The sequence below is a fragment of the Petromyzon marinus genome, chromosome 15 (genome assembly GCF_048934315.1).
Source record: "Petromyzon marinus isolate PM22_M1 ecotype Great Lakes invasive population chromosome 15, UKy_Petmar_22M1.pri1.0, whole genome shotgun sequence".
Taxonomy (NCBI): Eukaryota; Metazoa; Chordata; class Hyperoartia; order Petromyzontiformes; family Petromyzontidae; genus Petromyzon; species Petromyzon marinus.
This window is the reverse complement of record NC_133681.1, coordinates 5,885,870-6,030,048: the sequence shown is the minus strand read 5'-3', so window position 1 is coordinate 6,030,048 and position 144,179 is coordinate 5,885,870. Positions and strand designations below refer to the sequence as shown.

Genomic DNA, 144,179 nt, shown 5'->3' with positions numbered 1-144,179 from the left:
GAAATCATCAGCAGCGGCTGTAGTCGCGATGTTCGCGAGGCGCGTTTCGTTCTGGCTACGTGTTTGTGTTGACTCCGCCCTGCGGTCAGGGCTACGGGGCGATGCGACCGGGAGAGAGACTCACTCCACGTGTAAACACAAAGGCCACCCGTGTAGCCTCCACAGACTCTTGGGGCAAGCGTGAGCGAGCACCTGTGAAGGCCGGAGCGGTTTGCGACGGGGTGGGTGGCCAGCACCACGCCCGACCGCCTTTGTCTCCCTCGTCGCGATGCTTTTTGTATTGAGTTTGTTGTCCCGCGCCCGCACCTCCCATTAACACGGTTGACCACGTATGGTGCGAAAGAAGTTCAACATACACACACACACCGCGTACTCATTTGAGGTTGACACCCACACTTCCCACGCCCACCCATCTCTGTGCGCGTGTATACACATCTCTAATTAAACAACAAGTGACAAAACAAGAAAAATCCACACCCCCCCAAACCACCTCCGCATTAATCCTCCCTCTCTCACAGCTATTGTCATCCTTTCGGGCTTAACTAAACAATAGCCATTGTTCCCACCTGTTGATTGAGCCATGGCTCGAGAGGTCATTAGCACGTGCGAACTTTGAAGCCGTCCTACCACGCGGCCCCCTCCTCCATCTCCTCCCAACTCCTCTGCACTGTGCGCGTAATTAATCAACGCGCGCCCTCCGGCCTCACACACGCGGACTTTTTTTTAAAGATCCATGAATGTGACCTGGTCCCAAACGGGCTCAAATAATCCGCCCGCCTTCAAGCAATGCTGTACAACCGGGAAAAGGCCCCACCGGGCTCTGTGGCGCTTTTTATTTTTCTTTCACAAGCGACTTGGTTATCGCAAGCGATGGCTCAACGAATTGGCGGAGCATCACGGGGACATTGAAAGCAGCCAAGCACTCTGGACGCTTGATGTTGATTCTAAACGTGGAGGAGAAAACCGGAGGACCTCACCAGCATTGATGCGAGCAAGCCTGACTGCCGATGAGACACTGCGTGTCGAAACCGGCCCAGAGGTTTTACCTTCGCTGAATCATTCCTAACTGACGTTATGCACTGCCAAGAAAGGTCGCGTGATTGGCTGATGGGTTGTGTGTGCTCCTGTGGAGAGACTGGTGAGTGTATAAAGGACAAGGGGTGGTGCCTATGTATTTTGCTTTCGTAGCAGGGCACATGGTAAACGCGATACAAACCCAACATTTTCACGAATAACACCGTCTGTGGCCTTGAAAGGAGAGGAAAAAAAAACATGTACATATTTAGGCGACGTTTCGGACAATGGCCCTTCTGCACAGCACATAGATCCCCTTACCCCCCGCTCATTAAATATCAGCCATGATAGGCTCGGGCTGAAGAAGCGTCGGGCACCGAAGACGAAGTCTCCCGTGGAGTGAAACGTCGGGCATGATACGCCGAACAACACGCGGCACGACCAGAAACCACCAGCGGAGAGGCCAGATACAGAACCCTGCGGCTCAGTCAACCCCACAATCCTCAGCCAGGGGTCGGCAAAACCTGCGTCGTGGCACCGTTATTGAGTAAGGACCACCGTCTCGTATGCACATGGCATTGCATTAAAGGTTTTTGAAATGTTGAGGGGTTTTTGTTGTTGTTGTTACTGAATTTGACGACAAAATGCCTCCGCTTGTTACTTTGGTTTCTGACCCATGGCCTATTCCAATGAATCCCCGCAAACCGTGGGGGTTAAATTGTGGGGGTTAAATTGTGGGGGGGTTAAATTGTGGGGGTTAAATTGTGGGGGTTAAATTGTCGGGGTTCAATTGTGGGGGTTCATTGTGGGGGTTCATTGTGGGGGTTGTGGGGGTTCATTGTGGGGGGTTGTGGGGGTTTATTGTGGGGGTTGTGGGGGTTCATTGTGGGGGTTCATTGTGGGGGTTGTGGGGGTTCATTGTGGGGGGTTGTGGGGGTTCATTGTGGGGGTTAATTGTGGGGGTTCATTGTGGGGGTTCATTGTGGGGGTTCATTGTGGGGGTTCATTGTGGGGGTTCATTGTGGGGGTTAATTGTGGGGGTTCATTGTGGGGGTTCATTGTGGGGGTTAATTGTGGGGGTTCATTGTGGGGGTTCATTGTGGGGGTTGTGGGGGTTCATTGTGGGGGTTCATTGTGAGGGTTCATTGTGGGGGTTAATTGTGGGGGTTCATTGTGGGGGTTAATTGTGGGGGTTCATTGTGGGGGTTAATTGTGGGGGTTCATTGTGGGGGTTAATTGACCAAACTTCAGCACCGTGGCCCGTGCGGGTTGCTTCGTGAAGGACGCGGGGACGCCAGGACGCGTGGACGCGGGAGCATAGGAGTACCGTACAGTCCAACAGTGTGGGTTTGGCTTCCCTGCCCTCTGTCGACAACGTGCCACCCAACCCACACCCCAACTCCCCACCCCCCCCACCCCGCTCCCCGAGACAAAGACCCCCCGTATAGCCTCAACAGACTGTTGGGGCAAGTGCTGATAGAGAGTAGCACCTATGAAGGCCCGCACGGCACACGAGTGGGTGGGTGGCCAGCACCACGCCGGGCCGCCTTTGTCTCCCCAGTGGCTACATCTACACACCGCACCAGGTACCCATTCGAGGCTGAGTCGACCTAGGGAAGGCCCACGAACCCGGCCAACCGATCTCGGTTGGCCGGGTTCGTAGCGCAGTGCGCTAACTGCTAACACTACCGCCACCCCACAACACACGTGTGAGCAGTATATTTACATATTTTAGTGTACGCGTAGAATATTGGTAACCCACCACAGGAACTGTGTGACGGCAGGTCAGTCTCACAGATCGAGGGGGTTCCGCTGCAGGAAGACACGAGAACTCCTCTTGTCCGCGGTGGCACTTGGGACATCGATCTGCCCGTTCATCCTGTAATCCGCGGGTTAACCAATCGCAGAAAATTCACGAGCGAGCTGGCAATCACAAGCGAGCCTGGCTATCACGAGCGATAGCTGAACGAGGTGGCTTAGCATCACGTGGACATTGAAACCGGCGTTGACAATGGGACGAATCTTGCCGCTCGACGTCCCCGCTAAATCAGCCGGTATTAGGACGCCACTTCGGTCTGCATTGCTTGTACCGTGATGATAAAGTCGCGAATAATCGCGGATAACGGGATGAAACGTGAACCCCCTCCCCAGCTTGCCGTGAATACTCTGGAGTCGCGGGTGAAAGGGTGGCGGACCGGGACTCTGCTCCCTGTATCGTTCAGGGCGTGAGCGTGGCATTGAGGAGGAGTGGTTGGCACTGGGGCCCACCCAGGGCAGAGGTTGTGCCGCAAAGGCGCCAGCAAAGCAAAGCAAAAGCCCAGCGCCACAAATAGCTCAATAGGCACCCTTCATCACTCGGGGTAACACAAATAATCAGATCGATTTCATATCCTTATGTATAATGATTCTGATAATACTACAAATACAAAGATAACCGTATAACCTTAACAGATTGTTGGAGCAAGTGCTGTTTACGAGCAGCTACGAAGGCTGGCACGGCACACGATGGGTTGGTTGGGTGGCCAACACCACGCTCGGCCGCCTTTGTCTTCCCAGTGGCGACATCTACACATCGCACCGGCTACAGTACTCATTTGAGGCTGAGTCAACCTAGAGGAGCCACCGGGACCGGTTCACTGGTGTTGGCCGTGAACGGGAATCGAACTCGTGTCGCATTTAATTGCAATTACTCGGTTCACTGCGTTCCCGAACACAGCCGTCATGTTAGTAAGCTTTGCATCTTGTGCAGGTTTTCATGTTTTTGCCGTCACGTGACGCACACAGTTGTTTTTTTGTTGTTGTTTAGGGTCCCAAATGGTGGGTGGGGGTAATGGGGAGGTGGTGGGGGGCACCCCCACTGGAGGGGGGATGGGGGGAGGGGTTGTGGAGCCTCGGGCGCCCTTCCCAGCAGCTGAGTGAATATCGAGAACGTCATCGAAGCAGCGTCTCATCAGCAGCAGAGTCGGGCGTGTTAAAACAACCGCTGCTGGATTCACGGATGTTATTGGCGAGCGCACCCCACGTAGAACTGCTGAGCTAGGCCTGCTTGAACTGTTGCTGAAATGTTGCAGACCTTGCTGAATGTATTCACTTCCCAGACGGTCGCGCGCCTGATGGGATGTGTACAATTGTGCGGTTTTTTTTTTATATACGGGGGGCAATTCAAAGGTTGGCCTCAAAAGTCAGGACACCTATGGTTATTGTATTTATTTTAACAAATCACATGCTGTTGTTTGACATATATATTTAACAAATGTTTCAACTCACTGACATTATACCATTAGTGCCTACACGAATTTTCTTCTGAAATTAACGTGGGACTCTTTTGTTAGCAAGATTACCAGGTGTCACCTTTGCACATTCGTCAATTGTGTTTCATCTCCGTTCATGCAGGGTTAGTCGTCGAGTGATCTCAACGACGGATCGGAGCTAAGATTTACGAATGTAAATAATGATAATAGATAAAACGTTAACTTAAAGAATAAGCAATTAAAGTGCTTAAAATGCCAGTGCTAAAATACAAAAAAGAATAGAATCCAATTTCATGAATATTTACATTGACCTACTGCGCTTAAGGCCCTTGACCAGAGCTTGCGACTACGGTGACACGGAACGGAACGATGTCGTTGACACCCATCCTTCATTCCTGCAAACAAGGAATGAAGGATGGGTGACAGCCGTGATAGAGGTGCGCTTGGGAATCATGAAAGGGCTATAGGGGAGGGCCGGGAAGGGGTGGAGGGGCGAGGTGGGTGGAGGGTGGAAAAGCGGAGACACTGTCAGAGCATCTCGTCTCATACCTGCACAGTCATCTAAACGACCGCAGTGGATGTTCGGTTTGTGGTATGTCCTAGAGTGGAGAGCGGGTTCCTGATTTGGGACTGGGTGTGCCAGGCAAAGGGGGTTTGTGTTGGTGGTTAGCCCACTGCGCTACGAAACCCAGCGACAAGAGTTTCGATTGCCGCTCGCGGCCAACAACAGTGGCGAATATTTGAACCGGTCCTGGGCCCTCCCCTAGGTCGACTCAGCTTTAAATGATTACTCCGGGCGATGCGTAAACATAGCCACTGGGGAGACAAAGGCGGCCGGTCGTGGCGCTAACCACCCCCTCGTGCGCCGTGTCGGCTTTCATACAGAACTTGCCCCAGCAGTCTGTCAAAGGCTATACGGGGGATCTTTGTCGTTCGGGGGGCAGCTATCACTGCAGGGAATTGAACAATCATCGGCTGAGTGAAGGTCGCCCTTTGGACCGCGGCAGCGTGGCGGCTGCGCCTCGCGCGGGCGGGGCTCGCGGGGGACTCGCCTGCCCCCCCCCCCTCTGACACCCCACTACCTACCACCTCGAATACCTAATTATCTGCATACTTGCCACTTAGCATACCAGCTATCTACACACCTGCCTACCTGTTTTCCAGTTTCTCAGGCTACCTATCTTGTCTGCCTATCCGCCGAATGATCCGCCACCCTAATTTAATACATAATGGGCGACGTTTCGGGCCAAGGTCCTGAGTTTTTTCGTTGTCGATTGTTCACGCTGCTTGTGCACCCCTGCCAACGCAGCAGCGTTCGCCAACATCGTTTCGATTTATCGACGAAATATCGATCCACCCTGAACGCTCACGATGTTTGCACGCAGGCTCCGCTGAGTGAAAGCTTTCATCTTTTTACGATGCATGCAAATGATACGTATATGATCATGCTAATTAGACATTGAGCTTATTGTTTATTTTTTGGCGGGGGGTGGAGGGGTGTGGGAAGAACAGCAGAAACGAGACGGGAACACACACGGGGAGGCGATCTAACGAGAATCGCCAGGGGAAGGGTGAGTGTGATGATGGCACGGACATTTTCATCATAACCATCATCATTACCATCATCATTAGCCTATTTATCATCACCATCATTACCATCATCATTGCCATTAACATCAGCCTATTTATCATCATCATTACCATAATCATTACCATAATCATCAGCCTATTCATCATCACCGTCATTACCATCATCATTGCCATTAACATCAGTCTATTTATCATCATTACCATCATCATTGCCATCATTATCAGCCTATTTATCATCATGATAATCACCCATATCTACAGAGACGGACCTGGCAGCTCACCATCATTGGTTCAGGCAAGCAAGCAAAGTCTGATCCTGCTGATGAGAAACTATCGAACCCGTTGCAGAGTTTTTGCCTGCACTGAATTAATGCTGCTGAAATTAGGCGCTTCCAGAATGTCGTGTGGCTGTGCGATGTGTAAAAAAATAGCAATAATAATGAAAAAAATGTATGATGGGGGGGGGGAGTTAGACATGTGAAGGAGACATTGATGATCTATGAGACGTTTTCAGAATCAAAACCAAATCTTGGTTCAGGCAAGCAAGCAAAGTCTTTTGGCTTTGCTCAACCCAACGCTACTGAAAAATGGTGCGATCCCAGAGAACCACATGAGCTGATGGGATGCGTAACATAAAATCTTTCCCTCGCTTTATGCGGTAGTTGATGCGTTCCAAATAAAGGGCGCATAGAGAGAAACCGCGAAGCGTGGACAGCAAGACGGAGACAGCTCTCCTGGCGAGCAGCGCGCACAGTAAACAGCACACACACAGTACACACAGCACACACACAGTACACACAGCACACACACAGTACACACAGCACACACACAATACACACAGCACACACAGTAAACACAGCACACACACAGTACACACAGCACACACACAGTACACACAGCACACACAGTACACACAGCACACACACAGTACACACAGCACACACACAGTACACACAGCACACACACAGTACACACAGCACACGCACAGTAAACAGCACACACACAGTACACACAGCACACACACAGTACACACAGCACACGCACAGTACACACAGCACACACAGTACACACAGCACACGCACAGTACACACAGCACACATACAGTAAACACAGTGCACACAGCACACACAGTACACACAGCACACACAGTACACACAGCACACACAGCACACACACAGTAATCACAGCACACACACAGTACACACAGCACACACACAGTACACACAGCACACACACAGTGCACACAGTACACACACAGGGCGCACAGCACACACACAGTGCACACAGCACACACACAGCACACACAACACACACAGCACACACAACACACACAGCACACACACAGTACACACAGCACACACACAGTACACACAGCACACGCACAGTACACACAGCACACACAGTACACACAGCACACACACAGTACACACAGCACACACAGTGCACACAGTACACACAGTACACACAGCACACACAACACACACAGCACACACAGCACACACAGAACACACACACAGTACACACAGCACACGCACAGTACACACAGCACACACACAGTGCACACACACAGTGCACACAGCACACACACAGCACACACAACACACACAGCACACACACAGCACACACACAGTACACACAGCACACACAACACACACAGCACACACAGCACACACAACACACACAGCACACGCACAGTACACACAGCACACACAGTAAACACAGCACACACACAGCACACACAACACACACACAGTACACACAGCACACACACAGTGCACACAGCACACACACAGTGCACACACACAGTACACACAGCACACACACAGCACACGCACAGTACACACAGCACACACAGTACACACAGCACACACACAGTGCACACAGCACACACACAGTGCACACACAGTACACACAGCACACACACAGCACACGCACAGTACACACAGCACACACACAGTGCACACAGTACACACACAGTACACACAGCACACACACAGTGCACACAGCACACACAACACACAGCACACACACAGTGCACACAGCACACACACAGTACACACAGCACACACAGTAATCACAGCACACACACAGTGCACACAGCACACACACAGTACACACAGCACACACACAGTGCACACATCACACACACAGTACACACAGCACACACACAGTGCACACAGCACACGCACAGTACACACAGCACACATACAGTACACACAGCACACACGCAGTAAACACAGCACACGTACAGCACACACAGCACACACACAGTGCACACAGCACACGCACAGTGCACACAGCACACGCACAGTACACACAGCACACGCACAGTACACACAGCACACACACAGTACCGACAACACAAAGTACGTATACAGTACACACAGCACACACACAGTACTTACAGCATACACACAGTACACACACAGTACACACAGCATACACACAGTACACACAGCATACACAGTAAACAGCACACGCATAGTCCACACAGCACACACGCACAGTACACACAGTACACACAGCACACACACAGTACACACAGCATACACAGTGTTGTATCTATGGATCTCTGTGTATGCATCTCAATGCATGTATCTCTGTGTGTGTATCTCTGTATCTCTGTGTGTGTATCTTTGTGTGTGTATCTCTGTGTGTATATCTCTGTATCTCGGTGTGTATCTGTGTGTATCTCTGTGTGTGTATCTCTGTGTGTATCTCTGTGTGTATCTCTGTGGGTGTATCTCTGTATCTCGGTGTGTATCTCTGTATCTCGGTGTGTATCTCGGTATCTCTGTGTGTATCTCGGTTGTGTATCTCGGTATCTCTGTGTGTATATCTGCGTGTGTATCTCTGTGTGTGTGTATCTGTGTGTATCTCTGTGTGTATATCTCTGTGTCTATCTCTGTATCTCTATCTGTATCTCTGTATTTCTGTGTCTCTATCCCTCTGTGTGTATCTATATCTCTGTGTGCATCTCTGTATCTCTGTGTGTGTATCTCTGTATATCTGTATATCTCTATCTCTCTGTGTATCTCTGTATCTCTGTGTGTATCTCTGTATATCTGTGTGTGTATCTCTGTATCTCTCTGTGTATCTCCGTATTTCTGTCTCTATCCCTCTGTGTGTATCTCTAACTCTGTGTATCTCTGTGTGTGTATCTCTGTATCTCTTTGTGTATCTCTGTATTTATGTGTCTCTATCCCTCTGTGTGTATCTCTATCTCTGTGTATCTCTGTGTGTTTATCTCTGTATCTCTCTGTGTATCTCTGCATCTCTTTGTGTGTGAGACAACTGCTTGCCGAGTAGTCCACAGACCACGCATAAAGTAGACGATGATGTCCCACGCACTAAAACCGCATATAACGAATTTTGGGTTCGTGGCACAGACTACGAGAAATCGCACAAACCGAACCGGCATACATCGAGGGATAACGCGTGCTTGTATTCATTACGTGCGAAGGACAGATTTAACGAAGGAGACGAGCTGTCTGTTTATCCCGTGGCTAATATTCCTTCGAACGACGCTAATGATTATCGCGTGGCATGTTTAATCGGCGGGCTAATGCCTGTGTACACGACTCTGTGTGCACACGACTCTGCCGGCTTAGCTCACGGGCAAATACAGCTCCTTAAAGGGTGGCGTGGTTAATTGCATTGGCTTCCGTGCGTGGGTGGGATACATTGCATCATCACCGACATGAGTCGTGGTCTATCCACTGCTGGATGAAGGCCTCCCCCGTGTCGTCACCATCGCTCGCGGTGACGCGATGCAACGACCCATCCCTGCTTGTTACACGCGAGCTCACCACACGATCACCATTAAGACCACCACTTCTTCCACCGTATCACCACAACTAAATACAAAGAGCGCCCGTGTAGCCTGTAACAGACTGTTGGGGCGAGTGCTGTTAGCGAGCACCTACGAAGGCACACGAGGGGGTGGGTGTCCAGCACCACGCCCGACCACCTTTGTCTCCCCAGGGGCGATGTTTACTACACACCGCACCAGGTACAGCTCAGATAATCGTCACTGGTGTTGGTGGCCGTGAGCGGGAATCGAACCCGGGTCGAGGGGGCTCGCTGCGCTAACCGCTCCGCCACCGCTCCTTAGCAATCATTTTGTCCACCACCAACCAACCCACCAACACGTCACGGCTACCCACCTCCGATCTCCTGCACCCCTTCCACACGCTTACCCACCCCACCGCCTCCTCCCCCTTGACCCCCAACACCCCCACCCAACCCCCTCCTCCTTCCACCAAGCCCTGCCCAGCCCGATCCGGCATACATCATCAGGCGCGGGCAGACTGCGAGGCGCCGCCGGGCTCGGTGAGGCTTGCCACACACACACACTCGCTCGCTCCCTCCCCACGCGCACACAAAGACAAAGGTCCCCCGTGTAGCCCGCGCGGGGGCAAGCGTTGTTGTTAAGCGGCGACGGATACGGCGTCACGTGGGAGAGTGGCGTTGACCCTGTCACCACGTGGCCCTGTAACCACGTGGCCCTGTCACCACGTGGCCCTGTAACCACGCCGGCTCAGCCGCGTTTGTCTTCCCTATGTTGATTGGCCGTTTTCACGGTTTTTGACACAACGCATCTTAGGTACCCATTTAAGGCTGAGTCGACCTAGGAGGTAGAACCGAAGACCCGTTCAGGCATTCGTCATTGATTTTTTGAGTTCAGAGTCAACGGGTTAATCGCGGTAGTGCGCTAACCACTGCGCCACCGCTCCCGCATATGTATACACAGCTACACACCATCGGTACATACGTGGCGTACATAATAAAATCACGGGTAGAGCAACCACTTCTGTCAACCCAACTACTGAGCATCGAGGAGACGAGGTACACCTAGCTCGCGAGGAGAGGGCAGTACAGCAAGTAGATGAATCGCCATCTGTCTCCATCTGTACGGGGGTAACGTGTTGCTCCCTCGCGCGAGGCGTGGTTTGTTTTTTTTAATCCGAGTGCTGCGGTTTCCTCCCACACGTGTAATAATAATAATGACAAACATTCATCATTAATTGTCAGAAAACGTGTTTAGAACGAAGACAAACAAACTGCTACAAACCCAACGTGGCACTAGCAAGCCCCCTCCTTGAGAAAAGAGTCAAACGACTCGGTGGGACTCTCCTGGTTACACACGAACATTTTTTTGTTATATTGAGAGACTTAGGCGAGGCTTTGCCGGATGTAATGAAAAAAAGATCGTAATTGTAATTACAGGAAAAATGTTTTGCTCCGATACGCCGTGTCAGGAGGGACATGGATGTGGATTGGTTTGACCACGCTTCACCAAAGCTGGTCAGATTTGGTTGGACTCAATCGACTAAACTATTAAACTAAACTTTTTATTTTACCAGGTAAGGCCCACTTAGCTATGCAGCTTCTTTTCAAAAGCGACCTGGCCACATCTAACAGCTCAACGAAGAGTGGATTAGCACGTGGGAATCTATCACAGCCAGATACTCTAAACGCCTGATGTTTTATTCTAAATGTGGAGGGTAAAACCGGAGGGCCTGGAAAATAATCCACGCGACCACGGGGAGAGAGAGAGAGACACGCAAACCCCAAATATACAGCAGCAGCAGCAGGCGTCAGGGTCGGGATCGAACCCACGACCTCCTGTATACCAGGCGAGGGAGTTAACATCTGCTAGCCACCGTGATGATGATGATGAGATAGAGAGACACGCAAACTCCAAATACACAGCAGGCGTCAGGGTCGGGATCGACCTCACGACCTCCTGTATACCTGGCGAGGTAGTTAACATCTCACCACGCGGTGAGAGACACGCAAACTCCAAATATACAGCAGCAGGCGTTAGGGTCGGGATCGAACCCACGACCTCCTGTATACCAGGCGAGGGAGTTAACATCTCCTAACCACCGTGATGATGATGAGAGAGAGAGAGACACGACAACTCCAAATGACACAGCAGGTGTCAGGGTCGGGATCGAAGCCACGACCACAGTCGAGGTAGTCAACATCTCCTGGCCACCGTGGCGCGCTTCGCAGGGCCAGGCGCACGGAGCAGGCACCACGCGCTGGAGACGACGCGGGGAGGAAACGCGCCACGTCCCTTCGCGCGGACTATTTGGCCCGCGTCGCCGCAAGCGCCGCTTCCTCTATGAATCCCACTGCCCCCCCCCGCCACGATTTCATTATTGTCCCCCGCCCCCTAACCCCTCCGCCGAAGTAACCCCCCCCCCACACACCACCTTACAGCCCCCACCTCCTCGTCGGAGCGTCCTGTTTTGTCTGAGCGCCTAATTAGCACAACAATCATTCCCACGCACGCGGCCTGCTAATGAACTCGCCGAGACTCCCCGTGTCGTAGAGGTGCGCGCGCGGGTGTCTCTGTGTCTGTGCGCGTGTCTCTGTGTCTGTGTGTGTCTCTGTGTCTGTGTCTGTGCGCGTGTCTCTGTGTCTGCGCGCGTGTCTCTGTGTCTGTGTGTGTCTCTGTGTCTGTGCGCGAGTCTCTGTGTCTGCGCGCGTGTCTCTGTGTCTGTGCGCGTGTCTCTGTGTCTGTGCGTGTCTCTGTGTCTGTGCGCGTGTGTCTGAGTCTGTGTGCGTGTCTCTGTGTCAGTGCGCGTGTCTTTGTCTGTGCGCGTGTCTCTGTGTCTGTGTGTGTGTCTCTGTGTCTGTGCGCGTGTCTCTGTGTCTGCGCGCGTGTCTCTGTGTCTGTGCGCGTGTCTCCGTGTCTGTGCGTGTCTCTGTGTCTGTGCGTGTCTCTGTGTCTGTGCGCGTGTCTCTGTGTCTGTGCGTGTCTCTGTGTCTGTGCGCGTGTCTCTGTCTGTGCGTGTCTCTGTATCTGTGCGTGTCTTTGTGTCTGCGCGCGTGTCTCTGTGTCTGTGCGCGTGTCTCTGTGTCTGTGCGTGTCTCTGTCTGTATGTGTGTCTCTGTGTGTGTGCGTGTGTCTGTGTCTGTGCGCGTGTCTCCGTGTCTGTGCGCGTGTCTCTGTGTCTGCGCGCGTGTCTCTGTGTCTGCGCGTGTCTCTGTGTCTGTGCGCGTGTCTCTGCGTCTGTGCGTGTCTCTGTGTCTGCGCGTGTCTCCGTGTCTGTGCGTGTTTCTGTGTCTGTGCGCGTGTCTCCGTGTCTGTGTGCGTGTCTCTGTGTCTGTGCGCGTGTCTCTGTGTCTGTGCGTGTTTCTGTGTCTGTGCGCGTGTCTCCGTGTCTGTGCGCGTGTCTCTGTGTCTGGGCGCGTGTCTCTGTGTCTGTGCGTGTCTCCGTGTCTGTGCGCGTGTCTCCGTGTCTGTGCGCGTGTCTCTGTGTCTGCGCGTGTCTCTGTGTCTGTGCGCGTGTCTCCGTGTCTGTGTGCGTGTCTCTGTGTCTGTGCGCGTGTCTCCGTGTCTGTGCGCGTGTCTCTGTGTCTGTGCGTGTCTCTGTCTGTATGTGTGTCTCTGTGTCTGTGCGCGTGTCTCTGTATCTGTGTGCGTGTCTCTGTGTGTGCGCGTGTCTCCGTGTCTGTGCGCGTGTCTCTGTGTCTGCGCGCGTGTCTCTGTATCTGCGCGTGTCTCTGTATTTGCGCGTGTCTCTGTGTCTGTGCGCGTGTCTCCGTATCTGTGCGCGTCTCTGTGTCTGCGCGCGTGTCTCTCTGTCTGTGCGTGTCTCTGTGTCTGTGCGCGTGTCTCTGTGTCTGTGCGTGTCTCTGTGTCTGTGCGCGTGTCTCCGTGTCTGTGCGCGTGTCTCTGTGTCTGCGTGTCTCTCTGTCTGTGCTCGTGTCTCTGCGTCTGTGCGTGTCTCTGTCTGTGCGTGTCTCTGTGTCTGTGCGCGTGTCTCTGTGTCAGTGCGCGTGTCTGTGTCTGTGCGCGTGTCTCTGTCTGTGCGTGTCTCTGTGTCTGTGCGTGTCTCTGTGTCTGCGCGCGTGTCTCTGTGTCTGTGCGAGTGTCTCCGTGTCTGTGCGCGTCTCTGTATCTGTGCGCGTGTCTCTGTGTCTGCGCGCGTGTCTCTGTGTCTGTGTGTGTCTCTGTGTCTGTGCGCGTGTCTCTGTGTCTGCGCGCGTGTCTCTGTGTCTGTGCGCGTGTCTCTGTGTCTGTGCGTGTCTCTGTGTCTGTGCGCGTGTGTCTGAGTCTGTGTGCGTGTCTCTGTGTCAGTGCGCGTGTCTTTGTCTGTGCGCGTGTCTCTGTGTCTGTGTGTGTGTCTCTGTGTCTGTGCGCGTGTCTCTGTGTCTGCGCGCGTGTCTCTGTGTCTGTGCGCGTGTCTCCGTGTCTGTGCGTGTCTCTGTGTCTGTGCGTGTCTCTGTGTCTGTGCGCGTGTCTCTGTGTCTGTGCGTGTCTCTGTGTCTGTGCGCGTGTCTCTGTCTGTGCGTGTCTCTGTATCTGTGCGTGTCTTTGTGTCTGCGCGCGTGTCTCTGTGTCTGTGCGCGTGTCTCTGTGTCTGTGCGTGTCTCTGTCTGTATGTGTGTCTCTGTGTGTGTGCGTGTGTCTGTGTCTGTGCGCGTGTCTCCGTGTCTGTGCGCGTGTCTCTGTGTCTGCGCGCGTGTCTCTGTGTCTGCGCGTGTCTCTGTGTCTGTGCGCGTGTCTCTGCGTCTGTGCGTGTCTCTGTGTCTGCGCGTGTCTCCGTGTCTGTGCGTGTTTCTGTGTCTGTGCGCGTGTCTCCGTGTCTGTGTGCGTGTCTCTGTGTCTGTGCGCGTGTCTCTGTGTCTGTGCGTGTTTCTGTGTCTGTGCGCGTGTCTCCGTGTCTGTGCGCGTGTCTCTGTGTCTGGGCGCGTGTCTCTGTGTCTGCGCGTGTCTCCGTGTCTGTGCGCGTGTCTCCGTGTCTGTCCGCGTGTCTCTGTGTCTGCGCGTGTCTCTGTGTCTGCGCGTGTCTCCGTGTCTGTGTGCGTGTCTCTGTGTCTGTGCGCGTGTCTCCGTGTCTGTGCGCGTGTCTCTGTGTCTGTGTGTGTCTCTGTGTCTGTGCGCGTGTCTCTGTGTGTGCGCGTGTCTCTGTGTCTGTGCGTGTCTCTGTCTGTATGTGTGTCTCTGTGTCTGTGCGCGTGTCTCTGTATCTGTGTGCGTGTCTCTGTGTGTGCGCGTGTCTCCGTGTCTGTGCGCGTGTCTCTGTGTCTGCGCGCGTGTCTCTGTATCTGCGCGTGTCTCTGTATCTGCGCGTGTCTCTGTGTCTGTGCGCGTGTCTCCGTATCTGTGCGCGTCTCTGTGTCTGCGCGCGTGTCTCTCTGTCTGTGCGTGTCTCTGTGTCTGTGCGCGTGTCTCTGTGTCTGTGCGTGTCTCTGTGTCTGTGCGCGTGTCTCCGTGTCTGTGCGCGTGTCTCTGTGTCTGCGTGTCTCTCTGTCTGTGCTCGTGTCTCTGCGTCTGTGCGTGTCTCTGTCTGTGCGTGTCTCTGTGTCTGTGCGCGTGTCTCTGTGTCAGTGCGCGTGTCTGTGTCTGTGCGCGTGTCTCTGTCTGTGCGTGTCTCTGTGTCTGTGCGTGTCTCTGTGTCTGCGCGCGTGTCTCTGTGTCTGTGCGAGTGTCTCCGTGTCTGTGCGCGTCTCTGTATCTGTGCGCGTGTCTCTGTGTCTGTGCGCATGTCTCTGTGTCTGCGCGTGTCTCTGTGTCTGTCCGCATGTCTCTGTCTGTGCGTGTCTCTGTGTCTGCGCACGTGTCTCTGTCTTTGCGCGTATCTCTGTGTCTGTGCGTGTCTCTGTGTCTGTGCGCGTGTCTCTGTGTCTGTGCGTGTCTCTGTGTCTGCGCGTGTCTCTGTGTCTGCGCGTGTCTCTGTGTCTGTGCGTGTCTCTGTATCTGTGCGTGTCTCTGTGTCTGTACGCGTGTCTCTGTCTGTGCGTGTCTCTGTGTCTGTGCGTGTCTCTGTGTCTGTGTGCGTGTCTCTGTGTCTGTCCGCGTGTCTCTGTGTCTGTGCGCGTGTCTCTGTGTCTGTGCGTATCTTTGTGTCTGTGCGCGTGTCTCTGTCTGTGCGTGTCTCTGTGTCTGTGCGTGTCTCTGTGTCTGTGCGTGTCTTTGTGTCTGTGCGTGTCTCTGTGTCTGTGTGCGTGTCTCTGTCTCTGCGCACGTGTATCTGTGTTTGTGCCCGTGTCTCTGTGTCTGTGTGCGTGTCTCTGTATCTGTGCGCGTGTCTGTGCGCTTGTCTCTGTGTCTGTGCGTGTCTCTGTGCTTGTGCCCGTGTCTCTGTGTCTGTGTGCGTGTCGCTGTGTCTGTGCGCGTGTCTCTGTGTCTGTGCGTGTCTCCGTGTCTGTGCACGTGTCTCTGTGTCTGTGCGTGTCTCTGTGTTTGTGCCCGTGTCTCTGTGTCTGTGTGCGTGTCGCTGTGTCTGTGCGCGTGTCTCTGTGTCTGTGCGTGTCTCCGTGTCTGTGCACGTGTCTCTGTGTCTGTGCGTGTCTCTGTGTCTGTGCGTCTCTCCGTGTTTGTGCGCGTATCTCTGTGTCTGTGCGCGTGTCTCTGTGTCTGTGCGCGTGTCTCTGTCTGTGCGCGTGTCTCTGTGTCTGTGCGCGTGTCTTTGTGTCTGTGCGTGCCTCTGTGTCTGTGCGCGTGTCTCTGTGTCTGTGCGTGTCTCTGTGTCTGTGCGTGTCTCTGTCTCTGCTCGCGTGTCTCTGTGTCTGTACGTGTGTCTCTGCGTCTGTGCGCGTGTCTCTGTCTGTGCGCGTGTCTCTGTGTCTGTGCGTGTCTCTGTGTCTGTATGTGTGTGCGCGCTTACGACCAGCAACGATTATTTGAACCTGTCCTGGGCCTCCCCTAAGTCGACTCAGCCTCAAATGATTACCTGGTGCAGTGTATAAAAACGTCGCCACCGGGGAGACAAAGGCGGCCGCGCGTGGTGCTGCCCATCCACCCCCTCGTGTGCCTCTATGAACCCAGCCGTCTGAGTTCAATTCCTGGCCACGGCTAACATCAGTGCCGAGTGATGGTGGGAATTTGTGTTTTGATCAAGCCGCCCTCCGACATGCCAGGCGTGTCTCGGAGCGTCTCGTCCTCTCACCACATTTCAAGGGGCACCCCCAGTGGCAGCTCCCCACTGTGCCGCGCAAGAGCGAGCATGACTCCTACCGACAGCGGACGATGCTGCCGGGCTGTCGCGTGCGATCCCAATCCAGTTGTTTCATCATGTGGACCGATCCTTGCCCTCCCTCATTCCATCTGATGACCAAGGCGCATTGGGCCAGACTGGTGAAGTATGGTCAAACCGACCTCCTACAATGACCCAACACGGCATTGCGGCGGCAGCGGTGGTCGCGGTACGTGGCGGGGGGGGGGGGAGTTGATGCGTTTCATCCAGCAGTGGATAAATCCAAGAACCTCACGTTATTATTACGTATTGGTAGTGTTTGTTATGAATCGTGATGGCACCGCAGGCGTGGTGCTGTTTGAGTTGGCGTCAAAGGGCTCCCCCCCCCTCCCCCCGCCCCCCTTTGCCTTCAGCGTGAGCGCCCCGCTTGTTATTGCACCGACTGCTCGCCACACAAAGGCAAAGACACAGCCCTCGCCGCCGCCAGTATAGACCGCACAGGCTACAGGGGCAAGTGCTGTTTTTCGAGCACCTATGAAGGTGCGATTGCTTGAGGTATTCGCCACTGATGTTAGCCGCGAGCGGGAAAGATCCCCCGTACAGCCTTTAACCGGACAGGACGCAAAAAACTAAGCACAAAACGAGCACCTGTGAAGGCCGTCACGGTACACAAGGCGGTGGTGGGTGGCCCGGCACCCCACACGCGGCCGCCTTTGTCTCTCCCCAGTGCCGCAGCTTACACGCGGCACATCCAGTCAGTGAGCGTGAGTCGAACTCGGGTCGCCGGTCTTCGCTGCGCAGTGCGCTAACCACTACACCACAGCTCCACGATACGGGCACGTACAGCAAAAGACAAAGATGCCCCGTGTAGCCTAGAACATGCTTTTTGGGGCAAGTGCTGTTAACGAGTAGCACCTGCGAAGACCGGAACGGTACACGAGGGGGTGGGTGGCCAGCACCACGCCCGGTCGCCTTTGTCTCCCCAGTCGCGTTCTTCACACACCACGCGAGGGATTCGTTTAAGGCTGAGTCGACCTCGGGGAGGCCCAAGACCGGTTCAGATAATCGTCACCGATGTTGGCCGTGAGCGGCAATCGAACTGAGGCAAGCAGCTCGGATTGGTGGATCACCACACAGATGGAAACTCGCTGTCCCGTCCCGTAGCCGGTCGAGGAGGTACCTTACCCCCTGCCTCGGCCTGCAAGTGTCACGGATCGCAATCTGTTTCCATCTCGACGAAAGGGCTTCAGAAGAGAGAGAGAGAGAGCTTGTGTAGAGTGCTGTCTTTCCTCCTCCGTTGGTGTACAATACTGCTGTGCTCTCACGTCTTCACCAGCGTGGTGAAGTATGGTCAAACAAATCCCCACCACGACCCGCACGGATTTATTTTGGCTCAGCCATCGAACACCGGCGGCGATCACCGCATCATCGCGCGGCTCTTTCGGATGCGCTTCTGCGGCCGTCTGGAACGCTCTCTTCCTTCCGATATTAGGAAGCCACTGGACCCGTGCACTTTTGAATCATCCTCTAGGTTGACAAACTCATTTCTTTCCAACTGCTATTTGTGTTTAGTTCGTTTTCCTTCCCCCGGAACCTCCGATTAGCACGGTCGGCTGCGTACGGTGCGAAAGGGGTTTCACATACATAGATCCAGCAGAGAGATTATGCAAATTGACATGCACACCTGTGCAGTGATCATCATCGTAATTGTTTTCATGGCGTAACGTCTACTGGCTCCAGCTCTCACCTGTGCGAGACGTCACGTGACACGCGTGTCACCTGTCCTTGCCTGCTGATTATTAACGAGCAAGGTAACACACCTGGGCTGGGCAGGTGGGCAGGTGGGCAGCTGAATTCCTAAAGGTGACTTCTGATGCACTCTCAAATGAGCATCTTCAGTTTACAGCCGGTTATGTAAATTCCACATTCCCATGGCGGGGACGAGTCGACCTAAAGAACAACCACTGTTGACTTACCCCACAAATTAGTACTTCGTTTACCGACCCCGCAGAGGGGGATGATGGGCTGAGTCAAGCTGCAGGCACCCCCCCCCCCGCCAACCGGGATTTGAACGGGCAACTTTCCGATTTGCGAGCCGCTTGCTCTACCGCTGAGAACGCCTGGCCGCGTGTGGAGCTGAGTGGACGTGCCGATGAGCGGTACCAGCGGTGTCAAGATCGGCCTCTGTGGAGGAGGAGGCTCGTGAAGGACGCTGCTGCTGCTGCTGGGGCAGGCGGAGGCAGTCGCCCTCCAGCAGTAGTGGAGGGCGGAGGAGCGGTGCTCACAACAACGAGCGGAGCGCCGGGTGCATGAAACGCAGCGATTTGGCACAGTGGGGAGCACAGGTGATGCGCTGTCCCAGTCATCTAAGTCAGTCAACTCACAGCACCTGGGTCTGTTCCGTGGCCTCCTGCACTTAGCCTGGCCACGGCAGTCAACCCATGACACCTGAGTGTCGCGTGACCTCTTGCCAGCAGCCAGCCTGCGACACTTCACGTGGCCTCAAGGTGCACCTAGCCTGGCACAAGCGCAATAGGGAAGGGCGGAGGAGCGACGCTCACAACAACGAGGAGGACCAACAGAGGCGTCCCCTAGGGTACGGCGAATCAGGAGGACCGCCCAGGGCCCCGCGATTTTTTTTTTGGGGGGGAGAGGGGGGCGCGCTTCGAAGTTACAGTGTCAGATGTAGTACCTCTTGTTTAGTTTGAAGGCGTTTGGGGGGCCCGTACCCCCCTGTGGACGTCCCTGAGGACTGTTGACCGAAACGTTGACTATCATATATCTTTCGTTTTACATTGTTTTTGTTTTCTTTCATTGCAACAGTGTTGCAGACGAATATGTTGACGAAATTAATAAACAATTATAACTTTAATCTTAGCATCTACGCGTCAACATTAAGCGTATTTTCATTCTCCAGTTAACTCGTGTAACAATTGACGCAACATTTACCGAAATAATAATAACAACAACAATGTCAATTAACAATGCATGATGTAACCTGCACGCACACATCGTGCCGTGAACGGAGCATGGGGTCTACATCGCCTCTACATGAGACAAAGCCCTCCCGTGTAGCCGACACAGGCTGTTTGGACATGAGCTGTCAGCGAGCTCCTCTCCAACACGTTACACGTAGAGCAGCAGGAAAACCTTTGGTAAATGCACCGATATAGCGGAGGTAGTAGATAGGTGGTAGATAGGTAGGTGGTAGATATGTAGGTGGTAGATAGGTAGGTTGTAGATAGGTAGGTGGTAGATAGGTAGGTGGTAGATAGGTAGGTGGTAGATAGGTAGGTGGTAGATAGGTAGGTGGTAGATAGGTTGGTGGTAGATAGGTAGGTGGTAGATAGGTAGGTGGTAGATAGGTAGGTGGTAGATAGGTAGGTGGTAGATAGGTTGGTGGTAGATAGGTAGGTGGTAGATAGGTAGGTGGTAGATAGGTATGTGGTAGATAGGTAGGTGGTAGATAGGTAGGTGGTAGATAGGTAGGTGGTAGATAGGTAGGTTGTAGATAGGTAGGTGGTAGATAGGTAGGTGGTAGATAGGTAGGTGGTAGATAGGTAGGTTGTAGATAGGTAGGTGGTAGATAGGTAGGTGGTAGATAGGTAGGTGGTAGATAGGTAGGTGGTAGATAGGTTGGTGGTAGATAGGTAGGTGGTAGATAGGTAGGTGGTAGATAGGTAGGTGGTAGATAGGTTGGTGGTAGATAGGTAGGTGGTAGATAGGTAGGTGGTAGATAGGTAGGTGGTAGATAGGTAGGTTGTAGATAGGTAGGTGGTAGATAGGTAGGTGGTAGATAGGTAGGTGGTAGATAGGTAGGTGGTAGATAGGTAGGTGGTAGATAGGTAGGTGGTAGATAGGTTGTCGGTTGTAGGCCTTCTGCCCACGCCTTGCGGGGCTTGTGGGGGTTATTCGGCCTTACTTCAAACTAAATACAAAACTTTTTTTTCTCCTTCCAGGTGAGGTCCACTGAGCTATGTAGCTCTTTTTCAGAAGAGACCTGGCCACAAATGACAGTTCAACACAGCGGCTTATCACGTGGACATTAATAGCAGTCGCCAAATACTCTAAACGCGTGACGTTGATCCTAAACGTGGAGTAAAAACAACTGTAGGACCCGGAGAAAATTGTACGCGACCACGGGGAGAGTGAGACACGCAAACTCCAAATATACAACAGGCGTCAGGGTCGGGATTGAACCCACGACCTCCTGTATACCGGGCGAGGTAGTTAACATCTCCTAGCCACCGTCACAGCGTTGCTGAATGCGAGCGGGAGTTGATGAAATACGTATGTGTATGTTCAACTTCTTTCGCACCGTACGTAGCCAAACCGTGCTAATCGGATGTGCAGCATGCAAAGTGAATGCAGTCAAAGTTCAGCGGAGGATGTATCTGTCACAGGTCATCCGTTGCTCACAACGTACAACCAACGTCGATACACGTCGGTGTTTTATCGCATGCATGGTTGTTCTAGCACAGGGGTTGCCAACCGAAATAACAATAAGAGTCATTTTGTCGAATTCGGTAGAAAAAAATGTAATCAATATTTCAGGAGCCCCAATGCCATGCGATAACATACAGACAGTTTAACACGCAGGAGGCTTTCGCGACAAATATCATCCATAATACAGGTTTTTTGGGGGGCTTAGATCGCGTAAATATATAAATGTTGTGTCGTTAAACCCGCCACCACCCGACACAGCCAACTAGTAAGGGTTGTCACGTGAACAGAACGTGACAATTCGTCACTAGTACAGCACACCGGTGTGTCGGAGAGCCAAGCCACAACATTTACAATCTTAGTACGGCAAATCTGGCTGTCGCCTGTTGAAGCTAGTTGCAATTACTGGCGAAACGTCGTACTCAGATTGTAAATGTTGTGGCTTGGCTCTCCAACACACCGGTGTGCTGTACTAGTTTACTACACTATACACTACACGACTATACACAATACACTCCACTACCATACACTACACTATACACTGCACACTAGTGCTGTACTAGTGACGAATTTGCCACGTTCTGTTTACGTGACAAACCCCTTACTAATTGGCTGCGTCGGGTGGTGGCGGGTTTAACGACACATTTTAATATTTACTCGATCTAACTCCAACCTCCCCCCCCCCCTTCCCTCCCTCCCCTGTATTATGAAGACACAATACATCAATTTCGTCTCGAAGCGGTCCTTCAAGCGCCGCATGCGGCTCCAGAGACTGCAGGTTGTCGATCCCCGAGCACAGCCGACAGAGTGTGCAGGCTGCCGCGTGTCGAGCCGTGCCGAGCAACAGTCGCTTGTCTCGCCGCGTGTTACGTGCCCACCTCCGTCTTTGTCTCTCTTTTTCTGAGTTCACCGCGAGAACACGCGGGGTGTCTGAAGCTCTCTGAAGCGAGTAGCACAGCGCGCTATTAAATATCTTCCTCGCTGCGTGGTCGATGTTGATGGAGGTTTTATATCGAGGTGGTGGGTGATATAATTATTTTGATATTTAACACACACACACGCAGACACAAAAACAAAGATCCCCCGTGTTGCCTTAACAGAGTGTTGGGGAAAGCGCTGTTAGCGAGGAGCGGCGCATATGAAGGCGGGCACGGCACACGAGAGGATTGGTGGCCGACACCACACCCGGCCGCCTTTGTCTCCCCAATGCCGATGTTCACACACCGCACCAGGCACTCATTTGAGGCTGCGTCGGCACTATGGAGGCTCAGGACCGGTCACGACTTTCGCCACCGATGTTGACCGTGAGCCGGAATAGAACGCTCGTAACGCAACGCGTTAGCCACTCACTACGCGGACGCTCCGCAACCACTCTCATTAAACAAAGACAAAGATACCCTCCCCCCTCCCTCCCTCCCGCTCGCAGCCTGTCACAGATCGTGGGGGCAAGTGCTGCGAGCGAGTAGCAAGGCACACGAGGTGGGTGATGTGGCCAGCATCACAGGCCGGCCGGCCAGCCGGCCGGCCGGAAACCGCACGCGCGCGTGTGTGAGCGCATGAAATGAAAACATTTGTGTAGGCGGTGAATGTTTCAAGAAAACAAAAATGTCAACTTACACAGAACAACTGTAGACCCGACGGTAATCCCATACGTATTGGGCCGCAGGTATCGTGATAGTGATGACGACGACGACGATGCTGATGATGAATCTATTGTGAAGTGGCCGGGCTCGTGGCTTTGCACGGGGGGAATTTCTCAGTGGGCAGACGAGGAGGACGTGGAGGAGGGAACGAATGCTTTCCCTCTGAATAAACACGGACTTCCCGTGTCGCCACGAATCGGGTTGAGCTCATTCCGACTGTAACAGCTACACCACAACTACCACAACCACACATACGGTGTGGTGTGTGTGTGTGTTGTGGGGTGTGGGAGGGAGATGGGAGCGGTGGTGCAGCGGTTAGCGCTACGTTGCGCTACGAACCCGGCGACCCAGGTTCGATTCCCGCTCACGGCCAACACCCAGTGACGATTATCTGAACCGGTCCTGGGCCTCCCCTAGGTCGACGCAGCCTCAAATGAGTAACCTGGTGCGGTTTGTAAACATCGCCACTGGGGAGACAAAGGCGGCCGCGCGTGGTTGCTTGCTACCCATCGCCTCGTGTGCCGTGCCGGCCTTCATAGGTGCTGCTCGCTGACAGCACTTGCCCCCAACACCACTACACTACCGCTCCCCACTGTATCTCGGAGTTGTAGCTGCTCCACAAGCACGCTCAGGGGTACCCTCCTGTGGTATGTACTTTCCACAAATCTGCGTTGAACTAGTATCTACAAGGGTTCAGCAGCAGTATTGTTCCAGCAAACATGGTGATTCTGTTGCCGACGAGTCACTACGTGTCGAAACGGGTCCGCTGGATTTTTGTTCTTCTTCTTCGCCGTGTTGAACCGACGTTGCTGTATATGTCATCTCGCAGAAGCCCGGGTGGTTGACGGGAAAGGCAAAAAAAGTTAAACTTGAATTCTTTACATGCGAATGCGGAGGGCCAGCTATGTGCAAGCGCGCATCTAGTTTGCTTTGTTATTTTAACCATTGTTCACGCCATAACTGTTCATCAGGGAAACTTTGTTTTTTTTTTTAAATGGGATTCTGATCAGCGCAGTCTCTAACTCTTATCATCCACTCTATCTTTCTACTGGCCTTTGTCTCTTTTTGTGCGCTATGAAGGACCATTGCCTGAAACGTCGTTCATTTGATGTTTTTTTTCCCCTCGTAAATCCACCCAGTGTTGTTGACGAATCCGTTGAGGGGCAATCTTGATTTGAAGCTTTCGTGACTGCAGGAATCCATACTCTTTGCTTCTTTCGGTAAAGTCACGGAGGTAGACAAAATAATAATAATAGATCACGACGTTTCGATCGCTACACAAGCAACCGTCTTCAGGTGAGGGGGTGATTTTTTTTTATCTTTTATTAGTCTTTGTGTTCCTTCATCTTGGAACGATCTCCCGAGACACGCCCACACATTCGGCCAGTCTTTAACTTCGTTGCGATGTTTAATTCATCGTTTAGCCTCAGCACTCGGGCTAGAACCACTCAGGAAGATCCAATCGTTTTCAGAACCCGGCCTGGCCTTCAGTTTCCGTCGCTAGGCTTGGTGACCATTACTGTGCTGATGACACGCAATGAGGGTGAAACCAGTCCGCAGTTTGTCTGTCGCTGCATCACTTGATGCGGTTGTCACGTGGTCACGTTTGCTCAGATTTATTTTCGTGGTGACCTAACACAGGAGGACCACAATGCAGTTCTACAGGAACTGCACAATGCAGTTCTACAGGAATTGCTGATGGTTTCCCGGCCCGCACTATCATTCTGTTGTGGTGATGGAAATTTCTCGTTATTTACGGATTTGACATACACATCATCATCATCATCTGGGTCGTAATATATGTAACAATGTTCTTCTTTGGTTCTTAAATCGAAATATAACAATGTTGTTATAATTTTTATATCAGTAACATCAGCATTGTCATCGTCATCAGCTCACGCACACAGTCCAAATGACTCAAGAGACCCACATACGCACACAAAAACCCATAGACCCACACAGAAACCTACAGCCCCACACAGAGACCCATATACTCATACAGAGACCCACAAACCCATGCAGAGACACACAGACTCATACAGGCACTAAACACATACCCAACAATTATCAATGAAGGTATTACATTTATTAAATTAAATACATTAACATAAGTTGTGTGCTGGATCTCGGGAGGGAGGGAGACAGGGGGTAGAGAGAGAGGGGGGAGGGAGAGGTGGGGGGGGGGGTGAGACTTTAACATCCGAGACGTGCACGCAATGACTGCGACTTTATCCGCTAAAGCGCAGACTGCAAACGGCGGTGCGGAGCGCCGCGGTGAATAGGTGACCGATTGTGTCTTGGGTAAGCTGCGTGGAGGTGATTACCGGGGGTGGAACAATTTACCCATCCACCCCCCCCTCGCCTACAAATCAAACAAATACATTCGGTGAGAGAGGCTGCGTTGGCAGTCTCGTTTAACACTCACCAGCGTCGTTTTGGGGAAAATTGGTAGCGCAATACCAACGTTGATAGGCACACAGTTCCTGCTCGTGATGACAGCAGCAGCGATCTCGTTGAGGATCTCGATGCCAGTGTCGACGTCTTGCCGCTGCTGCTGCTGCTGCTGGCACCACGAGAGGGCTTTAGCAGAGAGAGAGTTCGTGTCGTGTCGCCCTTCCTCCTGCTGCTGCTGCTGCTGGCACCACGAGAGGGCTTCAGAAGAGAGAGAGTTCGTGTCGTGTCGCCCTTCCTCCTCCTGTTGCTGCTGCTGCTGGCACCACGAGAGGGCTTTAGCAGAGAGAGAGTTCGTGTCGTGTCGCCCTTCCTCCTCCTGCTGCTGCTGCGTTGAAGGAGCTCAGACCGCAGTGGGTTCACTGTGCGGTCCCTAGTGCGGGTGGCATGGCCACAGTCAGCCTGCTGTGTGGCTCGTCTTTAATGTAGCTCTACGGGTATCCATGTGTCTCTACGGGTCTCTATGTATCTCTATGGGTCTCTATATGGTCAATAACCGGCAGTTCTCTGGCGTTGGAGGCCATGAGCGGGAATCGAACTCGGGTAGCCAGATTTGTAGTGTCGCGTGCAAACCACTGCGTGAGTGCGTGGGTGCGTGAGTGCGTGGCAAAACAACCCCCTACCTCCTCGCGGTGCTGGACGGGCAACTCTGTCGTGGACAGTGCTGTGGGGGGAGGTCCAATTGTGATTGGCTCCTCCCCTCATGGCATCTGCGTCCACCACAGGGGCTAAACGGGGGCTCTGGACGGGTGCGAGGGGCTGGTAACCCCTCCACCTTCAATTAATTACCACTAAACCGCGAATTAAGTATATAACTAATAAGCTTGTGCCGGAGGCCCCGGGGGGCCAGGCGTCTATGACGTCTCCTGGTCAAACCCCAATTGGCAGAAACAGGAGATTGAATATCTACCCTCGGGGCTCCAGAAACAAGGAAAAGCACTACGGGTGGCCACGTGGAATGTTCGAACGCTCACTGCGGAGGAGAGGCTGCCACTCCTCTGTCGGGAGCTGGACCGGTACCGCCTGGATCTATGTGGCATTCAGGAGGTCTGGTGGACCGGCTCTGGCTCCTGCCACCATGAGGGGTGGACAGTCCTCTACTCGGGGCAGCAGACTGCCAAACAACAGGGTGTGGCTCTTCTTTTGAACAAAAGAATGAAGGGGGCGTGGGAGCGTGGCGGTGAGGTGTGGGAAGCTGTAAGCCCCAGGCTACTTTGGGCTCGCCTTCCCATCAACCGGAGGCGAGGAATGGTGGTCGTGGTTACTTATGTCCCCACCGAAGATGAACATCCGTGGAGGGATGCAGGCAAAGCCGATGAGTCAGATGCCTTCTATGACCTCCTGTCACAGGTGCTGGCTAAAGTGGCCCCTCAGGATAGAGTCATCATGTTGGGTGACTTCAATGCCCGAGTTGGTCATGATACTGGCACCTGGTCTGGAGTGATTGGAGGGCATGGGCCAGATCAGCTCAATAACAACGGTAGAGGCTGCTAGATTTTTGTGCAGCCCATAGGCTTGTAATTACCAACACGCTGTTCCGGCATCGGCGCATCCACACAACATCATGGATGCATGCCGGGTCCAAGCAAGAACATCTGCTGGATTACATAGTGACGGACCAGCGGACGCGAGCCCATGTCCTTGACACCAGGACCTACTGTGGAGCTGATCTGCCCTCTGACCATCGACTAGTAATCTGTAAGATGCGCCTGCCATTCTTCCACTCCGGTGGTGGGTGTACACCCAGGACCCCATTCCAACCTAAAGTGACCTGGTCTCAGTTATCTGATGAAAGTTGCAAGCGAGAATTTCATCATCGCTTGCGGCTGGGATTGGCATCGTCCCCAACTCCTCCTGATGTCGAGGGTAAATGGGCGAGGTTTAGGACTGTGACTCATGCAGCTGCAATGGCTGCTTTGGGTACGCGGTCCAGACCTCCCCAGAGACCCCGGCTGACAGAGGAGGTGTTCAGGATGGTTGAGAAAAAGCGACAGGCCCACTGTCATCGGCTACAGAATCCCACGTCAGAGAATGAGGAGGCTTACCGCAGCCTTCGTTCGGAGGTTCGGAGAGCCGTGAGGCGCTGCAAGGATGGGTGGTGGTCGCGGGTTGCTGAGGAGATGGAGTCTGCCTCAGTGGCCCGTGATTACAAATCTCTATTTAACTCCATAAAAAAAGTAATCTGCAGCTCCACACCTATTACCATTATTAGGGGAAAAAACGGTGACCCAATCTCCGACCCCAAGGAACAGGTTTGCAGATTTGCTGAGCATTTCTGTGAGGTCCTGGGGGAGGGAAAATTCCTCAGCCAGAAAAACATCGTGGCACAAAGTGAGGACGACCCTGCTGAGGCTGCGGTGCCTCAAATATTGGAAGAAGTCACCCCCTGTGAGTGGCTGGCTGAGGTGCCATCTGTTGAGGAAGTACTGAAGGCGATCCGGAGTCTGAGACCAGGAAAGGCAGCGGGCAGAAATGATCTCCCAAGCGAAATGCTGAGGGAGGGTGGCGTTTGTGCACAGACTGCCCTATATGACATCATAACAACAGTCTGGACCACTGGACGGGTTCCGCAGGATTGGAAGGATGCCCTAGTGGTCCCCCTTTTTAAGGGGGACCGCACAGACTGTAACAACTACAGGGGCATCTCACTCCTCAGTGTGCCGGGAAAGGTCCTGGCAAGGATTACTCAACATCGCCTTGCCAGGCACGCTGAGGAGAGGCTTGCGGAGCCCCAATGCGGTTTCAGGAAAGGGCGGTCCTGCACAGATGCAATATTTTCTGTCCGTCTGCTACAGCAGAGGTGTAGTGAATTCCAACAAGACCTACATCTCTGCTTTATTGACCTGGTCAAGGCCTATGATATCATCAGTTGGCCTGGGCTCTGGGTTGTTCTTCGTGCTTTTGGAGTACCTGACCCTCTGCTCACGATCATTTAGGACCTTAATGATGGTGAGCGGGCCCGGGTAAAACTACGTGGCCAGGAGTCAGAGCCATTCCCTGTACACCTTGGGGTGCGACAGGGATGTCCTCTGGCTCCCATATTATTTAACATCTATTTTGACCACGTAATTCGTGAAGCCTTCAATAGCTGTACCGGGGGAATCTCCATATGGTACAGATATAATGCGAGGCTGATCGATGCCCGGGTGTGGTCAAGGGATGGCTCCATTTTGCTCAACCATGTTATGTATGCTGATGATTTGGTAATAGCTGCTCATTCAGAGGAGGAGTTGGAAACGCTGCTGCTGAGACTGGAGCGTGCCACTAAGAGGTGGGGCCTTACCATCAGCCTCACCAAAACTAAGCACCTGCCTGGGTATTTTGTACCATCGGACACTCCACTCCCACAACTCCCAATCGGTGATGGGGCAGTTGTGGAGAGAGTGGAGAGTTTCCCATACCTGGGCAGTGTGCTTATGACTGGCTCCAGTTTAACAGCAGAGGTCTCACTCCGAATCAGTCGAGCGGCAATATCTTTTCATCGGTTGCGTAACGCTGTGTGGAAGCTACCTGGTCTGTCGCTCCGCACTAAGCTTCAGGTCTTCTCGGCCACGGTCATTCCCTCCCTTCTCTACGCTTGCGAAACGTGGACCCCCCTAATGGAACATCTTCGCCGGTTAGAAACATTTAGGCTGGCCTGCCTACGATCCATCCTGGGTTTAACCAGACTGGATTGTGTGAGAAGCTCACAAATCCTTGAAAGATCTGGGCAAGGTCCCATCGGTGAGCTCCTCCGGTGGGGAAGGCTGCGAAGGCTGGGTCATGTAGCCCACATGCCCAGCCACCGCATGCCGAAACAGCTTTTGGTCGGCCGGATTGAGGGGGCTAAGCGGGCGCGGTACGGGCTAGAGAAGAGATGGAGTGATGTGGTACAGGAGGACGTGGAGCTGAGTGGACTTGCCGATGACTGGTACCAGCGGTGTCAAGATCGGCCTCTGTGAAGGAGGCTCGTGAAGGACACTACTGGGCAGTTGGAGGTAGTTGCTCTCCAACACAACGGAGGGCGGAGGAGCGACGCTCACAACAACGAGCGGAGCGCCGGGTGGCTAAAGCACATCAGGTTGCCACAGTAGGGGGCACAAGTGGTGCATCAGCCAGTCGTCTCAGTCAGTCGACCCGTGGCACCTGGGTCTGCCCCGTGACCTCCTGCCAGCGGGCGTTCGACACTTCACTTGGCCTCAGGGTGCACATAGCCTGGCACAAGCGTCGTGGTGACGTCACCGCCACTTAGTGGCGAATGGCGGTTGTTGTGTTGTTGTTGAGTGCGTGGCTGCGTGAGTGTGTGGCTGTGTGAGTGCGTGAGTGTGTGGGTGTGTGAGTGTGTGGCTGTGTGAGTGCGTGAGTGTGTGGGTGCGTGGGTGCGTGAGTGTGTGGCTGTGTGAGTGTGTGAGTGTGTGGGTGCGTGGGTGCGTGAGTGTGTGAGTGCGTGAGTGTGTGCGTGTGTGAGTGCGTGGGTGCGTGAGTGCGTGGGTGCGTGAGTGTGTGGGTGCGTGAGTGTGTGGCTGCGTGGGTGCGTGAGTGGGTGGGTGCGTGGGCGTGTATTGTGGGGAGCGGTAGTGTAGCGGTTAGCACGCCGCGCAACGAACCTGGGGACGCGAGTTCGATTCCCATTCACGGTCAACACCACTAACGATGATGATGAACCGGTCCTGGTGCGGCGTGTTAAACATCGCCACTAGGGAGACAAAGTCGGCGGGGCGTGGTGTTGGCCACCCACCCCATCGTGTGCCGTGCCAGCCTTCACAGGTGCTACTCGCTAACAGCACTTTCCCCAACAGTCTGTTACAGGCTATACGGGAGATGTTTGTCTTTTTTAGTGTGTGTTTGTGTGTATGTGCGTGTTTGTCTGTGTGTAGGTTTGTTTACTATCCCATCATAAATCTTACGAGGTCTCGGTGCTGTTTAGTGCCTCGTACACCGGCGGGTGTTTGTCCTTGTGCGGTAACATCGTTGACGGAATATCTGAACCGGGCCTGGGTACCCCCGACCTCCCCTCCCTAGGTCGACTCAGCCTTAAATGAGTAAGTGGCGTGGTGTGACAGCACTAGCACCGGGAGGGTCAAGGCGGTCGAGCGTGCTGCTGGCCACCCATAGCCACGTGGTCCGTGCCCGCTAACAGCACTTGTCCCAGCAAACTCTGAAGGCTATACTGCATGGGGGGATCTTTGTCTTTGTTTCCATGGAGTGGGAGCGATGGAGCAGTGGGTTTGTGTATCCTGAGTTCGATTACCGGCCATGGATAATATTCGTAGCGAGCGATATCAGCTCCAAACATGGACTTCTCCTAGGTCGGCTCAGCCTAAAAATGCGCATTCACAGAGATATGCACGCACCGCACATAGGTACACAAAGACAAAGATGCCATGTATAGCCTTTTAATAAGCTGTTGGAGCAAGTGGTGTTAACGCACAGCAACTACGACTTCAAAACCAGTCCAGAGATTAGTTCGTGGCGAACCAATGGTTCACGCAAGCTTGACTCTGCTGCTGATGAGACACTGAATGTCGAAACCGGTCCGCACTTTTTTGATTGTACTGAATCAATGCTGCTGAAATACCGAGCTCCCAGAAGGTCGTGTGGCTGATAGGATGTGTAAACAATTAATGATACGAAATAATTATATTTTAACGCGCAGAGTAAAACATTTGACGGAGACATTGGTGGTCTGTGAGACGTTTTCAGAATCAAAATATGTATTTATACTGGAGGAATACGAGGAACTATGAAACTTTTTAAAGGCTAAATATATTTGTCTCTAATAGGTCTACTCGGCTGATGGGGTGGTGGGTGGGGGGGAGGGGGGGAGTGGAGGGAGGGAGGGAGAAGGGTGGATGGGGATATGGGGGTCCCAGTGGGGGGGGGGGGGGGTTGGGGGGGGGAGTCCGTGCCTGCGTGAGATGCGAGAGAAGGCAACGCAGAATTCTTCACGTGGCGAGGTGCCCCGAACTCACGTCCCATTACCGTGATTTACACCGCGTGTGTGGGGGGTCCCTTAAGGGGGTCCTCCTGTGTCAAACCCCTTTGCGCGCGCACCATCTAACCCCCCCCTCCTCCCCCCTCGCCCCACCCCAATGAAGCGCTCGAACTCAAATTAAGATAGAGAGGCACGGCCCGGTGGCCCAGAGGTTACAGGGCCGAGCCGGCAACCCAGGCCATGCCTGGGTTCGAGTCCGGGTTTCAGGCGCCGAACCGCAGCGATTAAGCCGATCAGAATATTTACTTATACTGGAGGAATTCGATGAGCTATGAAGCTCTTTTTCCACATATGTCCGGCAGTTCTCTAGCGACGCGATCCGAGTTCTCAAGCGAGTTGTCCATAATCATACATAGAGAGCGATAGACTTCCACAGGGATACACAGACCCTACATAGAGACCCATCTTCTCCTTCGTAGTCCCTCGTGGGTCATTGATGCAGTGCTTCCACTATGGTCCCGTGTGTTGTAAGTTGACTGAAAAGCCCAACGCGAGACCCACAGAACACCGTAGCTGGGGCTGGTGGTATACCTGGCGGGTCGAGTGGGTGAGGGCCGGTTGAGTGACAGCTCCTTCCTATCACTCATCCACGCACTCACCCACGCACCCGCTCACCCACCCACGCACTCACCCACTCACCCATCCACTCAGTCACCCACCCACCCACCCTATTCTTCTTCAGGTAGTCCCTCGCAGGGTCATGGATGCAGTTGCTTCTACGATGGGTTCCGTGTTTTTTCTATGGTGACCGAAAAGCCCAACGCGAGGCTCACAGGTGGCACGGCTGGGCGAGTCGAGTGGGCTAGGACCCGGGAAGAGCTGCAGCTCGCTCCGTGATTCGTGGCGTTTGGCTTCCTCGTGCTCGCAGAGACTCAGAGAGCGCAGCACCGACGCCTCGAGCCAGTGGCCAGGTCTCCAGACCACGGCTACCCTCCCGTGTCTTCGTGTCAATATTGGATTCGGTTTTTTTTCTTAGAGCCGTCTAATTTTTTTTATTTTTGTTTCTATCCACCAAGGGGGTCGTTTGCCGTGGCGGAGTTCATGAGACCCACACACTGGCATCGAGACTCACACGGAGTGATTTCATGAAACTGGGTTCTCAAACGTAGTGGGTTGGTCGCTGTGGCGGGATGTTAACTACCTCGCCTAGTATACAGGAGATCATGGGTTCGATCACGAGCTGATGCTTTTGTATTTGGAGTTTGCATGTCTCTCTACCCGTGGTAGATTTGATTTTTCTCCGGGTTCTCCGGGTTTTCCCTCCACGTTTAGAATAAACATCACGCGTTGAAAGTATTTTGCTGCTATAAATTTCCAAGTGACAAGCCACTTCCTTGAGCTATCATTTGTGGCCAGGTCGCTTCTGAAAAAGAGCTATAAAGCTCAGTGAGCCTTACCTGGTAAAATACAAAGAGTATAGTATAGTATGAGTTGATGGTCTCAGCCCGATCACGAGTGGCTCATGCACAGACACTCATGAATGAATATATAATCCCATATATTAATATAGACTCATAGTAATGCATAGAGGCCCATAGACTTACACAGAGAACTATAAACTCACGTAGTCTGAGTTGTGATGACACCGGGTTCTCAATCGTAGTGAGTTGATGGTATTGAATGCACAAACCAATTCGTTCACCAATGAATGCACAAACTATATATATGCGCTAATTGCAGGAGTAAGAAGTAACAATGCCGCTTTAATTGCCATGCGATGAACATTACTCACCTGCAGCTGGGCGGGTGGGAAAGTGCTGCCCCCTACTGGGGTGTCACGTGGAGGAGTCCCAGAGGTAGCTCTGTGATAACCGCTTCCGCGGGACGTTTTCCAACACGGGGTTTATCCGTTGCTCTCCTTCCCAATGCAAGGACATGCACCCCCACACAAACTCAGACAATCGTGTTTTACACGTACAAGCAGCCACCCGGCCTTCTGGTAGAGCATCACAATTTACAACAGCGTTGCTGCAACGCAAGCACAGCTCTGCACCAGCGATGCACTCTCCGAAGGCCGTGTAGCCCACGGCATGTGCACAAAAAGAACGGGCTTTCATATATTTTTTTACACGTCGATTTTATCTGAATGTTAATTTGCGTGGAGATATTGTCTGGGTAGGTAATTGTCGCTAACGTATGCTGTTGTTACGAAGACGCGCCGTTTACCCGAAGCGTCGGCTATTTTTGTTTATTTCTTTTAAGGACCACACATCGTGTTGGTGACAAATGCGTGGGGGTTTAATGTTCATTCATATGGACACGGTTCTGAGCCCAGCTTCCGAACAAAGTCAGGGGGCACTGCGCTCTGCTCAGTCACGTTCTACGTCCCCTGTGCTGGGAATGAACGCGCGGTTACACTTGGGCTGCATGGAACGCACGAGACTGAACAAAGGAGAAAGAACAACGCATGGACAACACACACATCGCGTGGAGGGGAGTGGAGTGAGATGGGATGGGAGAGGTAGGAGAGTGCTACTACTACAATCAAGCTACTACTACTACAACCGTGCTACTACTACTACAACCGTGCTACTACTACAACCATGCTACTACTACTACAACTGTGCTACTACTACTACAACCGTGCTACTACTACTACAACTGTGCTACTCATGCTACAACCGTGCGACTACTACTACAACCGTGCTACTACTACAACCATGCTACTACTACTACAACCGTGCTACTACTACTACAACCATGCTACTACTACTACAACCGTTCTACTACTACTACAACCATGCTACTACTACTACAACCGTGCTACTCATGCTACAACCGTGCTACTACTACAACCATGCTACTACTGCTACAACCGTGCTACTACTACTACAACCGTGCTACTACTACTACTATAAACGTGCTACTACTACTACAACCGTGCTACTACTACAACCGTGCTACTACTACTACAACCGTGCTACTACTACTACTACCGTGCTACTACTACTACAACCGTGCTACTACTACTACAACCGTGCTACTACTACTACTACCGTGCTACTACTACTACTACAACCGTGCTACTACTCTACAACCGTGCTACTACTACTACAACCGTGCTACTACTACTACAACCGTGCTACTACTACTACAACCGTGCTACTACTACAACCGTGCTACTACTACTACAACCGTGCTACTACTACTACTACTATAAACGTGCTACTACTACTACAACCGTGCTACTACTACTACAACCGTGCTACTACTACTACTACCGTGCTACTACTACTACAACCGTGCTACTACTACTATAAACGTGCTACTATTACTACAACCGTGCTACTACTACTACAACCGTGCTACTACTACTACAACCGTGCTACTACTACTACAACCGTGCTACTACTACAACCGTGCTACTACTACTACAACCGTGCTACTACTATAAACGTGCTACTACTACTACAACCGTGCTACTACTACTACTACAACCGTGCTACTACTACTACAACCGTGCTACTACTACTACTACAACCGTGCTACTACTACAACCGTGCTACTACTACTACAACCATGCTACTACTACTACAACCGTGCTACTACTACTACAACCGTGCTACTACTACTACTACAACCGAGCTACTACTACTACAACCGTGCTACTACTACTACAACCGTGCTACTACTACTACAACCGTGCTACTACTACTATAAACGTGCTACTACTACTACAACCGTGCTACTACTACTACAACCGTGCTACTACTACTACAACCGTGCTACTACTACTACTATAAACGTGCTACTACTACTACAACCGTGCTACTACTACAACCGTGCTACTACTGCTACAACCGTGCTACTACTACTACTACAACCGTGCCACTACTACTACAACCGTGCTACTACTACTACAACCGTGCTACTACTACTACAACCGTGCTACTACTACTACTACAACCGTGCTACTACTGCAACCGTGCTACTACTACTACAACCGTGCTACTACTACTACTACAACCGTGCTACTACTACTACAACCGTGCTACTACTACTATGAACGTGCTACTACTACTACAACCGTGCTACTACGACTACTACAACCGTGCTACTACTACAACCGTGCTACTACTACTACAACCGTACTACTACTACTACAACCGTACTACTACTACTACTACAACCGTGCTACTACTACTACAACCGTACTACTACTACTACAACTGTGCTACTACTACTACAACCGTGCTACTACTACTACAACCGTGCTACTACGACTACAACCGTGCTACTACTACTACAACCGTGCTACTACTACTACAACCGTGCTACTACTACTACAACCGTACTACTACTACTACAACCGTACTACTACTACTACAACCATGCTACTACTACTACAATCGTGCTACTACTACTACAACCGTGCTACTACTACTACAACCGTACTACTACTACTACAACCGTGCTACTACTACTACAACCGTACTACTACTACAACTGTGCTACTACTACTACAACCGTGCTACTACTACTACAACCGTGCTACTACTACTACAACCGTGCTACTACTACTACAACCGTGCTACTACTACTACAACCGTGCTACTACTACTACAACCGTGCTACTACTACTACAACCGTGCTACTGCTACAACCGTGCTACTACTGCTACAACCGTGCTACTATTACTACAACCGTGCTACTACTACTACTACAACCGTGCTACTACTACTACAACCGTGCTACTACTACTACAACCGTGCTACTACTACTACAACCGTGCTACTATTACTATGAACGTGCTACTACTGCTACAACCGTGCTACTATTACTACAATCGTGCTACTACTACAACCGTGCTACTACTACTACAACCGTGCTACTACTACTACAACCGTACTACTACTACTACAACCGTGCTACTACTACTACAACCGTGCTACTACTACTACAACCGTGCTACTACTACTACTACTACAACCGTGCTACTACTACTACAACCGTGCTACTACTACTACAACCGTGCTACTACTACTACAACCGTGCTACTACTACTACAACCGTGCTACTACTACTACTACTACTGCAACCGTGCTACTACTACTACAACCATGCTACTACTACTATAAACGTGCTACTACTACTACTACAGCCCTGCTACTACTACTACAACCGTGCTACTACTACTACAACCGTGCTACTACTACTACTACCGTGCTACTACTACTACTATGAACGTGCTACTCCTACTACAACCGTGCTACTACTACTACAACCGTGCTACTACTACAACCGTGCTACTACTACTACAGCCGTGCTACTACTACTACAACCGTGCTACTACTACTACAACCGTACTACTACTACTACAACCGTGCTACTACTACTACAACCGTACTACTACTACTACAACCGTGCTACTACTACTACAACCGTGCTACTACTACTACAACCGTGCTACTACTACTACAACCGTGCTACTACTACTACAACCGTGCTACTACTGCTACAACCGTGCTACTACTACTACAACCGTGCTACTACTACTACTACAACCGTGCTACTACTACTACAACCGTGCTACTACTACTACAACCGTGCTACTACTACTACAACCGTGCTACTACTACTATGAACGTGCTACTACTACTACAACCGTGCTACTACTACTACTACAACCGTGCTACTACTACTACAACCGTGCTACTACTACAACCGTGCTACTACTACTACAACCGTGCTACTACTACTACAACCGTACTACTACTACTACAACCGTGCTGCTACTACTACTACAACCGTGCTACTACTACTACAACCGTGCTACTCCTACAACCGTGCTACTACTACTGAAGTCGCTGCCTTCTCAGCTGTTATTGGCGCCGAGTGATCTCGCTCATGGCTCTGAAGGGCGCAGGGACAGATAGTCGAGACGTCTCCACCCCCCTCCCCCCCCCCCCCCAGGATCCCCCCCCCCCGATCCTCTCCCCCACCCAATCCCACCCGCCCCATCGCACAGAGACACGGGCGGCGCCCCTCGCCCCCCCCCCACTCGAACCCCCCTTCGCCCCCCCCCCACTCGAACCCCCCCTTCGCCCCCCCCCCACGCGCGCGCCTTCCTGTCCTTCGCTATTGTCCTGGCGACAGCCACAGCGCCGCTACCAGGAAATGATCCCTCGACCGTCGCGTCTGCCACCCCGACCCCAAGCTCGATTAATAACGCCGCCTTATTATCTTTAACTAAGTTTGGGGGGTGTGGGGGGTGTGGGGTAGTGGGAGCATTGCCGGGGGGGGGGGGGCAAGGGGCCGATAGAGGGGCAAAGACGGGGGTTGGTGGATCACATAAGACAACGTTTCCCCGCCCCCCCCCCCCCCTTTAACAGACTGTTGGGGCAAGTGGTGTTAGCGGGCTCGGCACACGAGGGCTTCGGGTGACCGGCACCACGCCCGGCTGATGCTTTACAACCACCGCACCGCACCCAGGTAACCCATTTGAGGCTGAGTCGACCTAGCGGAGGCCCATGATCGGGTTCGGATATTCGCTGTCAACGTGATATTATTGGTCGTGAGCCGGCATCGAACTGCCGTCGTCGGGTTGGTGGCTTGGCGCGCTAACCACCGCGCCACCGCTCCCCCACCTTTGCACGCGCACGTTCATGGTATAGGACAGGGGTGGGGAACGTCCGGCCCGCGGGCCGTATGAGGCCCGCGAAATCATTTGGTGTGGCCCTGCCAAGGCAACCGCAGGCGGGACTCGAAATTCAACAAATCTAGGAGCAAACTTGGCAAAGCAGTTGCGAGTTGCAACATCATCAACACCAGCTAACATCATCACCACGCTTCGCCAAAGAGAAACAGTTCCAGCCCATCGCATTAGGGGCGAGTTAATTCATTGTTTGACACAAATATAACAGGCTAATTCTTAAGTTGATAATGTTGTATGGTTATAAATATCCAAATGGCCCTTGGCAGAAAAAAAGGTTCCCCACCCCTGGAGGAGCAAGAGCGAATGTGCCCGAGATGGCATCGCTGCGAGCACAAAGGAGGGTTGAATGTTACATCTGCAGAGAGAGGTACGCCAGGCCAGGCACTGATTCCAACACTGGGTGGTGACGGCGGTTAACTGGTCAGAGCGGATATGCGACCCTGCCCCGTGTTTACTGTGCTTACTATCATCATGATGCTTAGCTGCAGTTTGTTACGGGACAGATATTCGCCGCACGGCCGTGAAGCTCAACGATGCTGGTTTTATGGTCGTGACTGAACTTTAACAGTCGCAGGGAACCTCACTGTGAAATTGCAACTCTGGTGTCTGTCCTACCCTCTCCCTCAAAGGAATATCCTGAACCTAGAGAGAGAGAGGGGGGGGGGGGGCGGGGGTGGTACATAATAGATGGAATAGAGAGGAAGGCGAGAGAAGGGCGAGATAGGGCAGAGAGAGTGGAGAGAGGTAGGGATATGTGTGGAGGAGAGTAGAGTGAGATGGTAATGATAGTCCATGGGTCAGAGCATAAATCGCTAACACGTAAGGTCGCAAAACTTTATCCCTACAGATTTATTGACATGGCCAGTGAGAGTGGATTACTCAATAACCCCACTGACTTCGAGTGCTTCTCAAATAAATGTACCGTTGTTGTTGATGTTGTTATTATTATTATTATTACAATCATTGGCCACATCGAGACATTGGAACCGCTAAGGTTGTATCACCCTCTGTCGGGATCTGCACAAGTGAGATATTTGGCCTGGGCCCCTGGACTAAGAGAAGCGAGAGAGAGAGAGAGAGAGGTGGGGGTGTTGGATAGAGAAGTAGAAGAAAGGAGAGCAGGGGGCGGGAGAGGGGAGGGATTCCTGACCTTTCTAATAAGAGCAGTGGCGATGGTTGATCGACTTAAGATAGCACTGAGCCCTAGCAGCTCAACCTGCCAAGGCACCGGCTCTGATCTGAAAAATACTGCAGGCTCCACACACACACACACACAGGGACGGACACCACAAAGACAAAGATCCCCAGTGTTGCCTACACAGGCTGTTGGGGCAAGTGCTGTAGGCGAGCACCTATGAAGGAATCGCACGGTACACGGAGGGGGTGTGGGTGGCCAGCATCTCGCCCTGCCACCTTTGTCTCCCCAGTGCTGATGTTTAACGCATCGCAGCAGGGACTCATTTGAGGTCCAGAACCCGTTCAGACATTCGTCACCGATGTTGGTAGCCGTGAGCGGGAATCGAACACACACGCACACACCTTTCGACACACACATAACGCACTGGGACAAAGACAACGACTCCCCTTATAGCCATAACACACTTGCGGGGCAAATATGCATGTGCGCTGAATTTATTTCGCATCGTACTTAGCCAACAGTGCTAATCGTAAGTGCCGGGGAAGCACATGAAACTAAACACACGAGCAGTTATAAAGAAATGACATCTTCAATATCTATTTAAAAGTGAAAATCTCCAGTTGCTTCCTAATAAGTGTTATTAGCGAGCATCCAGAACGAATATACACACACACGCATGCATACATACAGCCACCCACACATAAACACACCTAGGGACATACACAACACGCGTACAGGAGACACACGACACACACAACACACACGCGCGCACGCTCGTACCCCTACCTCCTCCATTCTATGACCCGCTTGTGACCCGCTCCCCCCACTCCACTCGCCCAAGAGAGACTCCCACTCAGCGCGGTCTGCCCCCAGCCTGCCTCTCCTCCACCCCGTGTCCAAACACCACGAGCCCACGCACAGTCATCTGCGCTGGGCAGCTCAGAGTTGGGATGTATTCGTGAGCCCCTGAATTACAACAGCATAGCGATTATCTGGGAGGTAATGTTAGCCGGGACATATTCGCTGGGACAATGATCTGGGACAATTATCTGGGACATATTAGGTTGGACATATTAGCTGGAACATATTAGCTGGGGCACATTAGCTGGGATAATTATTTGGGACATATTAGCTGTGTTGAGTAGCTGGGATAATTATCTGAAACAATTATCTGGGACAATTAACTGAGTACGAGAATTTGAAGTCAAAGTGAATTTCTGCTCAAGTAACAATTGCAGCATTGGTGCTGATCGACTGCATACAGACGTGGGACAATGATGGAAATTCCACATTCCCTATCTGGCTGTCTCAGATCTGATTTCGATTTGGCTGTATCTGCTCTGATTTCTATTTGGCTGTCTGTAATCTGATTTCTATTTGGCTGTCTGTAATCTGATTTCTATTTGGCTGTCTCTGATCTGATCTCGATTTGGCTGTCTCTGATCTGATCTCGATTTGGCTGTCTCTGCTCTGATTTCTATTTGGCTGTCTCTGCTCTGATTTCTGTCTGGCTGTCTATGCTATGATTTCTCTTCGGCTCTGATCTCGATTTGATTGTTTTTGTTTTCATTTCGACCTGGTTATCTCTTTTGCTCTGATGTCTCTTTGCTGTATTGGTTTTTATTTTTGCACGTACGGTATACAGTATGTCTTTGCCTTGTTGACGGACCCGAGGTCACTATTGCACACGAGACTGGTCACTGGCCTCGAGTTCTCGCCTGGGTCAACAAAATAGACTTGAATCTCGCCTCTCGTTCTCCCCTCGCTCTCCACGCGGCGACCCAGACGGAGCCAACAGGAAGGCAATGAACCGGTTTAGCGAGGAGTCTCCGGAAGCGGGATTTGGCAATAAAACACACCCAGAGAAGGCGACACACACACAGAGACGGCGACACACACACACACAGAGGTGTCCGTCACGCACACACCCAGAGAAGGCGACACACACACACAGAGATGGCGACACACACACACAGAGGTGTCCGTCACACACACACCCAGAGACGGCGACACACACACACACAGACGGCAACACACACAAACAACCAGAGACGGCGACACACATACACAGACGGTGACACACATACACACGGCGACACACACACACACAGACACAGAGACGGCGACACACACACACACACAGAGGTGTCCGTCACACACACCCAGAGAAGGCAACACACACACACAGAGACGGCGACACACACACACAGAGGTGTCCGTCACACACACACCCAGAGGTGTCCACCACACACACCCAGAGACGGCGGCACACACACCCAGAGGTGTCCACCACACACACCCAGAGACGGCGACACACACAAACAACCAGAGACGGAAACACACACAGAGACGGTGACACACATACACACGGCGACACACACACACAGAGACGGAAACACACACACAGAGACGGCGACACACACCCAGAGGTGTCCACCACACACACACAGAGACGGCGACACACACAGAGGTGTCCACCACACACATATACAAAAGTGTCCACCACACACAGAGGTGTCCACCACACAAAGACAAAGATCCCCCATTTAGCCTCAGATTGTTGGGGCAAGTGCTGTTAGCACGCACCTATTAAGGCCGGCACGGCACACGAGGGCGTGGGTGCCCAGCTTCACGCCCGGCCGCCTTTGTCTCCCTCGTGGTGGACATTAATACCTCACACTCACCTCCCCCCCCCCCTTACGAAAACATCGCATCCATCGGAACCGTTCTGAGAATGTACGGGGGCCGTACAACGCGCTCGGTGGTCGTGGAAGCGAAGAAGAAGACCACCACCACCACAGCAGCGGTGGTGGTGGTGGCCCACGGCGGCAGGCCGAGCAGACGATGGCTGGCGATGACAGCGAAGCTGCTGATGGTCGTGGCGATGATGTGATGGTGGTGGCTGGTGGTGGCTGGTGGTGACTGGTGGTGGTTGGTGGTGGTTGGTGGTGGCTGGTGGTGGCTGGTGGTGGTTGGTGGTGGGTGGTGGTGGATGGTGGTGGCTGGTGATGGTGGTTGGTGGTGGTAGCTGGTGGCGATTGGTGGTGGCTGGTGGTGGTTGGTGGTGGTTGGTGGTGGTGGTAGCTGGTGGTGATTGATGGTGACTGGTGGTGGTTGGTGGTGGCTGGTGGTGGTGGTTGGTGGTGGTAGCTGGTGGTGATTGGTGGTGGCTGGTGGTGGTTGGTGGTGGTTGGTGGTGGATGGTGGTGGCTGGTGGTGGTAGCTGGTGGTGATTGGTGGTGGCTGGTGGTGGTTGGTGGTGGGTGGTGGTTGGTGGTGGGTGGTGGTGGCTGGTGGTGGTGGTTTGTGGTGGCTAGTGGTGGTTTTTGGTGGCTGGTCGTGACTGGTGGTGGCTGGTGGTGGCTGGTGGTAGCTGGTGGTGACTGGTGGTGGCTGGTGGTGGTTGTGGCTACTGGTGGTTGATGGTGGCTGGTGGTGGCTGGTGGTGGCTGGTCGTGGTTGGTGGTAGCTGGTGATGACTGGTGGTGGCTGATAGTTGTTGGTGGTGGCTGGTTGTGGCTGGTGGTGGCTGGTGGTGGTTGGTTGTGGCTGGTGGTGGTGAATGAAGGGGGATCGTCCGCATTGCTGTGTCAGTGGGAGTTGGACCGTGAGTGCAAGGACGCGACAGTGGGAGGAGGGTGCTGGTGGAGCGTTCGAGATTAATGACTCAAGGACGAGATCAGTTTTTTTTTGTATTAAAAAAATATAAATTGCAGCCAACGGCAGTCGTTTAGGAGGCTGTCGGGACCCGCCCGACGTTGATTCGTCCTCCCGCGGCGATGAGACTGGGGGGAGGAGAAGGAGTGGTGGACATCGGGAGGTGTGGTGCATGGAGTCGTCATGATCGTCCAGGGCAGGGGGTGGGGGCCGAGGCAACTCACACCGCGTGGGCCCCGCGCTGCCTTCAAACTTCTTCTTCTCCTTGCTCCGCATGGCATTGTGAAAAGCAAAAGTGTTTTTCTTCTTTCTTAATGATCGTCATGAATGAACGCAAATGTTTCCCCATCCAGTCCAATGGCGGTGGTTGACGCGGCGTGGATTTCAGTGACACCGCCACGCATAGATGGAGCCACTCGTGGGCGACCTGCCCGGATGATTTGGGCTTCTCCACGGTCGCAGTTGGGGCGAGTTCCCTCGCTCTCCCATTCATGGAACGTGCACCACACACCCCCCATACCGTGTCGCGTTCGAGCGCGGTTCAGCGTGGTCCACGGCCGTCGTGGAAGAGAGAATCCCGGTACTTTGCACCGTGAGATGGGGAGTGATTTGTTTCCGTTTGCCACGTCCAAAGCCGCCCACGATTCAGACCACCGAGTGGCGGTGTCTTTCAACTAAACCGGTAGTACCCCTCGCCCCCCCCCCCCCCCCAAAAGCACGGGGCCCGGGGCGGTTGCCCCGGTTCGCCGTACCATATAGGGACGGCTGTGGCTACGGCTGTCACGAGAGAGCAGTTTTTAAGAGCGTTTCTCATTCAGCGAGCCGTCCAAACCTCTACACCGGCATTGGGCGGTAGCGCAGCAGCACGCGGACCGTTGCACTACCGCTCCTCCCTCTAAAACAAAGACAAAGACACCCCGTATAGCCTTTAACAGAATGTTGGGGCAAGTGCTGTTAGCGAACACCGATAAAGGCCGGCACGGTGCACGAGGGGGGTGGGTGGTCAGCACCACGCCCGGCCGCCTTTGTCTCCCCAGTGGCGATATTTACAAAGCGCACCAGGTACTCATTTGAGGATGAGTAGACCTATGGGAGGAAGCCCAGGACCGGTTCAAATAATCGTCACCGGTGTTGGCCGTGAGAGGGACTCGAACTCGGATCGTCAGGTTCGTAGCGCGGCGTGCTAAGCACTCACCACCGCTCCCCACAACACACACACACAGTGTACATTGTGCGTGTGTGATTCTCACCCCAAGTCTATACGGGGGAACTTTGTCTTTGTGTTGTTTCTCGTCGTCTATTTCGTTCATCGGGAGTTGTTGGCAGCCTTGGCTGTGGCCCCGTGGCCTTGTGACGAGGAATTGTTGCTGCGAGTGAGCGATGATGATGATGTTGGTGGTGGTGGTGATGTTGTTGTCACAAATTTGTAACTGTGGAGGAAAATTCCCCCACACCCTCCTCCCCCAGCTACCCGCGCTCTTCCCTCGCTGACCTCGCCCCCCCCCCTCCTTAACCCCCCCCCCCGTCCACCCGCGGCCTTGCCTCCCTCTAAGTCGACTCAGCCTCAAAACGAGCACCCGCTTCAGTGTGCATATCTGGGCTCGACCACCTGAACGTGAAATGGTGGTTGTCGCACTGCATCTGTGCTTACACATCAGCACTGCCGGGGGGAGAGAGAGGGAGGTGTTGGTGTCTCCAACACAGCACTTGCCCCCCGCGCCCTTGTGCAGCCCACACGGGGGGATGGAGAGGGGGATCTTTGTCTTTAGTACGTGTGTGCTTTTGTGATGATGATGTCTCGGCTCACCTGCAGGTAAGCAGGTACACGGGTTAGACTGCGGAGAGGGAGCCCACGGATCAAGAGGTGAGGAATGCGTTAATCCTTTTTATTTAACTTCTCTCTCCCCCATCCACTCCCTCCCCCCTCTCTTCTATCCCCTCCCCCCGCCGCCTCCAGCAAAATGTAACCCAATTGTGCTCTGGCTATCGGGTCACGAAAGCACGACATTTAAATTGGGATATGTTTTTTTTCCAGCAAGCATACGCGCGCAGCGTAGCAGTCACAGTGAGTCCCATAGACTAACTGCATAGCCATGGAGTTACACAGAGACTCATAGGCTTTAATGGAGACCAGTAACACCGACATACCGAGCCACAGAGTCACACGTAATCCCATCAACTAAATAGAGAGCCATGGACTCGCAATATTCATGGGCTTATACAGAGACCCATGCACTCAATAGAGAGCCATATACTTGCATAGAGACCCATGGGCTCACATAGAGACCCGTGGGCTCACATAGAGACCCGTGGGCTCACATAGAGACCAGTGGGCTCACATAGAGACCCGTGGGCTCACAGAGAGACCCGTGGGCTCACATAGAGACCCGTGGGCTCACATAGAGACCCGTGGGCTCACATAGAGACCCGTGGGCTCACATAGAGACCCGTGGGCTCACATAGAGACCCGTGGGCTCACATAGAGACCCGTGGGCTCACATAGAGACCCATGGGCTCACATAGAGACCCGTGGGCTCACATAGAGACCCGTGGGCTCACATAGAGACCCGTGGGCTCACATAGAGACCCATGGGCTCACATAGAGACCCGTGGGCTCACATAGAGACCCATGGGCTCACATAGAGACCCGTGGGCTCACATAGAGACCCGTGGGCTCACATAGAGACCCGTGGACTATTGTAGCATCTCTGTATAACTTCACACTGCAGTTTAATATTGCATGATGTGGGGGGGGGCTGATGTTTTGGCCACTGAACCTGCCTTGAATGACGTCATCACGTAAATTCTACCCAAGGTCTCAGGTGGGTAACGACCCCTCCCCTCACCCGCGGGGGGAGGGGCGGGGTGGGGGAGGCGGGGGGGGGGGGAGCCCTCTCGCTACGTCACAATAGAGGGAGCGAGAGGAGTTTATTTACAGTGATCCATCGGCGAGTTCATCTGCAGCGTGGAATTTTTGTTGCCCGCGGTATTGAAATCTCCGGGACAAGCGTGGTTTTGTCTTTTATCCGTGGATTATTGTTGGTGTCATTTTGGAATTGAAGGTGGTGAGGGTCAATTAGCCCCTCGCATCCGTCCAGAGCCACCCACCGCCACTGTTCGCCACGCTGTGGGTTCGATCCCGACCCCAATTATACAGGCGTCAGGGTCGGAATCGAACCCACAACCTCCCATATACCCAAGCGTGGGAGTTAACATCTTACCACCTTGGCGCCCTCGATGTGATGATGCGATGTCTGTGAGACGCACACGTGTTATCTCTCATCGACACGTCTTCCTCCTCTGCCCGTCTTCTAAGCACGCTCTTACCCCCCCCCCCCCTCCTCTCTCATCAAAGCTTTGCTTCGTTCGATTCTGTCATGGGTCGGCAAACACAGCATGATGTATACGCAGCCGGCACACCACGTCCAGGATACCTCCGTCTCTGGCTGCGGCTACCCGGAGTGGGCTACAAGCGACCCACGGCAAATGTTGGGCGGCGAAATCGCGCTCTGCTCGCCCCTACTCCCCCCTCTCTCACCTCTCTGTGTGTGTGTGCTTCTTTGAGTAGTTCGCAAGTTTTGTTTCACGCCTCTTTGGTCGGTGTCCACTGCTTTGATCTAGTTTTTTTTGTTTACGTGCAGACATTCGCAAATTCACATTCGCAAAATTCACATGAACAAATTCACATTAACAAATTCACAAATCCACATTCACTCAATGCGCATTCACAAAATTCACACTCACAAATTAACGTTCACGAATTCACATTCACAAATTAACATTCACAAATTCACATTGACAAATCAATCACGGTGAGCATTCGCGGCCGTGGGCAACGTTACAAAAAAAAACCAAACCACAGTCCGTGATCCGAGAGGGCAAGTAAGGTCCAATCTGTTGGGTCGTATAACAACACACTTGGGTCGCGGGCTGCGTGTGTGTTTTATGGCACTCCGTAATAAGCAATTACCTGGAATAACTGAGCTGACAGCAGCCACGGAGCAAAGAGCAACACTCACCAAGCGGTCTTAGGGCCCCAGGGCGCTCAGCAACTTGCTAGGTGGCATGACACTTTTTCTTTACCCGCCATGGCCATGCGTGTGGCTCGCATCTCCCCTGTGTGTGTGTGTGGGGAGCGGTGGTGTAGTGGTGAGCGCTACTCTGCGCTACAAACCCGGTGACACGAGTTCGATTCCCGCTCACGGCCAACACCGGTGACGATTATCTGAACCGGTCCTGGGCCTCCCTAGGATCGATTCAGCCTCCAATGAGTGCCTCGTGCGGTGTGTATACATCGTCACTGGGGAGACAAAGACGGCCGAGCGTGGCGCTGGCCACCCACCCCTTCGTGTGCCGTGCCGGCCTTGATAGGTGCTCGCTAACAGCACTTGCTCCAATAGTCTGTTAAAGCTACACGAGGGATCTTTGTATTTTTTAGGGTGTGCGTACACACGTGTACGCGTGTTGTGTGTATGTATGTTGAACTTCTTTCGCACCATACGTGGCCGCGCGTATTGATCGTATCAGCCCGGCCATCAACGACTTAAATGTTCATTGTATCCATGTACTCACGTGGCAGGACAATTGGCAAGGATAGAGACGCGTAGACTGTCACAGAGGCTTGTAGACTCACATAGACACATAGGCTGTGTTTTGATTAATACCAAATTCTCAAATGTGGTGAGCTCATGATCTCAACCCGTTCACCAATGATTTGCACAAACACATTAAACCCATTACATTCCTATAATTTTTGTTACTGGAATTTGTAAAAATAAATAAATCCAGATCTGGGAATTGAAAGCATCAATATCACAGCCATGCGGCGAACATTACTCTCCTGTAATCGAGGCGGATGGGAACATTACTGCCCGGTAATTGTTTGCAACAGAGGCCACTTTAGGTGTTCTCACAAGTAGCTCTCTAAGATCTGCTTCCGTGGACCGTCCTCGAACACACGGAAGGGTTGCACTGCTCCTCGAGAGATTTTCGATCGGATTCTTAATCTGACGACGCCCACAGAAGCGTCGGCGTAGACTGTGATCGAATCATCCAATGAGCGGGCACACTCACCACTCACCCAGAGGTCTCAGCTCGACTCGCACCAGCTGATGTGCTCCTCTCGATGGGCTGATATTAAAGCAGCGGTGACCAATGCGTGGATCCACGTACACACACACACATCGCTGTGTGTGTCGCTGTGTGTGTGTATCTCAGGACAAAGCAGAGCAGACGCTAATGACATCGTAACCATCCAGCGATTTTCGTTTCGGTACCAGGGATGACAAATACAGATCTCCGACGCAGAATTCACACGTTAAGCAAATACTAATCATCACAACTTCTGCCAATAGATGGGGCTCGTACTCCGGAATATCTGCAGGGCATTAGAGGTACCCCCCCCCCCGCCTCGCTCTATGCGGTCAGTAGATGCGTTCTTAAAAGAGAGCGCACAAAGCGAAATCGCGTAGCGTGTGGACTGCGCGGTCACCGAACCCACAGTGCACCGCTGCCTGCCAAGTAACGCCGCAGTACACGGAGCACACACAGTAGTCGCGGTTAGCGCTGCCTTACGAACCCGGCGACCCGAGTTCGATTCCCGCTCACGGCCAACACCAGTGATGATTATCTGAACCGGTCCTGGGTCTCCAGCCTCAAATGAGTACCTGGTGCTGTGCGTAAACATCGCTACTCGGGAGACAAAAGCGGTCGGGCGTGGTGCTGGCCACCCACCCCCTCGTGTGCCGTTCCGGCCTTTATAGGTGCTCGCTAACAGCACTTGCCCCTACAGTCTGTTAAGGCTATACGGGGGATCTTTTTTCTTTGTTTTTGTATCTTTGTGCACGTATCTCTGTATGCATATGTGTGTGTATCTCTGTATGTATATGTGTGTGTATCTCTGTATGCATGTGTGTGTAACTCTGTATGTATATGTGTGTGTATATCTGTATGTGTGTGTATCTCTGTATGCATATGTCTGTGTATCTCTGTATGTATATGTGTGTATCTCTGTAGGCATATGTGTGTGTATATCTGTATGTGTGTGTATCTCTGTATGCATGTCTGTGTATCTCTGTATATATATGTCTGTGTATCTCTGTATGTATATGTGTGTGTATATCTGTATGTGTGTGTATCTCTGTATGTACATGTGTGTGTATCTCTGTATGTATATGTGTGTGTGTATCTCTGTATTTATATGTGTGTGTATCTCTGTATGTGTGTGTGTGTATCTCTGTACGTATATGTGTGTGTATCTCTGTATGTGTATGTGTTTGTGTGTATCTCTGTATATGTGTATGTATCTCTGTATGTCTATGTGTGTGTGTGTATCTCTGTATGTATATGTGTGTGTATCTCTGTATGTATATATGTGTGTGTATCTCTGTATGTCCATGTGTGTGTGTATCTCTGTATGTATATGTGTGTATATCTGTATGTATATGTGTGTGTATCTCTGTACGTATATGTGTTTGTGTATCTCTGTATGTATATGTGTATCTCTGTATGTCTATGTCTGTGTGTGTATCTCTGGATGTATATGTGTGTATCTCTGTATGTATTTGTGTGTGTGTGTGTGTATCTCTGTATGTATATGTGTGACCGGCTCCAGTTTAACAGCAGAGGTTTCACTCCGAATCAGTCGAGCGGCAATATCTTTTCATCGGTTGCATAATGCTGTGTGGAAGCAACCTGGTCTGTCGCTCCGCACTAAGCTTCAGGTCTTCTCGGCCACGATCATTCCCTCCCTTCTCTACGCTTGCGAAACGTGGACCCCCCTAATGGAACATCTTCGCCGGTTAGAAACATTTAGGCTGGCCTGCCTCCGATCCATCCTGGGTTTAACCAGGCTGGATTGTGTGAGGAGCTCACAAATCCTTGAAAGATCTGGGCACGGTCCCATCGGTGAGCTCCTCCGGCAGGCAAGGCTGCGTTGGCTGGGTCATGTAGCCCGCATGCCCAGCCAACGCATGCCGAAACAGCTTTTGTTCGGCCGGATCGAGGGGGCTAAACGGGCGCGGCACGGGCTAGAGAAGAGATGGAGTGACGTGGTACAGGAGGACGTGGAGTTGAGTGGACTTGCCGATTACTGGTACCAGCGGTGTCAAGATCGGCCTCTGTGGAGGAGGCTCGTGAAGGACGCTACTGGGCAGTTGGAGGCAGTCGCCCTCCAACAACAACGGAGGGCGGAGGAGCGACGCTCACAACAACGAGCGGAGCGCCGGGTGGCTAAAGCACAGCAGGTTGGCACAGTAGGGGGCACAAGTGGTGCATCAGCCAGTCATCTCAGTCAGTCGACCCGTGGCACCTAGGTCTGCCCCGTGACCTCCTGCCAGCGGGCGTTCGACACTCCACGTGGCCTCAATGTGCACATGGCCTGGCACAAGCGTCGTGGTGACGTCACCGCCACTTAGTGGCGAATGGCGGTTGTTGTTGTATATGTGTGTGTATCTCTGTCTGTATCCTTGTGCGTGAGACAGCTGATTGGTAGCGCACACAGCACACACGCAGTACGCACAGCACACACACGCGCAGTACGCACAGCACACACACACAATGTTGTCCCGCGTCCGACCCCACACCTCCGATCAGCACTGTTGGCTACGTACGGTGCGAAAGAAGTTCAACATACATACGTACTGCACGGCGAATTTTTTGGGTACATCTATATGTTAACCGCATACGCAAGGCGAAACCGCACAAACCGAGCCCGCATATAGCGAGGAAAGCCTGCGGATGGGTGACCTCCCTCCTGGTGATTGTTGGCCCATAGCTCCTCCCGAGTGGTGGGTCGCGGCGGAGCCGTTTCAGTTCCACAACCATGGGCGGAGCGCGCTCGGGTGGGTCACTGCGGGGATCTTTTCGTCGGCCGCCACGTGAGTCGAGGACTCGTGCTGCCCTCTGCTGGCCACGTTTTCCTCTGCTATGACACGCGTTGTTGTGGGGTCAAGCTTTGTTTTCATTTATTTGGTATAGCCCTGTGAGCCATTCGGCTCTTGAATCGGACGCAACCGCAACAAACAAAAAAAAAACCAAAAATGATGAACAAGAAAACATCTTAAAGTGACTATGCGCAAAACAGAAAAATCCAGGAACAAAAACAGCAAAATCTTCCGGAAAAGGCACCGTGTGGGATGCAAGTCAAACAACAACCACAAGACAACTTAGATTAAAGCCATCAGTTTAACTCAGTACTACAACAAACAAACATGGCCAAACCAAAGAACATTTTCGAAATCACCAAAATAAAGCCATAAAAACAATGTAACAGTGATCATTGGAACTGTGACCGAAATTTCACAATAAACGACATAAACAACATGTACCACCAAACCCTGCAGCCATAGCTGGCTGCATGAGTCACTCCACAACAGCAGGAGCATCAGTCGGAGTATCAAAACATTTCAATGCACCTTTAAAGATCAGCACACTAAATAAAAACACAAGATCATACTTGGCAGCGGTCACCGGAGCGAAACATTTGATTTTAGGCCACTGAATAGCAGTGGCAGGTCGAGAGGTGGGGGGAAATGGTCAGCTCACGGGAGCTCACGGGCAGCAAGGGAGGAGTGGGAGCGGAGGGGGTAGCCGGTGAGGTTGGAGTGGGACATTTCGCCGCACCTTCGATGAGCACGGTTTGCAGCGTACGGTGCGAAAGAAGTCCATCGTGCAGACATGCGTTTTGTCGCTCTGATTATACCGTGATGCGCTATCAGAAGGCCGTGGCACTCAATGGGATTAGTCTCTCAATGGGGTTACTGTGCCATGGATCCCGATGGATTTAGCATCTCAAGAGGTTTGTGTCATCTCTGGTGAAATGCAGGGCAACGTCTACGACCGTGGACAACACCAGGGGGCAGAGTCCAGACGCAGCGCGCAGCTGATCCAGGAGCGTTGCGTTCACGCAGTGAGTGCCAGGATGTAGTGCGTGCGGAGCGGCGTGGAGGGAGATGCGAGATGATACACAGTTACACGGAGCAGATGGGAACACGGGGAGGAGAACACGGGGAGGAGAACACGAGGAGGAGAACACGGGGATGGGAACACGGGGAGGGGAACACGAGGAAGGGAACACGAGGAGGAGAACACGGGGAGGGGAACACGTGGATGGGAACACGAGGAAGGGAACACGTGGGGGGGAACACGGGGAGGGGAACACGTGGAGGAGAACACGAGGAGGGGAACACGTGGATGGGAACACGAGGAGGGGAACACGGGGAGGGGAACACGGGGAGGAGAACACGAGGAGGAAAACACGTGGAGAACACGTGGTGGAGAACACGGGGATGGGAACACGTGGAGGGGAACACGTGGAGGGGAACACGTGGGGGGGAACACTGGGATGGGAACACGTGGAGGAGAACACGTGGAGGGGAACACGGGGAGGGGAACACGTGGAGGAGAACACGTGGAGGGGAACACGGGGAGGGGAACACGGGGAGGGGAACACGTGGGGGGGAACACTGGGATGGGAACACGGGGAGGGGAACACGTGGAGGAGAACACGGGGAACACGGGGAGGGGAACACGGGGAGGGGAACACGTGGAGGGGAACACGGGGAGGGGAACACGTGCATGCAGTGAGCACACGCAAGTTAAATACATCGTAATATCTATGCGAAGCACACCAAATGCATTAAAGACTTAGAACGGTGCGTTTAGAGTATTTGGCTGCTATAAAGTTGCACGTGCTACGCCACTTAGTTGACCAATCATTCGTGGCCAAGTCGCTTCTGAGAAGAGCTATAGAGCTCAGTGGGCCTTGACTGATTAAACAAAGTAGATACATTCTTTGACACAAAGTTACACTGCTCACACTCCCTACACCACTGTGTATATCTCTCCACCTATTCCCATCTCTCCACTCCTACCCACCCGCTGTCTATCTCGATTCTGATGGCCTGAAGAAAACTGAGAGTTGTTAATAAGGAGAGAAATTAATGAGTTGCGCCCTTCAACCAGGACCAAGAGGCAGACATACACAACCGTGAGTATGTGTTTGTGTGAGTGTCTTTGTGTGTGTCTGTGTGAATGTCTGTGTGTCTGTCTGTGTGAATGTATTTGTGTGTCTATGTTAATGTCTGTGTGTGTCTGTGTAAGTGTCTGTGTGTGTCTGTGTGTGTGTTTGTGTGAGTGTCTTTGTTTGTGTCTGCGTGAATGTCTGTGTGTGTCTGTGTGTTTCTGTGTGTGTCTGTGTAAGTGTCTGTGTATGTATTTGTGTGAATGTTTGTGTGTGTTTGTGTGAATGTCTGTGTGTGTGTCTGTGTGTCTTTGTGTGTGTCTGTGTGTGTCTATGTGAGTGTCTCTGTGTGTCTATATGTGAGTGTCTCTGTGTGTATCTGTGTGGGTGTGTCTTTGTGAATGGCTGTGTATGTGTCTGTGTGTGTGTCTGAGTGTTTCTGTGTGTGTCTGTGTAAGTGTCTGTGTGTTTCTGTGTGAATGTTTGTGGGTGTTTATGTGAATGTCTGTGTGTGTCTGTGTGTGACTGTGTGTGTGTCTGTGTGAGTGTCTCTGTGTGTATCTGTGTGAGTGTGTATGTGTGAATGTCTGTGTATGTGTCTCTGTGTGTGAGAGTGTCTGTGTGTGTCTGTGTGAATGTCTGTGTGTGTATGTCTGTGATTGTCTGTGTATGTGTGTCTGTGTGAGTGTCTGTGTGTGTCTGTGTGTGTGTCTGTGGGGGGAGCGGTAGTGTAGCAGTTAGCGCACTGCACTACGAACCTGGCGACCCGAGTTCGATTCCCGCTCAAGGCCAACACCGGTGACGATTATCTGAACCGGTCCTGGGCCTCCCATAGGTCGACTCAGCCTCAAATAAGTACCTGGTGCGATGTGTAAAACATCGCCACTGGGGAGACAAAGGGGGCCGGGCGTGGTGTTGGCCACCCACCCCCTCGTGTGCCGTGCCGGCTTTTATAGGTGCTCGCTAACAGCACTTGCCCCAACAGTCTGTTAAGGCTATAGGGGGATATTTGTCTTTATCTTTGTGTCTGTGTGATTGTGTGTGTCTCTATCCCCCGTGCGTATGACGCAGTGCGGAGCGGTGGCGCAGTGGTTAGCACAGTGCGCAACGAGTCGGGAGGGCGACCCGAGTTCGATGACCAGGCAGGGCCACGTGGTGTCCGTACCCATTACCGGGCCTCCCCCTAAGTCAACTCAGACGTAAATGAGTGCCCACGTGTGGTGTGTAAACATCGGCTCTCGTAGCACCCCACACTCCCCTGTGTACTGTGCTGGCCTTAATAGGCGCTCGCTAACCACAGTCTTTAAAGGCTACATCGGGGGCTATGATTGTACGTGCATGTGTCAAAGTGGCGTGCGCTTTTTTGCCATTGGTTCTAGAGGGCCCGGGTTTGATTTCCAGCCACGGCCAACATCGGAGGTGAGTGATTTCTGAACCGGTCCTGGTCCTCCCTTAGGTCGACTTGGCCTCAAATGAGTCACTGGCGCGGTATGTGTGTGTGTATGTGTGTGTATGTGTGTATGTGTGTGTATGTGTGTGTGTATGTGTGTGTGACACACACATCTGTACTGGGGAGACGTAGGCGGCAGGGCGTCGTTTACCGGTCGTGTGCCGTGCCGGCCTTCGCCGGTGCAGCTCGCTATCAGCACTTGCCCCGAGACCCTGTCAAAGGCTACACGGGAGATCTTTGTCTTTGTGCACACCCCGTGTCGTTACGATGCTTACCCGCGCAGCATCGCGTGTCCTTGCCAATGCGTTCTCCCTCCCTCCCTCTCCTTGACATCTTTATTTGATCAAAGAACAATTATGTGTTTGCGTGCGTCCTGCAGGAGAGATGCAGTGCAGTGACCACCACCGCCCCCTCCCATACATCCCCCATGCCCCACCCTCTAATCCCGCCCCCCACCACTATTTTCTACCTCCATCAGCATTTTCGTGCAAATATCCCTGACTGAAGCCCGATTTTATGCAGCCGCGGCTCCGAGAAAGCTCGCCTGGTCACGTCCTCGGCGTAGAGGCACGCGACTGCATTGCGTGTGAGTCTGCGTGTGTCTGCGCGTGTGTGTGTCTGCGCGTGTGTGTGTCTGCGCGTGTGTGTGTCTGCGCGTGTGTGTGTCTTGTGTATGTCCTTCATAGGTGCTCGCGAACAGCACTTACCCCAATAGTCTGTTAAGGCTATACAGGGAATCTTTGTGCGTGTGTGTGTCTGTGCGTGTCTTGTGTATAGCCTTCATATGTGCTCGCTAAGAGCACTTGCCCCAACAGTCTTTGAAGGCTATACGGGGGATATTTGTTTTTTTCTTGTGCCTGTGTTTGCCTGTGTGTGTGTCTGTGTGAGGAGCGGTGACGTAGTGGTTTGCACGCTGCGCTACAAACCTGGGCACCCGAGTTCGATTCCCGTTTACGGCCAACACCAGTGACGATCATCTGAACCGGTCCTGGGCCTTCCCTAGGTCGACTCAGCCTGAAATGGGCGTGGTGTTGGCCACCCACCCCCTCGTGTGCCGTGCCGGCCTTCATAGGTGCTCAATAACAGCACTTGCCCCGACAGTCTGTTACAGGCTACACGGGGGATCTTTGTGTTTGCCTTTTTTTTGTCTGTGCGTGTGTCTCTGTGGCACAGCCAACGGCGATCCATTTGAGCTCACGACCAACACCAGTGGCGAATGTCTGAACCGGTCGCGGGCCTCCCCTAGGTCGACTCAGTGTTAAATTAGTACCTGGTGCGAGAGCCCCGCCCACCCCAACTTTATTGCGATGCAGACATTGCATTGATATATACCGGAGAAAATACATCGGAGAGTTGGTATCGTTGTGTTTTATTAGTTTGTGTCGGGTGCGGAGAGGAGGGGGGTAATTAAATTCGTAGCTTTACATTTCAGGGCCGCCCAGCCTCCTGAACCTCATCCCCCACTTTGGGATATTTCTAGATCCGCTTCTGTGTCTTCTTAATCTTCTTAGAAGACTACAGCTGGTCTCCCTCCCTGCATCCCTCCCTTTCTGCATCCCTCCCTCCATCCATGCCTCCCTCCCGTTTCAGAAGACTACAGCTGGAGACCAACTCCTTTCACACCGTACGTAGCCAACCGTGCTAATCGGAGGCGCGGGGGGAAGGACACCAATACAACACTAAACACAAAAAGCAGTTCGAAAGAAATTCGTTCATGGATTTGGATTTAAAAGTTCACAGCTCCAGTAGCTTCCTAATATTGGAAAGGATTTTCTCCCGGTCCTCCAGTTTATCCCTCCACATTTATAATCAAGGTGCGTTTAGAGTGTTTGGCCGATATACATTACCACGTGACAATCCACTTCGTTGAGCTATCGTGTGTGACATCCAGGGTCGCTTCTGAAAAAAATAGCTACACAGCTCAGTGGGGCTTTAACTCGGTAAAACAAATAAAATAGTTCAGTTTTAGTTTCAGCTCGCGTTGCAGTGACTCCTCTCTCAGTCAGAGTGTCATTGTCCAAGCGGTTGTCCGAGCTGACGCCAGAGCTGTGCTGACTCTCACGAGAGAAGACTTACGGCCATCCACGACTCACGCCACCGCCTTCATAACCTCGGCCACGAACTCTTGGTCTCGACGCCGCTCGCACTTGGAACAGACCGCGGTCGATGATTGTGTTTTTTCTTCTTCCATCAACCTGCATCACAAGGACAGCAGCGGCAGTCTCTGAATCCGCTCGGAATCAACGCCGGAATTCGACGTTGCTGAATAAAACAGCGACCCGACGAATCGCTCAAACTTCGGTCGCCTCGCGACCCCGTGCTCTCTTTGCGAGTGATCAGCGCGGTGGGCCACGTACGGTGCGAAAGAAGTTCAACATACATACAAACATTCTTGATGGCAGCAGCAGCGATCTGGTTCAGGAGCACGGTGCCAATGTCGACGTCTTGCCGCGACTGCTGCTGCTGCTGGCACCACGAGAGGGCTTCACCAGAGACAGAGAGAGTTCGTGTCGCCGTTCCTCCTCCTCCTCCTGCTGTGTTGAAGGAGCGCAGACCGCAATGGGTTCACCGTGCGGTCCACAGTGTGGGTGGCATGGCCACAGTCGCTGTTAGCAAGCACCTACCTATCACGCTCTCTCTCTTTCACACACACACGTGCGTTGTTTTATTCCGTGACTGTCATGTTCTGTTTAATCGCTCAAAGGGTCCACAATGACCGAGCGAAAGACCAGCACGCCTGAGAAACTGGGTTCAAGCCCCGGGTCTTTGGTGTGTCTCTAAAGGAATTCGTAATGGGCCAGGCGAGAGACACCTTGGCTGCACGGCCGAGATTGGGGTATCGTATCGGTGTCTGGGTGTGTGTCGATCTGTTACACCCCGTGGGCAATCCAACAATATGGTCCATAGTTTGTGTTGCATGGCCAGAGTCGCTGTTAGCGAGCATCTCCCCTATCGCGCCCTCTCTCTCACACACACACACACACACGCGTGCATGCGTACGTGTGTGTGTGTGTGTTTCAATCCTGGGTTGGCGAGCGGGCGGGGGGGGGGCAGTTACGATTGGGTAGAGTCTATTAAATGTGCGGAGCTGCGTTCTGCTTTATAACATGGTATTGATTAATGTGTGAATTTATGTATTTGCGTATATACTCGACGGCGGCGGCGACGAGGAGGAGGAGGAGGAGGCTGCTGATTAAGAGCGTACAGAGACCTCTTCATTCACACGGACACCAAAACGCGCGAGGGGAAACTGACCCAGCACCACTGTGAACCCGAGTTCAAGCCCTGTGTGAGGCTGTCTCTCTCTCTCTACCTCCTGGAGTTCATAATTCTCGTGTCGTAGATACTGAGCCAGCATCGCCGATAACCTGAGTTCAAGCCCTGTGTCTGGATGGGTGTGTTTCTCTCCTGGGATTCACAACGGCCGCGTCAGAGACACTGAGCTGTTGCCGATGAGAGTTTCCGTTTCAAGCCCCTGCACGGGTCTGGCTGTCGTGTTTTTTTTTTAATCGCTCAAGGGGTTCATAAATAGCCGAGTCAAAGACAGTGAACCAGCACGTCTGAGAACCTGGGTTCGGGGCTCCGGGTCTGGGTGTGGCCCTCAAGGAGTTCGTAATGGGCCAGGCGAGGGACACCGCGACCGCACTGCTGAGATTCGAGTAGCGCACAGGTGTCTGGGGCGTGTGTCTGTTACACCCCGTGGTCGATCCACTGCAGGATGATGACCGCCCCAACCCCCAACCTCCCCCACCCCCACCCCCGCCGTCCCCCGTGTCGTGTACGTGATTGGATTGGAGTTTTTTGACCATACCTCCCCACGCCTGCTCAGTGCGAGTTGCTAAAGGGGGGGGGGGCGGCGGGGGGGGGGGGGCGGAACCGATTCAGACATCAGTTGCCACTGATGTTAGCCGTGGCAGCTAATGGAGCTCGAGTTCGTGCATCAGATTACAGACCGCAGTGGGCTAAGCACCGCGCCACCGCTCCCAGTTATACCACACGCACTCATCCCAATGATAATCCATGATACAGGGTTTTTTGGGGGTTAGATCGCGTAAAAATATAAATGTGTCGTTCAACCCGCAACCAACCGACACAGCCAATTAATAAGGGTTGTTACGTAAACAGAACATGCCAATTCGTTACTCGTGCAGCACACCGGTGTGTTGGAAAGCAAAGCCACATTTACAATCCGAGTACGACGTTTCGCCAGTAATTACCACTCGCTAGTATTATAGATGATATTGGTCGCGATAGCCTCCGCGTTAAATCCAATTATAATGTTTACACATCGCGCCAAGGTTTTCATTTCAGTTTTCAGGTTCATTTATTAGGTATGGCCCTGTGAGCCATGCGTCTCTTGAATCGGGTGCAACTGCAACAAAACAAAAACACGAACAAGAAAACATCTTAAAGTGACTACACGCAAACAGAACAATCCAGGAAAGAATAGCAAAGTCTTCCAAAAAAAAACCACCGTATATCAACGCTGTGTGCAAAAATGCCAGTGGGATGCAAGTCAAACAATAACAACCATAAGACAATTTAGATTAAAGTTATCAGACTAACTCTGGACTACAACAAACAAACATGGCTAAACCAAAACCTTTTCAAAATCACCAAAATAAAGCTATAGGCTATTTGAGGCTTAGTCGACCGAAGGTAGGGTCCAGGACTGGTTCAGATTATCCACACTGGTGTTGGTCGTGAGCGGGAATCGAACTCGGCTCGACGGGTTCGTAGCTCAGTGCAATAACGCACACACACAACAAACAGCCACACACACACGCATTCTAGTACACGTGTGTGCACACTGCACTATGCACTGGACTAACTTGGGGTTGAGTTAACCTACGGGATTCACACAAACACAGTACATGTATCGAGCTGTATGGGTCCACTGAGTCAGACGCTTACGCTGAATAAGCGACCCCGTGTGGGTTTAGACATCTTTAATAACACGGACGTCACGTCACAGCGCACAAGCGTGTGTCACGAGTGTGCGGTGATCGGTGGCGCAGTGGTTAGCGCAATGCCCTTTCAACCCAGCGACCCGAGTTCGAATCCCGCCCACAGCCAACATCAGTTGACGAATATCTGACAAAATCCTGGACCCACTCCGAGGTCAACTCAGCCTTAAAATGCCACACACACACACGCGCGCGCATGGTATTTGACGATGTCATTTTTTTTTGTTTTATCACCTGGAGTGCCCAATCGATTTTTCAGAACGGAAGCTTTTAACCACCGCGCGCTGCCCCGCTGCTTAAAGGTTGGAGCGACGCGTGCCGAGCCGGCTCGCCAAACTTTCCTTTCTCTGCGAGGTCAACGCAAAGGTCAAGAGGTCATCATCGCGTGCCCACGCCGTTGGCACCAGCACCGCTGCTTACCACCCGTGCCCCTGTGGTCTCAGTGTGGCAACCTCCACTGTGAATGCCTCTCCGCTCACCTATTTTACCTCGACGTCATCTGTGCACGTCTCTATCTGTCGTTTATCACGTGGCCGCTGTGTGGTCACCCTCTCAAGAGAAGCGAGGGGGGCGGGGGGGGACACTTTTGTCACTGCTGAGCCACGTGGCTCTTCTTCAGAAGCGACCCGGCCACAAAAAGATAGCTCAACGAAGTTGCTTATCATCACGTGGGAATGTATAGCAGCCAAATAGTCTTAAACGCACGTTTTCTCAACGTGAAGGGAAACACCGGGCGACCCGGAGAGAAATCGACGCGACTAGGGGGGTGGGGGGGGGGGAGAGAGAGACACCGCAAACTCCAGATATACAGCAGCAGGCGTCAGGGTCGGGATCGAACCCACGACCTCCTGCATACCAAGCGAGGGAGTTAACATCTCGCCAACACAACCAATACACCCCGCGTCATTGCTTCACCAACCGGTGAAGTATGGTCAACTAATCCCCGGCAACACGACTGAGCTCAGCGTGGTCCGGTGAATTGTGCATTGAGAGCATGGGACTGTCCGTGTGGTTGTGTACAATATATAATGTGTACACAATATATACTTACGTAAATATATATACTTACATGTTTACCGCACCTGGTGAGAAATAAGTTCAACATACACGCTCGCGTAGATATGCGTAGGGCGCGCGCGCGCGTGTGTGTGTATATAACGGCAGCGTGTGTGTGTGTATATAACGGCAGCGTGTGTGTGTGTATATAACGGCAGCGTGTGTGTGTGTGTATAACGGCAGCGTGTGTGTGTGTATAACGGCAGGTGCGGAGAGACAGCGAGATGCTTTATATGTTGAATAATAGCGCAATAATGGGCCCGAGGAGCGCACGTGTGTGTGGGAGGGAGGGCACGGCGCTGCTGCAAGGTTACACGTCTTGGCGATTGTCGACATCTGGGGGTGGAGATTTAACGAGGACGCAGCGACAAAGACGCCCCGTAAAGCCTCCACTGGCTCTTGGTGGCAAGTGCCGCGAGCGATGAGCGCCTGTCAAAGACCGCCGGAGCGGCACGCGACGGGTCAAGCGTGGTCGAGACCACACCCGGCCGCCTTTGTCTCCCCCGATGCTGATGTTTTATCCATCACACCAGAGTACACATTTGAGGCTGAGTCGGCCGAGGCATGAAGCCCATGAGTGGTTGTGATGTTCCGCGCTGGTGTTGGCCGTGAGCGAGAATGGAACTCTGGTTCGGCGGGCTCTTAACGCAGCGCGTTAACCGCTGCATGACCGCTCCCCCCTATGGCCTTAACAAACTTTTCGGGCAAGTGCCGTAAGCGACAAAGACAAATACAAGGATCCCCTGTATATCCTCAACAGACTGCTGGGGCAAGTGCAGCTAGCGAGCACACATACACACTTACGCACACACACTCATTAACATTGTGTCTCTCATAAGGTTCATAATGACCGTGTCAGACACACTTAGCCGGCACCAATCCAGCGTCTGGGTTCAAGCCATGGGTCAGGGTGTCTCTCTCATTGGGTTCATAATGGCCATGTAAGATACACCGAAGTGACACCACTGAGGACTTGGATTCGAGTCCTGGGTTTGGGTTTTTGTGTGTGTTGTGTGTGTCTCTCTCTCTCTCACTTTAAAAGTAATGTATTGATTTACTGCTGCATGAAGCCCGTTCGGCGATTTGGCCGTGACGAAGTCTTGTCAATTATTCAGCACCAAGGTCAGCGCTTTCCTGATTGGCGAAGGGATTGGGATGGAGGAGGACATGACCGGTTCAGATATTACACGCCACGTGGTTCGGGGTATCGACCTTTCTGTGCTGTTGGGACAAGTGCTGGTAGCGAAGGCCGGTACGGCACACGAGGGGGTGGGTGTCCAGTACCACGCCCGGCCGCCTTTGTCTCCCAAGAGGTGATGTTTTACGCACGGCACCAGGGTACTCATTTGATGCTGATTCAAAGCTCGGGGAGGTCCAGGACCGATTCAGAAAATTGTCACTGGCGGAAATCGAACTCGGGTCGCCAGGTTGGTAGCGTGCTAAACTACTGCTCACACACAAACTCACACACATACACGCACACACGGAGGCATACTTACGTACATACAGACACTCAGAGGCAAACAAACAACAACAACAACCGCCATTCGCCACTAAGTGGCGGTGACGTCACCACGACGCTTGTACCAGGCCATGTGCACCTTGAGGCCACGTGAAGCGTCGAACGCCCGCGGGCAGGAGGTCACGGGGCAGACCCAAGTGCCACGGGTCGACTGACTAAGATGATTGAGATGACTGGCTGATGCACCACCTGTGCCCCCTACTGTGCCAACATGCTGTGCTTTATCCACCTGGCGCTCCGCTCGTTGTTGTGAGCGTCGCTCCTCCGCCCTCCGTTGTGTTGGAGGGCGACTACCTCCAACTGCCCAGTAGTGTCCTTCGCGAGCCTCCTTCACAGAGGCCGATCTTGACACCGCTGGTACCAGTCATCGGCAAGTCCACTCAGCTCCACGTCCTCCTGTACCACATCACTCCATCTCTTCTCTAGCCCGTGCCGCGCTCGTTTAGCCCCCTCAATCCGGCCGAACAAAAGCTGTTTCGGCATGCGGTGGCTGGGCATGCGGGCTACATCCGCCAGGATGGATCGTAGGAAGGCTAGCCTAAATGTTTCTAACCAGCGAAGATGTTCCATTAGGGGGGTCCACGTTTCGCAGAGCGACAGACCAGGTAGCTTCCACACAGCGTTACGCAACCGATGAAAAGATATTCCGCTCGACTGATTCGGGGTGAGACCTCTGCTGTTAAACTGGAGCTGGTCAAAAGCACACTGCCCAGGTATGGGAAACTCTCGACTCTCTCCACAACTGCCCCATCACCGATTGGGAGATGTGGGGGTGGAGTGTCCGATGGTACAAAATACCCAGGCAGGTGCTTAGTTTTGGTGGGGCTGATGGTAAGGCCCCATCTCGTAGTGGCAGGCTCCAGTCTCAGCAGCAGCGTCTCCAACTCCTCCTCTGAATGAGCAGCTATTACCAAATCATCGGCATACATAACGTGGTTGAGCAATAGGGAGCCATCCCTTGACCGCACCCGGGCATCGATCAGCCTCCCATTATATCTGTACCATATGGAGATTCCCCCGGTACAGCTATTGAAGGCTTCACGAACTACGTGGTCGAAATAGATGTTAAATAATGTGGGAGCCAGAGGACATCCCTGTCGCACCCCAAGGTGTACAGGGAAAGGCTCGGACTCCCAGCCACGTAGTTTTACCCGGGCCCGCTCACCATGATAAGGTCCTTAATGATCGTGAGCAGAGGGTCAGGTACTCCAAAAGCACGAAGAACAACCTAGAGCCCAGGCCTATTGATTGTACCATAGGCCTTGACCAGGTCAATAAGGCAGAGATGTAGGTCTTGCTGGAATTCCCTACTCCTCTGCTATAGCAGACGGACAGAAAATATGGCATCTGTGCAGGACCGCCCTTTCCTGAAACCGCATTGGGGCTCCGCAAGCCTCTCCTCAGCGTGCCTGGCAAGGCGATGTGAAATAATCCTTGCCAGGACCATTCCCGGCACACTGAGGAGTGAGATGCCCCTGTAGTTATTACAGTCTGTGCGGTCCCCCTTCTTAAAGGGGGGGACCACTAGGGCATCCTTCCAATCCTGCAGAACCCGTCCAGTGGTCCAGACTGTTGCTATGATGTCATGTAGGGCAGTCTGTGCACAAACTCCACCCTCCCTCAGCATTTCGCAAGGGAGATCATCTCTGCCCGCTGCCTTTCCTGGTCTCAGACTCCGGATCGCCCTCAGTACTTCCTCAACAGATGGCACTTCAGCCAGCCACTCACAGGGGGTGACTTCTTCCAATATTTGAGGCACCGCAGCCTCAGCAGGGTCATCCTCACTTTGTGCCACGATGTTTTCCTGGCTGAGGGATTTTCCCTCCCCCAGGACCTCACAGAAATGCTCAGCAAATCTGCAAACCTGTTCCTGGGGGTCGGAGATTGGATCACCGTTTTTTCCCCTAATAATGGTAATAGGTGTGGCGCTGCAGGTTACTTTTTTATGGATTTAAATAGAGATTTGTGATCGCGGGCCACTGAGGCAGACTCCATCTCCTCAGCAACCCGCGACCACCACCCATCCTTGCAGCGCCTCACGGCTCTCCGAACCTCCGAGCGAAGGTTGCGGTAAGCCTCCTCATTCTCTGACGTGGGAATCTGTAGCCGATGACAGTGGACCTGTCGCTTTTTCTCAACCATCCTGAACACCTCCTCTGTCAGCCAGGGTCTCTGGGGAGGTCCTGACCACGTACCCAAAGCAGACATTGCAGCTGCATGAGTCACAGCTCTAATCCTCGCCCATTTACCATCGACATCAGTAGGAGTGGGGGACGATGCCAACCCCAGCCGCAGCCGATGATGAAATTCTCGCTTGCAACTTTCATCAGATAACCGAGACCAGACAACTTTTGGTTAGAATGGGGTCCTGGGTGTACACACACCACCGGAGCGGAAGAATGGGTGGCGCATCTTACAGATGACAAGTCGATGGTCAGAGGGCAGATCAGCTCCATGGTAGGTCCTGGTGTCAAGGACATGGGCTCGCATCCGCTGGTCCGTCACTATGTAGTCCAGCAGATGTTCTTGCTTGGACCAGGCATGCATCAATGATGTTGTATGGATGCGCCGATGCCGGAACAGCGTGTTGGTAATTACAAGTCCATGGGCTGCACAAAAATCTAGCAGCCTCCTACCGTTGTTATTACGCTGATCCGGCCCATGCCCTCCAATCACTCCAGGCCAGGTGCCAGCATCATGACCAACTCGGGCATTGAAGTCACCCAACAAGATGACTCTATCCCGAGGGGACACTTTAGCCAGCACCTGTGACAGGAGGTCATAGAAGGCATCTGACTCATCGGCTTTGCCTGCATCCCTCCACGGATGTTCGTCTTCGGTGGGGGCATAAGTAACCACGACCACCAATCCTCGCCTCCGATTGATCGGAAGGCGAGCCCAAAGTAGCCTGGGGCTTACAGCTTCCCACACCTCACCGCCACGCTCCCACGCCCCCTTCATTCTTTTGTTCAAAAGAAGAGCCACACCCTGTTGTTTGGCAGTCTCCTGTCCCGAGTAGAGAACTGTCCACCCCTCGTGGTGGCAGGAGCCAGAACCGGTCCACCTGACCTCCTGAATGCCACAGAGATCCAGGCGGTACCGGTCCAGCTCCCGACAGAGGAGTGGTAGCCTCTCCTCCGCAGTGAGCGTTCGAACATTCCACGTGGCCATCCGTAGTGGCTTTTCCTTGTTTCTGGAGGAGCCCCGAGGGTTGAGATTCAATCTCCTGGCTCCGCCAATTGGGGTTTGGCCAGGAGACCTCATAGACGCCTGTCCCCCCGCGGCCTCCGGCACAAGTTTATTTGTTACATATTTAAGTTTAAGTTGTAGTTTCGTGGTAATTTTTTGAAGGTGGAGGGGTTACTAGCCCCTCACACCCGTCCAGAGCCCCCGTTTAGCCCCTGTGGTGGTCACAGACGCCATGAGGGGAGGAACCAATCGGAATTGGCCCTCCCCCCACAGCACTGTCCACGACAGTTGCCCGTCCGGCACCGAGATGAGGTAGGGGGTTGTTTTGCCAGACTAGACACTCACACACACTCACACACACGCACGCACACACTCACACACACGCACACACACACTCACACACACGCACACACTCACATACACTCACGACAACAACAACCGCCATTCGCCACTAAGTGGCGGTGACGTCACCAAGACGCTTGTGCCAGGCCATGTGCACCTTGAGGCCACGTGAAGTGTCGAACGCCCGCTTGCAGGAGATCACGGGGCAGACCCAGGTGCCACGGCCGAACAAAAGCTGTTTCGGCATGCAGTGTCTGGACATGCGGGCTACATGACCCAGCCAACGCAGCCTTGCCTGCCGGAGGAACTCACCGATGGGACTTTGCCCAGATCTTTCAAGGATTTGTGAGCTCCTCACACATTCCAGCCTGGTTAAACCCAGGATGGATCATAGGCAGGCCAGCCTAAAAGTTTCTAACCGGCGAAGATGTTCCATTAGGGGGGTCCACGTTTCGCAAGCGTAGAGAAGCGAGGGAATGACCGTGGCCGAGAAGACCTGAAGCTTCGTGCGGAGCGACAGACCAGGCAGCTTCCACACAGCGTTACGCAACCGATGAAAAGATAATGCTGCTCGATTGATTCGGAGTGAGACCTCCGCTGCCAAACCGGAGCCGGTCATGAGCACACTGCCCAGGTATGGGAAACTCTCCACTCTCTCCGCAACTGCCCCATCACACTCACACACACAAACGCAAACACAAATACACCCTGGCACGCATATTAAAGACGCGCACACACGCGGGCGCATGGGGGCCGTACCTACTTCATTAACTTTCCCCATCACACGCAACCTCGACGCGATGTCGAGGACGCGACAGAATTTGCACTCCCGTGCCAGAGGAGAGAGAGAGAGAGGAGAGAGAGCAAGAGGAGAGATGGAGAGGCGGTGTCGGATCCGTCGGCGAGGTGGGGGAGGGACATGGGGGGACGGGGGGTGGGGGCCGGGAGGCGGGGCGGGCGGGTGGGGGGGCTTTGCGTTCATCCCACCGACCCCACCCCTATCATCGAGACCTCGAAGATTGGTCTTTTATCGACATTTTATTTTTTATTAAAGATTATTTCTTTAGGGGGCAGAGGCGAGAAGTGGGGGGAGGGGGGGGGGAGAGGAGGATGAAGAGGTGAGAAGGACAAGTAGAGGAGGAAAATAGGGAGAGAAAAGGTGCTGGAGGGATGGAGAGATGAGTAGGAAGGCAGGATGAAAGGAGGTGGAGGAGGGTGGGGGGAGTTTGTGAGTTCGCGTTATTCCTTCGTCGCATTCATGTCCACGCGTGTGAGTCAGCGACCGTGATTGTGGGGAAGCGGTCGTGTAGCGGTTAGCGCGCCGCACTACGAACCCAGCAACTGCAATTAGATTCTCTCTCACGGTACAACAACAGTGACGAAGATTCGAAGCGACCCTGGGCCTCCCGTAGGTACCAACTCGTTGGGTACAGCATTGGGGAGACACAGGCGACCGGACGCAGTGTTAACCATCGGCCCCCTCCTGTGACGTGCCGGCCTTGATAAGTACTCGCAAAAACAACACTTGCCCCAACAGTCTGCTCAGGCTACACGGGGGGGGGGGGGACCCTTGTCTCTGCCTTGTGTTTATTTATCGCCCTGACTTTGGCTCCGCTCGTCTCTGTGTCGCTACAAATTAGCGACCAAAAAAACCTCTTGGCACCAAAGTGCGGCTCTGAGCGCGCAGAGAGGCACGCAGTGAGGATATGCGGCAAGTGGAAAGTGGCGGAAGCCTCACGTTTACCCGCAGAGGGTCCCGTGCGCTTGAGTGGACGGCGAGCGGCGCTTCCGCGGATGTTTTTAGAGCAATACATTGTTTCACTCTGACATACCTCCAAAGCGCCCTGCATCCTCGCTCTGTGGGGGGGATGGATGAAGGAGGGATGGGGGGGAGAGAGATGGAGGGAGCGATGGGGTGAGGAATGGAGGGATGGATGATGGTGGGAGGGAGAGATGGATGGAGCCAGATATAGAGAGAGGGGGTTGGGTAATAGTTGGAGGGGGGAGATGGAAGGAGTGAGAGATGGAAAGAATAAGGGAGGGATGGAGGTAGGCATGGTGGAAGGAGCGATGGAGTTTTGGAGGAAAGGAGGGAGGAAGGGAGGGATGTAGTACTGCGCCATGTACCACGAGTCTGAAATCCTGTCACGTCGAACATCCGTAGCGGTTGATATCTGAACCGATCTTGGTGATCCCACCCGCACTGACCAGCGTGGTGAAGTATGGTCATCCCCCTCCAACAACCCTCAACCCCCATAATGGGGAGCTCTTCAGACAGTAGTGGATTTGGTAAAACGACTGCAAGTCATTCTGATTATCATAATTATCCATCGTATAACATTTTAGTGGGGAATTGTCAAGTCATGGGGTCTACAAAGTGACTGAATTCTCACAGAGATCCTCCGTCTCTCCGCTCGAGTCTTAGACGCCCCTCAAATCGATCCCTCGTGCGTGACACCTCGAGAAACACACGAGCACACGAGGGGTGGTGGTGTCTGCGGTGGTGGTGGTGGTGTCTGTGATCATGATTAAGATTACTGTGACAGCTGACTGTGTGACACTGATCGTGTAACGCTTACTGTGACACTGACTGGTTTACACTGACTGCGACAATGACTGTGTGATATTGACTGTGACACTCTAACACCGACTGTGTCACACCCTGACACTCTAACACCGACTGTGTTACACCCCGACACTCTAACACCGACTGTGTCACAGCGTGACACTCTAACACCGACTGTGTTACACCCTGACACTCTAACACCGACTGTGTCACACCGTGACACTCTAACACCGACTGTGTCACACCCTGACACTCTAACACCGACTGTGTCACACCGTGACACTCTAACACCGCCTGTGTCACACCCTGACACTCTAACACCGACTGTGTCACACCGTGACACTCTAACACCGACTGTGTCACACCCTGACACTCTAACACCGACTGTGTGACACCGTGACACTCTAACACCGCCTGTGTGACACTGTGACACTCTCACACCGACTGTGTGACACCGTGACACTCTAACACCGACTGTGACACCCTGACACTCTAACACCGACTGTGTGACACCGTGACACTCTAACACCGACTGTGTCACACCCTGACACTCTAACACCGACTGTGTGACACCGTGACACTCTAACACCGCCTGTGTGACACTGTGACACTCTCACACCGACTGTGTGACACCGTGACACTCTAACACCGACTGTGACACCCTGACACTCTAACACCGACTGTGTCACACCCTGACACTCTAACACCGACTGTGTCACACCCTGACACTCTAACACCGACTGTGTGACACCGTGACACTCTAACACCGACTGTGTCACACCGTGACACTCTAACACCAAATGTGTCACACCGTGACACTCTAACACCGACTGTGTGACACCCTAACACTCTAACACCGACTGTGTCACACCCTGACACTCTAACACCGATTGTGTCACACCCTGACACTCTAACACCAAATGTGTCACACCGTGACACTCTAACACCGACTGTGTCACACCGTGACACTCTAACACCAAATGTGTCACACCGTGACACTCTAACACCGACTGTGTGACACCCTAACACTCTAACACCGACTGTGTCACACCCTGACACTCTAACACCGCCTGTGTCACACCATGACACTCTAACACCGACTGTGTGACACCCTAACACTCTAACACCGACTGTGTCACACCCTGACACTCTAACACCGACTGTGTCACACCCTGACACTCTAACACCGACTGTGTGACACCGTGACACTCTAACACCGACTGTGTCACAGAGTGACACTCTAACACCGCCTGTGTGACACCCTGACACTCTAACACCGCCTGTGTCACACCCCAACACTCTAACACCGACTGTGTCACACCGTGACACTCCAACACCGACTGTGTCACACCGTGACACTCTAACACCGACTGTGTTACACACTGACACTCTAACACCGCCTGTGTGACAACGTGACACTCTAACACCGACTGTGTTACACACTGACACTCTAACACCGACTGTGTTACAAACTGACACTCTAACACCGACTGTGTCACACCCTGACACTCTAACACCGACTGTGTCACACCCTGACACTCTAACACCGACTGTGTCACACCCTGACACTCTAACACCGACTGTGTGACACCGTGACACTCTAACACCGACTGTGTGACACCCTGACACTCTAACACCGACTGTGTGACACCCTAACACTCTAACACCGACTGTGTTACACCCTGACACTCTAACACCGACTGTGTCACACCCTGACACTCTAACACCGATTGTGTCACACCCTGACACTCTAACACCAAATGTGTCACACCGTGACACTCTAACACCGACTGTGTCACACGGTGACACTCTAACACCAAATGTGTCACACCGTGACACTCTAACACCGACTGTGTGACACCCTAACACTCTAACACCGACTGTGTCACACCCTGACACTCTAACACCGCCTGTGTCACACCCTGACACTCTAACACCGACTGTGTGACACCCTAACACTCTAACACCGACTGTGTCACACCCTGACACTCTAACACCGACTGTGTCACACCCTGACACTCTAACACCGACTGTGTCACACCCTGACACTCTAACACCGACTGTGTGACACCGTGACACTCTAACACCGACTGTGTCACAGAGTGACACTCTAACACCGCCTGTGTCACACCCTGACACTCTAACACCGCCTGTGTCACACCCCAACACTCTAACACCGACTGTGTCACACCGTGACACTCCAACACCGACTGTGTCACACCGTGACACTCTAACACCGACTGTATCACACCCTGACACTCTAACACCGACTGTGTTACACACTGACACTCTAACACCGCCTGTGTGACAACGTGACACTCTAACACCGACTGTGTTACACACTGACACTCTAACACCGACTGTGTTACAAACTGACACTCTAACACCGACTGTGTCACACCCTGACACTCTAACACCGACTGTGTTACACACTGACACTCTAACACCGACTGTGTTATACACTGACACTCTAAAACCGACTGTGTCACACCCTGACACTCTAACACCGCCTGCGTCACACCCTGACACTCTAACACCGCCTGTGTGACACCCTGACACTCTAACACCGACTGTGTCACACCCTGACACTCTAACACCGACTGTGTTACACACTGACACTCTAACACCGACTGTGTTACACACTGACACTCTAACACCGACTGTGTCACACCCTGACACTCTAACACCGACTGTGTTACACACTGACACTCTAACACCGACTGTGTTACACACTGACACTCTAACACCGACTGTGTTACACACTGACACTCTAACACCGACTGTGTCACACCCCAACACTCTAACACCGACTGTGTTACAAACTGACACTCTAACACCGACTGTGTCACACCCTGACACTCTAACACCGACTGTGTTACACACTGACACTCTAACACCGACTGTGTTACACACTGACACTCTAACACCGACTGTGTTACACACTGACACTCTAACACCGACTGTGTCACACCCTGACACTCTAACACCGACTGTGTTACACACTGACACTCTAACACCGACTGTGTTACACACTGACACTCTAACACCGACTGTGTTACACACTGACACTCTAACACCGACTGTGTCACACCCCAACACTCTAACACCGACTGTGTTACAAACTGACACTCTAACACCGACTGTGTCACACCCTGACACTCTAACACCGACTGTGTTACACACTGACACTCTAACACCGACTGTGTTACACACTGACACTCTAACACCGACTGTGTTACAAACTCACACTCTAACACCGACTGTGTCACACCCTGCCACTCTAACACCGACTGTGTCACACCCTGACACTCTAACACCGCCTGTGTGACACCCTGACACTCGAGAGGAGGCCGTCTGCTCAAGCGAATTGTCGCTTCAGCAGCGACAATTCGAGCCGGCGACGTCCGCCAGCAGTCGGCTCCACTGCGCTCCTCGTCCCTTGCAATGTGCACGTCTGTGATGTGCGTGGGTGCGAGCGAGAGAGGGCGTGTGGGTGTGCGTGTGTGTGTGTGCGTGTGGGGTTAGGTAGTTGTAGCGGTTGGGGCTACGCTGCGCTACGGACCTGGCGACCCGGGTTCGATTCCCGCTCACGGCCAACATCGGTGACGGATATCTGAACCGGTCCTGGGCCTCCCCTAGGTCGACTCAAACGAGCACCTGGTGCGGTGTGTGAACGTCGTTACTGGGGAGGCAAAGGCGGACGGGCGTGGTGTTTACCACCCACCCCCTCGTGTGCCGTGCCGGCCTTCATAGGTGCTCGCTAACAGCACTTGCCCCAACAGTCAGTGGAGGCAATACGGGGGAGCGGTGGCGCTACGATTAGGGCACCGCACTGCGCTACGAAGCCGGCGGGCCGAGTTCGATTCTCGCCGCTTACGGGGCCACCACCAACGCCGATGACGATTATCTGGACCAGTCCTGGGCATCCTCGAGGTCGACTCAGCACTTGATCCAACGTCCTATTTAAAAGCTCCCCGGGGGATCTTTGTCTAAATCCGCACGTTCGTGCGTGTGCGTGTGTCTGCAGACCTCCGTACACGTGGCTGCATGCGCGTTAACCGTGGTTGTTGTTGCGTTCGCGCTCGCAGCACTTGCTCCACAAGTCCCACTCCGGCTATAATGGGGGGGTTGGGGGGGGGGCACTTTTTGTCTTTTTTTGTGCTACGCAATGACGGCGCTCATGGGCGCGAAACGTCTAGCGGCCAATTCACGAACACGCGGAGCCATTGAGGCCGCGATAGATGAGGCGTGGAAGGCGTTTCTCGAACCGAGCAAGGCTCTTATTGTTAAGAAACTTGGGAGGTTTGTGAATATTGGGATGGAATTCCAAAAGCGGAGCAGTGCGTGCGGGCGGGGGAGAAGCGGACAGACAAGTGTTGCGACTTGCAGTTTGGTGAGCGGGTGAGCGGGTGAGTAAGCGAGTGAGTCGGTGAGTGACACGCTGAGTGAGCGCGTGGGCGCGTGGGCGGGTGGGTGAGCGAGTGGCTGAATGCGCTGCTGAAGCGTGCAGCGCTGTGGTTGAACACACTCTGAGTGCATCAGCCTCGTGCACGCAGCCCAGAGGGCTACGCGTGTTCACGTGTAAGCAGCGTGAGCCTGTCGCCCAATAACACCGCTCACGCACCCACAGACACGTCTCCATTGCAGCCCTCGCCACGCAAGTCCCCCCGATTCCGCATGACTCTATCCTACCCACTCACACAGTCACCTACTCACCGACCCACTCACTCACCCAACGACCCACCCACCACAATAGCCACCCACCCACTCGCCCGCTGACCCACCGATCTTACCCACCCACCAATCCGCCCAACCACTCAATTACCCGCGCACTCACTCGTGCGTGAGTGCGCACAATCCTAATCGATATTTTCTGCCATCGTCTCACTGCCAACAATCAAACGGACCCCCAATCATAACCATCGCGAGTCCTGACAGATGCTCTATAATCGGCCAAGGGCGAGGTCGAGGTAGGAGCCTGGTCCCAAATCTTGCACGAGAGATCCTCTACATCCCGGGTCGACGTGGGGTCAAGCATCTGGCTACCTCTGATGTCTGTGATGGCAGCGATCTTCACACAAAGACAAAGATCCCCCGTATAGCCATTGCAAACTGTCGGGACAAGTGCTGTTCGCGACCACCTTTGAAGGCCGGAACGGCACACGAAGGGGTGGGTGGCCAACACAACGCCCGGCCGCCTTTGTTTCCCCAGTGGCGATGTTTTCACGGACCGCACCAGGTAGCCATTTGAGGCTGAGTCGACTTAGCGGAGGCCCAGGACCGGTTCAGATAATCGTCACCGGTGTTGGCCGTCAGCAGGGGTCGAACTCGGGTTGCTGGGTTCGCAGTGAAGCGCGCTAACTGCTACACCACCGCTCTTCACGCAAACAGAAAGCCCGTGGTCCTGACAAGCTCGTCATCATAATATCTCTAATTGTAGGCGCTTACTTATAAGCTACCGCGAACGCCTTACATCGCATCTCATCTCGAAAATGCCAAGGGCATCCCCCCGGTGGCAGCTGTCCCTGAGAGGCACAATGCGAGTGAACACCGTCTTGAAACTGGGCATTAGGTCTGCCTGGAGGGGGCGGTGTTTCTCGCGTGCAGTCCCGGTTGAGTAAATAAATTTGCGGGGAATTTTTTCTCTTTCGTCAATTTTGGCCAGGACAAAATGATAATAATCGTTGACCCCTGCACACAAAAAAAACTAACCGTCGCTTATCGAATGACGTCATGGGATCTCGAACGTCCAACCGTGAAGCCAGAGGGCGCGTGCTGGGTTTTCTTTTAGTTTTATGGTTAATTACCTGCGCAGTGATAACCAGGGCTGCCACCGGAATTCGAACCTCTGCGAACCTCTGTTACCGGGGCCAAATCGTCGGCCCAGGGCTGATGGTGGTGTTGATGATTAACGATGCAGCAGCAACTGCTGCTGCTGGTGATGATGATGATAATCACCTCTTGGACCCTCCCTGCTCATGTTGGTATGACACAGAGAGAGAGAGAGCGATTGAGGGAGGTGAGTGGAGTGAGTCGGGTTGGGTGGGATAAGTGAGGTGAGGAGTGTGGTGAGTGTGGGTGAGTGGAGTGGGGAGTGTTGGTGAGTGTGGTGAGTGTGGGTGAGTGGGGTGGGGAGTGTTGGTGAGTGTGGGTGAGTGGGGTGAGTGTGGGTGAGTGGGGTAGTGAGTGTGGTGAGTGTGATGAGTGTGGGTGAGTGGGGTGGTGTGGGTGAGTGTGGGTGAGTGGGGTGGTGAGTGTGGGTGAATGGGGTGGTTAGTGGGGTGGTGAGTGTGGGTGAGTGGGGTGGTTAGTGGGGTGGTGAGTGTGGGTGAGTGGGGTGGTGAGTGTGGGTGAGTGGGGTGGTGAGTGTGGGTGAGTGGGGTGGTGAGTGGGGTGGTGACTGGGGTGGTGAGTGTGGGTGAGTGGGGTGGTGAGTGGGGTGGTGAGTGTGGGTGAATGGGGTGGTTAGTGGGGTGGTGAGTGGGGTGGTGAGTGTGGGTGAGTGGGGTGGTGAGTGTGGGTGAGTGGGGTGGTGAGTGGGGTGGTGAGTGGGGTGGTGAGTGGGGTGGTGAGTGGGGTGGTGAGTGTGAGTGAGTGACGGTGTTCACCCTCCAGGGCGCTTACCGTCACTGCTTTCGCGACTCTTCCCCGCAGCTTAATGACGGCATTAGGAGGAGCTGTTAGCTAATTGCATTTCACCTGCTCGGACCTCGCAAATACACTCGCAGGAACCTCTTAAAATTGATTGCCTTTTCCGTGAAAAAAAAGATATAAAAAATGGATTATTGTGTTTTTACTATTTTCAGCTTAAGGTTGAAAACAGCGTTGGTAGATGATTGGGGGGGGGCCCGAGATGATATTATTTTGGGGGGCCCACGCAATCCCCTCCCCTCCCTGTCTACCCCCCCCTCCTCTACCCCTCTCTCTCTATTTGTCCACTGCCAATGAGAGATGGCGGCAGTGATAATCGACACGAGAGAGTGTGAGGCACCGCTATGTGAGATACACGTGGATGCAGGGTAGAGGCGTAATGAGATTGAGGAGGGGGGTGGGAGATGCAGGAGAGACAGAGATGTAGTGACGGGGAGAGATGTTGACGAGAGATAGAGACGGGGGTAAGATAACGCAAGGGAGCTGCAGACAAGATAGAGATGACAGAGATTTATACTTTGTTGTGTTAGTTTAACACGTCGAAGGCTTTCGCGACCAATATTATCCATTATAATCGAGGCTTCTGGGTTAGATGGCTGTCGCCTGATGATGATGGTTGCAATTATTGGCGAAACGTCGTACTCGAATTGTAAATGTTGTGGGTTTACTCTCCAACACACCGGTGTGCTGTACTAGTAACGAATTGCCACGTGTTTTGCTCACGTGAAAAAGCTGAATAATTGGCGTTATATTTCATATTCTTAGTTTTTTTCGGTAAAGTCACGTTGAAGAGAAACAACAACGTGACTTTACCGAAACAACTAAGAATATGAATTACTGCAGTCACGAAAGCTTTAAATCAAAATTTAATTGGCGTTATGTTAATCATATGAATCGTTATGTTTATTAGAAGCTGGATCTCTATTAGAAGGCAGTACAGCAAATTAATTATTGTACCGTGCAGGAATGTAATTTTCCATTCGATTCAACATTTGATGGTGAGTATGTGTTTTTTTTTAATCTCTCCCAGTTGTCTTGTTCTGTCCCGTTTGCAATGTCTTGTTCGTTTTGTTTGTTCCCTCTCTTAACTTCCACGGACCCCCGAGGATGCACTTTGTCGCACAATTTGCATAATTAAGCAAAACCGGAAATTTCACGATCGAAATCATCGACAATTACGGGCGCCGGAGTGTGATCGTGAACGCGATTTATCGATGCTGCGACGGCGAATCGATGACTCGCGTCTTCGTCACGCCATCAGCACGCAGCACCCAGGGCTGACAGTTCGCAACAGTTAAAAGCGAGACACTAAATTACTCGCAAGTTATCTTGTCGAGGCTCATCTTTTCCTTTAAAAAAATAATAATTTATTTCACAGGAGATGAATGACTACCAATTCGTTCATTAATTAGTTGTGTTAATACGCTCGAGCGAGTCTCTGAAGGCCTCGCAACTCGGCAAGGCGGTGGTGGCTGCACGTGGGCCGTGGTGCTGCACATCGCTGCACATTGGCCTGTGGTGTTGTCCTGCGCTGCACGTGGCTGTAGCCACAGTACCTTCCATAACGTATTGATATCTATTCATTTCACCATGAATCACGCCCGCAGTATTAACCAGGGCCGCCCGCCCGCTCTCGAACCGCGAACCTCCCCCCCTGGAAGCAACGGGGAACGGCGCGCGGCGTCGCCGCAGTAAATCGGACGAAGGAGCCGCGCCGTCTCGAGATTGATTCCCGATTTAATCGGGGAGGGGAGTAGGGGGGAGGTTGTAGATGGAAGCGGGCAGGAGGGGGGGGGCTACTCCAGTGAGGCTGAGTCAGCGCTCCTCCGTGGGAAAGGCAATGGAGCGGAGATGTTTAATTATTTTATTATTATTCACACCCCCCTCTCTCCTTCCTCCTCCTACCCCCACCCACCCTTATCCACCTTTCTTCCTTGAAGGGAGGGAAATGAGAGCAACGATTGAAGGCGAGGACGGAGACGCCGATGGGATTGCGTGTTTGTTTAAAAGTGCGTGACGAAGCGATATCGCCTCTCCGTCTCAGATCGAGAATTCACTTCTGCTGCTGCTGCTGCTCCGCGTACTCGGGGAGGAGGATGAGGAGGGGGAGGGAGGGGGGGAAGCGGAAGAAGGTGAGGGGGTGGAGGAGGAGGAGGGGGGGATGAGGAGGAAGGGGAGAGGAGGTGGAGGATGCGGAGGGGGAGGGAAGGAGGAGGAGGGAGAGGGGGAGGAGGAGGGAGGGGAGGAGGAGGTGACGCTGCTGCCACTGCCGCAGTGGGGGGAGGGGTGGCGGGGGGTGACGATCAGCTGACCAGACTCGCAGTCCGGAGGGTCGCAGGTCCGACTCCATCTCCCGGCACGGAAGTTGTTACTAATATTTGTTGTTGTATACATTGCTACAGCTGTGAGGCATGGGCGCAGTTGAGGGTGGACACTTTCATTAATTTATTTTCAGTAGTTTACAATTAAGATTACAACTTAATTCATTGTATGCACCGTCGATTCCCAATGTGAGTGACAAAGCGAACCCCTGCCCTCCCAAACACAAAAGTCGAACTCCGCCCATTGTGCGAGTTACTATTCACAAACTCGAGCGTCGGCGAGTGACTGACCTTCTGCCTTCTTCTGGCTGCTGTCGATGGCAGAGCCACGAGCTTACGATTTCACATTGAAGGCGGTGAAGCCCAGATAGCAGCGTCAGGAGTAGCAGGATGATGACAATCATAATCATGATGTCTCCTCCTTTGCATTTTTTGGGGGGATCTGGGGCATTGCGTCGCGCGTTGCGCGGTGGAATGAGCGAGCTGCAACAACACGGACTCGGCAATTTACACGCCTGACCTACGTGGCGATTTCGTGTTAGCGGGCTGTGTCGGGTGGTGGAGGGTTTCGTGGAAAATTTACAAATAAATGTCGATAAATCACGACGTGGCCAATCGCTAAAATCGAGTGTCATTGGCGAGGTTCTTGAATTCAGTTTCACTCGGAGCAGTCTTTCGCGACCGACATTATGCAACATACATTACAATTCGGATGGATTCGATCGCGTGATTATAAATGTTGTGTCGTTAGCCCACCACCGCCGTCACCACCCGACACAGCCAATTAGTAAAGTTTGGCACGTAAGCAAAACGTGGCCGCTCAGTTACCACTCCAGCGCACAGCGGTTGTGTGTTGGAGAGTAAAGCCCACGACGTCAACAATTTACTCACCGCGACGTGTCGCTGGTGATTACACCAAGGACGACAACAACGATTTTCATCAGGCAACTTGCCAGCATTGTGCAGAAGTCTTCCCGTTTCTTGAATTCCACCCCCCCCCCATCCACCCCCATCCCACCACACACACACAGCGTTGCGATCGGAAGGTCGCGCATGGTGGGATAAAGTACTCGCACCTCTACCAAGGCGTCGGAAAGAGTCGGCCGAACGCCCCTTCCGTCAGCAGGGGCGTGAGCCGAGTCGTTTCAGGGCTGCGCCTTCACCTTCGCGGCCTAGTGCGTCAATCCATCGTAGTTTTTAAACGAACAAAACACAATAACTAAACCATTGTTCTATATGCGTGTGTAACAATGATCGTATACGTTATTTCCATCTGGTCGTATGCTAGCCCGAGATACGGGGGGTAGAGGATCGAGATCACGCAGCCGAGGATCCGAGTTTTATTTCTATGTATACACATTTATAATAGAGGTCTCTGGGTTGTAAATGTTGTGGGTTTACTCCCCAACACAAACCGGTGTGCTGTACGAGTAGCGAATTGTCACGTTCTGTTTACGTGACAAACCCATTGCTAATTGGCTGTGTCGGGTGGTGGCGGGTTTAACGACACATTTTAATATTTACGCGACATAACCCAAGCACCTCTATTATGGATGATATTGGCTCGCGAATGCCTACTAGGCGTTAAACCAATATATATTCATATTCTGAGATTTGTTTACCTTTCCTATACTTTGCTGACCTATCATGTTGTTTGTTGTTGTAACGTTCTGACGCGTCCCCCAATGGACATCTGCGGGGGGGGGGGGAAAAGCTTCATAGCTCATCGAATTCCTCCTCCAGTATAAGTAAATATGTTGATTCTATTAGCGACGAGACTGTCGATCGGCACGGCACGGGTGTGATCTCTACAGGCCGTGGAAATTCCGCAATCTCTCGCTCGAAGCCTACGTAGCTCTCAATCCTCTCCCGGCCCGGGGCTATTTATAGCTCGCGCGCACGTGGATGTGGAGGCATGGTGGAATCCGGCTCACTCTCTCTCTCTTCCTCTACGCCGGTGGGGTGAGAGAGGGGGGGAGGAAGGGAGAGACAGAGAGAGGGAGAGAGAGAGAGAGGAGACCCCGTCCCACGCAGAGAGCGCAGCACCACGCTCCCTCTTTATTTGGAACGAGCTAAATATAGAGTCGTGGCCTCCCGACTTTTACGGCGACAGCGGCACGATCAACACACATGCACGCCACACACATGCACAACAACAAAAACCGCCATTCGCCACTAAGTGGCGGTGACGTCACCACGACGCTTGTGCCAGGCCATGTGCACCTTGAGGCCACGTGAAGTGTCGAACGCCCGCTGACAGGAGGTCACGGGGCAGACCCAGGTGCCACGGGTCGACTGACTAAGATGATGCACACACATGCACACACACATGCACATATAAACCCCCCCCCCCCCCCCGCAAAGCCTTAACATAATCGTTGGGGCAAGGGCTGTTAGCGAGCACCTAGTAAGGGCTGAGGGGCGCACGGGGTGGAGTTGTTGCGGTCAGCACCACGCCACGAGTTGTGTTTACACACCGCACCAGGGATTATTTTCAGGCTGCGTCGACCTAGTGGAGGCCCACGACCGGCTCTGGTAATCACTCGCTGCTCACGTTAGCCGTGGCCGGGAGTCGAACTCAGGTTGCTGGATTCGTGGCGCATTGCTCACAGACACACACACACACGCGCGCACACACACACACAAGTTTAAAGAGTCAGATTAACACGCCCACCCACCCCTCCATGCACCCCTCCTCCTCATCAGCTCATCCCAGCCTCCCTCCCTCTCTCTCACGTCATCCCTCTCTCCACAGCCCAATGTCCCACTCGGTCGCTCTCCTCATCCCTGCGTCTCTCCCTATTCCCTCTCTCCCTCTTTCCCTCCCTATTCCTGCATCTCTCCCTCCTTCCCTGCCTCTCACAATCCCTGCACCTCTCCCTCCTTCCCTGCCTCTCACAATCCCTGCATCTCCCCTCCCATCTCCCTGCTTCATCCCACCTCCCTCCCTCCATCTCGTCTCCTCCATTCACCCACCATGCCCCACTCGATCCCTCCCTCCCCCCTTCTGCCCCTAACTCCCTGCTCTATCTGACTCACCCTCGCTAGCAACCATGGCCCACTCCATCCTCCCCTTTCCTCTCTGCCTCCCTCCCCTCTCGTCATCCCTCGCTCCCCTCCCTCTCTGCCTTCTCTTTTTATCTCTCCCTCCCTCCCCCTCCCTCCCTCCCTCCCACCCTAGCACCGTGCTCCATATGATCGCTCCCTCCCTCCTGTCGGCTCCAGCTTCCAGTCTGGCCGAGCAGGCAAAGGGGCGAGCGACTCTGGTGGTAACGCGCGTGGTGGAGGGGACGGGGAGGAGGAGGAGGAGCAGGACTGCCGGATTGGGGGTGAGTACACGGCAGAGTACCTCGCGAATTCTCACACGGAAAGGCCGGTCAGTAAGTCGCGGACTCGCTGTGTGTGTGTGTTTGTGTGTCTCCCTCTCGCTCACTGCAGATGTCTCATCCAGTATCGGTGGGTGTTGTCTCACCCTCCGTGTGAGCCGGTCGGAGGGTGTCCCCTCATTCAGTTGACCGGGGGTAGTTTTGCTGCGCTTTTGCTGCGCGCGCGTGGGGAGCGGTGGCGCAGCGGTTAGCGCGATTTGCTACGAACCCGGCGTCCAGAGTTCGATTCCCGCTCGTCAACACAAGTGACGATTATCCAAACAAGCGGTTCCTGGGCCTCCCCTAGGTTGACTCGACCTCAAATGAGTACTGTACCCGGTGGGGTGTGTGAACATTGTCGCGAGGAAGACAAAGGCGGCCGGCCGTGGTGTTGGCAACATCACCCCCTCGAGTGCCGTGCTGACATGAGTAGGTGCTCGCTAACAATTCCAAAAGTCTGTTCAGGCTATACGGGGGATCTTTGTATTGTGGTTATGCTCTGTAACACATTTTACTCATTTGCAAATTAAAATTGCTCCGTTTTAGCGCAATTGTGTGTTTTATTAATTGCTAGTGTGGGTGTAAGGGTGCGCCTATGTGTGTGTTTATGCGTGTTGAGATGCTTGTGCGCGTGTGTGGAGTGTATGCATGGGTGGTGTCTGTGAGTGTGTTAGGCTATCTGTGTATGTGTGTCTAAGGGGGCATGTGTGTGGGTTTGGGATGGTTATGGGTGTGTGTTTATGAGAATGTGTTATTCAGTGTGTGCGTGCGTGTGAAAGTCGGTGCATATGTGTGTTTTAAGTGTGTTGGGGTGTTCGTGTGTGTGTGCGGGTGGGTATGTCTGTGTGTATGAGAATGAGAGTGTATGTGTTGAGATGGTTGTTTGTGGAGTGTATGTATGGGTGTGTCTTCTTAATGTGTGTTAGGCTGCTCGTGTGTGTGTTTGTCTGCAAGGTTAGTGTATATGTGTGTGTGTGTTTGTGTGTGTGTGTGTTGGGATATGTGTGTATGTGTATCTATGGGTGTGCCTGTGTGTGTGTGTCAGGAACGGTAGTGTAGTGGTAAGCGCGCTGCACTACGAACCCGGCGTCCCGAGTTCTATTCTCGCTCATGGCCAAAACCAGTGACGATTATCTGAACTGGTCCTGGGCCTCCCCTGAGTCCACTCAAGTTTGTATCTCGTGCGGTGTGTAATCATCGGGCGTGGTGCTGGCCACCCATCCCCTCGTGTGCCTTTCCGGCCCTGATAGGTGCTCGCTAACAGCACTTGCTCCAACAGTCTGTTAAGGCTATACGGGGGATCTTTGGCTTTGTGTCTTTGTGTGTGTGTGATTGAGGGTGTATATGTGTGTGTGTATGTATGTTGGGATGTTTCTTTGTGAGGGTGATGGTGTGAGAGTGCCTTTTCTGGGTGTGTCTGTGAGTGTGCGTGTGTGAGGAGTGGTGGCGCGGTGGGTTAGCGCACTGCTCGGTGAGCCGAGTGTTTTGCGCGTGTGAGTGAAGAAAAATTGCCTCAACAGTGTATCGGGGGATATTTGTTCGTCTGTATGTGCTAATTATTATAATATGTATACACTAAATGTGTGTTGGTGTGTTTGTGTGCGTTGTGGTTGTGTGTGTGTGTGTGACTGACGGTGGCTGTACACGTGTGTTGGCATTGTGGGTGTGTAAGCACCTGGTGACCCTAATTCGATTCCCGCTCACGGCCAACAGCAGTCCAATCGGCCTCAAATGAGTACCTGGTGCGGTGTGTAAACATCGCCACGAGGGAGACAAAGGCGGCCGGGCGTGGTCCTGGCCACCCACCCCGGCCTTCTTAGGTGCCCGCTAACAGCACTTGTCCCGACAATCTTTTAAGGTTATAGTGAAATCTTTGTCTTTGCTTGTGTGTGTGTTCACGTGCGTTTGTGGGCGTGTCGTTTCGACCTCAAACGCGTACCTGGTGCGGTGTGATAACGTCAGCACTGGGGAGACAAAGGCGGCCGGGGGTGGGGGGAGGGTTGTCGACCACTCCTTCAGCAGCAGGATTCTGAAGGCTACACGGGAGATCTTTGCCTTTGTCATGTTCACGTGCTGTAGAATGTGTGAGTGTGTGTACACAAATGTAAGGGTTAAAAGACACGTGCTCGCTGCGCCTGCAATTCAATATCGCAGCATTCGTCTGACGGTGGCGGAGAGCTGCCGACCGCGATCTTTCGCGCGTTCCTCTTCTGCAGAGTTCGCTGTTGCACAAGCTCATCGCCACTGTTGCAGTACGTCCGTTGAACATCTTTCGCAGGTGCACAACAGTGCAGTAGTCAGCCGTGATAATCGGAGGTGAGCAGTGAACGGGACTCCTCGGAAGTCGGAACTCGGGTCGCCGGGTTCGTAGTGCAGCGCGCGAACCGCCCTACGCGATCGCTCGCGTAAACAGCGACGAACACGTATACACACTGACTCTCATTTACATATACACACACACGTATACACACTGACTCTCATTTACATATACACACACACGTATACACACTGACTCTCATTCACACACACACGTATACACACTGACTCTCATTCACACACACACGTATACACACTGACTCTCATTCACACACACACACACGTATACACACTGACTCTCATTGACATATACACACACACGTATACACACTGACTCTCATTCACATATACACACACACGTATACACACTGCCTCTCATTCACATATACACACACGTATACACACTGACTCTCATACACATATACACGTATACACACTGACTCTCATTCACATATACACACGTATACACACTGACTCTCATTCACATATACACACACACGTATACACACTGACTCTCATTCACACACACGTATACACACTGCCTCTCATTCACACACACACACGTATACACACTGACTCTCATTCACACACACACACACACGTATACACACTGACTCTCATTCACACACACACACACGTATACACACTGACTCTCATTCACATATACACACACACACGTATACACACTGACTCTCATTCACACACACACACACACGTATACACACTGACTCTCATTCACACACACACACACACGTATACACACTGACTCTCATTCACATATACACACACACGTATACACACTGCCTCTCATTCACACACACACACGTATACACACTGACTCTCATTCACACACACATACACACTGATTCTCATTCACACACACACACACGTATACACACTGACTCTCATTCACATATACACACACACGTATACACACTGACTCTCATTCACACACACACACACACGTATACACACTGACTCTCATTCACACACACATACACACTGACTCTCATTCACACACACACACACACGTATACACACTGACTCTCATTCACACACACACACGTATACACACTGCCTCTCATTCACACACACACACGTATACACACTGATTCTCATTCACACACACACACGTATACACACTGACTCTCATTCACACACACACCCACACGTATACACACTGACTCTCATTCACACACACACACCCACACGTATACACACTGCCTCTCATTCACACACACACACGTATACACACTGACTTTCATTCACACACACACGTATACACACTGCCTCTCATTCACACACACACACACGTATACACACTGACTCTCATTCACACACACGTATACACACTGACTCTCATTCACACACACACACGTATACACACTGCCTCTCATTCACACACACACACGTATACACACTGACTCTCATTCACACACACATGTATACACACTGACTCTCATTTACAAACACATACACACGCGTATACACACTGCCTCTCATTCACACACACACACACACGTATACACACTGCCTCTCATTCACACACACACACGTATACACACTGCCTCTCATTCACACACACACACACACACGTATACACACTGCCTCTCATTCACACACACACACACGTATACACACTGCCTCTCATTCACACACACACGTATACACACTGACTCTCATTCACACACACGAATACACACTGCCTCTCAATCACACACACACACGTATACACACTGCCTCTCATTCACACACACACGTATACACACTGCCTCTCATTCACACACACACACACACGTATACACACTGCCTCTCATTCACACACACATACACACTGCCTCTCATTCACACACACACGTATACACACTGACTCTCATTCACACACACACGTATACACACTGCCTCTCATTCACACACACACACACGTATACACACTGACTCTCATTCACGCACACACACACGTATACACACTCTCATTCACACACACACACGTATACACACTGCCTCTCATTCACACACACACACGTATACACACTGCCTCTCATTCACACACACACACGTATACACACTGCCTCTCATTCACACACACACACGTATACACACTGACTCTCATTCACACACACACACGTATACACACTGCCTCGCATTCACACACACACGTATACACACTGCCTCTCATTCACACACACACACGTATACACACTGACTCTCATTCACACACACACACGTATACACACTGACTCTCATTCACACACACACGTATACACACTGCCTCTCATTCGCACACACACACACGTATACACACTGCCTCTCATTCACACACACACACACGTATACACACTGCCTCTCATTCACACACACACGTATACAGACTGCCTCTCATTCACACACACACACACACGTATACACACTGCCTCTCATTCACACATACACGTATACAAACTGCCTCTCATTCGCACACACACACACGTATACACACTGCCTCTAATTCACACACACACGCACGTATACACACTGCCTCTCATTCACACACACGTATACACACTGCCTCTCATTCACACACACACACGTATACACACTGCCTCTCATTCACACACACACACGTATACACACTGCCTCTCATTCACACACACACACGTATACACACAGACTCTCATTCACACACACACACGTATACACACTTCCTCTCATTCACACACACACGTATACACACTGCCTCTCATTCACACACACACACACACACGTATACACACTGCCTCTCATTCACACACACACGTATACACACTGACTCTCATTCACACACACACACGTATACACACTGACTTTCATTCACACACACACACGTATACACACTGATTCTCATTCACACACACACACACACGTATACACATTGATTCTCATTCACACACACACGTATACACACTGCCTCTCATTCACACACGTATACACACTGACTCTCATTCACACACACACGTATACACACTGACTCTCATTCACACACACACACACGTATACACACTGACTCTCATTCACACGCACACACGTATACACACTCACTCTCATTCACACATACACACACTGATTCTCATTCACACACACACGTATACACACTGACTCTCATTCTCATTCACACACACACGTATACACACTGATTCTCATTCACACACACACGTATACACACTGCCTCTCATTCACACACACACACACACGTATACACACTGACTTTCATTCACACACACACACGTATACACACTGACTCTCATTCACACACACACACGTATACACACTGACTCTCATTCACACACACGCACGTACACACACTGACTCTCATTCTCACACACACACACGTATACACACTGACTCTCATTCACACACACACGTATGCACACTGCCTCACACACACACACACGTGTACACACTACCACACAAACACGTATACACACTCTCATTCACACACGTATACACACTGCCTCTCATTCACACACACACACACGTATACACACTGCCTCACACACACACACACGTATACAGACTGCCTCACACACACACGTATACACACTGCCTCACACACACACACACAAGTATACACACTGCCTCACACACACACGTATACACACTGACTCTCATACACACACCTATACACACTGCCTCACACACACACGTATACACACTGCCTCACACACACACGTATACACACTGCCTCACACACACACACACGTATACACACTACCTCACACACACGCATACACAAAGACAAAAAAAGATCCCCCGTATAGCCTGTCACAGACTGTAGGGGCAAGTGCTGTTAGCGAGCACCTATCAAGGCCGGCACGGCACACGAGGGGGCGGGCGGCCAACACCACGCCCAGCCGCCTTTGTCTCCCCAGTGGCGATGTTTACACACCGCACAAGGTACTTATTTGAGGCTGAGTAGACCTAGAGGAGGAGGCCCAGGACCGGTTCAGATAATCGCCACCGGTTTTGGCCGTGAGCGGGAATCGAACTCGGGTCACCGGGTTCGTAGCGCAGCGCCCTAACCGCTACACTACCGCACACGCACGCATACGCACATACACACATACACTCACACACACATACACTCACACACACATACACTCACACACACATACACTCACACACTCACACACACATACACTCACACACACATACACTCACACACACATACACTCACACACACATACACTCACACACACATACACTCACACACACATACACTCACACACACATACACACATACACTCACACACACATACACTCACACACACATACACTCACACACACATACACTCACACACATACACTCACACACACATACACTCACACACATACACTCACACACTCACACACACATACACTCACACACACATACACTCACACACACGTACACACACACATACACTCACACACACATACACTCACACACACATACACTCACACACACATACACACATACACTCACACACACATACACTCACACACACATACACTCACACACACATACACACACACATACACTCACACACACATACACTCACACACACATACGCACTCACACACACATACGCACTCACACACATACACACACACACAAATATCCCCCATATAGCCTTAACAGACTGTAGGGGCAAGTGCTGTTAGCGAGCACCTTACACACACATACACTCACGCACACATACACTCACACACACATATACTCACACACATACACACACACATACACTCACACACACTCACACATACACTCACACACACATACACTCACACACATACACACACAATCACTGAGAGGTGGGTGGGTGATGAGGAAACTAATCTCTCTCTACAATTTGTTGACTAAATATGGCCAGAGGTGCACGCGAGTCCACACACACTCAAAGACAAAGATTCCCGTTATAGCCTCAACATAAGTGTTGTGATCGAGAACATACGAAGGCCGGCAAGGCGCACGAGGGGCTGGTGGCCAGCTCCACGCCCGGCCGCCTTTGTCTCACCAGTACTGATGTTTACACATCGCACCAAGTAACCGTACTCATTTAAAGGCTGAGTCGACCGAGGGGAGGCCCAGGCCACACACACTTCCTACGCATCTCCTCTACCCTTGCGGGGAGGGTCTGTCCTATCCACTGCTGGATGATGACTCTCACTACCACCACCATCATTTTAACTCTAATCCATGGTCTATCCACTGCTGGATGAACGCTCTCCCCATCATCATCATGAGCCGTGGTCTGTCCAATGCTGGATGAACGCTCTCCCCATCATCATCATGAGCCGTGGTCTGTCCACTGCTGGATGAACGCTCTCCCCATCATCATCATCATGAGCCGTGGTCTATCCACTGCCGGATGAACGCTCTCCCCATCATCATCATCATGAGCCGTGGTCTATCCACTGCTGGATGAACGCTCTCCCCATCATCATCATGAGCCGTGGTCTATCCACTGCTGGATGAACGCTCTCCCCATCATCATCATGAGCCGTGGTCTATCCACTGCTGGATGAACGCTCTCCCCATAATCATCATCATCATGAGCCGGGGTCTATCCACTGCTGGATGAACGCTCTCCCCATCATCATCATGAGCCGTGGTCTATCCACTGCTGGATGAACGCTCTCCCCATCATCATCATGAGCCGTGGTCTGTCCACTGCTGGATGAACGCTCTCCCCATCAACATAATCATCATGAGCCGGGGTCTATCCACTGCCAGATGAACGCTCTCCCCATCATCATCATCATGAGCCGTGGTCTGTCCACTGCTGGATGAACGCTCTCCCCATCATCATCATCATGAGCCGGGGTCTATCCACTGCTGGATGAGGACCTCCCAACGCCACCCCTCACGACCCCTTGACGCGTGCCGTCCATTTCGCTTCAGATCTCAACACTCCGTCTCAGTGTGGTGAAGTATGGTCAAACAACCCCCCCCCCCCCCCACCTTAGCCGACACGGCTTTCATCCAGCAGTGGATTATTTACCAAGGACTGTAATAGCCCAAAACGTACTGCGCCACAGGCTGCTAAGAGCAGCGGGCGGTGACGATGTCTCGGAAGGCCGTGCGTGGAAATTCCACGTTCCCATGACGGAGATAAGTGCCGCCTCTTTGCGAGCAGTGCTTAACAGCCATGAATGAGTCAGTGGTGTAAATTCCACGTTCCTGTATGGGGGCGATGGGGTGGGTGATGTAATGACAGTGGTGATGCTGATGATAGTCGTGAGGACATTTATGATAATTTCTACTGCTGCTGCTTCTGCTGCTGTTGATGATGATGATGCTGCTGCTGATGACTTATGACAGGAGTAGTGATGATGCTGATGATGCTGCTGCTGCTGATGACTTATGACAGGAGTAATGATGATGCTGATGATGATGTATGCGGCTGCTGATGGTGACTATGATGACGCGGCTGCCGATGCGGCTAAAGTTGATGATGATGATGTGGTGATGCCACTGCTGCTGATAATGTTCCTACTAATAATAGTAGCGGTGATAATGATGATGTTGCTGCTGCTGATGATGATGATGGTAATAATATTCGTGATGATGATGATGATGGTAATAATAGTCGTGATGATGATGATGGTAACAATAGTCGTGATGATGATGATAACAATAGTCTTGATGATGATGATGATGGTAACAATAGTCGTGATGATGATGATGAAGGTAACAATAGCCGTGATAATGATGGTAACAATAGTCGTGATGATGGTAACAAGAGCCGTGATGATGATGGTAGCAATAGTCGTGATGATGATGATGGTAACAATAGTCGTGATGATGATGGTAACAATAGCCGTGATGATCATGGTAACAATAGTCGTGATGATGATGGTAACAATAGTCGTGATGATGGTAACAATAGTCGGGATAATGATGGTAACAATAGTCGTGATGATGATGGTAACAATAGCCGGGATGATGATGATGATGGTAACAATAGTCGTGATAATGATGGTGACAATAGTCGTGGTGATGATGGTGACAATAGTCGTGGTGATGATGGTGACAATAGTCGTGATAGTGATGGTGACAATAGTCGTGATGATGATGGTGACAATAGTCGTGGTGTTGATGGTGACAATAGTCGTGGTGATGATGGTGATGATTGCCGCAGTAGTTTGAGATGAGCGACTCATCAGCGCTGACGTCAGCTCCACGAGAATGCGCGCTGGGTCCTCTAATCTCACCTCTACCCGCACCTCTCCTCTCTCATCTATGATCTCACCTATCATGTCACCTCTACTCTGTCATCAACTATCTCCTCTATAATGTATATCGTACTCTATGATATCCAATAATCTCTCCACTATTGACTCATTGATTCCTTCTGCTCCTTCCTCTACTACCCTATTCCTGATTCCTCTCCCTCTCGATTCTCTAATCCACTCTCTCTCTCTCCGTTTTCCCTCTGTTCCATGCTCGGCTGTCACTACTCTCCTCTCTGCCGCCTCCCTCTATTCCCTCCCCTATTCTCTCCCCTATTCTCTCCCCTATCCTCTCCCCTATTCCCTCCCCTATTCTCTCCCCTATCCTCTCCCCTATTCTCTCCCCTATTCCTTCCCCTATTCCCTCCCCTATTCCTCTCCCCTATTCCTCTCCGTTGCGGACAAAGAAGCAGGCAGGCAGGCGAGTCTAGACGTCAGGGGAGAGCCGGCAGGTTACAGCGAGGTTCCATTAACTGATTACTCACCCCGCCTCGCCGGTTATTTGCAGACGCTGCTCTGAGTGCAATACTGATTTATAATGATCATATTAGCATCATCATCATCATCATCATCGTCTCGCTCGTCTTCCCAGCATTGCTTCACCGAGTCCCTTGACTCGTCTTCAGGAGGGTACTGCCCAGCCTAACGGGGTCTCGTGACATCGTTTTAACAAAGACTCATCACATGAGATTCCGTTCGTTCCTCCCTTAGACACAGCCCCCGTCTTTTCTCCCCTCGCCCATCATCATCCTGCTAGTGCTGCTGCTCCATGCCCCCGGCTTGCCAGCTACGACCAGGCTTACCTCTACCCCTGTCACGACCCCTATCACTACCCCAACCCCTATCACTACCCCTATCACTACCCCTACCCCTGTCACGACCCCTATCACTACCCCAACCCCTATCACTACCCCTGTCACTATTCCTATCACTATCCCTACCCCTGTCACTACCCCTATCACTACACCTACACCTGTCACTACCCCTATCACTACCCCTGTCACTATCCCTATCACTACCCCTACCCCTGTCACTATCCCTATCACTACCCCTATCACTACACCTACCCCTGTCATGACCCCTATCACTACCCCTATCACTACCCCTACCCCTATCACTACCCCTGTCACAACCCCTATCACTACCCCTGTCACGACCCCTATCACTACCCCTCTCACTACCCCTATCACTACCCCTATCACTACCCCTGTCACTACCCCTACTCCTGTCATGACCTCTATCACTACCCCTATCACTACCCCTATCACTACCCCTATCACTACCCCTACCACTACCCCTACCCCTATCACTACCCCTACCACTACCCCTACCCTTATCACTACCCCTATCACTACCCCTGTCACTACACCTATCCCTGTCACGACCCCTATCACTACCCCTACCCCTGTCACTACCCCTATCACTACACCTACCCCTGTCACTATCCCTATCACTACCCCTATCACTACACCTACCCCTGTCACTACCCCTGTCACTACCCCTATCACTACCCCTATCACAACCACTATCACTTCAGCTACCCCTGTCACGACCCCTATCACTACCCCTACCCCTGTCACTACCCCTACCCCTGTCACTACCCCTGGCACTACCCCTATCACTACCCCTATCACTACACCTACCCCTGTCACGGCCTCTATCACTACCCCAACCCCTGTCACTACCCCTATAACTACCCCTACCCCTCTCACTACCCCTATCACTACACCTACCCCTGTCACGACCCCTATCACTACCCCTACCCCTGTCACTACCCCTGTCACTACCCCTATCACTACCCCTATCACTACACCTACCCCTGTCACGACCTCTATCACTATCCCTACCCCTATCACTACCCCTACCCCTATCACTACCCCTATCACTACCATTATCACAACCCTAACCCCTAATACTACCCATACCACTACCCCTACCCCTATCACTACCCTATCACTACCCCTATTACTATCCCTACCCCTTTTACTACCCCTATCACTAACCAAACCCCTATCACTACCCCTATCACTACTCCTATCACTACCGCTATCACTAACCAAACCCCTATCACTAACTCAACCCATATCACTACCCCAACTCCTATCACTACCCCTATCACTACCTCAAACCATATTACTACCCCAACCCCTCCTTAACCCGTTCTCCTATCTGTCACCATAATTACACCACCACTTTTAATAACACCACTCTATGAAGTGCGTATATATGTTAAATGAGGTTGCTACAAAATGACAATGAGAAAATATTAAATTCTCAATACGGTAAAAGTGAACGCATGTTGACCGAGAATGAGTTCTCAACGCTGCCCTGAAAAGAACGCACCGCATGTGTACACTGGGCGACGTTCCAGGCCGTGGCCCTTCTGCATAGCAGAGAGATGCATGTGGGTGGAGGGCCATTGAGCGAAACGTCGTCTCGTAATTGTTTAAGTTAAGTTTGATTTGTTACACAGGGGGTGGTGGTGGTGGTGGCTGTCCCCGTTAGCGCCAATTCTCCCGGCTATGTTTACACAGGCAGATCCGTGGTTTGCTGCGTGAGTCACAGTAACAACAACAACAACCAAAGACAAAAACAACCACCAACATTGCAGAGTACAGCAGAGTCCTGGAGGAATGTTTGCGCAACTAGCAAAACTAGGTCTTTGACGATCTTAAACGGCGGCGAGTCTGAGGTATTGACTGACGCGTGTGGACAAAGCTGCTGCTGCTGCTGTGTTTTTGAACCGATGCCATCTCAGTGTCATTAATAAACTCGGTAATGAAAACGCTGCTGCCGCCGCCGCTGCTACGGCTGCTTGCGATGTTACCCTGCGCCCGAAACGTACGGACGCAGAAGGAATCTACAGAATTCGGGTGATATAATACAAAGTAGGCAGTTATAGATTTTCTGTGGGTCGTAAGAAATGCAGTGTTCGCAGAACGCATTTATTTCTCCCTCCCGCTCCTCCAACTTCACCACCCCCCCCCCCCCCGTTGCCCCCCACCCCGTTGCCCCCCCCCCCGTACCCCCAACTCCCCCCACGACTATCCCCACCCAATACCCACCACCACGGCCCTCTCGCTCAACCCATCCCCCGCCCTCCTATTTCTCCCACGACAGCTGCAGCTTTTAAAGAATTTGTAGCCTGCTCGCTCATCACGCAAGTCGGGGTGAGGCGTTCGAGTGCCGTTAAAAGTCTGGACTCGCTTCGCTCCCTCTTGGGGCTCATCGGCAGTGTCGGGGATTTGCGAAGGCAAAATGCTGGCGGTTTAGGATTACAACAAACAAAAAAGCGGAATGAAATGTGTGAACTTAAATATATATTTAGATAACAACAACAAAACACGATATTATTCGTTAATTTAATCGCGTTGTCAATCGGCCCCTGGATGAAGGTCCCATCACGCCCGGGTCGGTCATGAAGGGTTCTTTGAACAAGCTTCAGTGCTGTTAGCGAGCCGCACCTATGAAGGCCGGTGGATGGCCAGCACCACGCCCGGCCGCCTTTGTTTCCCCAGTGGCGATGTTCACACACCGCACCAGGTACTCATTTGAGGCTGAAGTCGACCTAGGGCAGGCCCAGGACCGGTTCAGACAATTGTCACACACACACACAAGGGACGGGGGAGTTAAGGACGAGATGTGAGTCCCCTCCGCCACGTGGTGATTCGGCTGAGGCAATGTGCCTCTTTACGTCCCCATACGCAGCTCTGAGTCTATGGAATGTAAAGAAGTACGTTGCTTCGGCGGAGCTGAGCGACCCGGCCCGACTAGTGGTGGCGACTGACACACTCACTCAAGACCAACACCACCACCACCGTCGGTGTCACCGAATGATATTAAAAGAAAAAAATATGAACACGTTTGTCACGAACGCTGCTGCACCACAGCGAACCGCGTTTGCTGATTTGTTGCAAGAGGTTCACGGTTCGAACCCTGGTGGCGCCCCTGCTGAACACTGCCAGTGTATTCATCTTAAAACTAACTTTATTTTTTTTTAACCAGGTAAGGCCGAGCTATAGGCTCAAAGCTATAGGATCACAGCTATAGGATCAAAGCTATAGGATCAAAGAGCCAGGGTGAGTTACACCCTTAGGGTTTTTAAACTCAACTTTTTTTTTGTATGTTACCAGGTTCAGGCCCACTGAGGCTATGTAGCGATTTTTTCAGAAGTGACCTGGCCACAAATGATAGCTCAACGAAGTGGCTTATCGAGTGGAAATGTATAGCAGCAAACAACACACTCTAAACGCGTGCTTCTAAATGTTGACGAGAAAACCGGAGGACCCGGAGAAAATCCACGCGACCACGGGAAAAACACGCAGACTCCAAGTATACAGCAGCAGGCGTTAGGGTCGAGATCGAACCCACGACCTCCTGTAAACGAGGCGAGGTAGTTAACATCTCGCCACCACCACTTGATTCATACTGCAGTGTGTGTATTAACCGAGAAACAATACCACACGCCCATCATCGCTCCGGGGTCGATACACTTCGTGGGAAAGTCAAAGGTGCGGATGTCCTCTCTCGAGCTCCATCTCCCGAGCGACTCTTCCGGCAGCAGCTGCGTGAGCAGGAAATTGCAGGGCCGCTCCTTCACCTTCGCATAATGACAGTAATCATGACGTATTGACCATAATCATCATCACGCTTGTAGTTAATCATCACCATTATATAATAATCATCACTATCTAGCTATCATCACCATCAGCACAAGCATCGTATGATATGCAGCAGACACCGCATTTACGAATTTATAACTTTCATTACCAATGTTGGTATTAATCATAGTTACGCGTCGCAGCTTCGTTGCTCATGATGATCGATCAACTCTGCATTGAACCATCGCCGTGTCACGTTATAATTAGGCCACCAGAAGAGTTTGGATTCGCTGGAAGGGGGTGGGGGGGGAGTTATGGAATAGTTTTAAAGGGGCTCACTAAGTGATTAAGATCGATTGGCAGTTCGCCAACATCGTTGGAAGATCATCATCATCATCACAAGAACGTTATCTCTGAGATGTGGAGGAGCAGTGACGCAGTTATTAGCGCAATGCGCTGTGAAGCAGACGCACGTGAGTTGGATTCCCAGCTCACGGCTAACATCAGTGGCGATAAACTGAACTGGTAAGTGGGCCTCCCGCGTAGATCGACTCGGCCTTAAATTACCATCTGTTGCCTTATAATTAAAGGAGTGTGTAGCAATTAATTATTGAATTCTCAAAAAATATCTGGCGACCTATATGAGTCTATAGGTTTTCACTTGAGTATATGGGTATATATATGTCTATGGGTTTCTATGTGAGTCTTTAGGTCTTTATGTGAGTATATGTGGGTATATGGTCATATACTATCGGACATATGTGAAAAAGAGCTTTATAGCTTATCTCATTCCTCTAGGATGAATACAGATTCTGACCTATATGTGAATTTCTGAATTTTAATTTGAGTTTAAGGTCCTCTGCGGGTATGTGGGTCTCTATGTACTTTTATTGGTTTCTGTGTGAGTCTATGGGTCTCTGTGTGAGTCTATGAAAATCTATGGGTCTCGATGGGAGTCTATTGGTCTCTATCGGAGTCTATGGGTCTCTGTGAGCTTGTGGGTCGATATACGAGTGTGTGGGTCTCTATGGGAGTCCATGGTCTCTATGGGAGTCTACGGGTCTTTGTCTGAGCCTGTGGGTCTTTATGTGAGTCTATGGGTCTCTATGTGAGTCATTTTGACCGGGTTGAGACCATCAACTCACTGCACTTACGAACTCTGGTTTCACCTCCGTGGTTGGTCTGCTGAAATCCGGATTCGAACCTAGGTCATGAGGAGTGTTGGCTCACTTCTCTGACTTCTGGATCCACTGGAGAGGAGGCCCGATGCTGTCTGTAATGTTTTTATCATATTACCTGTTAAAACAGAATAAGTATCTTTCCGAGACCAAATTCCCCGAGTTATTTATTGACTTTTCATTTTAATTGAAAAGTCCAGCAAGCCGTGAATAAGAAGATAACATTACTCGGGCACACCGGCCGTACTAAATAAAGATTTAAACAGCATCTATACTGTGTGTGTGTATTCAGCGCGTCTTCTGATTTGAAAAAATTAACAACAAAATAAAAATATGATTCTGATGATGAAAGTGTGACTTAATCAATACGAACCTCCCCCAAGGCTATGGCTCTGGGTTGACAGGCGATGCTGGCACGCGGGTCTCAACTGCTTTCTCGACACCAACCCCCGCTCTCATCCTTCAGAGGCAATATTAACTTATTTAGTGAAGGACATTAATGTATGAAGAGGATTTCTTTGCTCAGCCTCGCAGTGAAACTTCACGGGTTCATGTTTGCTCGTTATCCGTTTCCGTGCTGCGCAAATGGCCAGAACACAGAGGGAGAGAGAAGTTGAGATGGGCAAGGGTGGCACAGGTAAGATGAGGGTGGCACAGGGAGGATGAGTTGTGGCACGGGCAGGATGAGTGTGGCACGGGCAGGATGAGTTGTGGCACAGGCAGGATGAGTTGTGGCACAGTGAGGATGAGTTGTGGCACAGGGAGGATGAGTGGGGCACGGGCAGGATGAGTGTGGCGCAGGGAGGATGAGTGTGGCACAGGGAGGATGAGTTGTGGCACGGGCAGGATGAGTTGTGACACAGGGAGGCTCACTGACATACAAAGTGGCTCATTGAGCCACATTGAGACTTTATCACCACATGATATGTTTGTTTTATTGTTCTTGTTTTATCCTGGATTCCCGATTGATGCAGTGAGACCACATGCGCTCGGAGGGAAATTGGATTACATTTAAAACGCTTAAAATATATATGATTTACTTTCAAACATAATGACAATGGAAAAGCGCAAGCGATTGTAGAAATGTAAGCGCCTTTGGAAAGAACGAGATTGCAAATCGATGACTTTATCTAAGTGGCTTTTCGTACGAGGCTAAAAGAAAGAGAGAGAAAGTTGCTGGCATTAGATTTTCGCTGAGAACATATAGAGGGTGGCCCAAAAGTCAGGACACATCGGGTTGGTATTATACAGGGTGGCCCAAAAGTCAGGACACATCGGGTTGGTATTATACAGGGTGGCCCAAAAGTCAGGACACATCGGGTTGGTATTATACAGGGTGGCCCAAAAGTCAGGACACATCGGGTTGGTATTATATATGGTGGCCCAAAAGTCAGGACACATAGGGTTGTTATTATACAGGGTGGCCCACAAGTCAGGACACAGGGTTGGTATTATACAGGGGGGGGCAAAAGTCAGGACACATAAGGTTGGTATTATGCAGGGTGGCCCACAAGTGAGGACACAAAAGGTTGGTATTATACAGGGTGGCCCAGAAGTCAGGACACAGGGTTGGTATTATACAGGGTGGCCCAAAAGTGAGGACGCATAGGGTTGTTATTATACAGGGTGGCCCAAAAGTCATGACACATTGGGTTGGTATTATACAGGGTGGACTAAAAGTCAGGACACACAGCGTTGTTATTATACAGGGTGGCCCAGAAGTCAGGACACATAGGGTTGTTATTATACAGGGTGGTCCAAAAGTCATGACACATCGGGTTGGTATTATACAGGGTGGCCCAAAAGTCAGGACACATTTGGTTCGTATTATAGAAGGTGGCCCAAAAGTCAGGACACGACACATCGGGTTGGTATTATACAGGGTGGCCCAAAAGTCAGGACACATCGGGTTGGTATTATACAGGGTGGCCCAAAAGTCAGGACACATCGGGTTGGTATTATACAGGGTGGCCCAAAAGTGAGGACACATAAGGTTGGTATTATACAGAGTGGCCCAAAAGTCAGGACACACAGGGTTGTTATTATACAGGGTGGCCCAAAAGTTATGACACAGGGTTGTTATTATACAGGGTGGCCCAAAAGTCAGGACACATAGGGTTGTTATTATACAGGGTGGCCCAAAAGTCAGGACACATAGGGTTGTTATTATACAGGGTGGCCCAAAAGTCAGGACACATATGGTTGTTATTATACAGGGTGGCCCATGAGTCCGGACACATAAGGTTAGTATTATACAGGGTGGCCCATAAGTGAGGACGCATAGGGTTGTTATTATACAGGGTGGCCCACAAGTCAGGACACATAGGGTTGTTATTATACAGGGTGGTCCAAAAGTGAGGACACATAGGGTTGGTATTATGCAGGGTGGCCCATAAGTCAGGACACATAAGGTTGGTATTATGCAGGGTGGCCCAGAAGTCAGGACACATAAGGTTGGTATTATGCAGGGTGGCCCAGAAGTCAGGACACATAAGGTTGGTATTATGCAGGGTGGCCCAGAAGTCAGGACACATAAGGTTGGTATTATACAGGGTGGCCCAGAAGTCAGGACACATAAGGTTGGTATTATGCAGGGTGGCCCAGAAGTCAGGACACATAAGGTTGGTATTATACAGGGTGGCCCATAAGTCAGGACACAGGGTTGGTATTATGCAGGGTGGCCCAAAAGTGAGGACACATAGGGTTGTTATTGTACAGGGTGGCCCAAAAGTCAGGACACATCGGGATGGTATTATACAGGGTGGCCCACAAGTAATGACACATAGGGTTGGTATTATACAGGGTGGCCCATAAGTCAGGACACATAGGGTTGGTATTATACAGGGTGGCCCAAATGTCACGACACATCAGAGTATTATTATACTGGCCATCTTCCTCTCTAGCGGCTCGTCCCGCATCACCCCCACGAACTTTGACCACGCTCTCCCTTGCCCTGCGTGCGTCCTCTGAGCCACGTGCTTCTCTCAATGTACAGGGGTTGCCCTACGATCCCATTTAAAGTGCCCTCTGGTCCATTAAAAAGAAAAAAAAAGCCATCTGAGGTGGCTTTGGGCAAGTGCTGTCAGCGAGAACCTATGAAGGCTAACCAGAGACTTGGCGAACACGGGAGGGAGACGCGGGGAAAGGAACCACACTGGATCAGAGAGACTCGAGGGAGGGAGATGTGTGGGAGGGAGACGCAAGGGGAGAGACACGTTGTAGGGAGGCTCGGAGAGGGACACACCGGGGGAGAAAGACGCGTGGGAGGAAGACGTTTTGACGGAAGACGCGAGGGAGGGAGACGCGCGTGGAGTGTCTCGCCGGGGCTGGTAAAATGGAACCAAATCGAGGACTCGATGGATTTGGTCCCCTTCAACCAGCTGCGGCGGGGCACGGAGCAGCACGCGAGCACGTGGGGCGAGCGAGTTGACGGGGAGACACTGGGAGGGGGTGGAGACGGGGGGACGGTGCGGGGTGGGGATTATCAAGCACTGCAAGTGCAGTTAGCGAGCACCTATTGTCACAATCGGTGTGAGGCCGGGATGGCACACGAGGGAGGGGCTGGTCAGGTTGGGGGGTTGTAAACTCCTCCCCCAATAGACTCGCAATACACGACTCCCCTCGACGCACCGATTAATACTCGATGAATAATCAATAACACGATACATGGAACGCATCACCTGTGTGTGTGTGTGTTGTCTTCACACATCGCAGTGAGTTTGTAATCACCTTCTTGCCGAGTGAAGATCCCTCCATTGGCCGTTTGTTGCGGGGCCTGTCGATGTGAGATGATGAATCCCAATGACGATGATGCGAATGATGAAGTGTATTTATTTATTGAGAAACGTTGCCGCTGTCTGTTAAATAGAACACAGTCTCAAAAAGTGCGCCGAAGCGTCTGTGCGTGCGGCCACAGGAGCACGCGGAAACGCGAAAGGACCGAAGGTTTCCGACTTTCTCCGTGGCAAAGCAAACAAAAGCATCAACAGAGGCGTCACGTTCCTCGCCTCGTGTGCTGCAGGAGAGAAGGGGTTCCAGAGGACAGTGTAAGGGTTGTGTCATTTGTTTGTCATTCATTCCCCCTCCCTCCCTCCCTCCATTCCTCCCGTCTCAGGGGACTACAGCTGGGCTCCCTCCCCTCCCCTCCCTTCCTTCCCTCCCCTGGATATACAGGTTGGCCCAAAAGTCGGGACAAATGGTTATTTCATTATTTTAACTGGTGCATGTAAGCATTTGTATTGTTTATTCTTAAGTGGATCTTTTTTCTTTTCATGTTCATTAATATCTATTTGTAATATTCTTCCTGTGGGGTCACGTAAAATTAGTCGTTTTTACAAACATCGCCCAAGAACCCTGAATGATTTGGATTGGTGGGGTTGGTGGGTGCGTGGGTTGGTGGGTGCACGGGTGAATTGGCCCGTGGGTGTGTGGGTGTGTACGTGGGTGGATTGGTGCCTGGGTGGGTTGGTGCCTGGGTGGGTGGGTGGGATGGGTGGGTACGTGGTTGGGTACGTGGGTGGGTACGTGGTTGGGTACGTGGGTGGGTGGGTGCGTGGGTGGGTGCGTGGGTGCGTGGGATGGGTGGGTGGGTACGTGGTTGGGTACGTGGGTGGGTGCGTGGGTGTGTGGGATGGGTGAGTGCGAGGGTGGGTGCGTGGGTGGGTACGTGGGATGGGTGGGTGCGTGGGTGGGTACGTGGTTGGGTACGTGGGTGGGTTGGTGCGTGGGTGGGTGCGTGAGATGGGTGGGTGCGTGGGTGGGTACGTGGTTGGGTACGTGGGTGGGTGCGTGGGTGTGTGGGATGGGTGAGTGCGAGGGTGGGTACGTGGGTGGGTTGGTGCGTGGGTGGATGCGTTAGTACGTGGGATGGGTGGGTGCATGCGTCGGTGAGTGGGTGGGTGAGAATCTCGCATCATTGCTTCAATACCCCACTCACCGGGAGATCGAATCGACAGCTTGCAAGTCGAGTGCCCTGCTAACCGCTTGCTTAATATTAATTTGTATTTCACCGCCTCTCTCTCTCTCTCCCTGTCTCTCTCCCTCCTCTTTGTCCTCCCTGGCATTTATTTATGTAGAGCGCAGCCACAATCCAGCTCTGCTCGGAACGCTTTAAATAATTCCAGCGCCTTTGATCAGCAAGGTGCGGCCGTCCCAATTGTCAACTCCAATCGAACAGCACTCTTCAACTCTCGTGATAGGGAGGGGTGGGAAGACAGTGGAAGTGGAAAGGGGGGGTTAGACGGCGGGGAGGATTCTGTGAGAAAAAAACTTGGACCCCTATTTATCCAGGAAAGCCACGCTGAGTCGAGTGCCTCTTTTTCAGGAGGGTCCTGCCACTGCCGCATTGCGGTTTTTTATCATGCTGAAGAGGCTTTAGCCAATTAATTAAGATGATTGTTTATTATTATCATCACACTTGGGAAGATTCCGAAGCACCCGGAGAAAGCCCGTGCCTTGCGCGAGCAAGGACACGACTCCATCCCCTTACAGATGGAGACAGATGGCGATTAGTCCACGCTTTCCTTTACTGCTTTCTGCTGGCGAGCCAGGAGTACGGCACCTCCTCGACGCACCCGGGAAGGGATAGGGAGTTTCACGACACCGTCTGTGCGGTGATCAACCAACCCTCGCTGCTGCCTCCACACAGCGCTGAGATTACAGGCTCAGCGACGAGCAGCAGCATAGCCACCACCACCGGCACCACCACCACCGGCACCACCACCACCGGCACCGGCACCACCACCACCGGCACCACCAGCACCACCACCACCGGCACCACCAGCACCACCACCACCGGCACGACCACCACCACCGGCACCACCATCACTGGCACCACCACCGCTACCACCACCACCGCCGTCCAGCCAGTGGGGATAAATGCACCACAATACCCCCTCGAGGGAACGTACTCCACTTAAGGCTCAGTGACCCTAGGGGATGCCCATGACAATAATAATTTAATCACAATAATACTAAATTACATTTGTAAAGTGGCGCATTCCATCCGTAGATATCCCCACCAATTCGCCAACACCGTGTATGGGGAGCCAGGAAATAAACGCACAGAAATGAAAAAGTAATAAGCACACAGAAATAAAAAGTAATAAGCACAGACGCCTGCAGGGTGCACGGCCAGAACAAGGCGAGAGGGGGTGAAGGGCAGCTTGAAGAGGTGATATCTGTCGGAACTTTTTTTGCCGGAATCAAAAAAATGATGATACATTAAGAATAGGCTTCACCCTTTTTGGCAATAAAATAGGAGGTGGCACGACGTTCAAACACCAAGATAGACACGTACCGTCTTGCAAGGCATTCCGAATGAGAACACGTCATTAATAGTGGAGGAATCCGCGGAGCTACAAGGCTATTTTTCACAGACGTCCAATAGGTCTGCTTTAGCCACGCATTAGTATGGCAAAGCATGCAAACAAAGGTGCTCTGATATTATAATCATACATGCACTGCCGTTTAAACTTATTGGCCTCCACCACAAGACAGCCTTCTTGATTGCCAAGTCTCACCGCCAGTGTTAGACCAGAAAACGACGCCAAAAAGCGAACGGTATAAAGGCGATGCAAGTTTCGAAGCATTAATAGCTCGGCTTGAGCAGTTATACCTACGAGTTTTCAAGTAAACTTGAAGTACATCTGATTGGCTTATTAGCAAAGGCGGAGCGTTCCACAAAGCGTGGGAGCTGCGCTGGCAAAATCCCCGATCAGCCCAGGAGAAACCAGAGCCATGACCTTGGAGAGTCCGTGTAAAGAGGGCGAACCGATGATCTGAGGAATCCCGTTGAGAAGTATGGAGATGGATCAGTTAATGGCCTGCGGAGAATTGACTGGAATTACTTCAACACGGGACGCATATTTGTATAACGCGACCCGATCCCGTTAACACGAAGCGATTTGTTATACATATGATGAAGAACAAAAAAAACACACACACACACACGTTTTGTTTGGCCGGGAATTTACAAAAGATATATATTTTTAAATACATGAGAAACGACGATACACTGAGCTGCTAATGCGGATCGATCGCAGAGCAGTGGCGGTCTCGGCAGTTTCTCCGTGAATGCGGCGCGGCTCGCTGCGAGTCTGGTGAGCTCATTAGATATTCGTTTGACGCTTTAATTGATTCGCTTTTTGCGCGTGTGTGTGTGTCGGGTCTCTTGGTATAAAAAAAAAACATATATCTAAACAATCGTGTTGTCGAACGGCTCCGTTGGTTATGATTAGGAGAGGTAGAACGGAGCCGCCGTTTGCTGAGTTATAACCAGGCACGGCCGTCTTTGTCTCTCTCCACCCCCCCCCCCGCCGCCCCCTACAGAACCCCCCCATCAAGTGTTGATGTTTAACACACCGGACCAGCTGCTCATTTCTGGTTAAGTTGACCTATGGAGCAGTTTGAGGTCAGGCTTAGGTTGTAGTTTGTGCAAGCACACGTACGTACGAAGACCCCCCGTGTAGCTCTAACAGAGTGTTGGGTTCAGTATTGTGAGCGAGCGCCTACGAATGCCGGCACAGCGCACGAGAGGGTGGGTGGCCAGCACCACGCCCGGCCGCCTTTGTCTCCTCAGCGGCGATGATTTACAATGCACCGCAAACCAGGTACTCATTTGAGGTGTTTGTGGGGGAGTTCGTGGTGCGCTAACTGCTACACACACATAAGTCTATACCAAACACGCCGCTAAGTGACGGCGATGTCACCACGGCGTCTGTGCCAGGCCAGGTGCACTTCGAGGCCACGTGTAGTGTCGAAGGCTCGCCGACAGGAGGAGGTCACGGGACAAACCCAGGTGGTGCCACGCGTTGACTGACAGAGATGACTGCCCGATGCAACGGCTGTGGCCACCACCACCACACCACCACCACACCACCACCACCACGCCACCACCACCACACCACCACACCACCACACCACCACACCACCACACCACCACGCCACCACACCACCACCACCACCACGCCACCACCACACCACCACCACCACGCCACCACCACACCACCACCACACCACCACCACCACCACGCCACCACCACACCACCACCACCACGCCACCACCACACCACCACCCCACGCCACCACACCACCACCACCACCACGCCACCACCACACCACTACCACACCACCATCACCACGCCACCACCACGCCACCACCACACCACCACCACCACACCACCACACCACCACACCACCACCACCATGCCACCACCACACCACCACCACGCCACCACCACCACCACGCCACCACCACACCACTACCACACCACGCCACCACCACACCACTACCACACCACCACCACACCAACACCACCACGCCACCACCACACCACCACCACCACCACGCCACCACCACACCACCACCACCACACCAACACCACCACCACGCCACCACCACACCACCACCACACCACCACCACCACGCCACCACCTCACCACTACAACGCCACAACCACCACCACACCACCACACCACCACCACCACACCACCACCACCACCACACCACCACCACACCACCACCACACCACCACCACGCCACCACCACCACGCCACCACCACACCACCACCACACCACCACCACCACACCACCACCACACCACCACCACGCCACCACCACCACGCCACCACCACCACGCCACCACCACACCACCACCACACACAACTAATCGCCCCACCACTGCCACCACTCTCACCACCCATCACACAACCACGACAGAGGCAAAGATCCCCCCCATAGCCTCAACAGCCTTTAGTGTAAAGTGCTGTTAGCGAGCACTTAATAAAGGGCAACACGGCACACGAGCTTGTGATTGATCAGCACCACACCACAACCACCACGTACCACCACAAACACACACTCCACATAACCCCTCACCATCACAACCACCATCATAGTGTATGACCACCACCACTACCACCACCATACATCCAACACAAACCACTCACCATCACTCTGCACCATCACCATCTCAACTCCCAGCACCCTCCATCTCTCTCTCCCCCACCAACCCCTCAACCTCCATAAGTTACAACCCCCGCCCTCCCCATAGCCCCCTCACCCCCACCCTCTTCCCCTCCTGGCCTCTTTGCGAATACTGCTGAATCAAGTCGTCTGCTGTCACCGGGCATCGGAGAGAGAAATAAACTCCAGATCCTCCTCCTCGACTCTCGCTGCCAAAACCGCGACAAAAAAAAAAAACTCTTCCTGCTCCTTTGCCGCATTGAAGCTCCGGCGGATTAACTCTGCACCTGCTCACAACTCCACACAGCCCCCCCCCCCCACGATCCCCCCACTACGCCCCCCCCACTACCCCCCCCCACTACCCACCTCCACCAGCCCTTACACTCCCAGCCCAGGGGAGGCCCAGAACACGTTCAGATATTCGTCACCGATGTTGGCCGTGAGTAGGAATGGAACAACGGTCCGTGAGTTCGTAAGCGCAGCGGACTCACCATTGCGCCACAGTTCCCCACAACACACGAGACAAAGACAGAGATAGCCCGTGTAGCCTGTAACAGACTGTTGGGGCAAGTGCTGTTAGCGAGCACCTATGAAGGCCGGAACGGTACACGAGGGGGTGGGGGGCCAGCACCACGCCTGGCCAAACTTGCCCCCTCCCTCCAAGGTGACGATGTTCACACATCGCACCAGGTTCTCATTTGAGGCTGAGTCTACCTAGAGGGGGAGGCTCAGGACCGGTTCGGATAATCGGTCGCCGGTGTTGGTGGCGGCCGTGAGAGCGAATCGAGTCGAGGGGGAGGTTCGTCGGGCACCGCGCGCTAATCGTAGCACCACCGCTCCCACCACATCCAAACGCACGCAGACTGGCAACGTGCGCTCGTAAAGCGACTCTGCCGAGCACATGTCGGATTTCATTAGAGAGTCGCTGGATCTCGAACGCTCACAGCAGCTGGTTCGCATTAACCTAACCACGCTCCACGTGTCATCACTGATCATCGGGCTGCCGAGCATATGTGGCTCTCCCTGACCAAATATTCCCCCTTAATTGGCTTCAATTAGCGTTCAGTTTGCCAATGGCTGATAGGTAAACACTCACGCCGTCAAATTTAGTTTTACTATATAAATATATATTCAGTGGGAGAGGGTGGACGTTTGGGATTTGGGGGGGGAGCGGTGGCGCAGCGGTTAGCGCATTATATGATGAGCAAAGTGAACGTCTTCATCCATCAACCCGCACTGACCCGCGTGGTGAAGTCTTACAACACCCCCCCCCCCCGCGCATTGTCTGAAACACCCGATACGGTGTGGAGAGGCCTTCATCTAACAGTGAATTTGCTCAGGGTTCTAAAAGTATACATTCAATACTTATCTTTTGTGAAATAGAGTGACTCATATATATATTGAATCAAAGTCACCTTGTTCTAAAACATTCCGATGTGTTATAGGGTCGTAACCAGTGTTGTTCCAAGTGATGTCCGACGTTTCGGTCCACGTGCCGGCAGCTTCTTCCGTTCAAGTTCCTGCAGAAGCTCCCGGTACGTTGGAGCGAACACGGCCAATTTCATGAATTAAATGTTAAAAACAATTCTTTATGATTCCAAAAAAAGTTCAGATACAGGATGTTTGTTTTTTATACAGCCATTTGTCCGAATCCACTGCTAGATGAAGGCCTGTCTCCACCCCGTATCGGCTGCTAGAAGTCGCGGGGCCGGCGGGGGAGAGGGGGCTGGTTCTGACCAAACTTCGCCTTCTTCCAGCACGCCCATTCAGCGCCGAAGGGAATCGTGCTCAGATCTCCCGGCCCGCGAGCGTCACGACAATCGCAAGAGTCGCCGGCGAAAAACCCCGCTAATCGTAGAGAGATGTACTCGGCAGAGGGGACCCGCAACAACCAAGTAGGCGAGTGACCTTGTCCCAATTTCTCGAGACGCGTTCTATCCGTGGCAGCACAATGTCCTCGCTGTCTCTCCTCCTCCTCCTCTATCCCCCCAGAGTCCTCTCTCTCCCTCTCTCTCTCGCAAGCTGAGCTTCCAAATCTCTGTGTTGCCGCATCCGAAAGCCGTAGGACACTACAAAGATCCCCCGTGTAGCCTTAACAGACTGTAGGGGCAAGTGCTGTTAGCGAGCACCTATAAAGGCCGGCACGGCACACGAGGGGGTGGGTGGCCAACACCACGCCCGGCCGCCTTTGTCTCCCTAGCGGCAATGTTTAAACATCGCACCAGGTACTCATTTGAGGCTGAGTCGACCTAAGGGAGGCCCAGGACCGGTTCAGATAATCGTCACTGGTGTCGGCCTTGAGCGGGAATCGAACTCGGGGTTGCCAGGTAGGACACTACAACAAACAAACAAAGATCCCCCATATAGCCTGTAACAGACTGTAGGGGCAAGTGCTGTTAGCGAGCACCTATAAAGGCCGGCACGGCACACGAGGGGGTGGGTGGCCAACACCACGCCCGGCCGCCTTTGTCTCCCTAGCGGCAATGTTTAAACATCGCACCAGGTACTCATTTGAGGCTGAGTCGACCTAAGGGAGGCCCAGGACCGGTTCAGATAATCGTCACTGGTGTCGGCCTTGAGCGGGAATCGAACTCGGGGTTGCCAGGTAGGACACTACACACACACATGCACATACATGCACATACATGCACATACATACACACATGCTCCCACACTCATAAACATCCCCCGTGTAGCCTTAACAGAGTCTTGGGGCAAGTGCTCTTAGCGAGCACCTATGAAGGCCGGTCGGTGGCCAGCACCAAGCGCGGCCGCCTTTGTCTCCCCAGTTGGCGACGAAACACACCGCAGCAGGTACTCATTTGAGGCTGAGTCGACCTAGGGGAGGCCCAGGACCGGTTCAGATAATCGTCACTGGTGTTGGCCGTGAGCGGAAATTGAACCCGGATCGCCGGGTTCATAGCGCTAGCGCGCTAACCGCTACACTACCGCTCCCCCCACTAACACACACACACTTACACACAAGTTTACATCCTCTGCCCCCCCCCAACCCCGACGCTCTTCATTGTCAAGGAAAGGGGGGCAGTAGCAGCAGCAGCAGCCCACGCCGGTTCATTAATAAATGAAGGAGATTTCATCAGGATGAATAATTCATCCTCATCGAGCCGGCACAGGGTTTCGGCGGAAACGGGGCGATCCCTGAGCGGACGAGAGGGAGAAACAGGGAGAGAGAGGTGAGACATAGAGAGGAGAGAGAGGGAGGAGGGGAGAGAGGGGGGAGAAACAGGGAGAGTGGGGGGGGGGGAGACAGAGAGAGGGAGGAGGGGAGAGAGGGGGGGGCAGAGAGGGAAAGAGATGATTCGGGGGAGATGGACAAAAAGAAGAAGCTGATATGAAGATAGATGGATAATAAATAGAGGGACACGGAGGATAGATGGATTCATGGAGGGAGATACAAAAACAGTCGGAGACTTATAGAGGAAGAGATATGGGGCGGGGGAGGGGAGATTGAGGGGATATGGAAACGGGCAGATATAGAATGGGAGAGCCAGAGGGATGGCGGAGAGAGAGAAGGGCTGGAGGGGATAATTTAGGAGAGAGCGGGAGAGCGATTGAGATGTAGGATGGGGAAGAAGAAGGAGAAGACGAGCGAGATTCATGGACACTCAAGGGAATGGGAGAGAGAATGGGAGATGCGGGGAGGGTTGGAGGGAGGGAGATGCAGAGAGATGGTGGAAGGGAGATTGAATCCGGGAGATGGATCGAAAATAATGGAGATTTAAGGAGATGGGTGGCGATTGAGAGAGAGAGAGAGAGAGCACGCTGAAGGGAGAATGTCTGACATCGCCAGCTGAACCACGTGGCCACGCGGGTATTGTCTGACACTGCCGTGTGGTGGAGGGGAGCGGGCGGGAGGCGATTTTAAGAAGCCTGCACCAACTGTTAAAAGTGCCGCGCCCGGATATCGAAACGAATCGGCTACCGCCGGTTTGCAAGTCCTGGGCGCTAACCGTCGATACGTTAACAAATACGAGCAATCGATGTTTGCATCGATCAATCGATGACGCACCGTTACACCCGTGATGAGTGTTGGTTTCGTGAGACGGAGCGGGAAAAGTTGACGTCGTCTCCGACTCGTCCGCTGATGAACGCAGACCTCAGCGTGAATGCGTCACGCGTTAATTAATGCGTGGATTAATTGGTCGTAATTATTTTATTATATATGCATTCAATTAAAGGCGTCTTCAATTCTAAAACGCGCTGACTCCTTAATAATAGCCCACAACGACACTTACCAAATTCATATTCTTTCCAAAATAGCATACCCTTCATGATCATCGTCATCGTGAGCCATGATCCCATCCACTGCTGGATGAAGGCCTCTCCAACCCATGAATTCTGGCCACTGCTCTCTTGACACGAAGCGAATAGCACAACAAAGGTCGAAGGCGCAGATCCTGGAATGTCTTCGCTCACGCCACGGGTAGCGGTAGGGCATTCCATTTGAGGAAGTTCCAGAGAGCTTTTAACCGATGGTATTTCTATTACGCTTCAACGCTGGTTCGACGTCTAATAAATGTCACAAGTACTCTTTGGTTCTATTGGGTAAAGTCACGTAGGTGAAAATAAAATAACAAAAAATCACGACGTTTCGGCCACAACACAAGCGGCCGAAACGTCGTGATTTTTTGTTATTTTATTTTCACCTACGTGACTTTACCCAATAGAACCAAAGAGTATGGATCCTAGCAGTCACGAAAGCTTTAAATCTAGAATGTCACCAGCATTCGTTTTCCTACTCTTTGGGTCTTTCGATAAAGTCACGTAGATAGAAAAATAATAATAATAATAATAAAAATCACGACGTTTCGATCGCAACACGAGCCATTGTCTTCAGGCGCAAAACATATAAAATATATATATAAAACATATAGAAGGCGGACTGCTGAGGCAGGAGAAATATTTTTTTTTTCAACTGAAAACGATTGCTTGTGTTGAGATCGAAACGTCGTGTTTTTTAAAATTATTTTATCTACGTGACTTTACCGAAAGACCCAAAGAATATGAATTCCTGCAGTCACGAAAGCTTTAAGTCAAAATTCGTATTCCTATTTAAAAAAACTGGTCATCAGTAAAACATTTAAAACAAACGTAAAGTTTTTGTTGGGTTCGGGGCCGTCCATAAATGACGTCACGCATCTGGGGGGGGGGTCAGACATTTGTGACGATGTGTGACGTGGGGGGGGGGGGGGTTTGAGAAATGTGACGTCACATCAAAATGCGCAACTTTAAATAAATATAGAATTGTTATAACAGCACTAATTGTTATAACAACACTCCTACAACATCAGAATGCAGCGCCTCATTAAATACGCCCTACATTGACAATAGTTTAAAGCTATTTGAAGCACGTTTTATTTTCAAAATGGAAATATGGTTCTGGGGGGGGGGGCAGAGCTTTGTGACGTCATATTTGAGGGGTGGGGGTCTGACTTTTTGTGACGCCGTGTGACGAGGGGGGGGGGCGGTCAAAAATCGGCCAAAATCACGTGACGTCATTTATGGACGGCCCCTTAGATGGTGTCAATAGAAATGTGTCGTTGACCCCGCCGCCACCCGACACAGCCAATTAGTAAGGTTTGTCACGTACACAAAACGTGCTAAATCGTTACTACTTCAACACACCGCCTGTGTGTTGAAGATCCCTTACCATTACAATGGTAGCTGGATACAAGCACAGTTCTGATATAAGAACAAGATGATCGTGTTCCCAGGGTTCGTGCTGCTATCCTTCTACTGCTCTTTGGCTATTAAAGGCATTTACTCATCCGCCTCTCTCTCTCTCGGGTCGATAAAATAAATACCACGTTGTAGGAAAGTCAACAGCGGTCGTCCTATGGAGAGACGCACCCCCACCTCCCCCCCACCCAACTCGCTCCCCGCATCCCGTCATAGGAATGTGGAATTTCCAGCAGTGTCTGTACACAGGTGAGATGAGAGCCGACGCGTCGACGTTGGCCTGGGCAAGAAAACTTTCGACCTCGGTCTTTTGAGCGTTGACCAAAAGTCTACTTTTGTTGTCACGTGACGCGGGAGCCGTCGCTTGCGCTGGCTGACGTTAAAAGGTGGACGCAAGTTTTAGCGTGCCGCCGAAATTCTTTGACTGGACCCAGCAGCGAGGGCAGTCGTTGTAATTGGAGTACAGTATTTAGATTAGTTTCGTCTGCGTGAACATTTGAGCGTGCAAGTAATTAAGTTGCGGGAAGGGAGGGCGGGCAGGGTTGGGAGTGAGAGGGGGGGTGGAGCGATGGCGCAGTGGTTAGCGCACTGCGCCATGAACCCGTCGGGAGTGAGTTAGATAGAGCATTGCGTTATGAACCTGGCACCCAAGTTCGATTATTCCCGTGGTAGTTAAAAAGTGTTAAACGGTTCACGAATATAACAAATAATGAATTAGAGCTGTTAAGATAAGACCATTGCTGTGCGGAGCCGTGGCGCAATGGTTAGCGCGCTGCGTTGCGAACCCAGCAACCCCAGTTCGATTCCCGCTCACAGCGACCAATACCGGTGACGATTATCTGAAACGATTCCGGGCCTCTCCTAGGTCGACTCAGCCTCAAATGATTACCTGGTGTGGTGTGTAATCATCGCCATTAGGAAGACAAATGCGACCGGGCGTGGTGCCGTGCCGGCCTTCATAGGTCTTCGCGAATAGCACCTTGCTCCCCCCGTATAGCCTTAACAGTGTGGAGGCGAATCCGCCAGGCAGTGTCTCTCTCTCGAGCTGCGCCTATTAAAAAAATAATATCATTGTAGCCTTGCGCCTGTTTATAACGCGCTGTTCCCGTCTCCCCCTCCCCCCCGGCTGGGTGCGATGTTGAATCGCCTTGAAGCCCGCACGCCTTGCACGCTGCTGCTGCGAGTCGTGAACGAGACTCGAGCGATAGCGACTGTGCAACATTTTTTTTTATATCGAATATCGGCTCGCTTTTCTGCTCTTATTTAGTTTAAACAGCACAGTTACTGAGCACATACACGCAAAGCCAACCTCTCGCACACACCTCCACCAAATACGCCAGGCGGCCAGCAATAAAGAGCACCGGTAAAGTTTGCGGGGAAAGGTGGGGGAGGGAGCATGGGAGGGGATTCCAAAGTGGAGCAGTGCGTGAGAAGATGCGGAAAGCTAAAAGTGAGGTGACCTGCAGTGTGGCGAGTTGGTGAGTGTGTGGTGGGTGGGTGAGTGTGTGGGTGGGTGAGTGGGTGAGTGTGTGGATGAGTGAGTGGGCGAGTGTGTGGATGAGTGAGTGGGTGGGTGAGTGTATGGATGAGTGAGTGTGTGGGTGGGTGAGTGTGTAGATGAGTGAGTGTGTGGATGAGTGAGTGGGTGAGTGTGTGGATGAGTGAGTGGGTGAGTGTGTGGATGAGTGAGTGGGTGAGTGTGTGGATGAGTGAGTGGGTGGGTGAGTGTATGGATGAGTGAGTGTGTGGATGAGTGATTGGGTGGGTGAGTGACTGAGTGGGTGATTGAGTGAGTGTGTGAGTGAGTGATTGAGTATGTGGGTGGGTGAGTGAGTGGGTGAGTGAGTCGGTGAGTGAGTGGGTGAGTGAGTGAGTGTGCTTGTGACGTTAAAATGAGTAGTTAAGTGGATTTGTGGGTGAGTGATTGCGTTGTGGTGACCTGCAGTGTGGTGAGTGGGTGAGCAAGTGCGTGCCTCGCTGTGACCTGTGGTGTGGTGGTGTTGATGGTGGTTGCACGCAGCAGTATGGGGTGAGTCGACACGGTCAGTGTCTATCAACATGGACCGAGGAATCTACGCGTGGAGACGTTCACGGATACAGAAACCATTATCGCGGCGCAGGCCACACACCCCCTCGCGTGCCGTGCCGGCCATCATAGATGCTGCTCGCAAGCAGCACTTGCCCCTAACAATCTGTGAAGACTATACGGGAGGTGGGGTGGGGGGGTGGAGAACCTTTGTCTTTGTCTTTGAGTGCCAGGTTTGCACGGCACCGTAGACACGCGCAGGCAGACTGGATAATGCCTTTTCAATCCACTTGTGCCGCTGGAGTCGGGCCAGCCGCTTAATTTCCGCCACAGACGATGCATTAGAGCAAAGGTGGGGGGGGGGGGCTGGGGGGGCTGGAGGGGCTGGGGGGGGGGTCGAGGGTGGGGAGAAGGGGAGGGTGGAAGTTTTTTGGGGGGGCTGAGGGGATGGAGGGGAGGGGTCGGAGGTTTTTGTTGGGGGGGCTGGGGGTGGTGGAGTGTGCGGTGAAGGGGTGGGAGTTTTGGGGGGGTCTGTAGGGTGGAGGGGAGGGGTGGGAGGTTTTTTGGGGGGAGGGCTGGGGAGCTGGGGGGGGTGGAGTGTGCGGTGAAGGGGAGGAGTGGGAGGTTTTTTTGGGGGGGGCTGGGGCGGTGGAGTGTGCGGTGGAGGGGAGGGAGTTTTTTTTGGGGGGGGGCTGTGTAATTTTCGCAGGGAGGAACAGCTGCACGCGAGGCCGCTGCTTTGGGAGTGGTGAGGCTAAATGATGATCATCGTCATCACGAATGAAAATTCCAGGGCGCGCCAACATCGGGCACGTGGGTCGCCGAATGCATTATTAGTGAAACTGCCGAGACCGCTGGGACTGCCAGGGGACGAGTTGGTGGCAGTACAGCAAGTAGGTTCGCTCCTGAACCCCTCTCCCGACTCCGCCACCCTCTGTACAAGTGTGTGCGTGGTCAGTTTTCTCAGTGCTCTGTGATTCCCGTCTATAGATACGAGGGAAAGCAGCCATCGTGTACAGACGATGGCATTGGCCAAACACCCGTGCGAGTCCTCACCTCCCTCAATCACAGGAGGTTGAGGAATGGTAGTGGTGGTGGTGGCGGAGGAGGAGGCAGTCGCCGTTCATCAATAACGGAGAGCAGAGGAACGACGCTCACAACAACGAGTGGCGCACTGGGCAGATAAAACGCAGCAAGTTGGCACAGTAGGGGGCACAGCTGGTGCATCTGTCAGTCATCTCGAGCCGTCGCCACTTCACGTGGCCTCAAAATGCACCTGGCCGGGCACAGGCCCCGTGGTGACGTCACCATCACTTAGTGACGAATGGCCGGTATTGGTGATGGTGGTGATGGTGGTGTTGGTCCGATGTCGCCACCGAAGATGAACACCTGTGGAGGGACGCAGTAAAGGCTGATGGGCCTGGTGGCTTCCGTGACATTCTGTCCCAGGCGCTGGCTACAGTGGCCTCTGGCCATACAGTCGTCTTATTTGGGTGACTATTATTCCCGAGTCGCTCACGGCACGAGCGCTTGGGCCAAAGCGATTGGAAGATCTGATCATTTGTAACCGTGTAGCAGGCTGTTGTGCAGGGCATGGTCCTTGTAATCACCTACACGCTGTTGCGTAACCGGTGCATCCACGCATTTGTGGAGGCACGCTAGGTCCAGACAATAACATCTACTGGACTATATCATGATGGGACAGTTAATATGGGCCCATGTCCTTGATATCGTGACCTACTGGACATCTGTGAAAAAGAGCTGATAAGCTCGTCGGTTTTCTCCAATGTAGATATATATTCTGATTCTGTGGAGCTGATTTGTTCACTGATCACCGGCTTTTTACTTATAAAGTGCACCTCGCTTACAGCACTTGCCCCTACAGTCTGTTAAGGCTATATGGGGGATCTTTATCTTTGTCTTATATATAATCAGTGTCCATGTAAGTGAGAAGAATGCTGCCGGGATGCGTTAACGCATTAGACTCGAAATCCAAAGTTGAACCAATGCAGTGAGTTCTATAAAAATCATCAGCTCTCTCCACCCAGATCTATGACTATTCATTTGCTATTTTTTTATTTTATTTTACCAGGTAAGGCCCACTGAGCGAATTCGATCTTTTTCAGAAGCGACCTGGTTATAATGATAGCCCAACGAAGTGGGCTGATCATCGTGGGCATTTATAGCAGCCAAATACTCTTAACGCGAGATGTTGATTCTAAATGTGGAGGGAAAAGCTGGAGATCGAACCCACGACCTCCTGTATACCAGGCGAGGTCGTTAACATTTCGCCACCGCGGCTATATAAACGAGTCTACACCACAATCCGTTGATCAGCAGGTTTGTGTCCGGTACTTCCACCTCTCCCGAGACGCCTTGGCTATCGTGAAATGAAGAGTAGCGCCAACACGTTACCCTGTATAGACGAGCCCTCTATAGCTCCCACTATAGTTGGAGGTAACTTTTGGCTAGCAACGACGGGAGCAGACGACTTGCAGGGCTGCGCCTTTATCCACCGTTGAAATTCGAGAGATGCACAGCGTGCATCCCCCATGCCCACCACGTCTTAATCACATCCCTTGCTGCACAATGATCCACGTGATTGTATTCACACAATCACTTTAATTGCCCGACACAGTTGTACAATTAAGCCAAATAATTCCTCATCTCGGTCTCTCTCCCTTTCGCGCTCTCTCTCTCTCTCGCCCCGTGCACGTGTACGGTAAAGGGGGAGCTGCTAAGAGGTGGTGAAGCCAGTGGCTCACGGAGACAAGAAGAGGCTCAAGGTCATTCCCTGACTAACGGCTCCCTCCTCCTCCTCCTGCACGCTCTGGGTCTTTATCACCTGCCGGCGCCGCATAGCGAGAGAGAGGGCGCAGAGAGAGAGGAAAAGAGAGAGAGAGAAGCCGGAGTTGCGGGGTGGGGGATATTTGATGGGATTATGGGAGGCGGGGGAGAGGGAGGTAAGGAGAGAGCTAAATAATAAATTAAATATGTTTTTAAAAAATCAATGTTGCTCCCGCATTTCTCTCCTTCTGTCTCTTGCTCTCCTTTTCTCTCTCCATCCCGCCTTCGCTTCCCTTTCACTCTCCTCGCCGCCAGGGCCTCAGATTTCCCAATAACCCGACAGTTGCGTAGCCATCAAGCCGGGAGAGAGAGAGAGAGAGACAGCGAGAGATATAAACAGAGAGAGACAGATGCTGCGTATACACGATCATTGCAAAATTTTCTCGAGCCATGCAGGTGCTGTCTGTGGGCCGTTCCGGTATACAAATACAATCCTGATTTGCTTGGTCGCAAAGTGGAACCCGGCCTACTATTCAGCGGTCGTGGGAACGTGGCACTTGGAGAGATCGGGATATTGAGAGAGGAGAGAGAGAGGCGCAAATACACGGGGAGAAAGAGAGTGGGATGAGTGGGATGAGTGGGATGAGAAGGAGGAAAGCAACACGAAGGCAGAGAAGTGCAGAACAGAGAGAGAGAGAGAGGCAGAGAGGTCGGGGATGTGAGAGAGAACGGAGTGGACAAACGGACGGAGAAAGAGAGAGTGAAAGCGAAGATAGATGGGGAGAGAGGAGGAGAATTAGGAGGAAAGATGCAACGATAGAGATGGAGGCAGAGAGGGGGAGTGAGGGAGAGATCAGAGAGAGGTAAAGATCGGGAGAGAGACGCAGAGAGAGAGAGAGGGAAGGGGCGGAGGGTGGGGGCGAGGGTCGGGGTGGGAGGGAGTCATGGCATCTAATTACACGGGGCGTGATGAAGAGTCCATTGTCGCCTTGCTTAAAGGCGGGGGAGCGTCGGGCTGTGAGCGCGGTGCCCATAAACCTCACCCCCCTCACCCCCCTCGCTCCCCCTACCCCCCCTCCCCCGCCCCCCATGTACTCAACACCCAGCGAGAGGAATCGGCGACGCAGCAGTCCCTGGGAGCGAGCCGAGGCGATGCGGCCCGCGTGAGTGACAGATGCGGATGGAGAAACTTTTCCGGTGTCTGTCTGGAGGGCGCTCCTGAAATTTCATATACGGTATATATACAACGTACTCAAATAGGGGCCCATACATTAATAGAAGTAAATAAATACATTTCAGTGTATATGAAAAAAACGGTGAAATGTATCGCGTGCATTGCTACGATTCAAGGTTAACGAGCTATCGAGAGGCTGACTGCACCCTTAGGGTTTTTAAATTCACTTTTTATGTTACCAGGTAAGGCCAACTGAGCGATGCGATCTGGCCAGAAATGATAGCTCAACGGAGTGGATTATCAAGTGGGAATGTATAGCAGCCACAGCGCTCTAAGTGCACGTTGTTACTACATGGGGACGGAAAACAGGAGGACTCGGAGAGAGAGACACGCAAACTCCAAATATACAGCAGCAGGGTCGGGGTCGAACCCACGACCTCCTGTACACCCGGCGAGGAAGTTAACATCTCATAGGCACCGTGATGATGATGAGAGAGAGAGACACGCAAACTCCAAATATGCAGCAGCAGGCGTCAGGGTCGGGTTCGAACCCACGACCTCCTGTACACCAGGCGAGGAAGTTAACATCTCATAGGCACCGTGATGATGATGAGAGAAAGAGAGAGACACGCAAACTCAAAATATACAGCAGCAGGCGTCAGGGTCGGGTTCGAACCCACGACCTCCTGCACACCAGGCGAGGAAGTTAACATCTCGCCACTGTGGCGTCCTCTTGCTGTGGAGTGCCACGGGTACAACATCGCTTGTATAAAGACACAGACCTCCGATTAGCACGGTTTGTTACGTACGGTGCGAAAGAATTTCAACATACAGACACAGATACATAAACACATAAACAGACAAAGATCCCCCGTATAGCCTCAACAGACTTGTGGGACAAGTGTTGTGAGCGAGCACCCTTGCAGGCACGGCACGGCACACGAGGGGGTGGGTGGCCAGCACCACGCCCGGCCGCCTTTGTCTTCTCAATGCTGAAATTTACACAGCCCACCCAGATACTTATTTAATGTCCGAGTTGACCTAGGGTGAACCCCAAGATTGGTTCAGATAAGCAACACACAAACACACACACAGCAGCAACAACAGGCGCCGTTTGCGACGAAGTGGTGGTGACGTCACAACGGCTCTTGTGCCAGGCTAGGTGCACTTTGAGGCCATAACGTGACGTTTCGATGGCTCACTGACAGGTTACGGGACAGTCCCAGGTGCCATGGGACGACTGACTGAGATGACTGGCAGAGGCAAACATCCTCACAAAGACAAAGATGCCCCATATAGCCTTCAACAGCCTTTTGAGGCAAGTGCTGATAGCGAGCCTCTAATGAAAACCGGCACGGGGTGGGGGGGGGGGGGGGGGGTGGGGGGGCGGGGGAGAGCGCGGGGTGGGAGCGGGGGGAGGAGGGGTGGCGAGACCCATGCCCGGCCGCCTTTGTCTCCCTCGCACTAATGTCTACCCATCACGCCATTAGCAGTATTAATTTAAGGGGCTCAGTCGACCTCGGTGGAGGCCCAGGACCGGTTCCACCACACCACGCACGCACGCGTCTCTGAAATGCGCTGAAATTTGCAATATGTCCTGCTGCGCATTTGAGCACGCCCGTTTTATTTTTTTTCTGTCGCGTTCTGTTCGAAACATGAATTAATAAGCAGGCGGCCTCCGCGCGCCTAAAACCCAAGGAAGCCGGCACCGCGAGATTGATGCCACACACAGTGATTTAGAAATGTATGTACGCTGACATAAATATTTAACTACTTTCTTCTCTCGCTCTCTCTCACTCGCCCATCACCCCCCCTCCTCCTCCTCCTCATCTCTCTCTCACTTAAATGGGATATCAATGATTGCATCTAGGCAGTAAAGTGGCCCGGGTTTTCTGTGCTATAATGTTCTAAATTGATTATTATTATTCTTGTTGTTCTGGTTACGAGTAGAGAACTCGTTCATAATACAGGGGGGTTTTTTGTTTGGGCTTAGATCGCGTAAAAATATCAATGTGTCGTTAAACCCGCCACCACCCGACACAGCCAATTAGTAAGGTTTGTCACGTAAACAGAACGTGCCAATTCGTCACTAGTACAGCACACCGGTTTGTTAGAAACCAAATCCACAACATTTATAATCTGAGTACGACGTTACACCAGTAATTACAACTAGCTTCATCAGGCGAAAGCCAGATATGGTTTAACGACACAGCATTTATATATTTACGCGATCCAACCCCCCCAAAAAAACCTGTATTGTGGATGATGTTGGTCACGAAAGTCTACTGGGTGTTTAACAAATAACAGATTGTTGATCTGCAACGGATGTGATGTCCATCACCTTCTCACAATGCTCCTGTACTCTCTAAATATCAATTTGAGTTTTTTTTACGTGAACCTATGGGTCTCTGTGACTTTATAGGTCTCTGATTTAATGTGAACCTATGAGTCTCTGTAACTCTATGGGTATCTCTGTGTGTGAGTCTACGTGCCCCCCTCCTCAATGGAATATTTTCCACACATCAGCAATGCAGCAGAACTCCCTCCCGACAAAGTATTGAGACTAAGTCAGGCTTTCCAGGGTAAACAATCGGCACAGCAACGTGCGTACCATCATTGCAACGCTTCTGTAAAGTGGCTTTACGATAACAGCATATGCAACGAACGTAATAATTACACTAAGTGGCAATGTTGATGATCGCAGTGGAATTGGTGGTCACGGTGAGTTTAGTAGCGAGAAAGAGAGAGAGAAGCGCAGACATGCGGATGCCCTTGTAAACTCGACAAAGTGAATGGAGCACCGTGCAAGTGGAGTGTGGGGGGAGGGGACGGGATGGGAGGTAGGGGGGGGGTAACGCTGCTGTTACATCCTGGCAGCTATGCAAGAGGAACTTTGCCAGATGTCACGAGAATCCACGACTCAGTTACATTTTTTCTGAGCCGTGGGAGTTTATCGCATTCTGTGCTTAAAAGCACGCGTGCACTCTCTCTCTCTCCACTCTATGCGATAGAGAGAGTGAGGTGAGAGAGGAGAGAGAGAGCTGTTGTAATTGACCGATGGCTGCCCGATCCATCGCTACCACTTAGCTCAATCTTAACTTTTTGCCGAAGAACTCGCGGCGCGGGGAACAGTTCATTGTGTTTCCTCTCCACGAGTTCCTCCTCCGATATCCTCCCGCACGTGGTGAGGTCGCCATTTTATACACAAGAGTCGGCGGGCGGGCGGGGGGTACTGGGGAGGGGGTCTGGGGGGCTGGTGGAGGGGGTCTGGGGGGCTGGTGGAGGGGGTCTGGGGGGCTGGTGGAGGGGGTCTGGAGGGCTGGTGGAGGAGGTCTGGGGGGCTGGTGGAGGGTGTCTGGGAGGCTGGTGGAGGAGGGTTCCAAGGCGGTGGTTCCGAGTTCATTTTGTCGAACCAGGGGCGAACTCAAGAGGCAAGGCAGCAGTCTCGATTGTTAGAGTAGCCTGGTGGTGGTGATGGTGGTGGTGATGGTGATGGTGGTGGGATGGTGGTGGTGGTGGTGGTGATGGTGGTGATGGTGGTGATGATGGTGGTGATGGTGGTGATGGTGATGATGGTGGTGATGATGGTGATGATGGTGATGGTGGTGATGGTGGTGGTGATGGTGGTGGTGATGGTGGTGATGGTGGTGGTGGTGGTGATGATGGTGGTGATGGTGGTGGTGATGAGATGGTGGTGGTGGTGGTGGTGATGGTGGTGGTGATGATGGTGGTGATGATGGTGGTGATGGTGGTGGTGATGGTGGTGATGGTGATGATGATGGTGATGATGGTGGAGGTGGTGTTGATCGTGGTTGTACTAAAACTTTTATTTTTTATTTTACCAGGCAAGGTCCACTGAGCTATGTAGTGTAGCTGCTTTTTTAAAAGCCACAAATGATAGCCCGACGAAGTGGCTTATCACGTGGAAACGTACAGTGAGGGAAAAAAAGTATTTGATCCCCTGCTGATTATGTACGTTTGCCCACTGACAAAGAAATGATCAGTCTATAATTTTAATGGTAGGTTTATTTGAACAGTGAGAGACAGAATAACAACAAAAGAATACAGAAAAACGCATGTCAAAAATGTTATAAATTTATTTGTATTTTAAGGAGGGAAATAAGTATTTGACCCCTCTGCAAAACATGACTTAGTACTTGGTGGCAAAACCCTTGTTGGCAATCACAGAGGTCAGACGTTTCTTGTAGTTGGCCACCACTCCTCTTTGCAGATCTTCTCCAAGTCATTAAGGTTTCGAGGCTGACGTTTGGCAACTCGAACCTTCAGCTCCCTCCACAGATTTTCTATGGGATTAAGGTCTGGAGACTGGCTAGGCCACTCCAGGACCTTAATGTGCTTCTTCTTGAGCCACTCCTTTGTTGCCTTGGCCGTGTATTTTGGGTCATTGTCATGCTGGAATACCCATCCACGACCCATTTTCAATGCCCTGGCTGAGGGAAGGAGGTTCTCACCCAAGATTTGACGGTACATAGCCCCGTCCATCGTCCCTTTGATGCGGTGAAGTTGTCCTGTCCCCTTAGCAGAAAAAAACACCCCCAAAGCATAATGTTTCCACCTCCATGTTTGACGGTGGGGATGGTGTTCTTGGGGTCATAGGCAGCATTCCTCCTCCTCCTCCTCCTCCTCCTCCAAACACGGCGAGTTGAGTTGATGCCAAAGAGCTCCATTTTAGTATCATCTGACCACAACACTTTCACCCAGTTGTCCTCTGAATCATTCAGATGTTCATTGGCAAACCTCAGACGGGCATGTATATGTGCTTTATTGAGCAGGGGGACCTTGCGGGCGCTGCAGGATTTCAATCCTTCACGGCGTAGTGTGTTACCAACAGGGGTGGAGCCAGGGGGGGTTACAGGGGTGACATTCTGCGTATAAGTGTACGACACCCGGTCTGGCGGATTCCGTGCAACTGCATTGTCAGAGTGTGTCGCCAACCGATGGCGTCTAGTTCAACAGCCTGACTCTCTAAATCATTCTTGAAATTAAAATTTGTTGAATGTCACCCCGGCCTGAAATCCTGGCTCCGCCCCTGGTTTCCAATTGTTTTCTTGGTGACTATGGTCCCAGCTGCCTTGAGATCATTGACAAGATCCTCCCGTGTAGTTCTGGGCTAATTCCGCACCGTTCTCATGATCATTGCAACCCCACGAGGTGAGATCTTGCATGGAGCCCCAGGCCGAGGGAGATTGACAGTTCTTTTGTGTTTCTTCCATTTGCGAATAATCGCACCAACTGTTGTCACCTTCTCACCAAGCTGCTTGGCAATGGTCTTGTAGCCCATTCCAGCCTTGTGTAGGTCTACAATCTTGTTCCTGACATTCTTGGAGAGCTCTTTGGTCTTGGCCATGGTGTAAAGTTTGGAATATGATTGATTGATTGCTTCTGTGGACAGGTACCTTTTATACAAGTAACAAGCTGAGATTAGGAGCACTCCCTTTAAGAGTGTGCTCCTAATCTCAGCTCGTTACCTGTATAAAAGACACCTGGGAGCCAGAAATCTTTCTGATTGAGAGGGGGTCAAATACTTATTTCCCTCATTAAAATGCAAATCAATTTCTAACATTTTTGACATTCGTTTTTCTGGATTTTGTTGTTGTTATTCTGACTCTCACTGTTCAAATAAACCTACCATTAAAATTATAGACTGATCATTTCTTTGTCAGTGGGCAAACGTACAAAATCAGCAGGGGATCAAATACTTTTTTCCCTCACTGTATAGCAGCAGCCAGACACTATAAACGCGTGACGTTGGTTCTAAATGTGGTGGGGGGAAACCCGAGGACCCGGAGAAAAATCCACGCGACCACGTGGAGGCAAACAGGTGCCAACTCCAAATGTAAACCAGGCGTCAGGTTCGGGATGGAACGCACGACCTCCTGTATACCAGGCGATGTAGTTAACATCTCATAGCCACCGCGGTAGCGCTCGAGCGCCGCAGTGAATCTCTGTCAGGCGCCGTCAGCGGCGATGAATCTCCGATTCCATCGCGCGGATTCGGACAGCGCCGATAGGGCGAGGCGTGCTTAGCGAGACTCCATATACCCCGTGTCACCGGCAAAATCAATACCCGAGGACGAGTAGAGAAGGGCATCTAGATGTATCGATTGATCATCATCATAATCGTCGTCATCGGCAAAATCCTCAGCAGCAGCATGAGCAGCAGAAGCATTATCATCATAAGCAGCAGCAGTAACAGCATTATGCAGCAAAATGATCATTATCAGCAACAGCCGCAGTCGTAACAACTCAATCGCTCATCAACAGTAGCATCACCATTCGCGTTCACAACACTCACATCCGCAGCAGAGTGACATCATCACCAAACCAACAAGACAAAGATCCCCGTATAGCCTTCAACAGACTGTTGGGGCAAGTGCTGTTACCGAGCACCTATGAAGGCTGAAACGGCACACGAGGGGGTGGGTGGCCAGCACCACGCCCGATCGCATTTGTCTCCCCAGTGGCGATGCTTACACACCGTACCACAGGTATTCATTTGAGGCTGAGTCGACCTAGGGGAGGCCCAGAGGAACGGTTCACTTAATCGTCACTGGTTTTGGCCGTGTTCAGCAATCGAACCCGGATCGCCGGGTTCGCAGCGCAGGGCGCTCTCCGCTACCCACAAACCACCCATCACCAAACCACCACCATTATCACCGTCATCATCAGCAACAACGCCGTCCGTGGTAGGTAAAACGAATACTATGCGACGGGAGCGAGGAGGAGGAGGGAGGAGGAGGACTGATCCCATCGTTCCTTGTTGTAACTCGCCGACCCGACCCTAACTGAACCTCTGTGACAAAAGAGCTTATCAGCTCATCGGATTCCTCTAGAGATTATTATTCTGGTACGGCGGCGATACAGTGGCGGCATTTTCATCATTAGCTCAGGGGGTGCGGCAATCGGTCAGGTGGGGGCCCAGGACTGTTGTATACATCTCGCGGTGGATGTCACGGGGGCCACAACTCACAGTGTTGGCCTCTGGGGGAGGGCCAAGGCATTTCCTGCCACCACGCTGGTTACGTTACGGTGCCTCCTCCGTTGTATAGATCTCTGTGAGTCGATGAGTCTCTGTAAGTCTATGGGTCTCAGTGTGAATCGACAAATCTCTGTGTGAGTCGATGAGTCTCTATGTAAGTCTATGGGTCTCAGTGTGAATCGACAAATCTCTGTGTGAATCTTTGAGACTCTATGTAAGTCTATGGATCTCAGTGTGAATCGACAGATCTCTGTGTGAATCTTTGAGACTCTATGTAAGTCTATGGATCTCAGTGTGAATCAACAGATCTCTGTGCGAGTCTTTGAGTCTCAATGTATGTCTATGGTTCTCGGTGTGTATCGACAGATCTCTGTGTGAGTCTTTGAGTCTCTATGCAAGTCTATGGATCTCAGTGTGAATCGACAGATCTCTGTGTGATTCTTTGAGTCTCTATGTAAGTCTATGGGTTTCAGTGTGAATCTACAGATCTCTGTGTGAGTCTTTGAGTCTATATGTAAGTCTATGGGTCTCAGTGTGAATCTACAGATCTCTGTGTGAGTCTTTGAGTCTCTATGTAAATCTATGGGTTTCAGTGTGAATATACAGATCTCTGTGTGATTCTTTGAGTCTCTATGTAAGTCTATGGGTTTCAGTGTGAATATACAGATCTCTGTGTGAGTCTTTGAGTCTCTATGTAAGTCTATGGGTCTCAGTGTGAATCGACAGATCTATGTGTGAGTCTTTGAGTCTTTATGCAAGTCTATGGGTCTCAGTGTGAATCGACAGATCTCTGTGTGATTCTTTGAGTCTCTATGTAAGTCTATGGGTCTCAATGTGAATGGACAGATCTCTGTGTGAGTCTTTGAGTCTCTATGTAAATCTATGGGTTTCAGTGTGAATATACAGATCTCTGTGTGAGTCTTTGAGTCTATATGTAAGTCTATGGGTCTCAGTGTGAATCTACAGATCTCTGTGTGAGTCTTTGAGTCTCTATGTAAATCTATGGGTTTCAGTGTGAATATACAGATCTCTGTGTGATTCTTTGAGTCTCTATGTAAGTCTATGGGTTTCAGTGTGAATATACAGATCTCTGTGTGAGTCTTTGAGTCTCTATGTAAGTCTATGGGTTTCAGTGTGAATATACAGATCTCTGTGTGAGTCTTTGAGTCTCTATGTAAGTCTATGGGTTTCAGTGTGAATCTACAGATCTCTGTGAGCTTATGGGCTCTCGGTGTTCCGCTAACGAGGGAGGGAGTAGGGGAGGGGAGCTGCGTGGTTTTCGTGCGCGCGCCCCGCCTCGCCTTGCCAGGCGACTGCGTCAGTGGCACGAACACACCCAGCGTGGTGGTGGTGGTGGTGCTGATGGTGCTGGCGATGAGCGACATGGATGATGGCGATGATGGTGGGGATGGTGGGGAACGATCGCGTAGCGGTTAGCGCAACGCTGCGCTACGAACCCGGCCGCGACCTGAGTTCGATTCCCGTTCACGGCCACCAACACCGGTGACGATGATCTGAACCGGTCATGGGCCTCCCCCTAGGTCGACTAAGCCTCAAATGAGTACCTGGTGCGATGTGTAAAACATTGCCACGAGGGAGGCAAAGGCGGCCGGGCGTGGTGCTGACCACCCACCCCCTCGTGTGCCGTGCCGGCCATCATAGGTGCTCGCTAACAGCACTTGTCCCAACAATATATGAGGCTATACGGGCGATATTTGTATTTGGTATGATGCAGGCTGTGTGTGTCCGCAGGCCGCGGCGTGTATCCCATTCGGCGCACGTGAGTTTTTAGTGGGTGAGTATGTTAGTATATTAGCGAATGTGTTAGTGAGTGAGTTATTGAGTGGGTGAGTGAGTGAATGGGTGAGTGACTGAGTTACTGTGCGAGGGACGGTGTTCGTGAGCGATTGAGTGGGTGAGTGTGTGAGTGACTGTGTCCGTGAGTGCGTGGGTAACTGAGTGTGTGAGAGATTAGGTGAGTGCGTGGGTAACTGAGTGTGTGAGAGACTGTGTGAGTGAGTGCGTGGGTAACTGAGTGTGTGAGTGAGTGCGTGGGTGATTGAGTGTGTGAGTGACTGTGTCCGTGAGTGCGTGGGTAACTGAGTTTGTGAGTGACTGTGTGAGGGAGTGCGTGGGTAACTGAGTGTGTGAGTGCCTCTGTTCGTGAGTGCGTGGGTAACTGAGTGGGTGAGTGACTGTGTGAGTGAGTGCGTGGGTAGGTGAGTGGCTGTGTCCGTGAGTGCGTGGGTAACTGAGTGGGTGAGTGACTGTGTGAGTGAGTGCGTGGGTAGGTGAGTGGCTGTGTCCGTGAGTGCGTGGGTAACTGAGTGTGTGAGTGACTGTGTGAGTGAGTGCGTGGGTAACTGTGTGGGTGAGTGCGTGAGCGCGTCACTCCTGCCCAGCGTCCAACGCACGCGTTAACTAAAGAGCACAAAAGTAGCGAGACGCTGTGATTTTCCCTCGAGGCGCGCACACAAAGATCCATACCCGCCGCGTGAGATCACAAGTTATCGATGCCTGAGCCTCTTTGCTTTCACTAATTAATTGCATGGCGGGCGGTGGGCGGAACTTCCACGACAATAACTTTACCCATATTCTTTGGGTCTTTCGGAAAAGTCACGTAGATAGGTTCAAAGAAAGACAATTTTACTTGAACCAATCTACGTGACTGTACCGAAAGACCCAAAGAATATGAATTCCTGCAGTCGCGAAAGCTTCAAGTCAAGAAATAACTGTACCCCTTCCCGGCATCGTCTTTGACATATTATTGGTGGGGAGGGGGTGGGGGCGGGAGGGAGGGTGGGGGGGGGCAGTTCCACCCCCGGCCGCTTTTGTTTCCCCAGTGCTGACTTTGTCCCCACTGCAACAATCGCCACTGATGTTAGTCGTGGTCGAGAATCGAACTCGTTTTATAATCATTGCACGCGAGCATAGCCACGTGTAAGGATGTTGCGTGTATTCCTTCGTCCGTTTTCGCGTGCTCTATGTCATCCGTGTGTGTGCGTGGGGGGGGTGGGGGGGAGACGGTAGTATAGCAGTGGATAGCCTCATTGCATCACGAACCCGAGTTCGATTCCCGCTCGTGGCCAACACCGGTGACGATTTTCTGAACCGATTTCTGCACCTTCCGTATAGGTCGATCTGAAAACGAGTGTGGTGTGTGAATGTATCGAGACGAAGGCGGCCGGGTGTTGCTTCCGAAGAGCAACACCCTCCCGTGCCGTGCCGGCCTTCGAAGTCGCTCGCAGGCAGCACTTGCCCCAACAGCCTGCGAAAGGCTATACGGGGGATCGTTGTCTTTGTTTCGCGAGCGCTGCCACGGAACCCAAGCGCACACGTGCGCACCGCCATCACGCCGTACCTATTGTGCTTCGTTATTGTACCCCTGGGGCTTATCTAAATGCTCCTCGGGTGCTAGAGGTTCGCGATAGAGCGAGCGGGCGATTAGATTTGGTGCCGTGACGAATCGATGGACTTTATTTGAGAGAACGTGGCGCGATTTTCTTTGCCCTCCCCTTACAAAGTCGTCGTATATATCTGGGCACGAAATAAAATCAAAGTCGCCCCAACCACTGGAGGTGAAGAATGCAACTCTGGTGGTAAAAACGCCGAGAGATTCCTTTTCACGGCTCACAGTAGCTGTCCTTTTCATACGACGATATGTTAACTACCTCGCCTGGTATACAAGAGGTCGTGGGTTCGATTCCGACTGTGACGCCTGTTGCTGCTGCTGTATATTTGGAGTTTGCGTGTCTCTCTCTCCCAGTGGTCGCTGGATGTTTCTCCTGTTCCTCCGTTTTTTCCCCCCCCCTTTGCATTTAGTATCAACATCACGCTTTTAGAGTATTTGGCTGCTATACACGTCCACGTTATAAGCCACTCTTCGTTGAGCTATCAATTGTGGCGAGGTCGCTTCTGAAAAAGAGCCGCATAGCACAGTGGGGGCCTTACCTGGCAGCATGAACAAAAAGCCTTTATAGTTTTAATTTGTTTTAATAATGAGGCTCGCTTCAGAGAAAGATTTGGGATGCTGCGCGTCAGAGGCGTCGTTCCATCGACACCACGCATCAGGTCCATCCTCCTCCTCCCGAGTGAGCGTCGTTTTTGTTGTTGTTGTTATTGGGTGCAATTGTGAACAACAGCCATGTGAGACGTGAGTACATCCTATCGGCATAATCATTGGTTCACTGCAGCTCAATGACTCCGTCCGTAATACAGGTTGTTTTGGGTTAGATGGCGTAAATTCTCTGCATCTTTTGAGGAACGCCAGTGAAGACAACAGCTTCATCCGCTTAATTGGGAGTTTCTCCAATGTTCTTGGTTTGAAGAAAAGTATCCTCCCCACAGAGGTGAGTCAGTTCAACACGTCGTCGGCTGTCGCGACCAATATCATCCGAGGCGCGTGGTGAGGTTAGGAGATGTCCACGTGCACGGCATTTGAAGGCCAAGAGACCGGGATCGGTGACCTCGCCGACAATTTTGTTCATCGGGGAGGGCAGTTCCATATCGGGACAGCGGAGCGAAGGAGGAGGGAGCTTCTGTCAAGAGAGCAATGCTCTGGCAACTCGAGGGGCGAGGGAGTGACTCGGCAGGGTTGTGCTTGATCGGGCGACACGGAGCCGTTCATGTTGGGGTGTGGACGCGCGGCCTGACGGTCTGTGTAGGCGGGGCAGTGATTGGTGCGCGTTGTGTACCAGGGACAGCAGCAACTTGTCAAAGGCTGCGGACGGAGAGGCGTGTTTCGGGCCGTGGGGTTGATGTTACGTGGACGAGAAACACATCGCAACCAACCCCACCTTGCGAAATGAATTACAAAGTCTGGGGGAATCCAACGCTGTCCCAATGTATGCTGAACTTCTTTCGCACCGTACGCAGCCGACCGTGCTAATCGGAGGTGCGAGGCATGTGGGGAGAATGACGGAAGGAGGCATTCACACAGCAGTGAATTGACAGAGGAGGAGGTATATGGGAGGGGGGGGTGAGATAGTTATTTAATTATTTACGTAATTATTTGATGTATCCCCCCCCCTCCTGGGTAATTGAATGCTTCCCAATCGCACTAATTAGTAACACCATCGGATTGGTTTGGGCGCATTAAAGGCTGTTACACGTTTGAAACGCAAGCGGGTATTAGGGAATCACTACTTAAACATTCAGCCGCCCCACCCCCATCTCTCCTTCTCCCCCCAACCTCCAACCCCACCCTCCAACCCCCCCCCCCCACCCCCCATTTTACCCCCACCCTCACGCTCCCCCTCGTGCATTCAGTAATGCGACATTGATCAGACTTGATATCGTATTCATCCTAAACTGCGCGCCCAATGAGTTATAATCCGCCGGGGGTCCAAATCGATACGGATAGAACGCGTCGGGACGTCCTCTCGGAAGCGAGTCGGGGTTCCAGCTGGGCTCACCGCGTGCAGGGCTTGCCACGTGTCGTCGGCGTGACGTTTTTAAGCGGCCTCGGAGGTGGCAGTGCCATCGGTGCGAGGAGGGAAGGGGGAGTGGTGGCGCAGCCGTTAGCGCGCTGTGCAACGAACCCGGCGACTCCGAGTTCGATTCCCGCTCACGGCCACCAAACACCAAGTGACGATATCTGAACCGGTCGTGGGGCTCCCCGTGGTCGGCTCCGCCTCAAATGAGTACCCGGTGCTGTGTGTAAATATCGCCGCCAGGGAGACAAAGGCGGCCGGGCGTGGTGCTTGCCACCTAACCCCTCGTGTGCCGTGCCGGCCTTTATAGGTAACAGCACTTGCCCCTACAGTCTGTTAAGGCTATACGGGGGATCTTTATCTTGTGTATATTATATACCATACCAATACGTGACGAAGATCCGTGTGCGCGTTTCTTCTCGAATACAAATGAGCAATTAGGAGCCATACATTTGCATCATACAGCTTAAAGGAAACCCGTGAATCCATCTGTGCGGAGCTGCGAGCGTCAAGTTTTCGTGGCGCGTTTTCTCCGGGCTCCTCCAACACGAGAGCCGAGTCTCGAGCGAGGCCCCAAGGCCCCGAAACGTCGCCTAATTGTATCGATTTCCTTTTAAGGCCACGCGCGCACACATACACACACACACACACGCACGTGCGCGCGCGCTCAGTGCTGAGTTCGTTGTTGCTGTTCTTGTTGACTCTGCTTGTGCAACACCGCCAACGCACCCGCATCAGCATCATTGGTTTCACGGGCGGAAATCTGGGACGGGTGGCAACCAGCGGCGCGCAGCCACCAAGCGCCGAGCTGGCTCTGCCGCGTTTCCCGAGAGGAGTCCTCGGAGTGAGCGTCAATCAAGGGGACGTTAAGACAGCAGCTGGGACTGTTTAGAATTGAGAACCCACTCTCCGTGATTGCTTCCAACCTCCCAACGACCCTCCCCTGCCATTCTCAACCCCCCGCCCCCTTCGCCCGAAAGATGAAGATCCCCCGTATTAGCCTTCATGCACGGACTGTTGGGGGGCAAGTGCTGTTAGCGAGTAGCAGCAAGGCACACGAGGGGGTGGGTGGCCAGCACCACGCCCGACCGCCGTTGTCTCCACAGTGGCGGTCATTTGGGGCTGGGTCGACCTAGGGAAGGTCCGGGGCCGGTTCAGATATTCGTCACCGGTTGCTGTGGCGTGAGCGGGAATCGAACGCGGGTCGCTGGATGTGTAGCGGTGCCACCGCTCCACCATTCATCCTCCCACCACCGCTTCCCCTTCGTCCCCACAATCACGTGACGCAGCAGCAGCCGCAACTGCAGCAGCAGCAGCGTCATCATCAGCAGCCATGGTCAATCCACTGCTGGATGAAGGCCTCTCCTCACGTCCGCTGTGGCACTGTGGTGGTGGCTCCTGAGGATTATTGGATCGTATTGGACCGCGCTGCAGAGCAGGAGAGTCGCGGCCCGGTGCAGTCGGGGGGGGGCATAGAAGTACAGTACAGTATGACTGTAGCACGTTGCTTGCTGCGCCGCCCTCTGCTGTGCATGACGTGTCCCGCCGTGGTCTATAACACCTGGTATGCATACGTGGGTTGTCACCGCATCCGATTTCTGCCCAAGCTCTGCCCCGCTGAGCTTCTGGGATGAGACGAGATGGAGGTGCATTCCGATTGGCGCATACGACCAGTGGTTTGTCCTGTGGAGTTACTTGGCACCGCCATAGGAATGTGGCATTCCTTCCCCCCCCCCGGCCCCTCCCGCACCCCCACCCACCTCTGCACGGACTTATAGCTGCGGGCATCATGAATCCACTCTGGTAACATTCTGTTCGCTTCAACATTCATTTCAGAGGTTGGCGATGGGGCAATGAAGAGAAATCCTCGGGAGGACGAGCCAACCGCGGAGCGGCTTCACGATCTGGCAGGAGGAAGGAGGCGACGGCGACGCGTGGTGGCATCAACAGCCTTGGCCGCGATGACCTCTCGACCTTGTCAAAGGGATCTGAACAAAGAGTTCAGTTCCCCCGGTTGGCCGAGGAGGAGGGACACCCCAGAGGAGCAGAGTTCTCGACTCAGCCAGTGGGCCAATGTTGGGTCGTTAAAATGGGTAATCTTCGTTGTGGCGGTGGCCTGGGTCACGCCATGAGAACGTGGAACATCCACCGCTGAACCAGGGCCTCGAGCCGGGCGATGTGTGAGCCGGATGATTGAACAAATTTGGCCAGAATTATTTGTATCGTCAATTCTCCCGAGAGCCTTGCACAACGGAAGAGACGCGTTACGAGTGCAGCTTCAGCGGTGCTGCTTGTTGCTGCTCGCTTGGCGTTTTTGGGTCCTTGGGCAATGTGCTCAGCAACCGTAATTAATAGAATAATTACTTAGATTATTATACAAATCCTAATTATTGCTTATGTATTCATCCAAGGGAGCCATACTGTGGACAGTGTCTCTTTGGCAGGAGGGTGCTGCAGCCACTGCTGCATCGGGTTGTGATTTGTCAGTTGTTTCCGACAATTCATGATACATTTCGATTTAAAGCTTTCGTGACTGCAGGGATTCATCTTCTTGGTTATTTCGGTAAAGTCACGTAGGTAAAGTCACGTAGAACGTGACTTTACCGAAAGAACCAAGAAGATTAATTCATGATAAGTTTTGTTTATTATTCTTATTATTATACCGCGTGGAAGTAAAACGGAGCACCCGGACAAAACGCACGCCTTGCGCGAGGGGGCAACACTCGATCCCCGTACAGACGGAATAAACAGATGGAGATGAGTGAACACTTAGCTGTGCTGCCTCCTACGACGCCCACGAGAAGGGAGTTTCGCAACATCACCTGTCTGTGACCCACCAACCCTTCCTGCTGCCTCCCATAGTGCTGGGTCGACTTCATTCAAGGAAAATTAAATACACGAGCCACGGTTGTGCGAAACAGACTAATAGAGATACGTAGCGAATCATAGAGGAACAAGGTGACCTGTAGAAACGCATAAAGAGCCCGTAGAGATCCACAGAGAGAGTGACCCAAAGCATAACTAGAGATGTATACTCATGAAGAATCATCGATACACATCGATGCATAGAGACTCGTAGAAATAGATAGAGACATATTGAGACCAATAGAGACACGTAGAGAGAGATACTTATGGAGACCAATATAAGCACGTAATGACACGTAAACATACATTAAAGACACACCATTCAACCCAAACTATGGACCATAGAGTAGACCCAGGGGCCCACAGAGACCCATGGGGACACATAGAGACCCACAGAGATACGTTAAAGACACACACACCACAGGGCCAAGCCACCCACTCGACGGCCGCCACAGTGAACCCACTGCGATCGGCGCTCCGTCAACGCAGGAGGAGGATCAGCGACACGACATCTCGACACTGACATCGACATTCTGACCCAGATTGATGCTGGTGCTGATGCGATCATTCTCAAGAACAGAACAGATTCCCTCCGACGCAGAAATTAGGAGGGTGGAATTTTCACCACCAGCCTTGCAAGGGGTCTTCAAGAGGAGTTGAACGCCAATGATGCCTCAATGCTGCTCGTTCACTGCATCGCGCGCTTTCAGATGCGCTTCTGTAGCCGTCTGGAAGGCTCTCCCTTCCTATATTAGGAATTCATAGGAGCTGTGCACTTTAAAATCGTCTAGATTGAAAAACTCATTTCTTTCGAACCAATTTTTTTTTTAGATTAGTTTGTTGTCCTTCCCGCGCACTCCCGATGAGCACGGTTGGCTACGTACGGTGCGAAAGAAGTTCCACGTACACAGAACCACGTGCTGCGTAGCCGAAACCACCGCCACCGTATGCGGGCGATCAAGAAACTAAAGCGCGCGCGTGAGACTGCGGGGTCGGGGCTGGGAGAGGCTCGGAGTGGAATCCTCAGTGGGCAAATGTTACAAATCCACCCGCCACGCCTTTGAAAAACAAAGCGTGTTGTTTGATGTCCCTGTGTCGTATCGCGCGATTAATTTAAACAATTTTGCCGAATGCCTATCGCCCGCCCGACCAGCGAGTAATTGGTCAAACGAGCCAATTACGATTTTGGCTCGGCGTAAAGTCGCCCGCTGTATAATTATCTCGGGATTTACGCTCTGCAATCTCGTTTTTTCTTGTTGTTTTTGTTGCGAGAGCCCTTCGATGCTGTCGTGTTTGTTGTTGTGTGCGTGGCGTGGTCGTGGCCGATTGTGTGTGCGTCTCTGTGCGTGGGTTCGTCTGGGGAGAGCGGTGGCGCAGCGGTTAGCGCGCTAGACTGCGGAACAGGCCACTCCGAGTTCGATTCCTGCCCGCGGCTACCAAATCCAGTAACGATCACCTGAACCGGTTGTGGGGTCTCCCCTAGGTCGACTCGGCCTCAAATAAGCACCTGTTGCGGTGTGCAAACATCGTGCTGCTGGACACCACCCTCTCGCGTGCCAGGGGGAGAACACAAACACTGCGTACCGATAGACGCCCGAGTCAGGAATGGAATCTCGGCGCATTTTTTTTGCTGCGAGGAACATGTCACCATTTGCGCATTCCAAACTAACGACGACAACGATGATGATGGAACAGCCACGTAGATGAATCAGGAGCTGCTGCTGCTACATTTCACACGAGGCAGCAGCCAGTTACACAGCCCCCCCCCCTCCCAAAGATAATTTAATTACGGTGCTCAATTAGCACCGCTTAACATTACAGAACAAAGCAACGTGCTCTGGCGGTATACTCTGCAAACCGCGTTGATAGCTTGAAGAAGCCCCCCTGCCCCTACCATCAAAAGCCCACAATTTAACTCCATCTTAAGGTTATATTGACGCAACAGTAACGGGTGATTAAAGGGAGCATTGTGTTTGTTTACTTGTGGCGGCTGTGGTGGTGGTGGTGGTGCTGCTGCTGCTGGAGGTGGTGGTGCTGCTGGTGGGTGAAGATGGAGCATTGTTGTTGGAAAAGAATTTACTTTCAATTTCTCCAAGGAGCGTGCAGACCAGTCAATTGTGACCGTTCGTTTTAACTTTCTTTAGTGATATATATGTGCCAGCTTTATTTATTAAACCTACGACAGCTCATTGCGCCGGCACAAATAATCGCGCGCGTGAATTTGATATCGGAATAAACACACGCACACACTGACACACACGCACGCACACAAAAGACAAAGATCCCCCGTATAGCCTTAACAGACTGGAGGGGCAAGTGCTGTTACCGAGCACCTATGAATGCCGCAACGGTACACGAGGGGGTGGGTGGCCAGCACCACGCCCGACCGCCTTTATCTCCCTAGTGGCGATGTTTACACACTGCACCACCAGGTACTAATTTGAGGCTGAGTCGACCTAGGGGAGGCCCAGGACCGGTTTAGATAATCGTCACTGGTGTTGGCCGTGAGCGAGAATCGAACCTGGGTAGCCAGGTTCGTAGCGCAGCGCGCTAACCAACAACAACCGCCATTCGCCACTAAGTGGCGGTGACGTCACCACGACGCTTGTGCCAGGCCTTGAGGCCACGTGAAGTGTCGAACGCCCGCTGGCAGGAGGTCACGGGGCAGACCCAAGTGCCACGGGTCGGCTGACTAAGATGACTGAGATGACTGGCTGATGCACCACCTGTGCCCCCTACTGTGCCAATCTGCTGTGCTTTAGCCACCCGGCGCTCCGCTCGTTGTTGTGAGCGTCGCTCCTCCGCCCTCCGTTGTTGTTGGAGGGCGACTACCTCCAACTGCCCAGTAGCGTCCTTCACGAGTCTCCTCCACATAGGCCGATCTTGACACCGCTGGTGCCAGTCATCGGCAAGTCCACTCAGCTCCACGTCCTCCCGTACCACATCACTTCACATCTTCTCTAGCCCGTGCCGCGCCCGTTTAGCCCCCTTGATCCGGCCAAACAAAAGCTGTTTAGGCATGCGTTGGCTGGGCATGCGGGCTACATGACCCAGCCAACGCAGCCTTGCCTGCCGGAGGAGTTCACCGATGGGACCTTGTCCAGATCTTTCAAGGATTTGTGTGCTCCTCACACAATCCAGCCTGGTTAAACCCAGGATGGATCGTAGGTAGGCTAGCCCAAATGTTTCTAACCGGCTAAGATCTTCCATTAGGGGGGTCCACGTTTCGCAAGCGTAGAGAAGGGAGGGAATGACCGTGGCCGAGAAGACCTGAAGCTTAGTGCGGAGCGACAGACCATGCAGCTTCCACACAGCGTTACGCAACCGATGAAAATATATTTCCGCTCGACTGATTCGGAGACCTCTGCTGTTAAACTGGAGCCGGTCATAAGCACACTGCCCAGGTATGGGCAACTCTCCACTCTCTCCACAACTGCCCCATCTCCGATAGGGAGTTGTGGGGGTGGAGTGTCCGATGGTACAAAATACCCAGGCAGGTGCTTAGTTTTGGTGGGGCTGATGGTAAGGCTCCATCTCTTAGTGGCACGCTCCAGTCTCAGCAGCAGCGTCTCAAACTCATCCTCTGAATGAGCAGCTATTACCAAATAATCGGCATACATAACGTGGTAGAGCAATAAGGAGCCATCCCTTGACCGCACCCGGGCATCGATCAGCCTCCCATTATATCTGTACCAACTGGAGATTCCCCCGGTACAGCTATTGAAGGCTTCACGAACTACGTGGTGAAAATAGATGTTAAATAACGTGGGAGACAGAGGACATCACTGTCGCACCCTAAGGTGTACAGGGAATGGCTCTGACTCCCGACCACGTAGTTTTACCCGGACCCGCTCACCATCATGAAGGTCCTTAATGATCGTGAGCAGAGGGTCAGGACTCCAAGAGCACAAAGAACAACCCAGAGCCCAGGCCTACTGATGGTATCATAGGCCTTGACCAGGTCAATAAAGCAGATATGTAGGTCTTGTTGGAATTCCCTACCACCTCTGCTGTAGCAGACGGACAGAAAATATGGCATCTGTGCAGGACCGCCCCTCCCTGAAACCGCATTGGGGCTGCGCAAGCCTCTCCTCAGCGTGCCTGGCAAGGCGTTGTTGAATAATCCTTGCCAGGACCTTTCCCGGCACACTGAGGAGTGAGTTGCCCCTGTAGTTGTTACAGTCTGTGCGGTCCCCCTTCTTAAAGAGGGGGACCACCAGAGTATCCTTCCAATCCTGCAGAACCCGTCCAGTGGTCCAGACTGTTGTTATGATGTCATATAGGGCAGTCTGTGTACAAACGCCACCCTCCCTCAGCATTTCGCTTGGGAGATCATCTCTGCCCGGTGCCTTTCCTGGTCTCAGACTCCCGATCGCCTTCAGTACTTCCTCAACAGATGGCACTTCAGCCAGCCACTCACAGGGGGTGACTTCTTCCAATATTTGTGGCACCGCAGCCTCAGCAGGGTCATCGATGTTTTCCTGGTTGAGGGATTTCCCCTCCCCCAGGACCTCACAGAAATGCTCAGCAAATCTGAAAACCTGTTCCTGGGGGTCGGAGATTGGATCACCGTTTTTCCCCCTAATGATGGTAATAGGTGTGGCGCTGCAGGTTACTTTTTTGATGGAGTTAAATAGACATTTGTGATCGCGGGCCATTGAGGCAGACTCCATCTCCTCAGCAACCCGCGACCACCACCCATCCTTGCAGCACCTCACGGCTCTCCGAACCTCCGAGCGAAGGCTGCGGTAAGCCTCCTCATTCTCTGACGTGGGAATCTGTAGCCGATGACAGTGGGCTTGTCGCTTTTTCTCAACTATCCTGAACACCTCCTCTGTCAGCCAGGGTCTCTTGGGAGGTCTGGACCGCGTACCCAAAGCAGCCATTGCAGCTGCATGAGTGACAGTCCTTAACCTCGCCCATTTACCCTCGACATCAGGAGGAGTGGGGGACGATGTCAACCCCAGCTGCAAGTGATGATGAAATTCTCGCTTGCAATTTTCATCAGCTAACTGAGACCAGGCCACTTTAGGTTGGAATGGGGTCCTGGGTGTACACCCACCACTGGAGTGGAAGAATGGCAGGCGGATCTTACAGATAACTAGTCGATGAACAGAGGGCAGATCAGCTCCACGGTAGGTCCTGTTGCCAAGGACATGGGCTCGCATCCGCTGGTCCGTCATTATGTTGTCCAGCAGATGTTCTTGCTTCGACCCGGCATGAATCCATGATGTTGTGTGGATGCGCCGTTGCCGGAACAGCGTGTTGGTAATTACAAGCCCATGGGCTGCGCAAAAATCTAGCAGCCTCCTACCGTTGTTATTGAGCTGATCTGGCTCATGCCCTCCAATCACTCCAGACCAGGTGCCAGCATCATGACCAACTCGGGCATTGAAGTCACCCAACAAGATTACTCTATCCCAAGGGGCCACTTTAGCCAGCACCTGTGACAGGAGGTCATAGAAGGCATCTGACTCATCGGCTTTGCCTGCATTCCTCCACGGATGTTCGTCTTCGGTGGGGGCATAAGTAACCACGACCACCACTCCTCGCCTCCGGTTGATGGGAAGGCGATCCCAAAGTAGCCTGGGGCCTACAGCTTCCCACACCTCACCGCCATGCTCCCATGCCCCTTCATTCTTTTGTTCAAAAGAAGAGTCACACCCTGTTGTTTGGCAGTCTGCTGCCCCGAATAGAGGACTGTCCACCTCTCATGGTGGCAGGAGCCAGAACCGGTCCACCGGACCTCCTGAATGCCACAGAGATCCAGGTGGTACCGGTCCAGCTCCCGACAGAGGAGTGGCAGCCTCTCCTCCGCAGTGAGCGTTCGAACATTCCACGTGGCCACACGAAGTGGCTTTTCGTTGTTTCTAGAGGAGCCCCGAGGGTAGAGATTCAATCTCCTGGCTTCGCCAATTGGGGTTTGGCGAGGAGACGTCATAGACGCCTGTTCCCCCGGGGCCTCCGGCACAAGCTTATTGGTTACATATTTAAGTCGTGGTTTCGTGGTAATTTATTGAAGGTGGAGGGGTTACCAGCTCCTCGCACCCGTCCAGAGCCCTCGTTTAGCCACTGCGGTGGTCACAGACGCCATGAGGGGAGAGGCCAATCGGAATTGGCCCTCCCCCCACAGCTCAGTCCACGACAGAGTTGCCCGTCCGGCACCGCGAGGAGGTAGGGGGTTGTTTTGCCGCACACACACACAAGCACACACACGCGCGCGAAGGCAAAGATTACCCGTATAGCCTTTATACTGTTGGGGGAAAGTGCTGTGAGCAAGTAGCAACCAATCAAGGCGGGCAGGGCACAACGACGTGTGGGTGGGTGGCCAGACACCACGCACGGCCGCCTTTGTCTCCCCCCGTGCCGACGAGTACTGCACGCCCGCGCCAGGTGCTCGCTCATAAGGCAGAAGCTCGGGGTTGAGATCTGAATCGGAGCCTGATGTTGGTCGTGAGCGAGAAGCGGGTCGCTGGGGGGGGGGGGGGGCGGGGGAGCTGCCTAGAGCTCCGTCCGCCAGCAGTGACGCGAGCGAGAAATTGCAGGGTCTGCGCCTCTACGTATTTGAAACGTTATCTATTTTTAAAATAAAATTTGGAGCATCGACATGAGAACAGAAGTAAATCATCCGGCTAATCGTCTGTTTGAGCATACGTCACCACGCTGGTCGGTGTGGGCTATTGTGAAGACGCCAGGAAGAATTCGGTTCTGATATCACTCACTGTACGGATAATAGCCGTGGTCGGGAATCGAACTCGGGTGGCCCGGTTCGTAGCGAAGCGTGCTAACCGGCGCACCACCGCTTCCCGCAACCCTATAGCCTTTAACAGACTGTTGGGGCAAGTGCTGCTAGCGAGCACCTACGAAGGCCGGCACGGCCCAAGAGAATGTGGAGTGGGCAACACCACGCCCCGGCGCCTTTGTCTCCCGAGCTTGCGATGTTTACACACCGCACCAGCTGCTCACTTTGAGGCTGAGTCGACGTAGCGGAGGCCCGAGACCGGTCCAGATAACCGTCATCGGTGTTGGTGGCCGTGAGCTGTACATCAAGCTCAAGTCGCCGGGTTCGATGCGAAGCGCGCTAACCGCTGCGCCACCGCTCCCCGCCAACGCAAACGACAAAGACAAATATCCCCCGCTTAGCCTCAACAGCCTGTTGGGGCAGGGGCTGTTGGCGGGCACCTATGGAGGGCGACAGGGCAGCACCGCCGCGCACACAACGCACCGCGTGGGACGTGACGTTGAAGAGGCGTTCTCTGCGGTGCGGTTAGCAAAATCTTCAACGTGACATCCCGGCATCGTTTCTTTTGGCAGTTCCTGCCTCTATCATCAATATCCTCCATCCTCGTCCCCACACCTACTACCCCCCCCTCCCCCGTGGCTTTGTTTTGTGCGGGTCACACCTCGGTGATGATGCTGAGTTGAGTTGACAAACAGCCCAAAGTTGACTTGGCTTTTTAGACAGTCATCTATATCATCATTATCATCATCAGCAGCAGCATCATCAATCTTCGTCGTTAGCCACTGATCTAGGTCAACAACAACAACAAACACGTTGAGTATTTTTTTTGTATTTATGTAGTTCTCTGCTCACTTGCCATGCCTCACATTTTCGGGGGAGTTGAGATTTGGGAGTAGTTTCGTGAAATGAAGGTCATTTAAATGGCGCACGCTCAAGGGAACCAATACTTCGTTCCTTGCTGAGCTCTGTATCCAGCAGTGGATTTAACATGGCTGCTGCTGATTATTATGATTATGATAATGATGATGATAGAGATGAAACATTAAAGGATGTTTCCATTCGTACAACCCTAGCGCGCCGCTCATATCAATTGCCCGCCCTGATCCCAGCCTGTGGAAAGTCCACATTCCTATGGCCAGGTACCTGTACATTACATCCAACATCAGAAACTCACAATAAGATAATAATTATTGTTATTTTGATTCAGCAGCGGGAGTGGAAGATTTTAAGAGTTCAAACCCTGCTTGGAAGTTCACTCGCTCAGCCCATCATCATCATCCCCCCCCAACTCCGGGGGCCGATAAAATCAGTACCAATGTGTGGCTACTCCAACAGCGCTTGTCGTACGCATAGGCTCTCCCACGAACCCGCTATAACGTGGAATTTCCACCGCAGGAATCTTAGACGAGGCCAGCCTCGACAATGCGATACTCAGGTGTGCAGGGAATCTCTGTGACCCGAATTTGACTTTGAACCGGGATGAGAACCTGACCTTTCACGCCCGCGATGGTAGCTACTGCGCCGAGCGGCGGCCGGATTTACGTTTCTCAGAAGCCATAAGTCTGGCTCCCGCCGTACGGCGCTACATAACATTAATAGGAGCCTGCTCTGAGGTTAAGCACGGCCAATAACAAATATATAATGAGCCGGAAGAGCTACGCGTGGGTGAGTGTGAGTGTGTGACTGTGGGGGAGCGGTGGCGCAGTGGTTAGCGCGCTGTGCTACGCACCCGGCGACCCTAGTTCGATCGACGCTCACGGTCGACACCAAGTGACGATTATCTGAACCGGTCCTGTGCCTCCATCCCCTAGGTCGACTCGGCATCAAATGAGTGCCTGGTGCGGTGTGCAAACATCGCCACTCGGGAGACAAAGGCGGTCGGGCGTGGTTGCCGGCCAACCACCCCCTCGTGTGCCGTGCCAGCCTTCATAGGCGCTACTTGCCCCAACAGTCTGTTCAGGCTATACGGGGGATCTTTGTCTTTGGCTTTCGTGGGCTTTCCACCATGATGCGTCTTGCTGGACCCAATCTGGCTCGCGAGGCGTTTGAGTAGCGATATTCTAGTCGGGCTTTAGCTCTCCGGGGTAAAATATCAATGGCAGTAATACAGCCATGGGCATAAAAGGCTCGCCACCGCCATGCCATAGGAACGTGGATTTTCCACCGCTGGAGTTTCTACAGTCAGGGCTGTAAAGGGGAGAGTCAAGGACGTGACACCGAGCAGTCGTCTGTTGTTGCTGCGTCTCTCCGTGTCTTCGCGTTGCAAGTTGGTGTTGTTTTACACGGATGATAACACGTGAGATAGACGAGGATAGTGTCTTATGCCAGAGAGCCCCTGGGGTATTCTTCCCAAATGTGGCCCCCTTTGTCTCTGTGTGCGGCGAGTCCTTGTTTAACGAGGTGCCGCGTTAAGCGAAAATCGAGTTGAGCGAAAACAATTTTTCCCCTTAATTAATGTGACCATGAGGTTTGGCGAGGTACGACGTGCACACGCGGATGTGCGTAAGCACGTTCAATTTATTCGCACAGTGCGTAGCGCGCGCGCGTTCCAGCATTGTACGAAACGTGTTCACGAATGTAAGAACTGTGATGCCGCGTAAACGAGTTACAGTGTGAACACCACCGCGTTACGCGACGACTGACCACCGTAGGCGTGTGCGTGTCTGTCTGTGTCTCACCCCGGCTCTCTCTGTCTCTACATCCCCCCCCCCCCGCCGCCCTCCCGTATCATCTCCCATTCACAGAGATCGTCGCTCTTTCGTGAGACCGCCATCTGTGAGCAAACACCGCCCTCTGATGGCGCCTGCTGGACTTTCATTTCCAAGTGGAGCGACGTTATCACACACGTTGTGGTTCATCATCGTCGTCGTACATGGGTATATTTATACTGGTAGGAAACGTAGTGGACTGGAAGCCCAACCGGGATTAATTCACAGTGAGGCAGGGGATTAATTGTGTATGTCTGTGGATGTCTGTCCACGTGGGAGGGGTGGGGCTGGGTGGAGCGGGGAGGGTAGGGAGGGGCTGGGTGGGGAGGGGCTGGGTGGGGAGGGGATGGTGGGGAGGGGCTGAGTGGGGAGGGTGGGGCTGGGTGGGGGGTGGGAGGGGTGGGGCTGGGAGGGGTGGTGCTGGGAGGGGTGGGGCTGGGAGGGGTGGGGCTGGGTGGGGAGGGGCTGGTCACCCCGTGGTGCCCTTATAAAACTCAACGTTTAACCTACTCACGCCGGCTTGTGCCCGCCCTCACAGTCGGGCATATTTGCGGAATACACCACGTGGTGCCGCCGTTGACCCTGGCCATTGACCGAGCAACCCAACGTTCCTACCAGCCCCCTCCGCAGGAATGTGTTCGCTGCTGGTATAGAGTTGCCACCTCTCCGGGCAGTCATTAACCTCCTAATTCAAATTAAGTGTGAGCGTTTAAGCTAGTGCTGTGTGTTCCATTTACAACTATCTCACTGATTTGCAATGCCCCTCTATCTTATTAATAGCGGATTGAATTTTCAGCTTTGTCAAGAGCGGCCTCTGCGGATGACGAGGCTCGTGAAGGACGCTACTGGGCAGTGGGAGGAGAGTCGCTCCTCCCGCAACAGCGGAGGAGCGACGCTCACAACAACGGGCAGCAGATAAAACGCAGCTCGTTGGCACAGTGGGGAACACAGGTGGTGCATCTGCCAGTCACTTCAGTCAGTCACACATGGCACACTGCGTGAGTCTCGTAACCTCCTGCACCAAACGTGGCACAGCAGTCAACTCATGACACCTGGGTCTGTCCCGCGACCTCCGGCCAGCAGCCAGCCTTCGACACTTCACGTGGCCTCAAGGTGCACCTAGCCTGGCACAAGCACCGCGATGAAGCTCCCCCCCCTTCTCCCCCGCGTGTTCCTCTCTCTGCCTCTCCTCCCATTCTCATCGCAGGCGCCCTCCTCTTCCCTCTGCGGACTTCTGTGCGGATTCGTCTCCTCGTGACGTCGTTCGCGTTCCCTTTATCCATCAGCCTGGGCGAGTCGCTGCGAGGGCTCCTCGCGTGTGTCAAGGGGGAGGGGGGAGGGGTGGGAGAGGGGAGGGGCGGGAGAGGGGAGGGGCGGGAGAGGGGCGGGGTTGGAGAGGGGGGAAAGAGGGAGGGAGGGAGGGGGGAGGGAGGGAGAGGGGGGCGGGGGAGGAGGGGGCGGTGCTTTCAAATAAATTTTAAATTCTCTTTTTCGCCTGTAACTTTTGTACAACAACCTTGAACTCATTAAATTAATAAATAAATAAAACCAATCATGCTTTGCGTTGCGTTTTTTATTTTATTCTCTGAGACACCGCAATGACGAGGTGCCCATCTTGGCCGGGGCAGTTGGATGGCGACGCACGTGGCACTGTGACACAGCAGCACTATCGAGTGGGAGTTTATTTTCAATTGTTACACGGATGATGATGATGATGTTAGGTTGTGATCCCGATTAGCCAGTAGCATTTCTTGTTTTGTTGTTGTTGTACACGGGAGATCCGTGGTGCTGCGTGAGTTACAGCAGCAGGGACAACAACAACAACAACAACAACAACGTGCACGTCGATATTTCAGAGAATGAGTGCAGCGGAGGCTTTGAGCAATGCTGCACCACTAACACGCTGGATGTTTAGAGGTCGCAAAAAGAACACACGGCCGAGGATTGTTCGATCACAGCACGGATGCTGCTGCTGTGAAACTCACTCCCCGTGGGTGGGCTCCGAGGAGGTGTCGCAGCCACTGGCTCGCCACGAGACGGCGGTACGGCAAAGTGTGGAGGAATCTCCCTCTGCTTTGGGTCTTTCGGTAAAGTCACGTAGATAGGTTCAAAGAAAATAACAAAGCAACAAAAAAACTACGACGTTCAGATCGCAACACAAGCGAAACGTTGTGGGTTTTTTTTGGGGGGTTATTTTCTTTGAACCTATCTATGTGACTTTACCGAAAGACCCAAAGAATATGAATTCCTGCAGTCACGAAAGCTTTAAGTCAAGATTTAATCTCCATCTGTTTTTTTTCCCATCTGTACGGGGATCGAGTGTTGCCCCTTCGCGCAAGGCGTCGCTTCTCTCCGGGTGCTCGGGTTATCTACCACGTGATATAATGACAATTAAATATACCCATCGTTCAAATATACCCATCGTTCCTTATTTGGCGGAAAATATCTTAACATATACAATCCAATGTAGCAGTCCCAGGAGCATCCTGAATAAGAGTCAGACGAATCAGCGTGGCTCTTAATAATAATAAAAAACAATTTATTTCATTGAAGACCAAGTCCATAGCGCCCCCTTGTGGAAGGCTAGGGGCACTTCCTGTTTTACAACAGCAAATTATCCAGCTGTGGATTGACCAGGGATGATGGTGGCGGTAATGATGTAGAAGTGGACAAATTATGTCGTTGATGCTTCTGCTGCTGCTGATGTTGCCGCATTGGCAGTGGCGGATAAGCACAGAGAACAGTAACAACTCAACACGCTCACCAACGACGCGGTGGCCTTGAATAGAAACGCAAAACATATAATAGTACGTGCATGATGGGCAATGGGCCTTCTTCATAGCAAATACAAATAAAGAAGGGGCATTGCTCGAAACGTTGCCCGTTATATATTTGCGCTTCTAAGGTCGTGTTATTTAGACGAATGTGCTGAACGTTGTTGCTGCTACGACGCAGAAGCGGCCGGTTTTGTCGAGGAGGAAATCGGATCCAACCCGGAGAAAACCCGCCACGCCATGCAGGGGATAACATGCGGCACGTACCGAGTCCACATCGCCCTCTTGGGGCGCGCCTGCTGTGCCCGCCAAGATGACACCAACATGACAGCAACATGACACCAACATGACACAAAGATGACACCAAGATGACACCAACATGACACCAACATGACACCAACATGACACAAAGATGACACCAAGATGACACCAACATGACACCAACATGACACAAAGATGACACCAACATGACACCAACATGACACAAAGATGACGACAACATGACACCAACATGACACCAACATGACACAAACAT

The 144,179-nt window shown here is 52.3% G+C and overlaps 2 long non-coding RNA genes across 2 annotated transcripts; one reads left to right on the top strand and one right to left on the bottom strand.

Annotated features, from left to right (window-relative positions):
* Positions 1 to 55,519: 55,519 nt before the first annotated feature.
* Positions 55,520 to 56,932, bottom strand: LOC142924637 (uncharacterized). Its single transcript, XR_012941749.1, has 2 exons — positions 56,548 to 56,932; positions 55,520 to 56,362 (listed from the first exon to the last, which is right to left on the bottom strand). It is a non-coding gene; the product is annotated as an uncharacterized LOC142924637 (long non-coding RNA).
* A 22,578-nt stretch (positions 56,933 to 79,510) lies between these two features.
* On the top strand, positions 79,511 to 142,212 carry LOC116942622 (uncharacterized). The gene is made up of 4 exons (XR_004402815.2): positions 79,511 to 80,110; positions 82,425 to 82,509; positions 130,392 to 141,052; positions 142,078 to 142,212. It is a non-coding gene; the product is annotated as an uncharacterized LOC116942622 (long non-coding RNA).
* The last annotated feature ends 1,967 nt before the right edge of the window (positions 142,213 to 144,179 follow it).